The following is a 144,179-nucleotide window of genomic DNA, read 5'->3' on the forward strand; positions in this document are numbered from 1 at the left end:
CAGGAAATACACAGGAAAATCACATAAAAAATCATATAAAATACAATGACCATATTGACCCTTGTGTAGTGCCCACATTTACCTAGTGGGACACTACACTTGGCGCTGCTGCCTCACTCCTGAAAATCAACCTAAAAAGAGTCAGTTTTTGATCACAGCCCGAAACGCGTTGCCATTCTACACAAATAAACAGATATACCAAGACTACACAGTTGAAAGTCTCTTCAGCAAGCAGCACCCACGAGAAGTCTCCTTATTTTTTTGATGCCATCACTAAGGCAGACATATAAAAATAAAGACAGGAGTGTGACACCAGAGTTACACCAGTGAGTACACCTACTAAATAGTCCTCCAAAGTGCCAAACATGGGTGCTGACAAGAGAGTACATCCTGGTTGTGTGTGATCACAGTGGGGGTGTTTATAAAGCCTTGAAAAGTTTTCAGTAAAAAATTATGTTGCATGTCAGGGGAGGACATACACAGTAGAGTGCAAAAATAGTATGTGGGCTCTTGCTGTTTAATTCGTCAAAAAAAAAAATGCAGGGAATGGCTGGGGATTGGTGAAGTAATTATTGACTAGGACCAAGGGGAGCCTTTAATGCCATATGTGGCATTATGCTGGCGCCTCTACATAACTCTGCCAGATCCACCGCCAGCTGCAGGGGATATTAAGACTGGTGTCTAAAACTGTGGTCTTAATAAATGACCCCCTTTGTGTTTTGCCATACAGGCTGCATTTATGTGCTTTGCCATGTGCATGAGGTCTTAAGACGGCTATACACATGAAGTAACTGTTGGCATGCTTGGCTCTGCTGATAATGCATGTGTTGTGAATGGGAGAGGGGAGAAAGCTGCTGCCAGACACCTCGGGCAGTCAGTTTATCTTCTAAAAACAAAAGGATCAGGCATGCTGAAATCCAACATGCCAGACCCTTCTCTCCCCCTACATCTGGCATTGGGGGAGAATTGGGAGGTGCTTATCATGCTGAATGCAGTGGCTTCAGCTGACATACAGTACAGACCAAAAGTTTGGACACACCTAGTCATTCAAAGAGTTTTCTTTATTTTCATGACTATGAAAATTGTTTATTCACACTGAAGGCATCAAAACTATGAATTAACACATGTGGAATTATATACATAGCAAACAAGTGTGAAACAACTGAAAATATGTTATATTCTAGGCTCTTCAAAGTAGCAACCTTTTGCTTTGATTACTGCTTTGCACACTCTTGGCATTCTCTTGATGAGCTTCAAGAGGTAGTCCCCTGAAATGGTTTTCACTTCACAGGTGTGCCCTGTCAGGTTTAATAAGTGGGATTTCTTGCCTTATAAATGGGGTTGGGACCATCAGTGGCGTTGAGGAGAAGTCAGGTGGATACACAGCTGATAGTCCTACTGAATAGACTGTTAGAATTTGTATTATGGCAAGAAAAAAGCAGCTAAGTAAAGAAAAACGAGTGGCCATCATTACTTTAAGAAATGAAGATCAGTCAGTCAGCCGAAAAATTGGGAAAACTTTGAAAGTAAGGGCTATTTGACCATGAAGGAGCGTGATGGGGTGCTGCGCCAGATGACCTGGCCTCCACAGTCACCGGACCTGAACCCAATCGAGATGGTTTGGGGTGAGCTGGACCGCAGAGTGAAAGCAAAAGGGCCAACAAGTGCTAAGCATCTCTGGGAACTCCTTCAAGACTGTTGGAAGACCATTTCAGGGGACTACCTCTTGAAGCTCATCAAGAGAATGCCAAGAGTGTGCAAAGCAGTAATCAAAGCAAAAGGTGGCTACTTTGAAGAACCTAGAATATGACATATTTTCAGTTGTTTCACACTTGTTTGTTATGTATATAATTCCACATGTGTTAATTCATAGTTTTGATGCCTTCAGTGTGAATCTACAATTTTCATAGTCATGAAAATAAAGAAAACTCTTTGAATGAGAAGGTGTGTCCAAACTTTTGGTCTGTACTGTACATAACTACATACATAATTAAGTATGATTTTTTTTATTACACTGTATTGTTTAACTACACTTTCTTAATGAAGATAAAATATATTACAAATAATTTAGATTAGTTTCGCTTACTTTATGCTCTTACGCAATGTAAAATGTGTTTTGCACTTTAAGATACATCTAAAAATAGAAATATCTTTCCTAATATTATGTTTTGTTTTTTTAAAGAGCATCTGTCCTCATATATTTGAATGCAAAAACCTTAAAGGGTTATTTCAGTGTTTTAATATTGATGGCCTATACACAGGTTAGGCCATAAATATCAGATTGTCGGGAGTCTGACACATCTACTGATCAGCTGTTTCAGAATAGCTCCAGATCCAGAGCTACACAGCGCTGTTCATTGTGTAATGGACGGATATTGTAACCGCACTGCTGCTTCCATTGAAGTGAATGAAAACAGCGCTGCAAAAATCAGTGCAAGAGCTCCAACACCGACTTCTGGCACTGGAGCTTCTCTAAAATAGTGGGGCGGAAGGGGGGTTATGGAGGAGGTGAGATTGCAGACCCTCACTGATCAAATATGGATGGCCTATCCTGAAGATAAGCAGTCAGTATTAAAATCCTAGACAAACCCTGACAAAAGCGGTTTTCCCATATTAGATACACTATGCATGGCATATCCAGAGAATATGCCATAATAGCCTGAGATGGGACGATCCCTTTAAGGAGTTAAACACTACAAATGCATGCAATGCCACTTTTCATTTTTTTTGTGATTTCACTGATAACACAATTCTTATCATAACCCGTATAACATTGCTTGTATTCCTCCATGTCTTTTATGTTTTAAAAAGATTACACATTCAAATGTTTTCAATACCATTCAACCAAACCTAACCCACCCAAATAGCAGCAATCTGACTGGACCTCTCTCTGTAACAGCAGTCTTGATGTGTAGTCTAACCCACCCTAATAACAGCAGTCTGACTGTGTAGACTGGACCTCCCCTATAAGAGCAATCTGACTGTGTAGACTGGCACTCTCCTATAACAGCAGACTGACTGTGTAGACTGGACCACCCCCTATAACAGTAGTATGACTGTGTAGACTGGACCTCCCCCTATAACAGCAGACTGATTGTGTAGACTGCACCACCCCCTATAACAGTAGTCTAACTGTGTAGACTGGAACCCCCCCTATAACAGTAGTCTGACTGTGTAGACTGGACCTCCCCCTATAACAGTAGTCTGACTGTGTAGACTGGACCTCCCCCTATAACAGTAGTCTGACTGTGTAGACTGGACCTCCCCCTATAACAGGAGACTGACTGCGTAGACTGGACCTCCCCCTATAACAGTAGTCTAACTGTGTAGACTGGTCCTCCCCTATAACAGTAGTATGACTATGTAGACTGGCACTCCCCTATAACAGCAGTCTGACTGTGTAGACTGGACCTCCCCCTATAACAGTAGTATGACTGTGTAGACTGGACCTCCCCCTATAACAGCAGACTGACTGTGTAGACTGCACCACCCCCTATAACAGTAGTCTAACTGTGTAGACTGGAACCCCCCCCTATAACAGTAGTCTGACTGTGTAGACTGGACCTCCCCCTATAACAGTAGTCTGACTGTGTAGACTGGACCTCCCCCTATAACAGTAGTCTGACTGTGTAGACTGGACCTCCCCCTATAACAGGAGACTGACTGCGTAGACTGGACCTCCCCCTATAACAGTAGTCTAACTGTGTAGACTGGACCTCCCCTATAACAGTAGTATGACTATGTAGACTGGCACTCCCCTATAACAGCAGTCTGACTGTGTAGACTGGACCTCCCCCTATAACAGTAGTCTGTGTAGACTGGACCTCCCCCTATAACAGTAGTCTGACTGTGTAGACTGGACCTCCCTCTATAACAGCAGATTGACTGTGTAGACTGGACCTCCCCCTATAACAATAGTCTAACTGTGTAGACTGGACCACCCCCTATAACAGTAGTCTGACTGTGAAGACTGGACATCCCCTATAACAGCAGACTGACTGTGTAGACTGGAACCCCCTATAACAGCAGACTGACTGTGTAGACTGGACCTCCCCCTATAACAGTAGTCTGACTGTGTAGTCTAGCACTCCCTAATAACAGAAGTCTGACTGTGTAGACTGGACCTCGCATATAACAGCAGTCTGACTGTGTAGTCTAACCCATCCTAATAACAGCAGTCTGACTATGTAGACTGAACCTTCCCTATAAAAGCAGTCTGACTGTGTAGTCTAACACACCCTAATAACAGCAGTCTAACTGTGTAGACTGGACCTCCCCTATAGGAGCAGTCTGACTGTGTAGTCTAACACACCCTAATAACAGCAGTCTAACTGTGTAGACTGGATCTCCCATATAAGAGCATTCTGACTGTGTAGACTGGACCTCCGCTATAACAGTAGTCTGACTATGTAGACTGGAACCCCCTATAACAGTAGACTGACTGTGTAGACTGGACCTCCCCCTATAACAGTAGTCTGACTGTGTAGTCTAGCACACCCTAATAACAGAAGTCTGACTGTGTAGACTGGACCTCGCATATAACAGCAGACTGACTGTGTAGACTGCACCTCCCCTATAAGAGCAATCTGACTGTGTAGACTGGCACTCTCCTATAACAGCAGACTGACTGTGTAGACTGGACCTCCCCCTATAACAGTAGTCTAACAGTGTAGACTGGACCACCCCCTATAACAGTAGTCTGACTGTGTAGACTGGACCTCACCTATACCAGCAGACTGACTGTGTAGACTGGACCTCCCCGTATAACAGTGGTCTGATGTGTAAACTGGACCCCCCCTATAACAGTAGTCTGACTGTGTAGACTGTACCTCCCCCTATAACAGTAGTCTGACTATGTAGACTGGAACCCCCTATAACAGTAGACTGACTGTGTAGACTGGACCTCCCCGTATAACAGTAGTCTGATGTGTAAACTGGACCCCCCCCCCTCTATAACAGTAGTCTAACTGTGTAGATTGGACCTCCCCTATAACAGTAGTCTGACTATGTAGACTGGAACCCCCTATAACAGTAGACTGACTGTGTAGACTGGACCTCCCCCTATAACAGTAGTCTGACTGTGTAGTCTAGCACACCCTAATAACAGAAGTCTGACTGTGTAGACTGGACCTCGCATATAAGAGCAGTCTGACTGTGTAGACTGGAACCCCCCCCCCCACCTATAACAGCAGTCTGTGTAAACTGGATCCCCCTATAATAGCAGTTTGATTGTCTAGTCTCAATCACTTCCTATAACAGTATTGCCATGCAGTCTGGTGAACCCCCTAAAACAGCAGTCTGTATGAGCAGTCTGGACTTCTTCCTATTACACTGGTCTTCCTGTGTAGTCTGGACCACCCCTTATTACAACTGGCTGCCAGTGTATGTATGGATTACAGGGAATCTCTCTGAGTCTGATCAGTACAGTTCACAAGGTCCTCATATTCATAAGCTCCCAGTTCTTCCCACCTCAACGCAGATGACTGACAGACTGACTGTGTATGGGAAGAAGGCTGCCAATTAGTGGCCCATGAACAATAAAGTTGTTTTTTATATATATATATATATATATATATATATACAGTACAGACCAAATGTTTGGACACACCTTCTCATTCAAAGAGTTTTCTTTATTTTCATGACTATGAAAATTGTAGATTCACACTGAAGGCATCAAAACTTTGAATTAACACATGTGGCATTATATACATAACAAACAAGTGTGAAACAACTGAAAATATGTCATATTCTAGGTTATTCAAAGTAGCCACCTTTTGCTTTGATTACTGATTTGCACACTCTTGGCATTCTCTTGATGAGCTTCAAGAGGTAGTCCCCTGAAATGGTTTTCACTTCACAGGTGTGCCCTGTCAGGTTTAATAAGTGGGATTTCTTGCCTTATAAATGGGGTTGGGACCATCAGTGGCGTTGAGGAGAAGTCAGGTGGATACACAGCTGATAGTCCTACTGAATAGACTGTTAGAATTTGTATTATGGCAAGAAAAAAGCAGCTTAGTAAAGAAAAACGAGTGGCCAGCATTACTTTAAGAAATGAAGGTCAGTCAGTCAGCCGAAAAATTGGGAAAACTTTGAAAGTAAGGGCTATTTGACCATGAAGGAGAGTGATGGGGTGCTGCGCCAGATGACCTGGCCTCCACAGTCACCGGACCTGAACCCAATCGAGATGGTTTGGGGTGAGCTGGACCGCAGAGTGAAGGCAAAAGGGCCAACAAGTGCTAAGCATCTCTGAAAAATCCTTCAAGACTGTTGGAAGACCATTTCAGGGGACTACCTCTTGAAGCTCATCAAGAGAACGCCACGAGTGTGCAAAGCAGTAATCAAAGCAAAAGGTGGCTACTTTGAAGAACCTAGAATATGACATATTTTCTGTTGTTTCACACTTGTTTGTTATGTATATAATTCCACATGTGTTAATTCATAGTTTTGATGCCTTCATAGTCATGAAAATAAAGAAAACTCTTTGAATGAGAAGGTGTGTCCAAACTTTTGGTCTGTACTGTATATATATACACTCACCTAAAGAATTATTAGGAACACCTGTTCTATTTCTCATTAATGCAATTATCTAGTCAACCAATCACATGGCATTTGCTTCAATGCATTTAGGGGTGTTGTCCTGGTCAAGACAATCTCCTGAACTCCAAACTAAATGTCAGAATGGGAAAGAAAGGTGATTTAAGCAATTTTGAGCGTGGCATGGTTGTTGGTGCCAGACAGGCCGGTCTGAGTATTTGACAATCTGCTCAGTTACTGGGATTTTCATGCACAACCATTTCTAGGGTTTACAAAGAATGGTGTGAAAAGGGAAAAACATCCAGTATGCGGCAGTCCTGTGGGCAAAAATGCCTTGTGGATGCTAGAGGTCAGAGGAGAATGGGCCGACTGATTCAAGCTGATAGAAGAGCAACGTTGACTGAAATAACCACTCGTTACAACCGAGGTATGCAGCTAAGCATTTGTGAAGCCACAACATGCACAACCTTGAGGCGGATGGGCTACAACAGCAGAAGACCCCCACCGGGTAGCACTCATCTCCACTACAAATAGGAAAAAGAGGCTACAATTTGCACGAGCTCACCAAAATTGGACTGTTGAAGACTGGAAAAATGTTGCCTGGTCTGATGAGTCTCGATTTCTGTTGAGACATTCAAATGGTAGAGTCCGAATTTGGCGTAAACAGAATGAGAACATGTATCCATCCTCTGATGGCTACTTCCAGCAGGATAATGCACCATGTCACAAAGCTCGAATCATTTCAAATTGGTTTCTTGAACATGACAATGAGTTCACTGTACTAAAATGGCCCCCACAGTCACCAGATCTCAACCCAATAGAGCATCTTTGGGATGTGGTGGAACGGGAGCTTCGTGCGCTGGATGTGCATCCCTCAAATCTCCATCAACTGCAAGATGCTATCCTATCAATATGGGCCAACATTTCTAAAGAATGCTATCAGCACCTTGTTGAATCAATGCCACGTAGAATTAAGGCAGTTCTGAAGGCAAAAGGGGGTCCAACACCGTATTAGTATGGTGTTCCTAATAATTCTTTAGGTGAGTGTATATAAAAAATAAGATGTACAGTGTAGACATTCATTGCTTAAATTTTTCACACTGATCTAAAATCTGTTCATTTCAATCTCCATACAGTTTCAGAAATGGCAGTAAGCAAACCAAACTTTGCATCTCTTTACCACACTGGTTGACTTTTGGATATGGGTTGCAACCTCACATTTCTTATGTATCTGGGACATGGTAGAAAAGCAACCATACATAATTTATACAATACAAACTGGTAAAACAAGATTAACTTTATTTCATCGGTTTAATTTGTATAGGTTGTGTTGCACATAAGCATCTGTTTTATTGAAACTCTACATATGGTAGTTCATAAGGTGTCCAGTATAAAGAAGCAGTAGAGTGCTAGTTCAAATAAAAACATCATGATATGCATTTCTATGGTTACAACACACAGAGGTTTCCAAAGTGTATTAAATGCTGTAATTTGCCATAAATCTGAATGATCTAAAAGGGGTTGAAACGTAGAGTCATCGGTGGCGGCATTGGTAGGAAAGTTCCATGCCACTTTGCAACTTGTCAGGTGTTTCTCTAATTTCTTTGGAAGCCACATGGTTAGCTCCTAGAAAAAGCTGTGCAGGGCTGACAGGAGACAATGCGCCATGTTGCTTTCCGGGAACTTGATTGTAGTGATCCATAGAATTTCAAAGCAGTTGGACCTCTGCCACTCAGATATCAGTGGCATGATCTAGCTACATGCCATCCTGCTGAGGGCGGGGCTGAAGTGGTAACCTGCTCCCCTTGAATCACGTAACCATTTGTCACGACACAAAGTGAGCAGGTCACCGCTGCGGCCAGAGATTGACTGCAGTGGTCACGTGCCCCCCCCCCCCAGGATGTTGATAGTAGCTCTCTCATAGATCTAGCAAAGCACTGTATGAGCGCTCTGGCAGATCGTTAGGGAAGCAGTCATTGGGGTCTGGCACTGCTGGAGATGTCCATGGCTCATACTTCGATTCTATGAACAAGTTTAGAAAGGGAAACTGTAAGACTATGTCCACACGTGACCGAAAATACAGCAGTTTCGCAGCAGACACCGCGTCAAAAATGCAACAAAAGGTGCATGAATTACATGCAATTTTGCTGCGGAGACGGCAGCAGACTTCACACTTTCTGTTGCAAATTATGAAATCTGCACGGGAGGTCTGCAGCATAAATTGACATGCTGCAGTTTTCAAATTTGCGCTGCGGTTTTTGTATGCAGTGTGCATACACTTTTCTGGTACCGTACAAAAGTGCAAAACACAAAAGCACATTTGCAGCATGAAAATCCACAATGGCAAATTCGCAGCTAGTCAGTCACAAAAAAAAAAAATGCCAAAGGGTTTAAAGGGTATGTCAAGCAATGTATGTATTTTTTAAGAAAATACTAAAACTAAAAAAATAAGTCAATACTTGAACTAGTGATCCCCTATTGGTTCCATATCAATGTTTTACAGTTCCCTGCAGGTCTCTGCTTTTTGGTCCCTCTCAACATGCAGAAAATGTCCACCCAGCCAATCATTGGCCGTAGCAGTGACCTGCCTCAGCCAGTGACTGGGCCTTTTGCTTGTTGAGAGAAACCAGGAAGCAGAGACTGACAGGGGACCGTGAAGCATCAGAATGGGAGTGGAGGGGGAACAGTAAGGTGAGTATTGACTTATTTTATTTTTTTACACCATGAACAATGCAATTTGGACAACCCTTTCAAGATTTAAAAAAAATAACACGTATCTGCATATAAGTTTCTATTTGCATTTTGCATGAAATGGCCACAAGTTGTGTAAAGGTGGAATACCCCTTTAATATGTTTCCAGAAAAAAAAAAGACAAACTACTCTTTCAGCAAATCCTAGATACCATAAGTACTGAAAATGTTTAGAGCAGGTCACTGATTTTATCTCCTGTATGCCTGCCATGAAAGGCTCCTGTTATATTTGGCACAAAAATAGTCATTTCATGACAGGAAGCCGTGCAGATTCACTTCAGTGTTCTGCTCACTGCACAAGAAAAGAAAATGTTGGCATTGTTAATATTCAACAACAAAAAAAGATATAGAAATCCACAAGAGTAAAACACTATTATGAGATGGCATTTGCGAACGTTAGCAAACCCTCCGCCTACATAATCAATAAGGAGGAAGAGACAAGCGTTTACTCTATTAAGGTAATGAACTATCGTGCTGAATCACGTAGTTGGGGAAAAACTAATTACTAAACAGGCATACCACTTTCTGAAAATGTTTCAAGTTATTAAATGTGGCTTCCTGCCATAAGTTTTCATTTGAGTCATGTCAGCTTTTGAGAATGAGATATACAATTGTTAGCAGACAGCTAACATCAGCTGAAACATCAGTCTCGCACTTATGACTAGTTGGACATTTTACAACATAGATGGAAACATAAAAAAAGGTTATATGAAGAGAGACGTGAAACAGCAAAATACAATGCACACAATCAAAATGTATAATGCGAGTCTGTAACAATAGTGAAAAGGTTTATCCCTATGCCAAGCTTCATGTGCCTAGATCCATTTTTATTGTATTCATATACCAGATATACTGTATATCTTTCTTGGATGCCCGATGGCAGCATAAGCACCTCCTAGATACAACCAGGCAGAGACACGTTAATAAGCAGTAATGATCAATCAATCATCTTGCAGATGGACATGTACAGGTGAAACTCGAAAAATTAGAATATCGTGCAAAAGTCCATTTATTTCAGTAATGCAAATTAAAAGGAATTGCATTAATTCAGCTTAAAATTTGAATTTTGTGAAAAGGTTCAATATTCTAGGCTCAAAGTGTCACACTCTAGTCAGCTAATTAATCCATACCCCCTGAGCAAAGGGTACCTCAAAATTGTGACTTTGGGGTTTCATAAGCCATAATTATCCAAATTATAACAAATAAAGGCTTGAAATATCTCGCTTTGCATGTAATGAGTCTATCTCATGTTAGTTTCACCTTTTAAGTTGCTTTACTGAAATAAATGAACTTTGCACGGTATTCAAATTTTTTGAGTTTCACCTGTATGTGATGATTAAGATCACCTGAAAATCGAAATGCGTTGACTGAGTGCCCTACAATATGCCACTGGAGTGATTTTAATCTATTTGGAATATTGATGTCATGGTTTTAATTCTCCGCGTCCAAGTATCTGGCTGCTGCGGCTTTGTCCATACACCAGTGTATGACCACAATTTGGCTTGGCTGGCACAAGTTCAATTTCAATGAATTGGAGGCCAATGGTCTTTATTCAGCAGGTGCTGTCCTTGATGAAGTAAAATCATCTTGCAGCTCTAATGGGGAAGAAAATAATCTGCTCATTCTGCTGTGCAAGTGTACAGTCATGGCCAAAAGTTTTGAGAATGACATAAATATTAGTTTTCACAAAGTTTGCTGCTAAACTGCTTTTAGATCTTTGTTTCAGTTGTTTCTGTGATGTAGTGAAATATAATTACACGCACTTCATACGTTTGAAAGGCTTTTATCGACAATTACATGACATTTATGAAAAGAGTCAGTATTTGTAGTGTTGGCCCTTCTTTTTCAGGACCTCTGCAATTCGACTGGGCATGCTCTCAATCAACTTCTGGGCCAATTCCTGACTGATAGCAACCCATTCTTTCATAATCACTTCTTGGAGTTTGTCAGAATTAGTGGGTTTTTGTTTGTCCACCCGCCTCTTGAGGATTGACCACAAGCTCTCAATGGGATTAAGATCTGGGGAGTTTATATTCATAAATGGGAGGAGCCATCTATTGATGACTCCGCCTATTTATGCCTTTATATATATATAACACACAATACCTTTGCTATGCTCTACACTGATCACTTATGCTAACTGCATGCGCCTTACTAACTCGCTACCGCTAACAAGTACACGCTACACGAAAGGGTACAAATATAACAGTATTTATTACACCATGCAATACACTAACAATACACTACGCACGCAGTACACTACAATACACTACGCACGCAGTGCACTACAATACAGCACTAAATATACCATCCTAAACTACACTACCCATTCCCAATTCTACCCATCAACTAACTATACAATTCACACATTCAAGTATATGAACCCACCCCACCTGACTATTTACTGTCCCTACGGGGTATGACGAAGGGTTAAAAGGATTTGTTTGCAGAGCAGAAGCATGCTCTACAGGACCAGGGTAACCACTAGGGGTTAATCAGGGTTAGGGTTCCAGGGGTCAGTAGGGGATCAGGGGATATAGGGTTAACCAGGGATCAGGGTAATAAAGGGTTAATCAGGGGAGGTGGTGTGGATAGTGGTGGATCAGGGGTTATTCAGGGTACAGGGGTCTATGGGGGGGTGAACCAGGGGAGAGTAGGAACACAGGGACCAGGGGAGACCAGGGGTGACCAGGGGAGACCAGGGGAGACCAGGGGTAACCAGGGGAGACCAGGGGTAACCAGGGGTGACCAGGGGTAACAGGGTTAGGATAAAGGGGGTGATACTTAGGGTTCTGCTCGTCCGTCCAGGGGTGGAGATGTCCGGCAGGGTCCCTCTTCCTGAGCGCAGGATGCGCTCTCCTCCTGAAGGGGGGGTAAGGGCTGCAGGGGTTGGGTCCGGTCGGGTCAGCGCAGGACGCGCTCCTCTATAAGGTGGGGGGGGGTGTCCCGATGTCCTGAGCGCCGATGCGCTCTCCAGTGGGGGCCCCGATCCTCACCCCCTCGGAGGACGAGACGCGTTCCTCCACGTGGGGGCCCAGAGCCTAAGCGCCGATGCGCTTCTCAAGGTGGGGGGGCCCTCTCCTCCCTCTCCGAGTGCCAGGGCCGCCGGATATTTATCCCCCCGGCGGCCCGCACTCCCGCGCCACCAGGGGGCGCGCGCGCGCACCCACACCACAGTGCAGGACACGTGGGCCGGCGCGGTGAGATGACGTCACCGCGCCTGCCCGCACGTCCCTGCACGCGCGCCGCGTGCACTTGCTGACAGGCGGGAGATCCTTTGATCTCCTGCCTGTAGCTCCCAGCATTCCGGACATCGCAAGGGAATTGCGATGCCAGAATGCACATAATAGAGTGAGCGGAGGTATCTCCTCTCTCTCTATTATGCTTAATTATCTCCAGCAGGACTGCAGATAATTAGAACAAAAGGATTCAAATTCTATTGAATTTGAATCCTTTTGAGGTCACCAGAATGACCGGACCTTGTCCGGTCATCCTGGCGCCTTCACTCAGATTACATCAATGTAAATGCTTGGGGCACATTTACATTGATGCATCTGTGTCCATGTAAGGAGGGGGGGGGGATTTATATGGTATGGGGATATGACAAGGGGGCATAATATGAATATACATGTGTATCGATGCTTGGGGCACATCCATACACATGTATACATTAGTCATACTTCTAAGGGGGATTATATAAGGAACCACATTAATATATATATATATATAAGGGGGCACATATAATAAGGGACACATCACAAGCCCCTACATCAGGGGGCACAAGCCCCTACATCATAAGGGGGCACAAGCCCCTACATATATTAAAAGGGATCACATATATCCCACAGGGGCCTTCATGAGCCCCTGTGGGCCACTAAGGGCAGATGTGCGCAGATGCTGGGAACATCCGCGCACATCCTCCTATAACGTGATTAATGCATGCATATATATCATACATGCATGCACGTGTTTGCATGTATGTATGTATGTATATATATATGCATGCGTCTCAACCCTTCCCTCAACAATCCCCCTGTTGTCGGACTATTTAATACGACAATATAATGGGGGAACGGGTTGAGGTATATTTGCCCCCCTTCAACCCCATCTTTGGTGGAAGTTCAGGAAGAACTGTAGTGCACACTGATCTTTAGGTACTTAGACATCCCTCATCCAGTTTCCTCCGACCTGCCCTTCACCGCAACCTCCTCCTCCGTCCACAGGATACACCGTCTTCTTCTTGAACCCACAGTCTCTCGGTTATTCTGCCGATCTTCAGGTATCTTCGCCCCCCCCAATTCTGGAGTGGGTTCACCCTTACAGTCTTTATCTGGCCTTTCTATAACAGTCTCGGTGTCGGCCACCCCCACTTTGAAATGACCACACCCCCACAGTCTCTCGGTAATTCTGCCGATCTTCAGGTATCTTCGTCCCCCCCAATTCTGGAGCGGGTTCACCCTTACAGTCTTTACCTTTCTATAACAGTCTCTTGGTGTTGGCCACCCCCACTTTGGAGTGGCCACACCCCCACAGTCTCTCGGTAATTCTGCCGATCTTCAGGTATCTTCGCCCCCCCCAATTCTGGAGCGGGTTCACCCTTACAGTCTTTGTCCCAACTTTCTTCTATTCAACGTCTGTTTCCATCTTGATGGGTGCAGTTCTCCCGTGGACAGATTAATAGGTCTTTACAAGGCAGGTCAAACTCTTAAGCGGTGATGTCATGGTACCTAAATTCTACTGCGGAGAACACCTCCGCCACACTACACCTCCAGCCCTTCCCTTAAGAACCTCACCGTTCCAGGGTTCAAGGTGGCAAATGAATGATGCCTGTCCCTATCGTGACCTAACCTTATCCCCATTCACACAAAACACATGTCACATCCCTCCCAACACCACCAAATTCCATTAAATGTGTGTACCCATAGAGACTCATGCAACCTGGCATCTCTCTACACCTCCAAAGACACAGGTAGGTCGCAGACCCCTGTGTCAATGGGAAACGACTATAGGATGCAAATGTGTACAGCCGAATATAGGCTGTCACACATTTGTACCTAGAGTGTCTATGGGTACGCAATCAACCGACAAACAAAATCAATAAATACAATGTGCTATGGGGTTTCAGGGTAGTACAAGTTATACGTCCCGAACCCTCATAGGAAACAAAGTGTGTCCATACAATATTTGGCTACAGGAACAATGTTAGAGTTATGTCCTGAGCCTCCTCCTCCGGATAGTTCTGTAAAGTTCTGTCTGGTTCTGGTGTATTTGGTCAGTAAGTCCCTTGACCCTCCGATTACGATGACCAGAACCAGAAGAAGTTTCACTGGGTGAAACAAGTGAATAAGTTCTTCCACCCGAACGTCTCCCAAGTCTTCCTCCAGAGCCTTAAATAATGCTCCCGCTGGATTGTGGCACAGTCTTCTCTAGAACACCTCTAGGTAGAGGTCGCTTCGTTGCCAAAATCCAGTGGGATCCTCTGGAGCCTCACAAAAGTGTCAGGGGGAATAGCTGGTCTCTTCTGTGGCATCTCCTGAGTTTTTCTTCCGCTCCATATAAAATCACACCTATGGCAGAAGAAAATACCAGGCGCTCCCAGGGGAATTTCTCCCCTAACAGTGCAATTAATGTGAAAATTTCCAGCACCAATACCTTTGACCCATGGGTAGAGAAAGGCATTGAGCTGCCCTTTATCTCACAGGACCCCTCGTTATCCCAACACTGGTGTCTTAACACCGTACCTTCAGAGGATTGCATCCTCTGCTGCACATCCCTCTGCACCAACAGATAAGGATGGCCACCCTACTAGGTTGGGATAACTGGAGTTCTGTGGACAAAGCACCATCTTGTTATTGATGGTACCGCATCCCTGTCCACTCATGTGCACCCAGGCTGACCTCCCCCTGTGATCCCATCCTGTGGGGGCCCGCAGAACCAATGGCATAGTTATGCCCTGGCTCCCCAGGACCCCACAACACAAGAACACAGTCCACACTCTGCTGCCCAACACTCTGCGTCCAATCCCTATGAGAGCTGTGCTACCTGACCGGACTAGAATTAGTGCGCAACACAACATTACACCAATGTTGTCTGTCCGCCCCAGTCCCCAGCGCAACACAGCCCTACCGAAAACCTGGAGCACAACAGCGTTATCTGTATCGATCCGAGACCCTGGCTGCCCAGAATAAAATCACATCATCCTTTGTGTAGGATTTCCCGTGTGAAATTATCTGCTCGCAAGCCTATACGTTCTCGATCCACAGTATAACACTGTTCCACTGCAAGGGGACACAGAATGAAACAGACAGCAGATGGGACTTACACCACTACATAAATCAGCATGGTGGAACACATTCGTAGACAAGGACTACCACCATCAACATCAAGAAAAACTCACAAACAGATAACAGAAACACACAACATGGACATACACAGGGAACACACGGTGTAACAAATAGTACAGGGGTGTCAAATGTTGCCTAGCCTAGCTTGGCCACTCTGACCCCTCAGCAGCTGGTGATGCTGCCGAGAGGTAACCCCTTTATGGCCAAGCTGACTAGACCCCACTGCCCAATTTGTTACCTGGCTGATACTGTTGGACACATTGCAATTACCTGCACCAGGGCAATTCCTTGCAATGTGTCCTTTGTTCCCACACCTGAAACACGTGACTTGGTTTCCTGTCCTGTGTGTTATGTTCCTATCTGTTTTGCAGTGTCTCGCTATGTGACCTAGGCCACCACAAGCAAAACATCTGATGTTTGCTCTGCATGGCCCAGCTCCATCTACACTGCATCCGTGCTCCCTTCTCCTGAATTGTTCCATCCTCAGGGACGCACTCTTCACCACAGTTCTTTTTCCCAAAGTCAGGGAAAAATCTCTGTTAGTCTGGACCGGCTTGACCTGATGATTAGACCGGTCACAGACTACTCTCCCCCCTTGTGGCCCTGCACAGGGCAACATTTTGGGAGATTCCGACCCTGGCTTTATGGAAAAAGAAAGGGCAGGCACCAACTTGGTGATAACCTGTTGCATGCCAGACATTAGCTGGGACCTTACAGCAACCTGAGCCTTCAATTTGGCTACCGTCACGTCAGTAGAGGCAGTCCGCTCCTTGAAGGCTTTGACTTCAGTATAAGACTGAGTCAACTTAGCCTCAATTTCCTCCTTCTGCCTCTGCAGCTCTACCAACTGTGACTCTATCCTAGCCACCTGCGCATCTCGGTCAACAGTAGACTGCACATTCTCTGCCAGCTGCGCCTGCAATGTCGAAACCTGGTCCGAATTACTGGCACAGCACTGGCAGTGAATGGCCGGAGGAATTGTCTCCGTTGACCGAGACACCAGCGCAACTTCCTTTGGCTTACAGATGCTAGCCTCAAACGTATGAACGAGTTTGGCCAGCATCCGAAGCCGTTTGGTGGCCTTGTTCAAAACCGTCCGTTTGTTAACACAAAGCTTGTCGTAACTACAAGCCTGTGCTAACAAATCGGACCACAGCATTTCTGCTGACTTGTATGTAGTGGGGAGGATGGGGTTAAATGTGCTGTGTTTGCTCAAGTGTTGCAGTGTGGGGAAGTCCATACTCACCGTTTGATGAGTGTCCATCTTCTCCTTGGCGCCGTACCTCGCAGCTGCTTGGAAGAAGTCAATTTTCCCGGATCGCCTCTTCCCGACCAGCCTGACTTGTACGCCGCTCCCCCGAAGATGGATCTCCTTCAGTGATGTGTCTTCTCCCTTGCAATCACTTGAGCGATGCTTGTTGGTGCTGTACTTTTCCGTGTCTTCTTCTCTTACCCCAGCGACGGTGACCGTGTAAAGCAAATACAAAAGTATTAATTCACAGAACAAATTATAGATTCTCTGCAAAAGATTTTGTTTTATTTCTGGTACTCTAAGGGAAGTATCGCTTCTCCTGTACGAATTATCGGGTCCTAGACGCTCAGACACTCCGCTGACCGTGTCTCTCCTGCCCGCTAATTCACAGTACTAGCGACCCTCAACCTTAAGACCAAAAATAAGCGCAAAATCCACGCAGTGGGCCTGGCTCGCCAATGTAAAGGGGGAATATTAATCACCAATATTTATGTAAATATCGATAATTAATATTCATAAATGGGAGGAGCCATCTATTGATGACTCCGCCTATTTATGCCTTTATATATATATAACACACAATACCTTTGCTATGCTCTACACTGATCACTTATGCTAACTGCATGCGCCTTACTAACTCGCTACCGCTAACAAGTACACGCTACACGAAAGGGTACAAATATAACAGTATTTATTACACCAAGCAATACACTAACAATACACTACGCACGCAGTACACTACAATACACTACGCACGCAGTGCACTACAATACAGCACTAAATATACCATCCGTAACTACACTACCCATTCCCAATTCTACCCATCAACTAACTATACAATTCACACATTCAAGTATATGAACCCACCCCACCTGACTATTTACTGTCCCTACGGGGTATGACGAAGGGTTAAAAGGATTTGTTTGCAGAGCAGAAGCATGCTCTACAGGACCAGGGTAACCACTAGGGGTTAATCAGGGTTAGGGTTCCAGGGGTCAGTAGGGGATCAGAGGATATAGGGTTAACCAGGGATCAGGGTAATAAAGGGTTAATCAGGGGAGGTGGTGTGGATAGTGGTGGATCAGGGGTTATTCAGGGTACAGGGGTCTATGGGGGGGGTGAACCAGGGGAGAGTAGGCACACAGGGACCAGGGGAGACCAGGGGAGACCAGGGGAGACCAGGGGTGACCAGGGGTGACCAGGGGAGACCAGGGGTAACCAGGGGAGACCAGGGGTAACCAGGGGTGACCAGGGGTAACAGGGTTAGGATAAAGGGGGTGATACTTAGGGTTCTGCTCGTCCGTCCAGGGGTGGAGATGTCCGGCAGGGTCCCTCTTCCTGAGCGCAGGATGCGCTCTCCTCCTGAAGGGGGGGTAAGGGCTGCAGGGGTTGGGTCCGATCGGGTCAGCGCAGGACGCGCTCCTCTATAAGGTGGGGGGGGGGTGTCCCGATGTCCTGAGCGCCGATGCGCTCTCCAGTGGGGGCCCCGATCCTCACCCCCTCGGAGGACGAGACGCGTTCCTCCACGTGGAGGCCCAGAGCCTAAGCGCCGATGCGCTTCTCAAGGTGGGGGGGCCCTCTCCTCCCTCTCCGAGTGCCAGGGCCGCCGGATATTTATCCCCCCGGCGGCCCGCACTCCCGCGCCACCAGGGGGCGCGCGCGCGCACCCACACCACAGTGCAGGACACGTGGGCCGGCGCGGTGAGATGACGTCACCGTGCCTGCCCGCGCGTCCCTGCACGCGCGCCGCGTGCACTTGCTGACAGGCGGGAGATCCTTTGATCTCCTGCCTGTAGCTCCCAGCATTCCGGACATCGCAAGGGAATTGCGATGCCAGAATGCACATAATAGAGTGAGCGGAGGTATCTCCTCTCTCTCTATTATGCTTAATTATCTCCAGCAGGACTGCAGATAATTAGAACAAAAGGATTCAAATTCTATTGAATTTAAATCCTTTTGAGGTCACCAGAATGACCGGACCTTGTCCGGTCATCCTGGCGCCTTCACTCAGATTACATCAATGTAAATGCTTGGGGCACATTTACATTGATGCATCTGTGTCCATGTAAGGAGGGGGGGGATTTATATGGTATGGGGATATGACAAGGGGGCATAATATGAATATACATGTGTATCGATGCTTGGGGCACATCCATACACATGTATACATTAGTCATACTTCTAAGGGGGATTATATAAGGAACCACATTAATATATATATATATATATAAGGGGGCACATATAATAAGGGACACATCACAAGCCCCTACATCAGGGGGCACAAGCCCCTACATCATAAGGGGGCACAAGCCCCTACATATATTAAAAGGGATCACATATATCCCACAGGGGCCTTCATGAGCCCCTGTGGGCCACTAAGGGCAGATGTGCGCAGATGCTGGGAACATCCGCGCACATCCTCCTATAACGTGATTAATGCATGCATATATATCATACATGCATGCACGTGTTTTTTTGGAGAGAAGTGGCTTCTTTGCTGCCCTTCTTGACACCAGGCCATCTTCCAAAAGTCTTCGCCTCACTGTGCGTGCAGATGCGCTCACACCTGCCTGTTGCCATTCCTGAGCAAGCTCTGCACTGGTGGCACTCCGATCCCGCAGCTGAATCCTCTTTAGGAGACGATCCTGGCACTTGCTGGACTTTCTTAGACGCCCTGAAGCCTTCTTAACAAGAATTGAACCTCTGTCCTTGAAGTTCTTGACGATCCTATAAATTGTTGATTGAGGTGCAATCTTAGTAGCCACAATATCCTTGCCTGTGAAGCCATTTTTATGCAACGCAATGATGGCTGCACGCGTTTCTTTGCAGGTCACCATGGTTAACAATGGAAGAACAATGATTTCAAGCATCACCCTCCTTTTAACATGTCAAGTCTGCCATTTTAACCCAATCAGCCTGACATAATGATCTCCAGCCTTGTGCTCGTCAAAATTCTCACCTGAGTTAACAAGACGATTACTGAAATGATCTCAGCAGGTCCTTTAATGACAGCAATGAAATGCAGTGGAATTTTTTTTTGGGGATTAAGTTAATTTTCATGGCAAAGAAAGGCTATGCAATTCATCTGATCACTCTTTATAACATTCTGGAGTATATGCAAATTGCTATTATAAAAACTTAAGCAGCAACTTTTCCAATTTCCAATATTTATGTCATTCTCAAAACTTTTGGCCACGACTGTACACCTCATCAGATCTAAAACAGCTAGGTCAGCGCTAAAGCCTGCCCATCACCGGGAACACTGCTAGGTGAAAGCCTATGACATGCAGTGTAAGTTTGTAAACAAAAAGCCTTTGCCCTCCGCAAAATGCTCCGATGCTCATATCAGAGGGACTGCCTGGGTGAAGAAGGGGATAGGTCCGGGTTCAGCTCTGAAACAGAACAACACCTTTAAGCATGCTATATAATGTGCAAAAGATAGACTGCATAATTTCTTAATGAAGATACCATAGAAACATACCAGAATGCGCAGAGTAAGCTTCAAAGGGAGAGATTGTTCTACTTCAGAAAAAAAGGAGAGAGTGTTTCCTGGGAATGACTGACACATATAAACTGTGTTGTCCTCAGAAGAGTGACCACACCGAAAGGAATCCGTGTATAAGGAAACAGATTCACTATTGAAAATCTTATACCCATGGGTGTAATTACTAGGGTAGCAGGCATGGCTATGGGACCCAGTACCTAAGGGGGTCCCTCTTCACTCAGACATTCAGTATGTACAGTTAGTCCTGTTATCAGACAGCTTCAAAATGAGTGCACAGCGTGGACAGGCAGCAGGCAAAGAAAGTAGGATGCTTGGCTGATTAGCTAGAGGTGTAACCAGTAGGACAAAAGAGATTGTGATCCCACTGTATAGAGCGCTAGTGAGACCACATCTGGAATACTAGTTCTGGAGACCCTACATACAAAAAGATGTAGATAAAATGGAACTGGAACCCAGAAGGGCTACAAAAATGGTGGAGGGTCTTAAGCATAAAATATACCAGGATATACTTAAAGAACGTAAAGGGGTTATCCAACCCCTATAATGACCTCCAAAATGCCTGGGCTCCTCACACAGGTTATTCTTACCTCGTTTACCAGGATCCGCCTCCCTTCTGAGCCTCCCTAGCATTGCTAGGGTGACGCTACCCAGGCTCGTTCCTATCTCGGCCTGCTATAGGCTGCCAACGCCCCAGTCCCCCCTGTTTTGATCCATGTGACGGGGAGATGCAGCGGCGGCCTGAAAGAGTGGTTGAAGATTGGAACAAACTTCCAGCACATGTGGTTTGGAAATCTACAGTAAGTGGATTTAAACATGCCTGGGATAAATATGTGTCTATAAAAAATTATAATATAAGGGCAGAATAGATGGACCAGGTGGTCTTTTTCTGCTGTCAATCTTCTATGTTTCTAGTGATGTATATGGACAATTAAATAGTGCATTATATTTTGCATCTCCATGCGTATTATCATACTATGTATTCACTGTGCACATTATCCCATTATTTCAACATCACTTTGTGCATTATCCCTATGCATTGGGGAAACCAACATAATAATAAGCTTTTCATACTGAAATTGGTCATGGTGGAATGGGTCCCAATTCCAAGCATGTACACCACATCAAGATATGTACTGTATAAGAAGGGTGCCTAGAGAAGAGATCCTACTGAACGTAACTTTATTAAAGTTTGCATCTGTGACGCTCCTATGAACATTGTAAAATTTTCCTCTGGAATTTGACACTCACCAATGCTTCCAGAAGAGCTATTTGGCCTGCTGATACAATCCAAGAACTATTACTGCAATTTACTTATTTATTTCATGCAGTTATATATTCCGCAGAGCTTTACAGACATTAGCATCACACTGTCCCCAATGGGGCTCACAATCTACGTTCCCTATCAGTATGTCTTTGGAGTGTGGGAGGAAACCCATGCGAACACAGGGAGAACATACAAACTCCATGCAGATGTTGTCCTTGGTCAGATTCAAACCTAGGACCCCAGCGCTGCAAGGCAGCAGTGCTAACCACTGAGCCACCATGCAATCTGCATTTCTCCCTGGTTCACTGTTTGGCCCTCAAGTAGATAAAATTTTAGATTCCCTGAAAAACAGCAAGGGAATCAACTTCACAGACACTAAGAAGAGGGAACCATTAGATTATTTTTGAGGGCAAAGAAGAAGAGTTAATTTCAGGCCCATCCAGAAATTTTCAGATCTTTTAACACCAAGTATATGGGGGTGCAGATAGGGGACAGACAGAGAAAAAATACATTCTCTTCTATAAGGTCCAAGACCATAAGTCACTTGGGTCTCCTCAACAATAAGAAAGATTTATGTACTTGAATTCAGAGAATTCTTTCCAGATGTCTGTGATCTCAAACATGGAAAAAGAAATGAAGGAATGAATTTATCAAGACTAGTGTTTTCCATGCTGGTCTTAAGTCCTTTTGCTGCTGCTGGAGGAAGCGCCAAAGTTATAGAGAGGTGCAGGCCTCTACATAAGTTTGGCACTTCCTCTAGCAGGACGTCTGACTTAACTCTATGTCAGCTCCCTTGCTGGTGTAGAATTAAGAAATTCTATATTAAAAAACTATTATAAATGAGCCATAAAATGATAAATGAGCCAGGCCTGCTGGCCCATGCACTTGCCCATACCACGCTCCCTGTTCTTTCCAATTTGGAAAAGTTGTGTGAGCGGAGAAAATTCGCAGATTTTGCCCCAAAAATGTCCTGCAACAAAATCTGCAACTTTAATATGCCACTACTGTGTCATACAGTATATAGTTTAATAAATGTCAGCCTCATTCTTTCTTCATCTCCTCCAAGGATTTTTGGGGAAAGGCGGTATTAGAAAACATACTATTTTCAGATAAAGGTTTCTAGTGAAGAGGAAATTCAAAATAAAGACTATTCAATCATTTACGGTGTTGTTGTAGAAGAACGATATTTTGGACACTATACATCTCTCATATATCTGTCTGTATATCCCCATGTTACCCAGCCACAGGAGATTTCTTAAAATCACAGTATATATAAACTTGGACATTATTCTGCTGTCATTCATCTGCTCCCAGAGTTTTTACCAGGATCACAGTAATTTTAACAGGGTTCCTAAGGATGCAAGGTGTGACTGTCATCCCATAGTTCGATGACTGTTAGGTAAAGGTGTCCCCCAAACAGCTTCCAATTAATCTGCATGCAATCATGCAGCTGTTACAAGATCATGGCTTCTGGATCATTTACAAGAGGTCACAGCCAGTCCTAACTCAAGAGCTGAAATGCCTGGTTTCATCATAAACTCTTGTCAGCTAGCAACAAAAGTTGTCATCAGAGAAGAGAGATGCATTCATAAAGAGGACCACCTTTTTCCTAACTCCAAAGTGTCTTTTTATTATGTATGTGCACTGAAAAAAGAGAAGTATGTATAGCTTCTCAAATAAACTCCCAAAAGATCAAATAGCACTAATAAAAAAAACCAAATGGAGGGAAAGGGAGGTAAAACTTAACTTTTAGTATAAAAGTAGACAAAAAAGTGCACTACATCAAAAAACATTCAAACATAAATATGACAGCATACTACAGAGCCACCTGGAGATGGCAATACCAAGGTAGAAGGACCATTGAACACAATAGGAGAAAAAAAAGAAAACAATTAGAATGATCTCACTAATATTGAGGCCGCCGTGGTATATTCCGTAGGCGAGAAGCAGGCGCACATTCCAATAACTGTCAGAAGGTTTCCCAAGGTCCTTGTAGCGACATCGTATGCTTCAATGGATGCAGTCAGGTGGCTCTTCACCTCTGGTATAGATAGAACACCGGGAACAACTACCCCTCGAAAGCCCTAGTAAGGGGGAAGGGGGCTAGGAATGCCCTGCCTATTTATACAGAGCAATTTCCTAGTAAACCGTCAAAAAAATGGTTCCCGACGTGCCACGTTTTAACTCGTCAGGGGAAATACACAAAAAGAGGGGGGCTTGAAGAAGGAATTGAAAAATGGATTGAATAGAGCTAATATAGAGCTGGAAAGGGCAAGAATTCACGCGTGAAAAAGTATGCACTAATGGGGATGGAAAAAAATTGACGTCCCTCACAAAAAACTCCCCTGGGGTCAGTGGACCACAGATCAATTATTAAATAAATAGAAAAATAATACATACATGCCTGCCAGTGGGATGGAACTATATGTCTGCACGCCAATGCTGGCGTTTGGTGAGGCTGTTTAAAAGGCCGCGCCCTGCGCGCCTGAACCATGAGTCCACCCCTCCAGTCAGGTGAGTGGATCACGTGAGCGGCGCACAGCGTCACGTGGGATGTGGCACCCGGAAGCGCAGCGCCCCGTGGAACTCAACGTCGGTCACGTGGGGCGGGCCTCAACAGTGGGGAAGGCGAGCTAGATGCCTAAGCAATCTGGACGCCAGGAATAGACCTGGCGCCCACGCAGTTGCAAATGGGCATAGATAAAGAATGCCCAAGTCCTAAAAAAAGTGGGCGGAGCTTGTTTGATGATGAGTTGACCGTATTTAGATACAAAGACAATGAGCAGATGCAGACAAATATGGACATTAATAAAGAGAGGACATCTTGTAAAAAGAAAAAAGTGCTAATGAAAAGGAGAATATACATAGGTAAATAGACTAAGGCAAACCCTTAGTCAAATATCAAATATAAAGATGAGTATGCCATTACACAAAGCAGCCAAAACTAAGTTGCTCATTAAGTCCCTGTGGAGCTGTGGTTTTTAGATAGTAAATCCAACAGACCTCTCTTTGCAGGATATCTCTATCCCAATTGCCACCCCTTCTGGGTGGGAACACTCTATCTATGCCCATGAAAGAGACCCGGGCCCCACCATTGTGACAACATTGAATGTGTTTGGCCACCGGTGTGTCCTTTATTTTGGCAATATCATTGAGATGTTTGCCCACTCTTTGGCGAAATTCGCAGATCGTCTTGCCGACATATTCTTTACCACACTCACAAGTGAGGTGGTAATTAACACCTCTTGTTTTGCAGTTAATCGATGTAAATACCTAGGTTCTGACATAAATTCCCCACCCCCGACACAATGAGACTACCTTTTAGAGAGGACACCCACTTGTGTAATTTTTTGAGGCAATAAAAGGTGGACATACGTAGAAAAGCAGGTAACAAACCATCAAATAACCAGAAGGCGAACTTGATCCAACTTATCACTACATATGACAGGGCGGCAGCAAAGGTACGGGAGATTGTGAATCAGCATTGGGGCATTCTCACCATGAACCCTGACCTGAAAGAAGTTATACAGGTGAAACTCGAAAAATTTGAATATTGTGCAAAGTTAATTTATTTCAGTAATGCAACTTAAAAGGTGAAACTAACATATGAGATAGACTCATTACATGCAAAGCGAGATATTTCAAGCCTTTATTTGTTATAATTTGGATGATTATGGCTTACAGCTTCTGAAACCTCAAAGTCACAATTTTGAGGTACCCTTTGCTCAGGGGTATGGATTAATTAGCTGACTAGAGTGTGACACTTTGAGCCTAGAATATTGAACCTTTTCACAAGATTCTAATTTTAAGCTGCATTAATTCAATTCCTTTTAATTAGAATTACTGAAATAAATGGACTTTTGCACGATATTCTAATTTTTCGAGTTTCACCTGTAGGTGCTTAGCCACATATCACTTACCGTCCTGTTAGGAGCTTGCAGGACAGATTGGTCCATGGTGAATTTGTACCATTAGGACCCCAGGGTAGCTCATGGTTACAAACGGACATTAACCACTTAAGGATCACAGGTTTATACCCCCCTAGTGACCAGGCCCCTTTTTACAAATCGGCACTCCACAACTTTAACGGTTTATTGCTCGGTCATGCAACTTGGCACCCAAATGAATTTTACCTCCTTTTCTTCTCACTAATAGAGCTTTCATTTGGTGGTATTTCATTGCTGCTGACATTTTTACTTTTTTTGTTTTTAATCGAAATTGAACGAAATTTTTGCACTTTCGGTTGTAAAAATTTACAAATAAAACGACATTTCTATATAATATTTTCTCTAAATTTATTGTTCAACATGTCTTTGATAAAAAAAAATGCAATAACTGTATATTTATTGGTTTGCGCAAAAGATATAGCGTTTACAAACTATGGTACAAAAATGTGAATTTCCGCATTTTGAAGCAGCTCTGACTTTCTGAGCACCTGTCATGTTTCTTGAGGTGCTAGAATGCCAGGATAGTATAAATACCCCACAAGTGACCCCATTTTGGAAAGAAGACACCCCAAGGTATTCCGTGAGGGGCATGGCGAGTTCCTAGAATTTTTATTTTTTTGGCACAAGTTAGCGGAAAATGATGTATTTTTTTTTTTTTCTTACAAAGTCTCATATTCCACTAACTTGTGTCAAAAAATAAAATTTTACATGAACTCGCCATGCCCCTCACGAAATACCTTGGGGTGTCTTCTTTCCAAAATGGGGTCGCTTGTGGGGCCCTAAAGCGTGAGAAGTAGTTTGGAATTCAAATGTGTAAAAAATGCCCTGTGAAATTAAAAAAAGGTGCTCTTTAGAATTTGGGCCCCTTTACGCACCTTGACTGCAAAAAAGTGTCACACATGTGGTATCGCCGTACTCAGGAGAAGTAGGGCAATGTGTTTTGGGGTGTATTTTTACATATACCCATGCTGAGTGAGAGAAATATCTCTCTAAAAGTCAACTTTTCCCATTTTTTTATACAAAGTTGTCATTTTAGAGAGATATTTCTCTCACCCAGCATGGGTATATGTAAAAAGACACCCGGAAACACATTGCCCTACTTCTCCTGAGTATGGCGATACCACATGTGTGACACTTTTTTGCAGCCTAGGTGCATAAAGGGGCCCAAATTCCAAGGAGTACCTTTTAGGAGGGCATTTTTAGACATTTGGATTCCAGACTTCTTCTCACGCTTTAGGTCCCCTAAAATGCCAGGGCAGTATAAATACCCCACATGTGACCCCATTTTGGAAGGAAGAATTCCGTGAGGGGCATGGCGAGTTCCTAGAATATTTTGTTTTTTGGCACAAGTTAGCAGAAAATGATTATTTTTTATAAAAAAAAAAATTTCTTACAAAGTCTCATATTTCACTAACTTGTGACAAAAAAAAAAATTTTACATGAACTCGCCATGCCCCTCACGGAATACCTTGGGGTGTCTTCTTTCTAAAATGGGGTCACTTGTGGGGTATTTATACTGCCCTGGCATTTTAGGGGCCCTAAAGCGTGAGAAGAAGTCTGGAATATAAATGTCTAAAAATTTTTACGCATTTGGATTCCGTGAGGGGTATGGTGAGTTCATGTGAGATTTTATTTTTTGTCACAAATTAGTGGAATATGAGACTTTGTAAGATAAAACAAAAATAATAAAATCAATTTCCGCTAACTTGTGCCAAAAAAAAAAAAAATCTTCTATGAACTCAGCATGCCTTTCAAAAGTGATCTTTATAGCGCCGCAGCGATTTTACGGTGTTTTTGCAGTGATCATAAAAAAATATAATTCTGTCACTGCGGTGGGGCGGACTGAACGCAAGTGTGCGCACAAGATCAGGCCTGATCGGGCGAACACTGCGATTTTTTTGTAGAGCCTATAGGACATGTCCTATTCTTGTCCGCAGTTGCGGAAAAGAAAAGGCATTTTCTATATAGTTCTGGCAATGTGCGGATCCGCAAAATGCGGAAAACACATTGCCGGTGTCCGTGTTTTGCGGATCCGCAAAACACATATGGAGGTCTAAATGGAGCCTTACAGGGGGGTGATCAATGACAGAGGGGTGATCAGGGAGTCTATATGGGGTGATCCTGAATGGAGCCTTACAGGGGGGTGATCAATGACAGAGGGTGATCACCCCATATAGACTCCCTGATCACCCCCCTGTAAGGCTCCATTCAGATGTCCGTATGTGTTTTGTGGATCCGCGGATCTGCGGATCCGCAAAACACATACGGACGTCTGAATGGAGCCTTACAGGGGGGCGATCAATGACAGGGGGGTGATCAGTGACAGGGGGGTGATCAGGGAGTCTATATGGGGTGATCAGGGGTTAATAAGGGGTTAATAAGTGACAGGGGGGGTGTAGTGTAGTGGTGTTTGGTGCTACTTTACAGAGCTGCCTGTGTCCTCTGGTGGTCGATCCAAGCAAAAGGGACCACCAGAGGACCAGGTAGCAGGTATATTAGGCACTGTTATTAAAACAGTATCTAATATACCTTTTAGGGGTTAAAAAAATCGCATCTACAGCCTGCCAGCGAATGATCGCCGCTGGCAGGCTGTAGATCAGCTCGTTTACCTCCGGTTCCTGTGAACGCGCGCTCCTGTGTGCGCGCGTTCACAGGAAATCTCGCGTCTCGCGAAATGACGCCGATCGGCGTTAGTGTGACCTGGCAGAGCCGCCGCATTGACGCCGATCGGCGTTAGCGAGACGGGAGATGGTTAAGGGCTACTACAGATGTAGTGGCTGTATTGTCTGTGAAGGTTCTCATTTATCCAGGTCATGGTATATCTGTAAAGAATAAATCAAGGCAACTGGACTAAGAAACCTACAGTAAGTCCAGTTGCCTTGATTTATTCTTTACAGATAGTGGCTGTATTGCATGTAAGTACATCCAGACTGGTAAAACCTTTAAAAGTAACATTACTGTGAGAGAATATACCATTTGTCATTTCATTAACTGCAAAACAAGAGGTGTTATTTACCGCCTCACTTGTGAGTGTGGTAAAGAATATGTCGGCAAGAGGATACGCGAATTTCGCCGAAGAGTGGGCGAACATCTCAATGATATTGCAAACATAAAGGACACACTGGTGGCCAAACACATTCAATGATGTCACAATGGTGGGGCCCGGGTCTCTTTCATGGGCATAGATAGAGTGTTCCCACCCAGAAGGGGTGGCAATTGGGATAGAGATATCCTCCAAATAGATGTTTTGTTGGATTTACGATCTAAAAACCACAGCTCCACAGGAACTTAATGAGCAACTTAGTGTTGGCTGTTTTGTGTATTGGCATACTCATCTTTATATTTGATAGACTTTGGGGGTTTGCCTTAGTCTATTTACCTATGAACATTCTCCTTTTCATTATCATTTTTTTCTTTATACTGATGTCCTCTCTTTATTAATGTCCATATTTGTCTGCATCTGCTTTATTATATATATCTTTCACTTAATACATCCATATTATATTTTCTCTGCTTCCCCATAGTCTTTGTATCTAAATACGGTCAACTCACTGCCAAACAAGCTCCGCCCACTTTTTTAAGGACTTGTGCATTCTTTATATATGCCCGTTTGCAGCTTCAGGGGCGCCTGGTCTGTTCCTGGTGTCCCAGTTGCTTAGGCACCTAGCCCGCCTTACCCACTGTTGAGGCCCACCCCACATGACCGGCGTTAAGTTCCACAGGGCGCTGCACTGCCGGGTGCCACGTCCCAGGTGACGCTGTGCGCCGCTCACGTGATCCACTCACCTGACTGGAAGGGCGGACCCAGGGTTCAGGGACCAGACGCCAGCATTGGCGTGCAGACATACGGTTTCATCCCATTGGCAGGCATGTATGTATTCTGTTTACTGGTAGTCCGTTCCCACTGTGGGGCACCAGTATAGGGCAACTTTATTTATTTAATAATTGATCTGTGGTCCACTGACCCCAGGGGAGTTTTTTGTGAGGGACGTCAATTTTTTTTCCCTCCCCTTAGCCCATTAGTGCATACTTTTTCACACGTGAATTCTCGCCCTTTCCAGCTCTACACTCACCTAAAGAATTATTAGGAACACCTGTTCTATTTCTCATTAATGCAATTATCTAGTCAACCAATCTCATGGCAGTTGCTTCAATGCATTTAGGGGTGTGGTCCTGGTCAAGACAATCTCCTGAACTCCAAACTGAATGTCAGAATGGGAAAGAAAGGTGATTTAAGCAATTTTGAGCGTGGCATGGTTGTTGGTGCCAGAAGTATTTCACAATCTGCTTAGTTACTGGGATTTTCACGCACAACCATTTCTAGGGTTTACAAAGAATGGTGTGAAAAGGGAAAAACATCCAGTATGTGGCAGTCCTGTGGGCGAAAAATGCCTTGTGGATGCTAGAGGTCAGAGGAGAATGGGCCGACTGATTCAAGCTGATAGAAGAGCAACGTTGACTGAAATAACCACTCGTTACAACCGAGGTATGCAGCTAAGCATTTGTGAAGCCACAACACGCACAACCTTGAGGCGGATGGGCTACAACAGCAGAAGACCCCACCGGGTACCACTCATCTCCACTACAAATAGGAAAAAGAGGCTACAATTTGCACGAGCTCACCAAAATTGGACTGTTGAAGACTGGAAAAATGTTGCCTGGTCTGATGAGTCTCGATTTCTGTTGAGACATTCAAATGGTAGAGTCCGAATTTGGCGTAAACAGAATGAGAACATGTATCCATCATGCCTTGTTACCACTGTGCAGGCTGGTGGTGGTGGTGTAATGGTGTGGGGGATGTTTTCTGGGCACACTTTAGGCCCCTTAGTGCCAATTAGGCATCGTTTAAATGACACGGGCTACCTGAGCATTGTTTCTGACCATGTCCATCTCTTCATGACCACCATGTACCCATCCTCTGATGGCTACTTCCAGCAGGATAATGCACCATGTCACAAAGCTTGAATCATTTCAAATTGGTTTCTTGAACATGACAATGAGTTCACTGTACTAAAATGGCCCCCACAGTCACCAGATCTCAACCCAATAGAGCATCTTTGGGATGTGGTGGAACGGGAGCTTCGTGCCCTGGATGTGCATCCCTCAAATCTCCATCAACTGCAAGATGCTATCCTATCAATATCGGCCAACATTTCTAAAGAATGATATCAGCACCTTGTTGAATCAATGCCACGTAGAATTAAGGCAGTTCTGAAGGCAAAAGGGGGTCCAACACCGTATTAGTATGGTGTTCCTAATAATTCTTTAGGTGAGTGTATTTAAGTTGATTTTACACTATTAACACAATTTGGTTCACAAAAAAAAAAAACAGATCAAGAAAATTAAAGTCTTTGTAATCATAAAATAATGTGTATAGCTAGCAGACACAAACCTCGATTGACCACATTCGTCTAAATAAGAATTTATTTCTCATTGGTTACATTATGGCTTGTGGTCTGCTATGGTTTTCACAAGAAATTGAATCTTTCGGTGTAGATATTTACAGGCAATACATCCAGGAAAAGGTAAGATCAATGTAACCGTCAAGTCTCGGGGGATGTTTTTTCAATCATGACCATGTGAAAGCTAAAACAAATATTTTACAAACCAATAAATATACACTAGAATTATACATCAAGAATATTTATTAAGAATTCAAATACAGAAAACGTATATATCACGTATAAAAAATAAAAATTGTTCAGTTAAGAATCTATAATGCCACTAAATATACATGTACAACTAATATCCATGTAGTATAATACATGAAAATCAAGTCTCAACTGGACTTGAGTAGATATCTTGCAAATGCTATCCCCACAAATTTTGAGTCTTCCTTGGATCAAGGCGATTGACTACACTGGGTATATAAATGTGTATACATACTACAAAAATGTTTCTATCGTTAAAGCCAGCCGACAGATTTTTTTTCTCTGACTCTTATAAAATATGCAGTTTGGCAAAGTTGCCTACTGTTTCAATGGGAAAAGGAGAGTAAAGATGTGCTAGTGGTTTATCCCCAACAGGAGCAAAGGACAAAACTTGCTGAAAGCCAATATGACCCATCAATTTTGCCAAAGGAATTTGCTATCAGACTTTTGTTCATCATTCATAGATGAGTGATATCTGCCAAGGACATCATTCATAGATTAGTGATATCAATATCAGATAAATTGGTTAGGGTGGCTGCACACGGTGAAGATAATCTGCATGAAATCTGCATTAAAACTGCACAAAAAATGCACATAAATCCACACTATTGTAGTTTTGGTGTGTTTTTTGTTGCGAATTCTCATGTGGATTCTCTGCCAACTGTAGGTGACAGGCCTCCATAGGACAACCACAAATTAAGCTAAGACTGTAGTTCTATTGTCTGACCTGAAATAAATCAGAATTTTGCATATTGTAGCCTCCTGGGGCAAAGTAGGGTTGGGCGATATACCGGTGTTTACGATATACCGCGGTACTAAAAAACGGCGATATCGCTGTTTCCTAATCACCAAGGTATTTTGTGATGTCATCGCTTCAAAAACTACGTCCGCGGCCGCCCACCCCTGCATCATTATCTACCAATTGCTTCCCGCAGCGGCTGACCAGGCTCCTCCTCGCTTGCTCCCATGGTGCAGTCTCCGCCCACCGACAGCTAACGTCGGGATCAGATGACGCCCAGGCTGAGTTGAGCAGCGCAGTACAGCAGAGAGTGGCGGGAAAGTCAGTCAGAAGAACTTAGTCCCACACTCCGTCCGACTCCGACCCCCACAGAATTCACGCCTGCGGAGAGAAGAGACCCTATATATCATAGCTGCCGGACGGGCAGCTATTAAAGGTGTAATGTCTCTGCCTATCTCTATCATATTACCCCAATTATATGTCTTCTGTCCAACTGGCTTGGCCCACTCAGTCCTTCATGCCTGCCTGCCTGCAACTAGCTGCATGCGCCGCACTGCACATTGAAATAGCAGCCAGCAGGCAGACAGGGAATGAGCCATCATGAGTCCCTCCCCCATGACATGACCAACAAGAAGGAATTACTGTATGGTGGTGGCAGGCAGGTCACAGTCACAGAAGTGGCCATAAGACATAGGGGGCTGCCCCCATACTGTGGCTGCTGCCCCCATACTGTATGTAATGTGTCCTTTTGTGGCTGCTGCCCCAATACTGTAATGTCTCCTTGTGGCTGCGGCTGCGCTACCGCCCCCATACTGTAATGTCTCCTGGTGGCTGCTGCCCTCATATGTCTCCTTGTGGCCCCCCTTACAGTATAATGTCTCCTGCTAGATGCCAGCCTGCCCCATACAGTATAACGTCTCCTTGTGGCCACCCATACAGTATAACGTCTCCTTGTGGCCCCCATACAGTATAACGTCTCCTTGTGGCCCCCCATACAGTATAACATCTCCTTGTGGCTGCCACCATACAGTATAACGTCTCCTTGTGGCCCCCATACAGTATAACGTCTCCTTGTGGCCCCCATAAAGTATAACGTTTCCTTGTGCCCCCATACAGTATAGTGTCTCCTTGTGGCTGCCCCCATACAGTATAACGTCTCCTTGTGGCCCCCATACAGTATAACGACTCCTTGTGGCCCCCATACAGTATAACGTCTCCTTGTGGCCCCCCATACAGTATAACATCTCCTTGTGGCTGCCACCATACAGTATAACATCTCCTTGTGGCCCCCATACATTATAACGTCTCCTTGTGGCCGCCATAAAGTATAACGTTTCCTTGTGCCCCCATACAGTATAGTGTCTCCTTGTGGCTGCCCCCATACAGTATAACGTCTCCTTGTGGCCCCCCATACAGTATAACGTCTCCTTGTGGCCCCCCATACAGTTTAACGTCTCATTGTGGCTGTCCCTATACAGTATAACGTCTCCTTGTGGCTGCCCCCATACAGTATAATGTCTCCTTGTGGCCCTCCATACAGTATAACGTCTCCTTGTGGCCCCCCATACAGTATAACGTCTCCTTGTGGCTGCCGCCATACAGGATAGTCTCCTTGTATTTATCGTGATATATATTGTTATCGCGATAAATTTCTTAATATCGTTATCGTCTGAATATTTTTGATATCACCCAACCCTAGGGCAAAGGAGGGCTAAAATAAAGTTTAAAAAGTTGAAATTTTTTTTTTTAAATATAAGAGTTTTTAATATTAAAATAAAAAACTGTAATGATCAGTTATAATATGTATTATTTATAATTATCAATAACCATCACAACATTCCAAAAACACCTGAACTATTAAAATATAAAAATATTTATTCCATATGGCATTACAGAAAAAAACATTAAAATGCACAATTTTTTCATCACTTCACTTATCCCAAAATATTGAATAAAATGTGATCAAAAAGTCACACACACTCCAAAATAGTATCAATAAAAACTACAGATCGTCTCACAAAAAATGAGCCCCTACACAGCCCCGAGAAAAACTATATAAATACGGTATCTTTGCAATCGTACAGAGCCAGAGAATGAAGGACACAGGTCAATTTTACCACATAGGGAATGCTGAACAGACAAAACCCGTAAAACGGTGGCATTATTGCATTTTTGACCAAATCCACCCTATTTGGAATTTTATTTCTAGCTTTCCACTACATTGTATGGTGGCAGTAGAAAGTACAACTTGTCCTGCAAAAACAAATCCTCATATGGCTATTTGAACAGAAAAATAAAAAAGTTATGGTTCTGATAAGACAGGGAAGAAAAATGATAATGCGAAAACAAAAAAATCCAGTATTCAAGAGGTTAAAATCTGTATGGCAGGTCAGTTACCGAACCTAATAAAAAAAAAAGCAAAGTGTGTATGAGATTGGTTAAATCTCATTCACTTTGCTGGTACCGTATTATGCTGCGGTGTCCCTGCACAAAATCTGCATAGAAAACCCGCTCGTAATCCACACTGTGTGCAAATACAAGCAACTAAACAGAGAACTTTTGCTGTTTTCACTGGCAAGACTAGAGAGATAGACCTAAGCTTTTCAAAAATGCTGCAATGAGTATGGGCTCATTGCCTTGTGTTCGCTCTGGTTGTATCTGGCCTACTGCACCTTGAAGAACTTGTTTAGCTTTGGGGCTTGTGTAGCTCCATTTATATGAAGCAATCACCGTCACCATATGAGATACAACAATCATAATGCAATTGTTCGGTCACATACAGTTTCATTATTGTTGGCAGCACAAAATATAATCAGCCAACAAACTAATATTTGCTTGTTTTTCAGCTGATCAGCAGGAAGGAATGTTTATTTATCTGATCATTGGTCTGTGTTAATGGGCCTTAAAGGGGTTTTCCCATGAAGAATATTCTAGTTTTCAAACCAGAACCGGGATCTGAATACTTTTGTAATTACATTTAATAAAAAAATTTGCATAGTCACTGAGTTATTCAATAAAATGTATTTGTATAGCACCACCTGCTGTTTGTTCTTTTTCTTATTTCTTTGACCTGCTCACTGAGATGGCCGCACATGCTCAGTTTCATCCTTCAACTGCCCCCTGAGCTGTGATAGGGAGAGCTGAGACACGCCCCCTTAGCTGCAGCAGAAAAGACCCCCCCTCCTGAGCTGCTAGCTTGAAATAAATCTAGCAGAGCAATGATTTGGGAGATCTCTGGATCCATGTAAGGTACAGGTCTGGTTCTGGCTTAGAAAGAGGTCGTCATGTACTATATGATGTCTGATTTTCATTTTTTACATTAGTCATGAGATAACACCTTTAAGACATGGTTATCATAGTTTTCTGGCATGCAAAATGATAAAAAAAAAATGGTATATTGTAAAGTAATGTGTTAATTAATAAAGATATGGCTGACGCACACCCTTTACCCACACAAAAAAAAGATAATTGTACACCGTGTCTTCATTACAGAGTAATTTAGAAAAATGTGGTATTATGTGAATATCTTTTAAGGCGGCTCCGGTTGTTAGAGGGAACCCGTGACACTATAGGTGCAGCCCTCTTAGAGGGCAGCATGTTATAGAGCAGGAGGCGCTGAGCAGATTGTTATACTGTTTTGTGGGAGAAGATTCAGTGTCACTTGTCTTTTAGCCATTTACATCTCTGCTCTTTCTAGGCTTAGGAGTTATGTGGGTGGTCCTGATTAGTGACTGACAGCTATTTTTGTATGCACACACATCAAGTATGACCGCCCATATTACTCAAAAAAGACTAGAAAAGGCAAAGATTTAATTTAATACATTACAAGTTTTACTGAATCTTTTCCCAGAAAACTATACATCAATCTGCTCAGCTTCTGCTCTATAGCATACTGGCCTTTAATAGGACTGTACCTACAATGTCACAGGGTTCCCTTTAAATCCACTCTGAATAAGAATGTTTTTGGCTGTGCTTTACCACTGTTATGTTTTCACTGCCATAGAAAATTTTCTGCATAAAAACTTTAAATGTAGTTTCAGAAGAATCACAAAATCTTTATGGTTACAATTCCAGATCAAGGTTATAAACAAAAAGGAAAAAAACATCTTAAAAAAAAAAATATATATGTAATATTGAAATGCAAAAAAAACCATTAGCACACTTCTTTCAAATCTATCACGATTGCTCTTAGAAATAAATGCATTCAGCAGCTGACTTGTGCTGTCACTTTTTTCCCCAGAACGACTGTTTTCTTTTCTGTGCACGCTCTAAAACTTGAGACGCCAGAGAACTCGAAGCTGCTGATCTAGCAGATATTTGCGAAAGTCGGTCATCTTGGGACAAAAAAAAACAGACAACTGTTGTTAGAGCCAATTATTTTGGAGTATTAAAAATGTATAACATGCTCACATGTACAGTGCATTTCATGGGTAGTACTTTTCAATGGGGCTAATCCACATGCAGCACCCATCTAGATTTCTGCATAAAATTAAGTGACATATTACTTCTTGATGTGGATTTCAAATTTGCACAGAAAAAAATCTGTGGCTGTACGAATAGCAACACATTACTTTTTCCTTAATTATGCCCTCCTTTGAAAACAAATCTCTAATTAAAGGGTTTATCCAACATTTTAAAATAAGCTCTATCTCTTAGGCCTCATGCACAAGACCATTGTTTGGGTCCGCATCCGAGCCGCCGTTTTGGCGTCTCGGATGCGGACCCATTCACTTCAATGGGGCTGCAAAAGATGCAAACAGCACTCCGTGTGCTGTCCGCATCCGTGGCTCCGTTCCGCGGCCCCGCAAAAAAATAAAAATAACATGTCCTATTCTTGTCCGCGCTTTATATTGCCGGCGCCCGTTCCGTTCCGCAAATTGCGGAAGGCAACACGGGTGGCTTCCGTTTTTTGCGGATCCGCGGTTTGCGGACCGCAAAAAAAGGAGCGGTCGTGTGCACGAGGCCTTATATATATATAAAAGTGAGTCTGTCTGGACATTCTTTATGCACAACCAAACGACTGGACCGATCTTCACCAAATTTGGCACACAGGTACATCAGGTGTCCGGGAAGGTTTTAGACCGGGTCTCAGCTCTCTAGGACGTACCGTTCCTGAGATATTCCCAAAAAATTTGCCCCTCAATACAAGCCTGCAAGTCTTTCTCTTTAAATCCCAACTGCTATAAACACAGTTGTTAACCTGTTTGGATACAGGGCGTGCCGGTACGTCCTATGTATTTCCGATCACCGCCGCTCGGCGGGCGGTGATGGTAACCCAGTGCCTGCTCAAATCATTGAGCAGGCACCCCCCCCCCCCCCCCCCCCCCCCCGTGTAGGCGATCGCAGCAAACGGCAGGTCAATTCAGACCTGCGGTTTCCTGCGTTTCCGGGTTATTCGGAACTCTGGGGACCTAATAACCCGTAACAGGATCGGTGGTGTGATAATACACCACCAATCACCATCCTGCGATCCTGAGAGGTGATGTGACATCACCTCTCAGGATCGCTCTCATTGGTCGGCTGGGCGGGCGGGCATTTCAAATTGCATCAGCGCTCCTCTTTCCTCGACTCACGGACTGAGCTGTGTCAGATCTCCAGCCAGCACCCCCATCTGAAAAAATCTCAGGATCGTCAGCCAGCACCCCCATCTGTCCCCAAGCACCACCAGGTATTTAGGGAAAGGCTAGGGACAGGTTAGATTAGGTAGGGATATTTAGGGAAAGTTAGTGGAAGAAAAAAAAAAACGTTACTGTTTGCATCACCCTAAATAGGGTGTCTGGGGTCCACAGCACAGCTGTGTGACCCTAGACTCCCCAGGGGTGCTGCAGTTTGCCCCCCTGCCGCTCCCCCCCACAACTTTTTTGGGGCGCAAGCAGTTTTTTTTTTTTTTTTTGTGTGTACGCTGACTGTGGCCAGCACCACTGTTAGCGCATTGCACACCCCACCGCTGATCAACTTCGGACGTTTTTTTTTGCCCTATTTTTAGTTAGTCTTTTTTTTTTTGTCTGTTAGGTTTAGGGTAAGTTCGCGAACACCCGTGCCCCTACACACACTGAATAAAGATTTACACGCACGCACACACACACTCCCCTATGGCCCGCCGGATGTTATCGGCCAAGGAGGCATACGCCCAGCTTGCCTCCGATTCCGAGAGTCCCAGTGAGGACGAGGATGACCCCCCTTTCCTTTTGTCATCCGCGTCCTCCTCATCATCTAGCAATGATGATGAGCCCCCAAGGCAGCGTAGACGCCGCCAGGTGGAGCAAAGGGACCGCCATGCTAGGGACTATGTGGCCCACCCTAGTACGAGCAGCTCTGGGGCTCGTACTAGTTTTCCGGCCCACCAGTTGAGTCCACTTCCGGTGAACTTGTCTGGTATACCCCAGAGCGTTTTGAGCCTGTGATTCCTGATTTTGTAGGCCAACCAGGAATCCAGATTTCCACAGTGGGCTTCACTGAATATGACTATTTTAGTCTTTTTTTCAGTGACCACTTTGTAACTCTAATGGTGGAGCAAACAAACCTGTACCCCAAACAGTTTGTTGCTCAACACCCGGACTCCTTTTTGGCTAGGCCCGGTGGCTGGACCCCGGTCAGTGCAGCCGAGATGAGGACATTTTGGGGCCTTGTGCTGCACATGGGCCTAGTCAAGAAACCTAGTGTCAGGCATTACTGGAGTCGGGACGTCCTCTACCAGACCCCACTTTACAGTACGGCCATGACACGCTCCCGGTTTGAGGCCATCCGGAAATGCCTGCATTATTCAGATAATGCAGCATGTCCCCCCCAAGGTGATCCTGCCTATGACCGCCTGTACAAAATCAGGCCGATCATCGATCACTTTGGGGCCAAATTTGTACAGGCTTATGTACCTGGAAGGGAGGTCGCGGTTGATGAGTCTCTCGATGCTTTCAAGGGGCGACTCCTTTTCGGCCAGTATGTTCCCTCAAAGCAAGTGAGGAATGGCGTGAAGCTGTACAAACTTTGTGAGAGTACCTCAGGGTACACTTACAAGTTTCGTGTGTACGAGGGGCGAGATTCTCGTATTCAACCACAGAATGTCCCCCCACTCTGGGTGTTAGCGGGAAACTGGTGTGGGACCTTATGCACCCACTGCTAGATAAGGGTTACCACCTGTACGTGGATAACTTTTATACTAATATCCCCTTGTTCCAGTCCCTCGCCACCAGATCCACGTCTGCTTGTGGGACTGTGCGGAAAAATCAACGTGGCCTCCCTACCTATCCCTAGGGATCAGACCCGTGCCCTTACCAGTGGAAACCTGTTGCTGGTCAGATATAAGGACAAGAGGGATGTCCTTGTACTGTCCACAATTCATGGTAACGGCATCACCCCTGTCCCAATGCGAGGTACCGCGGACACGGTCCTCAAGCCCGATTGTATCGTCGACTACAATCGGTATATCGGAGGAGTTGATCTCTCTGATCAAGTCCTCAAGCCATATAACGCCATGCGCAAAACCCGGGCATGGTACAAAAAAGTTGCGGTCTACATGGTACAGGTTGCCTTGTACAACTCTTTTGTGCTGTTCCGGAGCCCTGGCAACACAGGGACATTCCTTCAGTTCTATGAGGCAGTCCTCAAGGACCTGATCTTTTCTGACCGGGAAAGAGCAGGCCGGAGTACTTCGGGAACTGGAGGCACCCGGATCGTCCCTGGCCAACACTTTCCAGGTGTGGTCCCCCATACTGGAAAGAAGGGACGGACCTCAAAAAAGTGCAGAGTGTGTCACAGGAGGGGGATACGGAAGGACACCACTACTCAGTGTGACACGTGCCTCGATCATCCCGGCCTCTGCATTATTGGTTGCTTCACGGAGTACCACACTTCCATGGAGTACTAAATTTATACCCCAATTTAGCCACTGAAAATCGGATAAAAAACAGGCTCTCCGACTTGAGACACTAAAACAAATTATTTTTTTCAAAAAATATTATTTAGTAAAACTAAAATAAATAACAAAAGTAGACATATTAGGTATCGCCGCATCCGTAAGAATCTGCTCTATAAAAATACCCCCCTAACCCCTCAGATGAACATCGTAAAAAAATAAAAACGGTGGCAAATATTTTTTTTGTCACTTTACATCACAAAAATTGTAATAGCAAGCGATCATAAAGTCATATGCCCCCCAAAATAGTGCCAATAAAACCGTCCATTCATCCAGCAAAAAATTAGCCCCTTCCTAAGATAATCAGCTAAAACAAAAAATGACTCTTGGAGATACTAAAATTTTTTTTTTTGTTTATAAAAAGATAATATAGTGTAAAACATAAATAAATAAATAAAAAGTAGACATATTTGGTATCGCCACGTCCGTAAGAATCTGCTCTATAAAAATACCCCCCCAACCCCTCAGATGAACATGGTCAAAAAAATAAAATAAAAACGGTGCCAAAAAAGCAATTTTTTGGCAAATTTTCAATTTTAATCAGTTTTTTTCCACTAACAAAGCAAGGGTTAACAGCCAAACAAAACTTAATATTTATTAGCCTGATTCTGCAGTTTACATAAAAACCCCATATGTGGTCGTAAACTGCTGTATAACCAAACGGCAGGGCGCAGAAGGAAAGGAACGCCGTATGGTTTCTGGAAGGCAGATTTTGATGACCTATTTTTTTTGGCACCATGTCCCATTTAAAGCCTCCCTGATGCACCCCTAGAGTAAAAACTCCATAAAAGTGACCCCATCTAAGAAACTACACCCCTCAAGGTATTCAAAACTGATTTTACAAACGTCGTTAACCCTTTAGGTGTTGCACAAGAGTTATTGGCAAATGGAGATGAAATTTGAGAATTTCAATTTTTTGGCAAATTTTCCATTTGAATCAATTTTTTCCACTAACAAAGCAAGGGTTAACAGCCAAACAAAATGCTATATTTATTGCCCCGATTCGGTAGTTTGCAGAAACACCCCATATGTGGCCGTAAACTACTGTACGGGCACACAGTAGGGCGGAGAGGGAAAGGTGCGCCGTATGGTTTTTGGAAGGCAGATTTTGCTGGACTGTTTTATTTACACCATGTCCCATTTGAAGCCGCCCTGATGCACCCCTAGAGTAGAAACTCCATAAAAGTGACCCCTTTTTGGAAACTACGGGATAAGGTGGCAGTTTTGTTGGGAGTATTTTTAGGGTACATATGATTTTTGGTTTATCTATATTACATTTTTGTGAGGCAAGGTTACCAAAAATAGAAATTCAGAAATTTCATCTCCATTTGCCATAAACTGTTGAGGATCACCTAAAGGGTTAATAAAGTTTGTAAAATCAGTTTTGAATACCTTGAGGGGTGTAGTTTCTTAGATGGGGTTGCTTTTATGGAGTTTCTACTCTAGGGGTGCATCAGGGGGGCTTCAAATGGGACATGGTGCCTTCCAGAAAGCATACAGCGTTCCTTTCCTTCTGCGCCCTGCGGTTTGGTCATACAGCAGTTTACGACCACATATGGGGTGTTTCTGTAAACTGCAGAATCAGGGTAATAAATATTAAGTTTTGTTTGGCTGTTAACCCTTGCTTTGTTATTGGAAAAACGGATTAAAATGGAAAATTTAACAAAAAATTATTTTTTTGACCGTGTTCATCTGTGGGGTTAGGTCATGGGGTATTTTTATAGAGCAGATTCTTACGGACGCGGCGATACCTAATATGTCTACTTTTTATTTATTTATGTATTACACTATTTTATCTTTTTATAAACCAAAAAAATACATTTTAGTATCTCCATAGTCTAAGAGTCATTTTTTTTAAAGTTTTCAGCCGATTATCTTAGGTAGGGGCTCATTTTTTGCGGGATGAGAGGACGGTTTTATTGGCACTATTTTGGGGGGCATATGACTTTTTGATCGCTTGCTATTACAATTTTTGTGATGTAAGGTGACAAAAAATACCTTTTTTTGCACCGTTTTTATTTAATTTTTTTGACCGTGTTCATCTGAGGGGTTAGGTCATGGGGTAATTTTATAGAGCAGATTCTTACGGACGTGGCGATACCTAATATGTCTATTTTTTTAATTTATTTTAGTTTTACTAAATAATATTTTTGAAAATTTTTTGTTTTTGTTTTAGTGTCTCAAGTCTGAGAACCATCGTTTTTTTATCCGATTGTCAGTGGCTAAATTGGGATATAAATTTAGTACTCCATGGAAGTGTGGTACTCCCTGAAGCAACCAATAATGCAGAGGCCCGGATGATCGGGGCACGTGTCACACTGAGTAGTGGTGTCCTTCCGTATCCCCCTCCTGTGACACACTCTGCACCTTTTTTGGGTCCGTCCCTTCTTTCCAGTATGGGGGACCACACCTGGAAAGTGTTGTCCAGGGACGATCAGATCAGAGAGATCAACTCCTCCTATATACCGATTGTAGTCGACCATACAATCGGGCTTGAGGACCGTTGCCGCGGTACCTCGCACAGGGACAGGGGTGATGCGGTTATCATGAATTGTAGACAGTACAAGGACATCCCTCTTGTCCTTATATCTGACTAGCAACAGGTTTCCACTGGTAAGGGCATGGGTCTTATCCCTGGGGATAGGTACCTGGAGGGGGTGGGTAGGGAGGCCGCGTTGATTTTTCCGCACGAGCGGACGTGGATCTGGCGGCGAGGGACTGGAACAAGCTGATACTAGTATAAAAGTTATCCATGTACAGGTGCTAACCCTTATCTAGCAATGGGTGCATAAGGTCCCACACAAGTTTCCCGCTAACACCCAGAGTGGGGGGACATTCTGGGGGTTGAATACGGGAATCTCGCCCCTCGTACACACGAAACTTGTAAGTGTACCCTGAGGTACTCTCACAAAGTTTGTACAGCTTCACGCCATACCTCGCCCGCTTAGAGGGAACATACTGGCGGAAAAGGAGTCTCCGCTTCAAAGCAATGAGAGACTCATCAACCGCGACCTCCCTTCCAGGTACATAGGCCTGTACAAATTTGGCCCCAAAGTGATCGATGACTGGCCTGATTTTGTACAGGCGGTCATAGGCAGGATCACCTTGGGGGGGGGGACGGACATGCTGCATTATCTGAATAATGCAGGCATTTCCGGATGGCCTCAAACCGGGAGCGTGTCATGGCCGTACTGTAAAGTGGGGTCTGGTAGAGGACGTCCCCACTCCAGTAATGCCTGACACTAGGTTTCTTGACTAGGCCCATGTGCAGCACGAGGCCCCAAAACGTCCTCATCTCGGCTGCACTGACCGGAGTCCAGCCACCGGGCCTAGCCAAAAAGGAGCCCGGGAGTTGAGCAACAAACTGTTGGGCGTACAAGTTTGTGAATCTGATGGTGGAGCAAACAAAGTGGTCACTGAAAAAAAAACTAAAGTAGTCGTATTCAGTGAAGCCCACTGTGGAAATCTGGATTCCTGGTTGGCCTACAAAATCAGGAATCACGGGCTCAAAACGCTCTGGGGTATACCAGACAAGTTCACTGGCAGGGGGCTCCAATGGATTTAACTGGTGGGCCGGAAAACTAGTACGAGCCCCAAAGCTGCTCGTACTAGTGTGACAGGGTCCCTAGCATGGCGGTCCCCTTGCTCCGCCGCCTTGGGGGCTCATCATTATCGCTAGATGATGAGGAGGACGCGGATGACAAAAGGAAAGTCATCCTCGTCCTCACTGGGACTCTCGGTGTCGGAGGCAAGCTGGGCGTATGCCTCCTTGGCCGAGAACATCTGGCGGGCCATAGGGGAGTGTGTGTGTGCGTGATAAACTTTATTTGGTGTGTGTGTGTGTGGGGGCACGGGTGTTCGCGAACTTACCCTAGAACCTAACAGGAAAAAAAAAAACTAACAAAAAAAAGGCCAATAAATGTGAAAAATTAAAAATTTCAATCGCTGATCAACCGTCCGAAGTTGATCAGCGGTGGGGTGTGCGATGCGCTAACAGTGGCCGGACGCTAAGAGTGCCGGCCACAGTCAGCGTACGCAGGAAAAACAAAACAAAACTGCTTGCGCCCAAAAAAAGTTGTGGGGGGGGGAGGGGGGCAAGCTGCAGCACCCCTGGGGGGTCTAGGGTCACACAGCTTGGCTCCCGGACTTAAAAGGAGGGAGAGAGGAGCACTGCACTAATTTAAACTGCCCGCCCCTGCAGCCGAACAATCAGAGCCGATCCTGAAATTTCCCCAGAGACCCGAAAAACCCGGAAACGCAGAAAACCGCAGGTCTTATTTGACCTGCGGTTTTCTGCGATAGCCGACACCGGGGGGGGTCACAGGACCCCCCGACGCATTGACCCAAGGTGCCTGCTCAATGATTTGAGCAGGCACCGGGTTCCGACCACCGCCCGCCGCGCGGCGGTGATCGGAAATACACATGACGTACCGGTACGTCATGTGTCCTTAAGTACCGGGACAACATGCCGTACCGGTACGTCATGTGTCCAGACCAGGTTAAACATATTTTTTTTTGAATTGTTGGTGTTTTTTTTTTCTTTCATTTTTCCATGTCTCCTGCATATAAAAATTTATATAATCCTGCAATTTTCACACTGGCCGCTGGGTCTAATAATAGGTTATGATTTCCTGCTCTGTACAGGTAACTTTTTAGTAGCTATGGTCATTATCCCCACAGGCAGAATTACAATGACAAGTAACACCTCCATAAAGATAAGACCAGATCCACCATTCACAACAGGTAATAACACAGCTTATCAGCTCCCTCCTAACCTCTGCACAGGCCACAGAGAACTCTCCCATAGAAGTCAGCGGGCTCAGCTCCTGTCCATTGTGTCTATGGCCCATGTAGCTGCTCTCAAGACAGGAAGTCTTAACATATTTTAGGCCTAGTGGCGGTTTTGAAAATTGCAGGATTATAAACATTTTTTAATATAGTGACACTGAAAAATAAAATAAAAACTCAACAATTCATTAAAAAAACATAACATTGTGATTTGAGCAATAGATCATTTTCTGAAGACACATTTCCTTTAAGCTAAAAGTAAAACTAAGAGAATAACTACTGTACATGTTTTATCACACACCATACCTTCAATGCTATTGTCCCCATTAAGTGCTGCATTGTAAAAACTGTAACCGTTAAAGTTTCCTGAAAAGAAAGGAGAATCACAGTAGTTTTACAAGAAAACCACACATCAAATGCTAATATAAAATTAAAATTAGATTACATTTTAAGTGTATTCTTTGAAGGGATTAATGCATGTCAGTACACTGGAATCGACAGAGATGGAATTAAAACAAACTTTACTATATCCTGTGTGGAAAGTGATGGAAAGCTTGGCTAGATATTTCTTATCTGTTTTAGGCAATGGTGTGAATGGTTTCCCACAGTGGGGTAACTTTCAGTGGAGGCAGACAATGTCACTGCTATGTGGCCCGGGGGGTAGAGGGGCCAGACACTCAACTCCTTTCCCAAAAAGAAAACATTGCATTTTCATGCAACCACCAGTACCGATTTATCCATTCCAGTAACTGTAACTGCCTAAATACCCATGCAATGAGCTCCCCCTAGTGGTGACTGCAGGTAGTCAGCATTGTAATAGAAGGAAAGCAGATTTATCAATGTATTTTTGCCAGTTGCCTGGTGTAAATACATTGAGAAATATGGGCTCAGAATGAGTGCCATATTTATGAAGCACCTACACCACTTTTTCTGACATAGAAGTCAGATAAGGTGGGTGAGGTGAAGGGCGATTTTTTTAAATTAAAATTTCTTCCACTTAATAAAAAAACAAAATTGTCAGAAAATCTGGGGCGCTTTGAGTTGCCTGGGAGTGATAGTCTCATACGTACATGGGAAACTGGGCAGTGGGGCCCATACTAAGTTTTGCTATGGTGCCCTGAGATCTGTGTACACCCCTGGTTGCCAATTATGATTTCTTTAGCCTTACCATTATGCTGAAATTCAGGATCTCGCAATGATCCATGTATTCGACATGATGGATTCCAATGCTGAGATGTTAGCACAAAAGGTTTCTCCACTGGATTGTTGACGGGATATGTTATAGCTGCTGGAGAAGTTTTACTGGAAATATGTGGACTTGGCCATGGATCCTCTCTCAGTGGCAATGGATCAACAGTCATTAGACCAGCAACAGGAGGGGATTTTACAGGCTGGTCCACCTCATCCTGGAACATAAAGTAGTAATGAACTTAGCAATTTATTACATATTCCCATATATCTTAACATACACTTACTACAGACGCTAGAGAGTTGCTATAGTGGTACAACAAGTGTGTATATTGTACATGTTTCACTGCTACAATAACTAAACCTGAAAAGAAGCAGTCAGAAAGTACTAGATAGCACATTCATGTTACCATTGTCATATTGCTGAGTTATTGTAAATCAGTTAGCTTCTGACGGTAATATCAACACAGAGGAACCTTACTGTAGGTGAGCCACAATGACTTCTGGTAAGGCCTAATACCTCAAAGAAAAAAATAAGGGGTTGGGTCAGCACAACCTGCTGCAGGTGCAGATCACTATGGCGAAATACATATACAAACGGAAAATGCAAATGTGATCGCACACTACATCCAGCACTCTGCCCTCCATGCTGGATGAGACATTGGTTTATATTTTGGCCAAAGCATAGTAAGCCACTCACCGCGTCAAGGCTGTCTCATGAGTGGTCCCTAACTCTTGTTCCTACCTGTTCATGGGCCATGACAGCCACATAAAATCCAGGGAATGCAGGTCAGCATGCAAGCCAAGTACACTTTGCTTGTAACCCCGTCCGGTGCCATTACAGCTTTCATCGGATCCAGGGATGCAAGTACCAACATGCATGCTGAACCTACCATATACTTCTCCTGGAGCCAGATGGCTAATGGTAGGTTCTATACAAGCAGACTCAGTTTTATACTGACTTTAAAACCAGCCTCAAGGACAGATTAACTGGTCAGGTGTGCAATGACTCCAATTTTTTTCTTTGTAGTATATATTGGAGGCGTGGCGATCTCCTTGGAGTCATTGCACACCTGACCAGTTAATCTGTCCTTGAGGCTGGTTTTAAAGTCAGTATAAAACTGAGTCTGCTTGTATAGAACCTACCATTAGCCATCTGGCTCCAGGAGAAGTATATGGTAGGTTCAGCATGCATGTTGGTACTTGCATCCCTGGATCCGATGAAAGCTGTAATGGCACCGGACGGGGTTACAAGCAAAGTGTACTTGGCTTGCATGCTGACCTGCATTCCCTGGATTTTATGTGGCTGTCATGGCCCATGAACAGGTAGGAACAAGAGTTAGGGACCACTCATGAGACAGCCTTGACGCGGTGAGTGACTTACTATGCTTTGGCCAAAATATAAACCAATGTCTCATCCAGCATGGAGGGCAGAGTGCTGGATGTAGTGTGCGATCACATTTGCATTTTCCGTTTGTATATGTATTTCGCCATAGTGATCTGCACCACATACAGGTTGTGCTGACCCAACCCCTTATTTTTTTCTTTGTAGTATATATTGGAGGCGTGGCGATCTCCTTGGAGTCATTGCACACCTGACCAGTTAATCTGTCCTTGAGGCTGGTTTTAAAGTCAGTATAAAACTGAGTCTGCTTGTATAGAACCTACCATTAGCCATCTGGCTCCAGGAGAAGTATATGGTAGGTTCAGCATGCATGTTGGTACTTGCATCCCTGGATCCGATGAAAGCTGTAATGGCACCGGACGGGGTTACAAGCAAAGTGTACTTGGCTTGCATGCTGACCTGCATTCCCTGGATTTTATGTGGCTGTCATGGCCCATGAACAGGTAGGAACAAGAGTTAGGGACCACTCATGAGACAGCCTTGACGCGGTGAGTGGCTTACTATGCTTTGGCCAAAATATAAACCAAAGTCTCATCCAGCAAGGCCTAATACCTACCTGTAATTTAAAACCCATAATTTTATTGCATCTGAAGGCCCCTTTACTCTCGCTGATGATGGGGCAATAATCAGGAAGGAGTGTTCCTAGGAACGTTCATTCCCAATAAGCAGTCACAGCAGTATGTAAATGAGACTCTCACCTCCGCTCATGATCAGGCAATTATAGGGAACAAAGTTTGCTCCTGATAATTCCCTGCACAGTTAGACACAAGCATTTGTTTACTTTGGCTGGTATCTTCCATTCCCTAAAAGGAATGGGGGAATTAGGACTCCTGTATTACTGATTTTTGAGGTCCCAACAATCAAATATTAATCACAATGTGCACACCTGATTTCCTTCTTTTTTTATTCCAAGCCTGTCGTACATTTTGAAAAGTCGATACTCACCACTTCACTGGTTTTCCGATCCCCATCTGTAAAGTTTCTGATGGACAGGGACATGTGTGCCACTGCAGCCAGTAATTGGTCTCGGCTAGGGATAAGCAAATCGGCTTCGGATAATACATCTGAAGTCGATTCGCATAAAACTTTGTTCTAATACTTTACAGAGCAGGAGCTCCGTACAGTATTAGAATGTATTGGCTCTGATGAGCCGAAGTTATTGCTGCGAGACTTTGTGCAATAACTTCATAAATTATTTTGTACTGTAAAAAAAAAAAAAAAAACTATTCCTGAACTCGGGTTCAGTTCCAAGGTACCGCTAATTGCGAAGCAATAACTTTGGCTCATCAGAGCCAATACATTCTAATACTGTACGGAGCTCCTGCTCCGTACAGTATTAGAACGAAGATTTATGCTCATCCCTAGTCTCGGCAATGACGAGTCCCCAAGCGACACATGACGCAGCAGTGACATATCCCCGCTGAGGCTAGTCATAAACTGTAGCAGCACACGTGACCCTGTCCATCCCAGAAGCAACTGGAATGGATAGGTGCAGTGAAGGAAAGTATGGATTTTTACACAGGCTCTGCAGGCAGAGGAGAAAATAAAAAAAAATGCTGGAAAGCCTGTCTGATGCAATTGTATATAAGGCATTGAAGTAGTGCTCCCATCCTGGGGACATGCCATAAATGTACAGATTAGAATAGCCCGTTAAAGCCCAAAAATCACCTACCACTTTTGTGCCCATATTATCCAATTCATGCATCTTGCACTTAATCATTATTAAAACAAAATTAACATTTTTAGTAAAATAAAATGTATTTGCTAGTGGAGGATAGACCCCACTAGCCAATAAAATGGTAAACAAGTGAATTTGATCCATTGAGAACTACCGATTTTCTACTCATACTTTCTACTAATACATTCTGCATCTATAAAAAAAAAAAAAAAACTGTTATGCAAAACTACCTATGAACTATAACCCAAAGGAAATCAGTTAACTAACTTTCCAGGAACAGAAGCTGTATTTGTCTGCCTATTGTCAGAGTCACTGTAGTACGTTATATGTTATTGGTTACACTTTTACAATACTTTTTAACAGTTTGACCATTTTCATACTATAGCTCCCCTTAAATTTCATGGGGGCTGTCGGTCCGTAAAAAAACTGACAAAAAAGGACATGTCCTATTTTTTATGGTCATTATTCAATGGCCATCAAAAAATACTACTGTGTGAAGAATCCCATAGACTGCCATTGTTCTTAAAACGGACGTATGATGGCCATTAACAAAACGTCTCTCACATGTCTGTTTTTCACTGTTGTGTGAAAGTTGCCTGAATTAAATCATTTAGCTTATCTCCACCAGTGCTTAGACTTCTTTAAAGGGGTTGTCCAAGTTATATTTATTGATGACCTATGCTCAGGATAGGTCATCAATATCAGATCGGCGGGTTGGTATAGGAGCGATCCGTACCATTGAAATGAATGGGACAGTTAGGTGTAATTACACCTGCTCACCACTGCAGATGCAACGGCTAGAAGGTAAACCGTGAAGAGGAGGCAGCGCTGGCACGGCGCGCGCCTTCTCTTCAAACAGCTGATCGGCGGGGGTGCCGGGTGTCGGACCCCAGCCGATCTGATATTGATGACCTATCCTGAGAATAGGTCATCAATAAATATAACTTCAACAACCCCTTTAACTGCTTTGAGAATGCATGATTGCATGCAATTTGGTTCTAATTAGTTAATGCTGCTGCAGCTTGCATGGCCGCATGTGAACTCGGCCAAAAAGCGGCTGCATCCCAATCGTAGCAAGGCGGCGCCATGTCGCTGTGCCCTAATTATAAAGAACAGTATTTACCTCAGCTCTTTATTGCATCCACTCCTGGTTTTAGCACAAAAACTGCATCAAAAGCCTGAATGTGTAAACCCAGCCTTAATATTATGGCTGATTGCTGAATATAATTGCAAGATTACTACAATATCAGGGAAAATGACTCATAAATTCCAAGTCACTGTCTAAGCCTTAATATTCTTGAAAAGTTCATACATCATTAGCTTTCCATCGCTGCCAAAATACTGTGTCCCCTCAGTGCATGACAAAAATGTTCTTTTCCAAAGCTACAAGCTGACCCCAATTACATACATTTCTCAGTCATATTCAAAATAAAAACTGATATTGCAATTAAAAAATGTTATATTTCATTATGAGATGTTTCATTTTATTAAAAAATATTTCTCACCTTTTTGGATTTTCCTTGATGTAAACCGTTGGAGAGTGTTTTTTGGGGGGATTTGATATGTTTGAGTTCTGAATTGTCCTGATGTTTACTTGGGGATACTAAAAGAGCGCCACCTAAAAAAACAATAATAATTCATACCATAGAATGTATCTTTGCATAAATTAAGCTTGGTTAATATAGTAATATGCACTGAAGTATGCATGTTTTCACACGAACTGCCCCTTGAGGAGCATTACCATGAAATGGAAGAGGGTAATGTGCGACCTTCATGCATAGGCATCAGGTACTTCTCTCTGGCTCAGATGTACAATGGTTGGATCAATGGGCAACAGCAATGTCCCCCGTAGTAGATGAATTAGGGCTCATGCACACGACCGACCGTATGCCCTCCGAGACATGCGGTCCATATGTCCCGGAGCGGCATACATCATGCGCACGGGAGCACCCAGCATCATAGGTTACTCTGATACTGTGCGCATTGGGCCGCCCGCGGGTCTATTGTCCTGCACTCATATGATCATATGAGTGCAGGACAATAGGCCTGCAGGCGGCCCGATGCGCACAGTATCATAGTAACCTATGATGCTGCGTGCTCCCGTGGCCACGATTAGACAGTATGTCTCGGAGGGCATACAGTCGTGTCCATGAGTCCTTAGTCAGAGGTCCTTGATTTAACTTATTGCCATGAAATATTACATCACGTCAATACATAAGTATACAAAATGAATGATAAGGTCACCAGGCCTTTAATAAGGCCTTGCCTCAGCTGCACAGTCTATGACTAAAATAGTTTCACTCCAATATCTACAATTCTCAGGAATAAAAAGGTATATTGGCAATGGATGTTATTTTTCTGTCTGGAGTCAGACGTTACCTGCGGTTGGAGTAGTTCGGTCATGATGAGTCCTCTGTGCTAGCCCATAGGTTTTTAATTTTGGAGTAGGAAGTCTTCCTTCAACCACTGACACTGAGGAAATGTCAGACTCATCTTCAGAAGGACTATATTTTGCATTGAATGTTCTATAAAAATATACTTTAAAGTTACATATACACATAATTACATGTTAACCAATCACTGATCCTCTGAAATCATACGGATTAGGGCTCGTTCACACGAACGTGCCATTTTTTGCGGTCCGCAAATTGCGAATCCGCAGAACACGGATGGCGCCCGTGTGCCTTCCGCAATTTGCGGAACGGAACAGGAGGCCTGATATAGAAATGCCTATTCTTGTCCGCAAAATGGACAAGAATAGGACAGGACTCACAATTTTTGCGGGGCCACCGAACGGAGCAACGGATGCGGACAGCACGCAGAGTGCTGTCCGCATCTTTTGTGGACCCATTGAAATGAATGGTTCCGTATACGAACCGTATGCGGAACACAGAAAACGGCCCATATATGGAACACAAAATACGTTTGTGTGAACGAGACCTTAGGAACCCTTTTTTACGTCTGTTCAATTGGAGCACCAATACTGTACTTTAAGAATATGGAGACTGGCATTTATCATTTTGTGCTTCTAAACTGTGCATCTATCATTAAGATTCTTTAAAGGGGTTGTTTCACTTCAACAAATGGCATTTATTATGTAGAGAAAGGTAATACAAGGCACTTACTAATGTATTGTGATTGTCCATATTGCCTCCTTTGCTGGCTGGATTCATTTTTCCATCACATTATACACAGCTTGTCTTCAGGAGTTAAGACCATCCTGCAATCTATCCGTGGTGGCCGTGCTTGTACACTATAGCAAAAAGCACCAGCCTAAGTGCGCTCTCATGGTCCTGGCCACCAGAGATGCCAGCGGTTTTTCCTATAGTGAGCAAACACTGCCACCACTGATGGACTGCAAGGTGGTCGTAACCCCTCGATACGTGCTTTGCATAATGATGGAAAAATAAATTAAGTTCTGTAAAGGAGGCAATATGGACAATCCCAATATATTAGTAAGTGCCTTGTTTTAACTTTCTCTACATTATAAATGTGACTTGCTGAAGTGAGACAACACCTTTAAACTCCATTTGCATCAAAATTATTCTGTCATAACAAAGATTCTGCATTTGCAGCCATAATTAATACTCCAGAGATAACTCTAAGCACTTTAAGCATATTCCTTAACTCACGACCCACAATCATACTATTGCATCCAGCATTCCAGGCCGCATCACTTTCCGGGATGAGAACAGAATTTTCTAGCTCTCATTGCTCTTTCTGCTCAAGGCCAGAGCTAGAAACAAGTAAAAGACAACCCACATAAATTCCCCTTCAGGGGAGGACTGGTCATATACCCTACGGGGTAAGTATAATCTGAGGGGCCCGGGCATTAGGGAGGTCATTATAGGGGTTGGATAACCCCTTGAACCCTCTTAATACTTTTTTGGGGAAATAAAATGTGGCTTTATAAATATGCAGTGTGTCTGAAACCATATTTTCTAATGAATTTACGTCAGAAAACATGGATAAATCTGCTCTGAAATATTGTGCCTCAAACAAGCACAGCTTACCTAACAAATATACTTGATATTTTATTACATACGCTCTACGGCGCTGTTTGTTGAGATGCCTTTATGTGTTTCCTATAAATGTATTACCTGTGAATTTGTACAATGTCTCATATGTATAGTGCCATGTAAGAAGGCAAAGTTTAACTTTGGGTCCTAAATCAGCATAGATCATTCAGGAAAGGATACTGTGGGACTGGTGACCAAGCCATCAGACGAGCTCTCTGGCAGATTTTCCTGTGAATGGCATTCTGCAGCTTGCCAGGCATTGTGATACCCAAGCTGCAGAAACCAAACTGGGCACCATTTTTAATAAAACCCTATTGCAAAAATGCTTTTCAGCCAAAAATGAATGCTCCGAATCCTTTAAAATACCTATAAAGTTAGGTGTGTTAAGAAGATATTAGTTACATTGATGTCTTGGTGTAGCAGAATGTGAAAGGAAGCCGGCTGTAAGATACTTTTCTCTTTCTACAAATTAATCAGTAAACGGCTAAAGAAAAAAAGAAGTAAGAAACTCTCATTCATCTTAACAGCATTCCTAACATTTAGAAACCTAGAAACAAAGAAAAAGAATCTCTACTGTATGACATTTTATGACATAAGAGCAGAGTTTTGTGGTTGGTCGAGGTGTTCCTCTATGTATCATGGAGAATAGTGAGCTCACTTCTTCTGGCCCAACCAAAGAAACCTGGAACTCAGAAAAAAAACTCCAGATTCCTTATGACACTAGAGTGGCATTTGTGGCTAGAAGAGCTGTTCCGCTACGTGCTACGGTGAAGGCTGAGCTCACAACTTCCTGCTGAGTCACTTCTCCTCCAAGAAGACCATGATACAAGCTGTGCATAGTAACACTGATGCTGGCAAATGAAAGGTTACCACTAAGGTGATTGATGGAAATTGTGAGAGAAACCAAGAATGCCGTTTGGTTTTATGCAGCTTTGTCCCAGTATAGGAAAATCAATTACTTCATTCCACCTCAGATATAGACGGGTATAGCTAACCCATAATGCAGGGAATTTTACAAAACGCACAGACCATGTTTGAAATATATTGTTTAATAATGAAAATTAATTATTCGTACTAGGTTACTGGCTTTAAAACCTCCGTATTACCAAATGTCTGCTTCTCATAGACCTGCTTTAGGTCAGATTAAAGTGCCATAGTACCCAATTTCATACATCTGTAAACTTAACTTACATCATGCAAACAGATGCTTTGTTTGGTACCACACAACATTTGTGGATAGGTGAATGATCACCACAGACACAGGGAAAATCTCCACACGTATCTGTCGAACGTGCTCAAAGACTTTAATAGCCAAATAAATGAAAAGAGAGTTTATTTGGCATATGTCTGGCCATTATACATAAGGTTCTTACAAACTCAACTGCATTTACTCTGTTTTTGAATTCACTAGTATACATTTTTAAAGAGCCTCTGTTAGCATTATAAAATGTATTAAACCAAGCATATTGCCTGGTAGGGTTAATCATCCTAAGTAGAATGATGCCCTTCTTTTGTATCTAGGCTCAATAGCTGCAGAGATATATGACTTTTTATATGTAAGCTAATGATCTACTTGGAGCACCAGAGGGCTTGCAATAGTGCTGTGAGCACTGCAAGCCCAATGCATGTGTGCTCTCCTTTATTCCCCCTCTTTGATTGACTTGTCTATCCTTGTGTTCTTGCACCTTCGTTGAGTCAGCCCAGTGACTCGCCGGTTGCACAGTGGATTAGATGCTGTTTCCCGAGCTGAAAAACAGCAGCAGAAGCTTTGTGCAAACGCTGAATCAGCTCAGTGGCTCAGAGCCTGAGCAGTGTATCTAATGAGTGCTGCCTTTTGAGCTCACTAAATCCACTGTGCAGGCACTGAATTGGTACTTGCCCAATAGATCTATTGCGGCTTCTCAAGCTGGGAAAGCAACATCTGATCCACTGCACCAAGTCTCTGGGCCAACCTGATGCAGGTGCGCAAATACAGGGCTAGATGAGAAGTCTAGCTCTATTGATCAAAGGGGAGGGGGAGTGAACAGAGCAAAGGGACAATGCACTTGCAATTCTCCAAGCGCTACGGCCAGCCCCTTGGTGCTCCAAATAGGTCATGAGGATAAATATAAAAAGTCTCTGCAGCTATTGAGCCTAAATACAAAAGAAGGGTATCATTTTTTTCAGCATGACCAACCCTACCAGGCAATACATTTAGTTTAATAGGGTCCATCATGCTGACAGATGCTCTTTAAGGGCTAATCCATGGATGGTATATCTTTACAATAGACCATCAATATTAAATTGCTGAAGGTCTTTGCACAACCGTTGAGAAGGGGCCCATGGCACTCAGACAAGTGCTGCAGCCTCTTTAATTATTTTCACCAGGTTTTACACTGGTTCATGCTGCACACACCATACTTTTTGTAGCAGGTGTGCTTCATATTGTACCTTAGGGTATGATGATCACATGGCAGATAAGCTATGGATTTTCTGCTGCGGGTTTAGGTTCAGAAGATCCACAGTGTATTACAGTAGTAGCAAAATGGATGAGATTTTACCTAGTCTCATCCACAAACTGTGTAAAAAATCTACAGCGGAAAATTGACATGTATTGTGGATTTTAAATCTATAACATTTTAATTCATGCTGCTGATTTCCACTATGGATTTCACCCTTTGCAATGCATACAGTGAAATCCATGGTAAATCTCCAGCAAAAGCTGCAATAAATCTGCATGTGACAAATGCAGATTACCCTGTGGATTCTTAGTATAGAATACCACGGCACTCTGAAGTAGCTTGAGAGACAAGTATAGTGTTTTATTGATATTTCCATCCGCATGACCACATTCTCCTGCACAGCTTAGGCTACTTTCACACTAGCGTTCGGGGCTCCGCTTGTGAGTTCCGTTTGAAGGGTCTCACAAGCGGCCCCGAACACATCCGTACTGCCCTAATGCATTCTGAATGGATGCGGATCCGCTCAGAATGCATCAGTCTGGCAGCGTTCAGCCTCCGCTCCGCTCAGCAGGCGGACCCCTGAACGCTGCTTGCAGCGTTCGGGTGTCCGCCTGGCCATGCGGAGGCAAACGGATCTGTCCAGACTTACAATGTAAGTCAATGGGGACGGATCCGTTTGAAGTTGACACAGTATGGCTCAATTTTCAAACGGATCCGTCCCCCATTGACTTTCAATGTAAAGTCAAAACGGATGCATTAGCATTTTTTTTTTGTTCATGGTAATGCAAACGGATCCGTTCTGAACGGATCTAAGCGTTTGCATTATAGGTGCGGATCCGTCTGTGCAGACACCAGACGGATCCGCACCTAACGCAGGTGTGAAAGTAGCCTTATTAGGGTGTGATCAAGGTCCTGAAAATGTCTTCTATACTAAGATATCCAGGAGTGCTACCCTACCAATGAGCAAGTACAGTATAAAGTACACCCAGAGTGCCGACCACATAGACTATGCCGTAGATTTATCGCAGATTTTGCAGCGGAATTGCGGAAATTGTGCTGCACAAAATCCACCCTGTGTGGCTGTTTCCTATGGGTAGGCCATCAATTTTAAAAATCAGGATAACCCTTCACTTCACTCCTATGTAAAGTCATATATTTGATAGACCTCTTCCAATGGTCTCACCGAACGTAATCACTAAAAATGGTGCCTGGACGGAATATCACAGGACTTTCTGACAGTAATTTACAAAATCTGCCACCTATCAAGATGATACAACAAATAAGAAAACGTTTCAAATAGAAGCTGGAAACATAAGTATTCAAAAAAACCTACTTCTGCATACTTCTTTTTCCATTGTTGTGTTCTAAGTGCTGTTCTGCTGTGTTTTCTTCTTCTGTGCGTTTTTTCTCTTCCAATTCATCGGTTTCATCCTCAAATTGCAAAGGTTCTATATTTTCTGTTGGTGCTGCATCATCACATTCATCCCAAACTAATTTCCTTCTAACTGGTAGTGTGGAAGCATCCGAAGCCCCTAGGTGCCCTGTATTAGATGGCATTTTCACTTTTGCTGGCGATTGTTGGAACTTTTCTTTCTTCGAAGGTGTTTGCAATCTACACAACCAGTGCACAAAACCAAGTAAGGATATAGGTATGAGTGTATGATGATAATGATTATATGTTTATTTATAAAAGGAGGACCTATTTCATCCTAAAGAAGTTGCTAGGGTCTTTTTTTTTTTAATCTATCCTCCCCCATCAGCCAGCGTTACCTGTGAAAAAAATCCATACTCACCTGGTCTTGCCGCTTGTTTCCGGCTCCTTGGCTCCGGGAGTATCTTTACTGAACTTGTCAATTTCCTGAACAAATGAGTTCAAGTGTGCCACTGCAGCCAATGAATGGCATCAGCAGTACATCATTGCTAAGTAATACTTGGGGACACATCACTGCCAAGGCCAGTCATTGGTTGCAATTGCAGGTGATCCTGTTAGAAGCCCAGTGAAGACAGAACTGAGTGCATTGATCAGATGAGTATGGATTTCTCCACAGGTCCTGGCTGGAGGGGCAAATTAAAAAAATAACTGGACAACCTCTTTAAGGGTTTCCCACAATCGATAGTTACTGTCTATCCATAGGACAGGCAATAAAAGTCTGATTTCTAGAGGCCCCAACTCTGAGCTCCCCACTGATCACTAGTATGGGGGTCCTGAGTGCTCTGTTCCTCCTCATTGAAATCTGAATGCGGCAGTGCTCGATCATGTGCCCTGTCGCTCCATTTAATGTCTATGGGGCTGACAGAAACAACTGAGATCTGTGCAAAGTTCCTGTGCACATACAATCACGGAAGATTACATATAACATACATGTAACAAAAGTTGAATCAGGCAGAAAAAAGTTACTTTTAGCTTGTTTTAAAGAGGACCTTTCACCGATTCTTACCCTATGAACTAACTATACAGATATGTAGAGCGGCGCCCGGGGATCTCACTGCACTTACTATTATCCCCGGGCGCCGCTCCGTTCTGCCGCTATGCCCTCCGGTATCTCCGCTCACTAAGTTATAGTAGGCGGAGATACCAGTCCCTAAGTTATGGTAGGCGGAGTCTGCCCTAGCGCTGGCCAATCGCAGCGCAGAGCTCACAGCCTGGGAGGTTATTTTCTCCCAGGCTGTGAGCTCTGCAATGCAATTGGCCAGCGCTAGGGCAGACTCCGCCTTCTATAACTTAGGGAACGGAGATACCGGAGGACATAGCAGGAGAACGGAGCGGCGCCCGGGGATAATAGTAAGTGCAGAGAGATCCCCGGGCGCCGCTCCACATGTATGTATACTTAGTTCATAGGGTAAGAATCAGTGAAAGGTCCTCTTTAATCTATCAATCATATTGTATAGTACACATTCAAACAAAACATATATTGTGTGAATTGATTGCAGGATTAGGAGATCCAGGATAAATTCTGAAGCTACACCCACATATAAGTCTCTAAGGGCTCATGCACACGAATGTGTGCCGGCCGGGCCCGTGCTACGGACCGCAAATTGCAGTCTGCCGTAGGGCTGCCGCATGCGGATTACGGAGCCATTCACTTGAATGGGTCCGCAATCCGGAAGGTCGGTGCAGAATGGAGGAACAGGATTTCTCTCCGTGCCTCCGCACTTTAGTGCATGCGCTACTTTTTTGCAGTGCGGACTGTCAGATGCACTTGAATGGGGTCCGCGATCCACATGCGGTGGCCCCGGTTGGTGCCCGTTGATTGCGGACCGCAATTTGTGGTCCGCAGCACGGGCCCGGCCACCACATGTTTGTGTGCATGAGCCCTAATACTGAGGCCAGATATCAGCATTTAAATGATGCACATTTCATGGTATTTCATCTGCAATACACTAAAATTCTCCACACTTTAACTGTCTAATAGAGAGCCAGCTGTCACAAAGTTCCTCAAGCCCACAGGTAGAAATTAGGTTTGAGCGAATCGACTTCAAATGAAACATCCGAAGTCGATTCGCATAAAACTTCGTTCTAATACTGTACGGAGGAGGAGCTCCGTACAGTATTAGAATATATTGGCTCAGATGAGCCGAAGTTATTGCTTCGTGAAGTCTCGCGAGACTTCGCGCAATAACTTCATAAATAAATTTGTGTTGTAAAAAAGCCTTGGAACCGAACCTGAGTTTGGAAAATGTTTTTTTACTGTATAAATCAATTTCTGAAGTTATTGCGCGAAGTCTCGCCCGACTTCGCGAAGCAATAACTTTGGCTCATCGAAGCCAATACATTATAATACTGTACGGAGCTCCTGCTCCGTACAGTATTAAAACTAAGTTTTATGCGAATCGACTTCGGATGTTTCATCCGAAGTCAATTCGCTCATCCCTAGTAGAAATCATTGGGGAAAATAAATCAAGAAAATGAAGGTTTTAAAGGGGTTGTCTCACTTCAGCTTGCTGGCTTGATTCATTTCTCCATCACATTATACACTGCTCGTATCCAGGGGTTATGGCCACCACTGCAGCAGGGATACGAGGTGGCCGGGACAGGAGCTGCTGTGCATGCATGCTTATGCGTGCTCCCATGGTCCTGGCCACCAGAGAGACCAGCCTTTTTTCTTATAGTGTACAAGCACGACCACTGCTGCTGGATTGCAGGGGGATCGTGACCCCTGGATATGAGCAGTGTATAATGTGATGGAAAAAGGAATGAAGCCAGCAAAGGAAGCAATATGGACAATCACAATACATTAGTAAGTGTCGCATTAGTCTACTTTCACACTAGTGTTTTGGCTATCCGTTTGTGAGATTCGTCCAGGGCTCTCACAAGCGGTCCAAAACGGATCAGTTTTGCCCTTAATGCATTCTGAATGGAAGAGGATCCGCTCAGAATGCATCAGTTTGCCTCCGTTCCACCTTCATTCCACTTTGGAGGCGGACACCAAAACGCTGCTTGCAGCGTTTTGGTGTCCATCTGACGAAACTGAGCCAAACGGATCCGTTCTGACACACAATGTAAGTCAATGGGGACAAATCCGTTTTCACTGACACAATATGGCACAACAAAAAAGGGATCCGTCCCCCATTGACATTCAATTGTGCTCAAGACGGATCAGTTTTGGCTATTTTAAAGATAATACAAATGGATCCGTTCTGAACGGATGCATGCGGTTGTATTATCTGAACGGATGCGCTTGTGCAGATCCATGACGGATCCGCACCAAACGCGAGTGTGAAAGTAGCCTTAACTATGTCTATATGATAAATGCCATTTCCTGAAGTGAGACAGCCCTTTAAATCTTGACTGTTCTTCTTTTATTATAGGTGTAATGTAATGAGGAGATAATATAAAAACATACCCGGCCAGATCTAGAGCTCTGATATTCCTGCTCAGATCTTCTTCACTGCTGGAGTCTGTAGACATATCCCAAAGTTTGTTGCTATTAGAGATTATCTGATTGAAGTGTTCACGGGAGAAGTGAGTTCCCTGGGCACGATGTCTATAGTACTCTGCTTTATCTCGTAGTTCTTTTACCTAGTTACATTGAAAATAGTCTGGATAATATTCTCTCATTACACATAAATAGCTTTAAAAATATCTAGAATTATTAAAAGGGCATTCCCATCTGCGACATTGATGGCATTGGCATATCGTTAAGCTATTCCATCAATGTCAGATAGCTACAAGTCCCACCTCAGGGACCCGCTCCTGTCTCCAGAACAGGGCCCCCAAAGGGAAGGAGAGCACGGTAAGCATGCCAGATTGCTTTACGTTCACCAGTGTGAAAGTTCCAAAAATAGTTGAGCAAGCGTGCCCAGCTGTTTTTGGAAGTCCCATAGCAATGAATGTAGAACAAGCCTCACAAGGATGGCCACCTCTGAATTCACCGCTATGGGACTGCTGGAAATAGCTGAGCCAGAACTTGTATGTAGAGTTAAAGGGTTTATCCCATAAATCAGTTTCATACCAATAATCCTGAAAGGCTAATAATAGCTGTTTTAAAGTAATTTGCAGTGTGCATTAAAATAACTTTTCCATCATTTTTGTTTTCATGCATCCACCTTGGTGCTGCTGCTAATCTGTGCTGCTGGAGACCAGCAGCTGACAATAGGTCCCACAGTAGGTCCCACTATGAGGCCCACAGATACAAGCCTGACTATAAGTAGGCTGCTCTAAGGCCCACTGGAATACTTCTGAATATACAGTTATGCATGCTACCCACTGGAAATACCATTCACCTGTCAGTTTCCCACCGTCCAAAACCCTGTCTACCTGCAGTGGTTAATAGCTGCATGAATTTGAAGGTAACAACTCCGTTAACCCGCAAATTTGGGCACACTCTTTTAATAAGTGAGAAGAAAAAAAAACATGTGCAACAATGCATATGAAATAAAATAAATGCTTCTGGACGGAATACCCCATTAACTCTGTACAGAGATTTGTGAAAAATATAACTCCCATCCCTTTAATGAAATATTATAAAACTAATTAGCACACAATGCTGGACCTATTCTCATTGACAGCCAATTTTTCTATTAAAAGGGGATCTCTTGGAATTGAGAAAATGAAAACACTTAAATATTACTTTATTATAAAGATATTCCCAAATATCTTTCATTAGTTATAATGGCTTGTTTTGTCTGGGGAGCAATCGTTAGGAGAAATAAAATGTCCGCCATCCTATTAGTACACATAAAACCTGTCCTAATCACACATGAGGACAAGTTACTTCACAGCAGTGAGCAAAAGAGCTGCCTCATCCTCCTCTCTGCTCTGCTTGTCATACAGATGATAAGATCTTCAGCTAAATCTCTACGCGAACGGAGTTCATGAAGTACAAAGAGGACAGAGTGTGGTAATGGAGATTGCATACAAGTGCTGCTGTTCATTATCTACACCCTCATTATCCTCTCTGTGGGAATGGGGTTCATGAGAAGACATGAAGTACATAGAGGGCGGACAGGACAGGTACTGTGGAGCTGTGGTATTGGAGTGTCGGGTGGTAGGGATAAGTGCAGCCCTGAGGTCCGCCCACACCGCTATCCCTACCTACTTGCACGATCCGTCCTAACTGACGGTGCACAACTGGATGGCAGTCCCTAGCTTAAGTACGTTCAGGAGCTTAGAGGGAGGGAACAAAGTGGAGAAAACAAGAGACAAAGACAAAATCATAAACTTCCAGGCTGGGTAGAAACCAAACAAGCAATAACACGCCGTAGACAAAAACAGGACAAAATGGAAGCCAAGGTCAAGTACCAGGAGGTCACGTCAGTACACAGGAATAATGCAGAATCGAGGTCAAAATACAAACTGAGGTCCGAAGCCAGGAGATCACGTTAGTACAAAGGGATAAGACAGAATCGAGGTCAAATACAAACTGAGGTCAGAAGCCAAGAGATCACATTGGTACAAAGGGATAACACGAGATCAGGAGTCAAACACAAGCCGAGGTCGAGTTCCACAAACATACATGCAGGAAATACGCTGGTGAGTACTAAGACCAATCACAGGCAACTTGTGGCCAGCAAGTTGCCTGTTAAATAGGCCAGACTGAATGGTCACGTGACATGGCCTGCGTCACATGACCCTGCTTCAGCCCCAGCCACTACTCTGAGCGCCGACTCATCACCATCGGCACTCATTCCTGCCCCTGCTCGGTGCCTAGGGGATGGAGGACGCTGGCCGCGCTGAGGAAGTGCACGCTGCTGGGTCCTCCCCCCTCCCTGGTTGCCAGGGAGACGAGGACTCCTGCCACGTCCGACGCCGGCTCCTCCTCCCTCTCTGTCAGCGGGGTGCCGGCGGTGCTCCAAGGAGGAAGCGCACCGCCAGCTCCCTGTTACATGGAGACTGCATACAAGTGCTGCTGCTCATTACCCACATCCCCACCCTCTTTTCTGTACTTCATGTCTCCTCATGAATCCCATTCCTACAGACATTCAGCTAAAGATCAGCTGTCTTCAGGATCAGAGAGGAGGATGAGACAGCTCTTTAGCTCAGTGTTGTGAAGTAAGTTTTCCTCCTGTGTGATTAGGACAGGTTTTGTGTGTACTAATAGGATGGCGGCCATTTTATTTCTCCTAATGATTGCTTCTTTGACAAAACGAGCCATTATAACTAATGAAAGGTATTTGGGAATATATTTATAATAAAGTAATATTTAAGCATTTTCATTTTCTTAATTCCCAGAGAACCCCTTTAAGAATGCACCCAATATTTTGAAGATTTTTTCTGAATGTATTCTGCCAGTCACAACAGATATTACTTTTTTCTTTATATCACTTTTTCTCCAAAATGTATTGAACTTTATTTTCTTTTGTCCCACTAGATGACTTTCATTAATGTAATTAATAATAATGTATTGGAATGTCATTGCATTCTAATATAGTATTGTCTGTTTAATCCAAGGCCTAATATGAATGTACTAATGGCAGCACTGGGAGTCTTTTATAGGCCCCAGCCTGTCAAAGCAAGCCATTGGCATTGTGGATTGCATTGCAGGGGGGTAGTTGATAAGTTGTCTATAACTGGTCTATACCTGTGATTGATACTGCTATCCTTCCATTACTCCAGGATAATGGATATAATTTGGATAAAATCTAATGGATAAAATCTATAAAATGGATAAAATATATAAAATCTACAATTTGCAACTTACAGGGATATGCCATAAGGCTCCAATAAGCGCGGGTCCCACCACTGGAATGGAAAGCATATTGGCCATGTGCTGTGTCCACTTCATCCACTGCTTTGGGATTTTCAAAAGACTTTTCAGAATGAAGAGGACACAGTGCGTGCACTGCTGGGGACACAGTGCGTGCACTGCCACCCATCCATTCATCACTATGGGCCCTTATAAGTCAGAGAGCAGTAAATGGAGAAAGACACTCATGTGCAATATGCTCACTATTCACTGGACCCCATTCTTGGGGTACATGGTACTGTGAAGATAGTATCTGCAATGGTAAGATACTGCAGCAGTGCACAAGTATTAATGGATTTTTTGGGAACAAAAATCATTTAAAAAGGGGACGCGAAAGCATAATATCCTATACTTTGCCTATACTTTTTACATATCTGCAACAGCCACTGAAAACTGCTGTAAGTATAATTATTAGGCTACTGGCAGTACACAAAATAAAAATAAAAATGGGGAGGTGCTTGACACCAGGATTTTCTTATGGCAGACTGTGAATATGTCATGCACATCCGCTCATGCTTTACACTAGGCATAACACATCATATACTGTTTCCTTGGAGTGTTTCTTTAATTATAAAAGGTATCTTTAAATTGAACCTGTCACCGGGATTTTGGGTATAGAGCTGGGGACATGGGTTGCTAGATGGCCGCTAGCACATCCGCAATACCCAGTCCCCATAGCTCTGTGTGCTTTTATTGTTTAAAAAAAAAAAAAAACTATTTTATACATATGCAAATTAACCTGAGATGAGTCCTGTCCCTGACCCATCTCACGTACAGGACTCATCTCAGGTTAATTTGCATATGTATCAAATCGTTGTTTTTTTTTAAACAATAAAAGCACACAGAGCTATGGGGACTGGGTATTTTGGATGTGCTAGCAGCCATCTAGCAACCCATGTCCTCAGGTCTATACCCAAAATCCAGGTGACAGGTTCCCTTTAATCCTTTAATATAACAGTTATATCACTGTTCATTATTCTATACATGGAGAGCAGAACAATAGCATTGTTTGAAGAACAAACAGAGCGCTTAGGAACCAACCTCAGCAACCCACATGGTGCCTACACTGAGAGAGGAACCCTAAAGGAGGGAACAGAGAACAGTTCAATATACAGCACTGTAACAGAACAAGGAGAAATCAGCTAAACAGTTCATTGCTGCCACCTAGTGGCGAAATGTGATAACAGTGCCTAACACAAACCGTCATTGTCATTTCATTTTGTCATCGAATGTGTCACTGTTTTATTATTTAAAACTTAATATGAGATCTTTGGCTGTCTTAAATATGTTTTTATTCGAACAATAAACATCAAAATAATCATTTATCTTTCTTATTTATTGTCGGTCAACTGTAACATGTAAATGGTTGTAATTAGACTTGTTACTACTTTACTGTACAGCATGAAACAGCTTCAGAATCTGATTTTGATGCCTGTAATTCCAGCTAAAAAATTCATTATACACTGCTCGTTTCCATGGTTACGACCACCCTGTAATCCATCAGCGTGCCTGTGCTTGCATAGAAATAAAAAATAAAATAAAAAATACCAGCCTATATGCACTCCTGTGGTCCCGATCACCAGAGAGGCTGACATTTTTTACTATAGTGTGCAAGCAGAAGCATCACTGATTGCAGGGTGGTTGTAACCATGGAAACGGGCAATGTATAATTTGATTGAAAAATGAATCCAGCAAGCAAAGGAGGCAATATGGACAATCACAATACATTAGTAAGTGCCTTGTATTAACTTTCTCTACATAATAAATGCCACTTGCTGAAGTGAGACAACCCCTTCAAGTTAAATTCTCGTCAAACTATAAAGAGTGCAACTATAATTGATGTTTATGAGTAGAGTTGAGCTAACCCGAACTGTAAAGTTCGGGTTCGTACCGAACTTTAGGTTTTTCGGCACCCGGACCCGAACCCGAACATTTACGTAAAAGTTCGGGTTCGGCGCTTTCTTGGCGCTTTTTAAAAGGCTGCAGCCAATCAACAAGCGTCATACTACTTGCCCCAAAAGGCCATCACAGCCATGCCTACTATTGGCATGGCTGTAATTGGCCAACTGCAGCATGTGACCCAGCCTCTATTTAAGCTGGAGTCATGTAGCGCCGCCCGTCACTCTGCTCGGATTAGTGTAGGGAGAGGCTGCAGCTGCTGTCAGGGAGAGATCAGGGAGCAATCTTATCAAGAACTGGTTTATGTACTCAGCGATCTACAGCAAATGTGTTTTGTGGGTGCAGTGCACAATTTTTTTAAGCCTGCCCTGAGCCAACTACTGCTGAAAACGAACTTTTTTTTCTTCAGTTAGTCAATATCAATACATGATCGGCAGCCATTTTATGCAACGATAGTGCACCAGCACAGGATATCTGCATGTCTGCAAGTCCAGAAATACAGCTTTGGCATACTGGGGTGAAAAAAGCCTCTGATATACTGCACATCTGGGATTAGACAAGCATACGTGACTGTCACATTTAGGAAAGAAATACAGCTTTTTGGTTACTAGGGTGAAAAAAGCCTCTGATATACTGCATATCTGGGATTAGACAAGCATAAGTGACTGTCACATTTAGGCCAGAAATGCGGCTTTTTGGTTACTGGGGTGAAAAAACCCTCTAATATACTGCACATCTGGGATTAGACAAGCATAAGTGACTGTCACATTTAGGACAGAAATACAGCTTTTTGGTTACTGGGGTGAAAAAAGCCTCTGATATACTGCATATCTGGGATTAGACAAGCATAAGTGACTGTCACATTTAGGCCAGAAATATGGATTTTTGGTTAATGGGGTGAAAAAAGCCTCTGATATACTGCACATCTAGGATTAGACGTGCATAAGTGACTGTCATATTTAGGCCAGAAATACGGCTTTTTGGCTACTGGGGTGAAAAAAGCCTCTAATATACTGCACATCTGGGATTAGACAAGCATAAGTGACTGTCACATTTAGGACAGAAATACAGCTTTTTGGTTACTGGGGTGTAAAAAGCCTCTGATATACTGCATATCTGGGATTAGACAAGCATAAGTGACTGTCATATTTAGGCCAGAAATACAACTTTTTGGCTACTGGGGTGAAAAAACCCTCTAATATACTGCACATCTGGGATTACACGTGCATAAGTGACTGTCACATTTAGGCCAGAAATATGGCTTTTTGGCTACTGGGGTGAAAAAACCCTCTAATATACTGCACATCTGGGATTAGACAAGAATAAGTAACTGTCACATTTAGGCCAGAAATACAGCTTTTTGGTTACTGGGGTGAAAAAAGCCTCTGATATACTGCACATCTGGGATAAGACGTGCATAAGTGACTGTCACATTTAGGCCAGAAATACAGCTGTCATATAGAGTTAAAAAAAAAAATATAGAGTGCAATACCCTACATGGCGGTTAATTATTTTTAACATACTTAACCACTTTTTACTTTGCTTTGTAAACCCTAACTATGAGGCAAACATCTAATAAGGTACGCGGTCATGGTCGTGGTGGTGGTGTTGGTGGAGCCTCTGGTGCAGGGAGAGGACGTGGCCGTTCTGCCACAGCTACACGTCCTACTGAACCTACTACCTCAGGTCCCAGTAGCCGCCAGAATCTACAGCGATATTTGGTCGGGCCTAATGCCGTTCTAAGGATGGTAAGGCCTGAGCAAGTAAAGGCGCCAGTCAATTGGGTGGCCGACAGTGGATCCAGGAAGTTCACATTATCTCCCACCCAGTCTTCTGCAGAAAGTGCACAGGTGGCGCCTGAAACCCATGCCCATCAGTCTGTCACATCACTCCCGTGCATATCAGGGAACCTGTCTGAGCCTCAAGTCATGCAGCAGTCTCTTATGCTGTTTGAAGACTCTGCTGGCAGGGTTTCCCAAGGGCATCCACCTAGCCCTTCCCCAGGGGTGGAAGACATAGAATGCACTGACGCACAACCACTTATGTTTCCTGATGAGGACATGGGAATACCACCTCAGCACGTCTCTGATGATGACGAAACACAGGTGCCAACTGCTGCGTCTTTCTGCAGTGTGCAGACCGAAAAGGAGGTCAGGGAGGAAGACTGGGTTCAAGGAGTTCCCTGGCATGGCACTTCTTCACCCAATGTGCTGACGACAAGACCCGAGTGGTTTGCACGCTGTGCCATCAGAGCCTGAAGCGAGGCATTAACGTTCTGAACCTTAGCACAACCTGCATGACCAGGCATCTACATGAGAGACACGGGCTGCAGTGGAGTAAGCACCTTCAAAACCAAGAAAGGGCTCAGGCCCTTCCTGCTCCCGCTTCTGCTGCTGCCTCGGTCTCTTCCTCCGCCTCTGGAGGAACGTTGGCACCTGCCGCCCAGCAAACAGAGGATGTGTCACCAACAACACCACCTCCGTCACCAAGCATCTCCACCATGTCACACGGAAGCGTTCAGCTCTCCATCTCACAAACCTTGGAAAGAAAGCGTAAATTCCCACCTAGCCACCCTCGATCCCTGGCCCTGAATGCCAGCATTTCTAAACTGCTGGCATTTGAAATGCTGTCATTCAGGCTGGTGGAGACGGACAGCTTCAAACAGCTCATGTCGCTTGCTGTCCCACAGTACATCGTTCCCAGCCGCCACTACTTCTCCAGGAGAGCCGTGCCCTCCCTGCACAACCAAGTATCGGATAAAATCAAGTGTGCACTGCACAACGCCATCTGTGGCAAGGTCCACCTAACCACAGATACGTGGACCAGTAAGCACGGCCAGGGACGCTATATATCTCCCTAACTGCACACTGGGTAAATGTAGTGGCGGCTGGGCCGTTTGGCGCACGTCCTACAGCCGCCAAGGATCGCAGGGCATCATTCTTTGCCTCCTGTTGCCTCCTCTTCCTACTCGGCTTCCTCTTCCTCTTCTACCACCTCCTCATCCGGTCAGCCACAGACCTCACCACCAACTTCAGCACAGCCAGGGGTAAACGTCAGCAGGCTATTCTGAAACTGATGTGTTTGGGGGACAGGCCCCACACCGCGCAGGAGTTGTGGCGGGGTATAGAACAACAGACCAACGAGTGGTTGCTGCCAGTGTGCCTCAAGCCCGAAGTGGTGGTGTGCGATAAGTGGCGAAATCTCGTTGCAGCTCTGGGACTAGCCGGTTTGACGCATATCCCTTGCCTGGCGCATGTGCTGAATTTGGTGGTGAAGAAATTCATTCACAACTACCCTGACATGTCAGAGCTGCTGCATAAAGTGCGATCCGTCTGTGCGCGCTTCTGGCGTTCTCATCGTGCCGCCGCTCGTCTGTCTGCGAGACCTGTGTGCCCTTTTGCGCTATTTTGAGTACTCCACCAACATGGCCAGTGGCGATGACGCCGTTATCAGCATTACAATACCACTTCTATGTCTCCTTGAGAAAACACTTAGGGCGATGATGGAAGAGGATGTGGCCCAGGACGAGGAGGAGGAAGAGGGGTCATCTCTAAAACTTTCAGGCCAGTCTTTTAGAAGTGGCTCAGAAAGAGGATTTTTGCTACAGCAGAGGCCAGGTACAAATTTGGCCAGCCAGAGCCCACTACTGGAGGACGAGGAGGATGAGGATGTAGCATGTTCACAGCGGGGTGGTATCCAACACAGCTCGGGCCCATCACTGGTGCGTGGCTGGGGGGGATACGGAGGACGCAGACGATACGCCTCCCACAGAGGACAGCTTGTCCTTACCTCTGTGCAGCCTGGCACACATGAGCGACTACATGCTGCAGTGCCTGCGCAACGACTGCAGAGTTGCCCACATTTTAACGTGTGCTGACTACTGGGTGGCCACCCTGCTGGATCCCCGTTACAAAGACAATGTGCCATCCTTAATTCCCTCACTGGAGCGTGATCGGAAGATGCGCGACTACAGGCGCACACTGGTAGACGCGCTCCTGAGAGCATTCCCGACTGACGCTGGGGGACAAGTGGAAGCACAAGGCGAAGGCAGGGGAGGAGGAAGAGGTCGCCAACGCAGCTTTGTCAGCGCCAGCACCTCAGAAGGCAGGGTTAGCATGGCCGACATGTGGAAAAGCTTTGTCACCTCGCCGCAACAACTGGCCCCAACTGCTGATATGGAGCGGGTTAGCAGGAGGCAGCATTTGAACAACATGGTGGAACAGTACCTGTGCACACGACTACACGTACTGACTGATGGTTCTGCCCCATTCAACTTCTGGGTCTCCAAATTGTCCACATGGCCAGAGCTTGCCCTGTATGCCTTGGAGGTGCTGGCCTGCCCTGCAGCCAGTGTACTCTCTGAACGTGTATTTAGCACGGCAGGAGGCGTCATTACAGACAGACGCAGCCACCTGTCCACAGCCAATGTGGACAAGCTCACGTTCATCAAAATCCTCTGTTCTATTGCTGGGTGACAAGAACCCCCTTTTGCCGTGAATGAACCCCTGCTGTGCCTGGGTGACAGGGGCCTAAATCTCTCAAAATCCTCTGTTGTATTGCTGGGTGACATGAACCCCCTTTTGCCGTGAATGAACCCCTGCTGTGCCTGGGTGACAGGGGCCTAAATCTCTCAAAATGCTCTGTTCTATTGCTGGGTGACATGAACCCCCTTTTGCCGTGAATGAACCCCTGCTGTGCCTGGGTGACAGGGGCCTAAATCTCTCAAAATCCTCTGTTCTATTGCTGGGTGACAAGAACCCCCATTTGCCGTGAATGAACCCCTGCTGTGCCTGGGTGACAGGGGCCTAAATCTCTCAAAATCCTCTGTTCTATTGCTGGGTGACAAGAACCCCCATTTGCCGTGAATGAACCCCTGCTGTTCCTGGGTGACAGGGGCCTAAATCTCTCAAAATCCTCTGTTCTATTGCTGGGTGACAAGAACCCCCATTTGCCGTGAATGAACCCCTGCTGTGTCTGGGTGACAGGGGCCTAAATCTCTCAAAATCCTCTGTTCTATTGCTGGGTGACATGAACCCCCTTTTTCCGTGAATGAACCCCTGCTGTGCCTGGGTGACAGGGGCCTAAATCTCTCAAAATCCTCTGTTGTATTGCTGGGTGACATGAACCCCCGTTTTGCCGTGAATGAACCCCTGCTGTGCCTGGGTGACAGGGGCCTAATTCTCTCAAAATCCTCTGTTCTATTGCTGGGTGACATGAACCCCCTTTTGCCGTGAATGAACCCCTGCTGTGCCTGGGTGACAGGGGCCTAAATCTCTCAAAATCCTCTGTTCTATTGCTGGGTGACATGAACCCCCGTTTTGCCGTGAATGAACCCCTGCTGTGCCTGGGTGACAGGGGCCTAAATCTCTCAAAATGCTCTGTTCTATTGCTGGGTGACATGAACCCCCTTTTGCCGTGAATGAACCCCTGCTGTGCCTGGGTGACAGGGGCCTAAATCTCTCAAAATCCTCTGTTCCATTGCTGGGTGACAAGAACCCCCATTTGCCGTGAATGAACCCCTGCTGTGCCTGGGTGACAGGGGCCTAAATCTCTCAAAATCCTCTGTTCTATTGCTGGGTGACAAGAACCCCCATTTGCCGTGAATGAACCCCTGCTGTTCCTGGGTGACAGGGGCCTAAATCTCTCAAAATCCTCTGTTCTATTGCTGGGTGACAAGAACCCCCATTTGCCGTGAATGAACCCCTGCTGTGCCTGGGTGACAGGGGCCTAAATCTCTCAAAATCCTCTGTTCTATTGCTGGGTGACATGAACCCCTTTTTGCCGTGAATGAACCCCTGCTGTGCCTGGGTGACAGGGGCCTAAATCTCTCAAAATCCTCTGTTCTATTGCTGGGTGACAAGAACCCCCATTTGCCGTGAATGAACCCCTGCTGTGCCTGGGTGACAGGGGCCTAAATCTCTCAAAATCCTCTGTTCTATTGCTGGGTGACAAAAATCCCCTTTTGCCGTGAATGAACCCCTGCTGTGCCTGGGTGACAGGGGCCTAAATCTCTCAAAATCCTCTGTTCTATTGCTGGTTGACATGAACCCCCTTTTGCCGTGAATGAACCCCTGCTGTGCCTGGGTGACAGGGGCCTAAATCTCTCAAAATCCTCTGTTCTATTTCTGGGTGACAAGATCCCCCTTTTGCTGTGAATGAACCCCTGCTCTGCATTGCTGACAGGGGCCTAAATTTAGTGAAAACATCTGTTACTGATCGGAAGATGCGCGACTACAAGCGCACGCTGCTGATGGCATTTCCACCTGACAGCCGGGGCACAGTGGAAGCACAAGGCGAAGGCAGAGGAGGAGGAAGAGGTCGCCATCGCAGCTGGGGCACCGCCAGCACCTGAGAAGGCAGGGTTAGCATGGCCCAAATGTGGAAAAGCTTTGTCAGCCTTGGAGGTGCTGACCTGCCCTGCAGCCAGTGTATAGTGTGAACGTGTGTTTAACACGGCAGAGAGCATTATCACAGGCCGCAGCCAATGTGGACAAGCTTACATTTATTAAAATGAACCAGGCATGGATCCCACAGAACTTGTCCGTACCTTGTTCAGAATAGACATTTATACCAGCCTCAACCATCCATTCTTGTACTCAAGTGCACTTATTCTTTGTTTTATTTTGTTATATGTCCCAATATTTTGGGGGATTCCCCAATTTAAAAATAAAAAATAACACAAATCAGTGTTGGCTACCTATTCATCCTTCACCGCCGCTTCCACCTACACCGCCACGTCAACCTTCACCGCCACATCCACCCATCCACCGCCTCCTCAACCTCCTCCTCCTAGAACCAGATTGTTATTTTTAATTTTTCTGTATTTTATGTTATTTTAAGTCATTTCCCTATCCACATTTGTTTGAAGAACAGTTGCCATGCTCTTAAGCACATTTGGATGCCTTTTGCAGCCCTCTAGCCCGTTCCAGGACTATTTTAGAGCCATTTTAGTGCCCAAAAGTTCGAGTCCCCATTGACTTCAATGGGGTTCGGGTTCGGGGTCAAGTTCGGGTTAAGTTTTTTTTTCAAGTTCGGCCGAACCCGAATATTCAGGTGTCCGCTCAACTCTACCAAAGGTAAGGGACAGATTCAGTGTAGAACAGAGGACAATAGTCTACAGATGCACTGAAAGTTAAAGCTGTAGAGAAAAAACTGTTGACATTTTTTTTTTTTTACAAAGACCAACTGAAAAAAAATTATTTTTTTGATCTTCAGGATAGGTCCTCAATATCAGGCCGGTGCGGGACGGACTTCCGACACCAGCACCATCAACTCAAGTAGGCACGGCATGCGGGAATTAGTTCAGACCTATACATTGTGTAGTAAATGGGAAATGTACTGCAAGCTCAGTCCCATACCCTGATTCACAGCAACCCATGAACTAAAACCTTTTCATTTACATCGCATATAAAAAATGGATTCATAAAAAACGCAATAGCAGGAGTTCCTAGGACCAACTGGTGCCAAGCCCTTTCTTTGAAGTGCCTGATCTGTGCAGCAAATAGTTTGAATGAAGTTTGAAGATATTAACCATTCAGAATTCATCAAAGTCAACTACGATAACTAACCTCAGCTCTTATATACATCACTTACCTGATTGTGAATTTGGTTCTTTATCCTCACCCATGCACCATCCTTATATTTATATTCGGAAGGTGATAAAAAGTTTGAAGAATACTCCGTCTTTGCATTCCTGGGATGCAAAAAATGACATATTATGATCATGGTATTTCTCTTATGAACACAAAAATATTTTTTCAAAAATTCATTTATGGGCAAAAGCAACAAAAAAAGTAACTCACACAGGGACCTTCTTAGCCATGTTGCTGTCTATAAAGCTTTTCCTCTTCATTAGTCTAATGGTTCATTCAGACAGCCGTATGCTGCCCGCAAAAATGTGGATCTCTGCAATGATGTCTGCCAAAAAATGGATTGCATTCCACGTTTTTGCAGAACCATAGACTTCAATGGGGCCACGTCCTGATTTTCACTGACAAGCATAGGACATGTTTTATTTTTTTTGCGGAGCCATAGAACGGAAGAAAAGAGCCCCAAGATCCGCGCAAACGGCCATCTAAATGAGTCCTAATACTTGTGACCATGCTACGTTTTTCATAAATCTATAGAGAGTAGGGTTGCTGCAATACCAAAATTTTGATTTGATTTCGATACCATAAAAAAGTATTGCGATACTCGATACTACGCCAAAAAAATAAAACATCAAAAAAGCTGCGTGCATTCCGCATTTAAAAAAATGGCAAATTGCGCTTTTTTTTTTCTTCTGTTCACCGCATAGGAGATTTTTTAAAATATTTTAATAGTTTGGACTTTTCGGACATGGCGATATGTAATATGTTTATTTATTTATATGTAAAATTGGGAATGGGGTGATTTATACTTAATAATTTTATTTATTTTTTTTACTTTTTATTTAATAACTATTAGCCCCCTTAGGGGCTAGAACCTGGGATCTTTTCATCCCTTGTCCTATTCACCCTGCTAGAGCTCTATTAGGGTCAATAGGACTTCACTTCAGTAGCATCCTGGCTGCCATGGTAACCGATCGGAGCCCCAGGATTACACTGCTGGGGCTCCGATCAGAAGCTGCCACTGCCACCACCAATGAGGAGGAGGTGAGGGGACCCAATGATTTTAATACTGGGGGAGTTGAGGGAAGGGGGTGCACTGCGCCGCCAATGTTTTTAATACTGGGGGGGAGGGGGGGTGCACCTGATCGCTCCCTGTCAGAGGCAGGGTGACGTCTATGTGATTCTGCTGCAGGCACCTGTATTTGTACTAAACGTTAACTTTCATTGGTGGCGGTGCGCCCGCCTCTCCTCTGCCCCTCTCTATTCTTATTGGCTGCAGCGGCACAGGGGGGAGGGAGAGAGTGACTCCTTCTCCCCTGTGCTGCTAAGGGAACATGGCGCGCGCTAACAGCAGCACGCTCCATGTTCTCTGATACTAGGCTGCGCAGTAGGGCAGCCTAGTATTGATAAATGTCAAATCCCAGTATCGTATCGATACCGGGACAAAAGTATCGATTGGGTATCGATATTTCGATACCCACAACAACCGTAATAGAGAGGCCTAAAAAGATTGGCCTGTCACCTCTACTGCATGTCTGCTTCGTAGATAAACAGATTTCTGATAATATCAATTCTGGAGCACCGTTTCCTAAAACTCTGCACAGTGCCGGTTCTCTGTTATTCCGCTTAGAAATGTATGAAAAAACGGATAAATGTGTGCTACCAGTTGCAGGTGTGTCCCTATAAGGTGCGAGACACACACACAGTTGACAAGGAGAATGGTAACACCCAGCTGTCAATTTAGTAGGAATAACAGAGGAACAGCAATACAAGGAGCTCTAAGACAATATGCTCCAGAATTGGGGAATAAACATATTTACCAAATCCTTAGGACAGGAGAGGTGACAGATCCTCTTTGAAGGAGTTTTCTATGAAAGACTTCTGTTTTATAAGATCCTGTCCACAAGGGTTGTGGGTCCCAATTTCAGTGGAGTTAATGGCTACTTTACATTAAAGAGAATGTGACATGTGGAAGCAGCGGGGCAAGGGTCAAATACCCTGGACGTAGAAAGCATCATCACTTTAACATGAGAATGACACATACCTATAATACTTGGGAGTTCTGAGTTGTTGAAGAACTTGTTCTTTAAGAATCTTTCTATTAACTTCTTCTCGCTCTTTTTCAGATGCATCCATGTTAGCAAGGCCATTTTCAACTTTACTAACGTCTTTCTTTTTTTCCTAGACCAAATGATTTGTTTTGTTATGTTTGATGGTAAACATAGCATAGATAATGTTATAAGTTCTGCAGCCTTGTCATAACATACTAAGCACAGCCCCATACATTGCATAGTGGTTGTGCTTGGTATTGCAACTCAATGCCAGTCACTTGAATGGGAATGAGCTGCGGAAAGGCCATGCGACTTATGGACGTTGATGTCACAGTCCAAGGAAGAGGCATGCCGTGACCCCTTCCAACAGTTGATCGGCAGGGGAGTCAAGCATCAGACCCCACCCATGTAACATTGATGACCTATCCCGAGGACAGGTCATCAAAGTTCAAGTCGTAAAATACCCCTTTAAGTACCTTAGGATGCTTATTTCCTTTCTTACCTTCCTCTTAGGAGAATGATATTCTTGTTCACATTGTAAAATAGGTTTGTCCTCCCAGTTTTTTCTTAACTTTGGTCCCTTTGCTGGTGGTGACCCCTGAAACTGACTTTTATACTCTGTGTCTGTCCGGACTTTAATTTCCTTAAATGGTGGGACTGATTGATTCTTATTATGTATGACCTGGTAAAGGAAATAAAAGCATCCATTATGAATAAGAAAACATTTTTAAAGAGGTTCTCTCTAGGATTTACATATTGATGACCTATCCTCAGGATAGGTCATCAATATGAGATTGGTGGGGGTCCGACACCCGGCACCCCCACCGATCTGCTGTATGAGGAGACCACGGCACTCTGTGAGCACTAAGGCCTCTTCCTAGGCCAATGACATCATATTCATCGGCTGCATGTTCTAGGTGCAGCTCAGTCCCATTCAAGTGAATAGAGCTGAGCTGCAAATACCAAGCACAACCACTATACAATGTACAGCACTGTGCTTGGTAAGCTGTGGCACTCACGGGAGTGGTGCGGCCTCCTCAAACAGCTGATCGACCTGGGTTCCAGGAGTCAGATCCTCACCTGTCCCGGGGAACCCCTTTAACAACCACAAATGTATGTAATCTCTGCATCCTTTCCTTTCAGTCTTCTGGAATTTCTGTGTCATCATTATGCCAGTTAATACACTGCATTAACAAACAGTTTAAAGACCATTGGGTGTCCATTGGATGTACTACACCCTATACCATAACTACTTGAAAACCACACTGATACACTGTGACAGCATTGGAAAAATGCAGTGAATTAGGTAAATGGTAGGGTGAGTGCTCTAGATGCCCATTGAACCTACCAAAAAGCACAAAAGACAATCTTGGTATACCGTATCCAACAATTCTGAGCGATGTATATTAAGGTTTTTTTATATATATATATATATATATATATATATATATATCTTAACCCCTTAAGTACCAGGCCCATTTCCCATTTTTGGTTTTGCATTTCCATTTTTTCTTCCCCACGTTCCAATAGCCATAACTTTTTAAATGTTCTGTTCATATAGCCATATGAGGGCTTATTTTTTTCTGGAATAAGTTCTATTTTTTTAAGAGCACCATTTAATTTACCATTTCTGTTACTGAAAAACAGGAAAAAAAAAAATCATTGTGGGGTTAAATAAAAAATAAATAAAAAAACGGTTTTGACGGCGTTCACTGTGTGCTGAAAATGACATGACGTTCTTATTCTGCGTCTTAATATGAATACAGAGATACCAAAAGTGTATCGTTTTTTTTTTTGTTTAACTACGTTGAAAAAACCTTTGAAAAAAATCAAAATTTTCTTTGCATTGACCTTTTGAAAGCCATAACTTTTTATATTTACATCCACAGAGCTGTATGAGGGCTTGTTTTTTGTGAGACAAACTGTTTTTATTGGTACCATTTTTGTGGTACGTACAACTTTTTGATCACTGTTATTCAATTTTTGGGGGTGGGAAAGGTGACTAAGAATTGTGTGTTTTTCACCGCACAAGAATTTAAATGAAATATTTTAATAGTTCAGACGTTTTCGGATGCGGCGATACCTGAAATGTTTATTTTTTTAATTGTTAATATATTTTTATATGTAAAATAGGGAAAGGATTTAAACTTTTAATATTTTACGATTTTTTTTTAACTTCTTTTAATTTAGTAACTATTAGCCCCCTTAGGGGGCTAGAACCTGGGATGTTTTAATCTCTTGTCTTATTCACCCTAATAGAGATCTATTAAGCCTCCTTCACATGTCAGTGTTCCACGGACGTGTGCTATACGTGTTCTCCACGGACAGCACACGTCCCTATTCATTTTAATGTGTGTATTCACACATCAGTGAATATAGGCCATCACTTAATAAAGGTTGTAGAACACCTTTAAACAAATACAGAGACATACCTGTTCAGCAGCCAGCAATGGTGAGTTTTCTGTGGGACTCTTTCTTTCAAACTGCCTTCTGTACTCAGATATCTTCAGCGGATGGTGTGAAGGGGCTACATTCAAACCTGCCTTCTTCTGTAAGACCCTGTGAAACTGTACATATGACATAACTTAATAAGTCTTCGTGCTCTCCATTTCTCATAGTATCTATAAGTAACTCTTCTGTAATCCAAAATATTCTATATGGTCGTGTCCATATAAATCTTAATACAAAACTTTAATACCGCATCACAGATAAGGCGACATCATCAGCATCAAAATATGTGTCCCAAGAGCATTTTAGCTCCTGAGGGTCTGAAAGACATGGAGAATTTTCTTCCCAATACACTCATTGTGAAACAACCTTTGAAGAACAGATTGGGAAATATTTACTATGGCACATGCCTTACACCACATTTAGTTTTAGGATATAAGATGATTTTTCCGCCACGATCCACCCGACAATAAGTTGGATGAAGAGGACGAGGCGCTCATGTGAGCACTGCATCCTCCTCAGTGTTTACCTATATGCCGTCTTCCGCCTAGCAGTGAGCCCGGTCATGTCACCGGCATGTAAAATGGCTAGGGCAGCACTAAAGCCCGCCCATAATAGCCGGTGACATCACTGGGAACAATGCTAGGCGGAAGCCTCTGCCTAGAAGTGAAATAATATAAACAAAAAAGCCCTTGCCCTGCGCAATCCAGCGCAGGGCAAGAGAGAGCATCGGAGCATGAAATATGTCCGGGTTCAGCTCTGAACCAGGACAACCACTTTAGTGGGTGGGGTGCCAGGAGTAGGACCCCCGCCGAACTGATATCGATGACCTATCCTCAGGATAAATACCAATATCCTAACACTGCGCAACCCTTTCAATGTGAAGACATGCTTATTTTCTCTACTCACCCCATTTTTGTCTTTGGCTTGAGTTGCATCACCAGGCGCTTGTGGTCTTTTGCTTTTCTCCATTTCTTTATTGTTAGGTGCACTACCATTTGCAGCCTGTGTCATGGGCACTGCTTTATTTTCGTCAATGGACTGAATTCTAGGAACTGCAAAACTGTCATTGTCAGGCAGCTTTCTAGGTACTGACTGTGATCTGGTCTTTTTTTGCAATCTCGGAGCCTCTGGGGTGCGTATTTTCTCTTCAGCCGTGGAATGCTTGTTAACATCTTGACATAACGTTGTACTTTCTGCAGCTAAACCATCATTTACTTTCCAATGAAATGTTTTTCCAATCTGGGGATTATAATATGGAACTCTTCGTTTTGAAGAAAAGTTGGGCTCTCTAGTAATACCTTAGAAGGAAACAAGTATAATAATAAAGTAGACAAATTATCACCAAAGCACACAAATTGGTTATCAAACATCTGCCATGTTTAGGACTCAACAGTCATTTTATCTAAATAGCAATGATGAATACCACCCTGGGGGCAGCCCACAGGCTGACGAAAAGGTTCCCCAAAGCTGTGTGCAGTGGTATTTGTCCATCCGCCTCTTGGCATATTTGCCGTGCTGTGACCGGTCCTCCGCCGGTCTCCATTATAGTGAATGGGGCCGGACGGATTTCCGGCAGTGCACGGCTGCACATGATAGTTATCGATCCAGCAGGCTGTTCCCCTATGCCGGTGTGAAACATGCCTTAATTGATTAAAAAGAAACTATTAACACTTCTATTTTTGAACGCATTCTTACTTTGCAGCATATTCCACACTACTGCATAATCCTCAGAATAATTGTTGTGTTGCTGAATTCGGTAAGCACTGGCCAATATACAATAACATTTGGGGCCACTAAACACTAGCATGTCATTTAGCTTTCTCAACATGCCCATGTCAAATTGGATTCATCCTGGGCAGGCATGCTCAACCTGCGGCCCTTCCAGCTGTTGCAAAACTACAACTCCCAGCATTCTCGGACAGCCTACAGCTATCAACCTACAGCAGGGCATTGTGGGAGTTGCAGTTTTACAACAGCTGGAGTGCTGCAGGTTGAGCATCCCTGAGCTGCATCTACATAATACCATTCCGGATGTGGTTTAGTGGCCACAAAACCTAGTGACAGGTTCTTTTTAAAGGGGTTCTCCGAGAATTAAGAAAATTAAAAAACTTAAATATTACTTTATTATAAATATATTCCCAAATGCCTTTCATTAGTTAAAATGGCTTGTTTTGTCTAGGAAGCAATCATCAGGGGAAATAAAATGTTTACACCAAACCTGTCCTAATCACACAGCAGGAGGTAAAGAGCTGCCTCCTTCTCCTCTCCGCTCGTCAAGGATTATGATCCTGAATACAGGTGAATGGAGATGATGAGGAGACATGAGAGGAGGGTGAGGTGTGGCTAATGAGCAGCAGCACTTGTATGCAGTCTCCATTACCACATCCACACATTACTATAGTCTGTCTTCTCAGTCCTCTCTGTACTTCATGTCTCCTTATGAACTCCATTCCTACAGAGAGGATACTGGGGGTGTAGATACAGTGGCGGAAATAATTATTTGACCCCTCACTGATTTTGTAAGTTTGTCCAATGACAAAGAAATGAAAAGTCTCAGAACAGTATCATTTCAATGGTAGGTTTATTGTAACAGTGGCAGATAGCACATCAAAAGGAAAATCGAAAAAATAACTTTAAATAAAAGATAGCAACTGATTTGCATTTCATTGAGTGAAATAAGTATTTGAACCCTCTAACAAAAAAAGACTTAATACTTGGTGGAAAAACCCTTGTTTGCAAGCACAGAGGTCAAGCGTTTCTTGTAATTGATGACCAAGTTTGCGCACATTTTAGGAGGAATGTTGGTCCACTCCTCTTTGCAGATCATCTCTAAATCCCTAAGGTTTCGAGGCTGTCTCTGTGCAACTCTGAGCTTGAGCTCCCTCCATAGGTTTTCGATTGGATTAAGGTCCGGAGACTGACTAGGCCACTCCATGACCTTAATGTGCTTCTTCTTGAGCCACTCCTTTGTTGCCTTTGCTGTATGTTTTGGGTCATTGTCGTGCTGGAACACCCATCCACGACCCATTTTCAGTTTCCTGGCAGAGGGAAGGAGGTTGTCGCTCAGGATTTCACGATACATGGCTCCGTCCATTTTCCCGTTTATGCGAATAAGTTGTCCTGTGCCCTTAGCAGAAAAACACCCCCAAAGCAAAATGTTTCCACCCCCATGCTTGACGGTGGGGACGGTGTTTTGGGGGTCATAGGCAGCATTTTTCTTCCTCCAAACACAGCGAGTTGAGTTAATGCCAAAGAGCTCTATTTTGGTCTCATCAGACCACAGCACCTTCTCCCAGTCACTCTCTGAATCATTCAGGTGTTCATTGGCAAACTTCAGACGGGCCTGCACATGTGCCTTCCTGAGCAGGGGGACCTTGCGAGCCCTGCAGGATTTTAATCCATTGCGGTGTAATGTGTTTCCAATGGTTTTCTTGGTGACTGTGGTCCCTGCTAATTTGAGGTCATTAACTAACTCCTCCCGTGTAGTTCTAGGATGCTTTTTCACCTTTCTCAGAACCATTGACACCCCACGAGGTGAGATCTTGCGTGGAGCCCCAGAGCGAGGTCGATTGATGGTCATTTTGTGCTCCTTCCGTTTTCGAACAATCGCACCAACAGTTGTCACCTTCTCTCCCAGCTTCTTGCTAATGGTTTTGTAGCCCATTCCAGCCTTGTGCAGGTCTACAATTTTGTCTCTGACATCCTTGGACAACTCTTTGGTCTTTCCCATGTTGGAGAGTTTGGAGTCTGCTTGATTGATTGATTCTGTGGACAGGTGTCTTTTATACAGGTGACTAGTTAAGACAGGTGTCCTTAATGAGGGTGACTGATTGAGTAGAAGTGTCTAACCACTCTGTGGGAGCCAGAACTCTTAATGGTTGGTAGGGGTTCAAATACTTATTTCACTCAATGAAATGCAAATCAGTTGCTATCTTTTATTTAAAGTTATTTTTTCGATTTTCCTTTTGATGTGCTATCTGCCACTGTTACAATAAACCTACCATTGAAATGATACTGTTCTGAGACTTTTCATTTCTTTGTCATTGGACAAACTTACAAAATCAGTGAGGGGTCAAATAATTATTTCCGCCACTGTAATTAGCAGCAGCACTTGTTTACAGTCTCCATTACCACAGCCCCACATTACCACAGTCTGTCCTGTCCGTCCTCTGTACTTTATGTCTCCGCATGAATTCCCTCCCCACAGAGATTCAGCTGAAGATCTTATCATCTGTATTCAGGATCATCATCCCTGACAAGTAGGGCTAAGAGGACGCTGAGGATGCTTTTTACCTCAGTGTTCTTGTGTGATTAGGACAGGTTTTGTGTGTACTAATAGGACGACCGCCATTTTATTTCTTTTAACAATTGCCCCGTAGACAAAAAGAGCCATTATAATGAAAAGTGTTTGGGAATATATTTATAATAAAGTAATATTAAAGTATTTTAATTTTCTTAATTCCCGAAGAACCCCTTTAATGTTGTTAAAGGGAGTCTGTAGCTGACATATCACTTTATAGCACAGTTGCCCAACATAAAAATAATACCTTTTTTGTGTCTGTCCCACGTCCAGAAGCTGAAAAAAATACTTTACATAGATATGCAAATTAGGTCCCACAAGTGCCCTGGCCCCTCTTCAATGTGCCCACATAACCGCTCCCCTCGCAGTCCTCTGACCCACCCTCCTCCTCTGGCTTGGGGATTTCTCGGGAGCCCCGGTCACCACCAGGCCTGCACCTGCGCACTGCTTTGCCAAGTATAGGCAGAGGCACCGATCTTAACATTTGGGAGGCTGTTCACTGACTACAGTTTCTCACCAAGATCAGCAGAAGGAAGGCCGGCCCATGTAGACATCGGCATCTGATCTGCATCATAGGATCTCCACTTGAAATTCCTGTCATATTCCGATAAACTCTACATTACAACAAAAAAAAAGAAAACTAAGGTTATTAATGAAAGTAAGATCCACTGGTCACATTTTAAAAAACTGAGCATCCAAATCTGTACAGTTCACTTTTTACCTGCGATATGTTAGGATATGTTCACTAGGGATATGAGAAATGGGAGTCAGGTACCCCATTCTCAGGGATGCTCAACCTGCGGCCCTCCAGCTGTTGCAAAACTACAGCTCCCAGCATGCTCTTATAGCTTTAGGCTGTCCAGGCATGCTGGGAGTTGTAGTTTTGCAACAGCTGGAGGCTGCAGGTTGAGCATCCCAATGGATGTACAGTAGATCCCAGAAGTCAGCCATCAACTGTTACCCAAAGAATGTGTCGGCAGAAAAGAACCATTTGGCCCATCTAGTCTGCCCAATATACTGAATACTATGAATAGCCCCTGGCCCTATCTTATATGAAGGATGGCCTTATGCCTATCCTAGTATATTTTTTTTTAACCGCCTCCGGACCGCCTAACGCAGATTCGCGTTCCGGAGGCGGCAGCCCTGCGCAGAGTCACGCATATATGCGTCATCTCGCGCGAGCCGAGATTTCCTGTGAACGCGCGCACACAGGCGCGCGCGCTCACAGGAACGGAAGGTAAGAGAGTGGATCTCCAGCCTGCCAGCGGCGATCGTTCGCTGGCAGGCTGGAGATGTGATTTTTTTAACCCCTAACAGGTATATTAGACGCTGTTTTGATAACAGCGTCTAATATACCTGCTACCTGGTCCTCTGGTGGTCCCCTTTGTTTGGATCGACCACCAGAGGACACAGGTAGCTCAGTAATATGTTGCACCAAGCACCACTACACTACACCCCCCCCCCTGTCACTTATTAACCCCTTATTCACCCTTGATCACCCTTGATCACCCCTGATCACCCCATATAGACTCCCTGATCACCCCCCTGTCATTGATTACCCCCCTGTCATTGATCACCCCCCTGTAAAGCTCCATTCAGATGTCTGCATGATTTTTACGGATCCACTGATAGATGGATCGGATCCGCAAAACGCATACGGACGTCTGAATGGAGCCTTACAGGGGCGTGATCAATGACTGTGGTGATCACCCCATATAGACTCCCTGATCACCCCCCTGTCATTGATTACACCCCTGTCATTGATCACCCCCCTGTAAAGCTCCATTCAGATGTCCGCATGATTTTTACGGATCCACTGATAGATGGATCGGATCCGCAAAACGCATAAGGACGTCTGAATGGAGCCTTACAGGGGCGTGATAAATGACTGTGGTGATCACCCCATATAGACTCCCTGATCACCCCCCTGTCATTGATTACACCCCTGTCATTGATCACCCCCCTGTAAAGCTCCATTCAGATGTCCGCATGATTTTTACGGATCCACTGATAGATGGATCGGATCCGCAAAACGCATACGGACGTCTGAATGGAGCCTTACAGGGGCGTGATCAATGACTGTGGTGATCACCCCATATAGACTCCCTGATCACCCCCCTGTCATTGATTACCCCCCTGTCATTGATCACCCCCCTGTAAAGCTCCATTCAGATGTCCGCATGATTTTTACGGATCCACAAAACGCATACGGACGTCTGAATGGAGCCTTACAGGGGCATGATCAATGACTGTGGTGATCACCCCATATAGACTCCCTGATCACCCCCCTGTCATTGATTACACCCCTGTCATTGATCACCCCCCTGTAAAGCTCCATTCAGATGTCCGCATGATTTTTACGGATCCACTGATAGATGGATCGGATCCGCAAAACGCATACGGACGTCTGAATGGAGCCTTACAGGGGCGTGATCAATGACTGTGGTGATCACCCCATATAGACTCCCTGATCACCCCCCTGTCATTGATTACACCCCTGTCATTGATCACCCCCCTGTAAAGCTCCATTCAGATGTCCGCATGATTTTTACGGATCCACTGATAGATGGATCGGATCCGCAAAACACATACGGACATCTGAATGGAGCCTTATAGGGGGGTGATCAATGACAGGGGGGTGATCACCCCATATAGATTCCCTGATCACCCCCCTGTCATTGATCACCCCCCTGTCATTGATCACCCCCCTGTAAGGCTCCATTCAGACATTTTTTTGGCCCAAGTTAGTGGAAATTATTATTTTTTTCTTACAAAGTCTCATATTCCACTAACTTGTGTCAAAAAATTTAATCTCACATGAACTCACCATACCCCTCACGGAATCCAAATGCGTAAAAATTTTTAGACATTTATATTCCAGACTTCTTCTCACGCTTTAGGGCCCCTAGAATGCCAGGGCAGTATAAATACCCCACATGTGACCACATTTCGGAAAGAAGACACCCCCAGGTATTCCGTGAGAGGCATATTGAGTCCATGAAAGATTGAATTTTTTGTCCCAAGTTAGCGGAAAGGGAGACTTTGTGAGAAAAAAATAAATAAAATCAATTTCCGCTAACTTGTGCCAAAAAATAAAAATTTCTATGAACTCGCCATGCCCCTCATTGAATACCTTGGGGTGTCTTCTTTCCAAAATGGGGTCACATGTGGGGTATTTATACTGCCCTGGCATTTTAGGGGCCCTAAAGCGTGAGAAGAAGTCTGGGATCCAAATGTCTAAAAATGCCCTCATAAAAGGAATGTGGGCCCCTTTGCGCATCTAGGCTGCAAAAAAGTGTCACACATCTGGTATCGCCGTACTCAGGAGAAGTTGGGCAATGTGTTTTGGGGTGTCATTTTACATATACCCATGCTGGGTGAGATAAATATCTTGGTCAAATGCCAACTTTGTATAAAAAAATGGGAAAAGTTGTCTTTTGCCGAGATATTTCTCTCACCCAGCATGAGTATATGTAAAAAGACACCCCAAAACACATTGCCCAACTTCTCCTGAATACGGCGATACCACATGTGTGACACTTTTTTGCAGCCTAGGTGGGCAAAGGGGCCCACATTCCAAAGAGCACCTTTAGGATTTCACAGGTTATTTACCTACTTACCACACATTAGGGCCCCTGGAAAATGCCAGGGCAGTATAACTTCCCCACAAGCGACCCCATTTTGGAAAGAAGACACCCCAAGGTATTCCGTGAGGGGCATGGCGAGTTCCTAGAATTTTATATTTTTTGTCACAAGTTAGTGGAAAATGATGATTTTTTTATTTTTTTTTCCCTTACAAAGTCTCATATTCCACTAACTTGTGACAAAAAATAAAAACTTTCATGAACTCACTATGCCCATCACGAAATACCTTGGGGTGTCTTCTTTCCAAAATGGGGTCACTTGTGGGGTAGTTATACTGCCCTGGCATTCTAGGGGCCCAAATGTGTGGTAAGAAGTTTGAAATCAAAATGTGTAAAAAATGACCGGTGAAATCCGAAAGGTGTTCTTTGGAATATGGGCCCCTTTGCCCACCTAGGCTGCAAAAAAGTGTCACACATCTGGTATCTCCGTATTCAGGAGAAGTTGGGGAATGTGTTTTGGGGTGTCATTTTACATATACCCATGCTGGGTGAGAGAAATATCTTGGCAAAAGACAACTTTTCCCATTTTTTTTATACAAAGTTGTCTTTTGCCAAGATATTTCTCTCACCCAGCATGGGTATATGTAAAATGACACCCCAAAACACATTCCCCAACTTCTCCTGAGTACGGAGATACCAGATGTGTGACACTTTTTTGCAGCCTAGGTGGGCAAAGGGGCCCACATTCCAAAGAGCACCTTTCGAATTTCACCGGCCATTTTTTACAGAATTTGATTTCAAACTCCTTACCACACATTTGGGCCCCTAGAATGCCAGGGCAGTATAACTACCCCACCAGTGACCCCATTTTGGAAAGAAGACACCCCAAGGTATTCGCTGATGGGCATAATTTAAAATCTTTAAATTTCGATTAATAACAAAAAAAGGAAAAATGTCAGCAGCAATGAAATTCCACCAAATGAAAGCTCTATTAGTGAGAAGTAAAGGAGGTAAAATTCATTTGGGTGGTAAGTTGCATGACCGAGCAATAAACGGTGAAAGTAGTGTAGGTCAGAAGTGTAAAAAGTGGCCTGGTCTTTCAGGGTGTTTAAGCTATGGTGGCTGAGGTGGTTAAAGAGGACCGGTCACCTTTCCTGACATTCCTGTGTTAATAGCTTCATGCATTCCCCATGTAATAACAATTCTGGAGCATCTGTTCTTATGTCTCTATGTTGTGCCGTTCCTTTATTATATCTACTAGAAGTTATGAATGAATTGCTAGCAGTCTGCAGTAAGGGTACTAAACAGTTGGTGGTGTTCCCGCACAGTCTGACACTGGCAGCACTAACTGGATATTATTAGACTGTGCAGGGACATGCCCCAACTGGTAACACCGATCTGGACCTTCATGGCAGACTGCTAATAATTCCTTCACAACTTCTAGCAGCAAAAATAAAGGACAGTCATAAGAATAGATGCTGCAGAATTGTTATTACATGGGGAATGCAAGAAGTTACTACAATTAAGATGTTAGGAGAGGGGACAGGTCCTCTGTAAAGGGAACCTGTCACCATGGAAATGCAATGTAAGCTACAGGCAGCAGGTTATAGAGCGGGAGGAGCTGAGCAGACTGGGATAAGAGTCAGTAAGGGCTCTTTCACACTTGCGTTGTCCGGATCCGGCATGTACTCCACTTGCCGGAATTACACGCCGGATCCGGAAAAACGCAAGTGTACTGAAAGCATTTGAAGACGGAACCGTCTTCAAAATGCTTTCAGTGTTACTATGGCACCCAGGACGCTATTAAAGTCCTGGTTGCCATAGTAGGAGCGGGGAGCGGTATACTTACAGTCCGTGCGGCTCCCGGGGCGCTCCAGAATGACGTCAGAGCGCCCCATGCGCATGGATGACGTGTCCAATGCGATCACATGATCCATGCGCTTGGGGCGCCCTGACGTCACTCTGGAGCGCCCGGGGAGCCGCACGGACGGTAAGTATGCTGCTCCCCCGCTCCCCGCTACACTTTACCATGGCTGCCAGGACTTTAGCGTCTCGGCAGCCATGGTAACCATTCAGAAAAAGCTAAATGTCGGCTCCGGCAATGCGCCGAAACGACGTTTAGCTTAAGGCCGGATCCGGATCAATGCCTTTCAATGGGCATTAATTCCGGATCCGGCATTGCGGCAAGTGTTCCAGATTTTTGGCCAGAGCAAAAAGCGCAGCATGCTGCGGTATTTTCTCCGGCCAAAAAACGTTCCGTTCCGGAACTGAAGACATCCTGATGCATCCTGAACGGATTTCACTCCATTCAGAATGCATGGGGATAATCCTGGTCAGGATTCTTCCGGCATAGAGCCCCGACGACGGAACTCTATGCCGGAAGACAAGAACGCAAGTGTGAAAGAGCCCTAAAACGTATAATTTATACATTTCACTCTCTGCTCTTTCAGAGCTTAGGAGTCATGTGGGACGCCTCAACAATGACTGACAGGCTTTTCTCTGTGACTGTGCAAACAGTTGCAGCTGTCAATCACTGATTAGGACCGCCCACATGACTCCTAAGCTCAGAAGGAGAAGAGATTTAAATGACTACACTACAAGTTTTACTGAATCTTTTCCCATAAAATGATATATCAGTCTGCTCAGCTCCTCCTGCTCTATAACATGCTGCAGGCAGATTGCATTGCATTTCGTGGCGACAGGTTCCCTTTAAACATGGGGGGCCTATGCATGACATATGGCATACTGCAGGGCATAGGTCAGAGATTTATGTTTGACGAATAAACTGCCATATTTTTCTTTGTACAAGGCAAACCTAAATGCAAAATGTGCAGTGAGCAGAGCCTTGGACTGGCCTTACATTCTATCATTTTCCTTGATTTCCGACCACATGTAGCAATAATCAAGCAGTAATCACTATACATAAGTTTACCAGTAGAAGCAAAAAGTCACACACCGATGGGGTGGTTCCAAAAACGTAATTGATTTCCTTTACCCATGGAACAAGATCAAAATTGTGATGCGATTTGGCTCGGCTCCTGCCACTGTCTGATGTGCAACCCCAGACCGGAAAAATTCCGGCGAGATTTTCCGTTTCTATGTAAGTTTACGCTAATCACTGCCGCTCTAATTGACATTAACATGACACGTTAGAAGAACTTGTGGTGATCCCGACGCCCCCCCTCAGCCCCAATGATCAGGTAAGATTCTGCACTGGCAATCAGAACAATCAGATTGCATGTCTGATCTTTGCAAGATGCTAAAGTGCACTCTGTGGTCCTAGTTTATATGGCAGGATCTTACAGCAGACATGCATTTCTTCTTTCCACTACGTCCTACAATCAGTCACAAGGTGGACACAGCTCAATACTGTCCAAATAAGACACAAATGAAACGATAGGCAATGCAGAGGTGGCGTCACACACAGCAGCACCTTGAATCTGACCGGCATCTTCCGTCCTTCGTACCCCCGGAGCTTCTTCACCGCTGGAGCTGCGGTCCTCGGTGTCAGTGAGCTGTAAACACTACCCGTTACCTAGGTAAAGCCCAGTCCGCGTCCAGCTGTCTCTGCGCCTGCGCAATGGTAACGGCTCTGGGCGCAGCGGCCAATCAGAATGCGTCTTCCGGCTTCCTCTCAGAGTCTGTTGTCGCAGCTCTCTGAGGGGATTAGTGTGTGGTGACTGAGGCGGGCTGTCCAGTCTCCTGCTGTAAATAATGGCTGGCACAAGCCCGGGGACACGTGTAATCCTCTGTGGTGTAGTCTGCCTCATTACTACTGAGAGAACTGTAGTGCACACCTGGTGTCTGTCTGAGAAGATAGTAACAGGAGACCTATAGGCCATTACATATCTTTCCACAACCATGTAAAGCAGTTATTACATGGTACATGTCAGTGGCACTGGCCGTGTAGATGTTTATGCACGCAGATGTAGCAGAGCTACTTACAGCAAAATGGCTGACTTTGTTGCCAGGCTGTTCGTCTCCATAAGCTGATAAATCGAATGCATCCAGTAATTAGACTTGTCTCTTCCTTTTTTCCCTGAAGACATTGAAATTAAACCTTTTAATGTTAAGACTACATCCTAAGCTGTTAGGGGACGTGTTTCCAGTAACAAGGAACAGAATTGCAAATACAGCTCTAGCAAACCATGTCCATGATAGGACCCATGTCCACCAACCTTTGTCCTATCTTTTTGAATATGTATTTTATTTTAAGAAAACATTAGTATCAGGCGCAGTGAGGAAAGGGTGCTCAGCGGCTGCTGGCTTCCTCACTGCACCTGCGCCGAATACTGAACGGCGCGAGATGGCTGCTTTCACACTTATGTTCGGAGCGGATCCGTCTGGTGTCTGCACAGACGGATCCGCTCCTATAATGCAGACGTTTGGATCTGTTCAGAAGTTAGTCATAACTTTCACACTATATTGTGTCAACTTCAAACGGATCCGTCCCCATTGACTTACATTGTAAGTCTGGACGGATCCGTTTGCCTCCGCACGGCCAGGCGGACACCTGAACGCTGCAAGCTGCGTTCAGGGGTCCGCCTGCTGAGCGAAACGGAGGCCAAGCGGAGCCAGACAGGCATTCTGAGCGGATCCGCATCCACTCAGAATGCATTGGGGCTGTACGGATGCGTTCGGGGCCGCTTGTGAGAGCCTTCAAACGGAGCTCACAAGCGGAACCCCGAACGCAAGTGTGAAAGTAGCCACTGCAGACACGGCCGGCGGGAGGAGAGCAGCGCTGCCCTGGCCCTGTCAATCAAGAGAAGAAGGGCGTGAAAAGAGGTGAGCAAACGCTTCTAGAGGCTAATTAGCATATTATAAAAGTACGTTTTTCTCAATAAAGGCTTCAGGCAGAGAGATGGCAGTAATATAGTTATGTTCAGCTGACATGAGCACATCGCTGTCAGCCAGCTTAATACCCATTTTTAAGGTGACAGAAACCCTTTAACCATGAAGGTATTTCTTCAGCCCTGTTCCAGAAGATTAAATGTTCCAGAAGATTAAGACCAAAATCCTTATTAGGCCGCTTCGTTTTCGATTCTTCTGATCCGATATAAAAAAGAAGATCTTTTATGTAGAGCATCCGTTGTGCTCATTTTGCATTCATTTGTGTCAGATCCATCATTTATGACAGGAAAAAAAACGGATTTCTGAAACCAGTTTCACACATAGGTCTTTAGGGCTCGTTCACATGAACGTATTTTGCGTTCCGCATACAGTTCGTATGCGGAACCATTCATTTCAATAGGTCCGCAAATAGGTTCCGTGGCCCCGCAAAAATTATGATTCCTGTCCTATTGTCCGTTTTGCGCACACAAGAATAGGCATTTCTGTAATGGGCCTCCTGTTCCGTTCGCAAATTGCGGAAGGCACACAGGCGGCATCCGTTATTTGTGGACCGCATGTTGTAGCTCTTGGCATTTTTTCAGATGTTTTCACATAACCTCTATAGAGAAAAACACCATGACAGTGATAATACACACTGGGGGGAATTTATCATGTCCCTTTATGCAAGTTTTCCTGTGTAAAAAAGTCACAAACACCGGGTTTGCTAGCTTTTAAACACCATTGTGCCTAAATCTAGTTGTTTCTACTCATCCTTTTTCACTTTCTGAAAGGTTTTCTGACCAAATTGATGACTGACATGTACGTTGGCTATGAGCTGGCCTAGATTTCGGTTTATGAGATAGAGGATACTGCTCATTCAAGACAAGGAGTTAAACTCCGGTCTTTGATAAATATTCCCCATTATGTGCAAAAAAAAAAAAAAAAATGCCACAAAAACCAAAGCAAAAAAAGTGCCAAAAAAAGAAAACCAAGCACTTAGGCCTCTTTCACACATGCGATACAGATTATCTCAGGATCTGTTTAGGAAAAAAACGATGGTTTCTTGTTAATATCATTGGGAGACACAGCACCATGGGTATATGCCCAGCTACCACTAGGAGGCGACACTAGATTTTAAAAAAGGTTGGCTCTGTCCAGGTGGGCTATACCCTCTTCACAGCCACTAGGCTATTCAGTTTTAGTCTAGTGTCCGTAGGAGGCAGACATGACCTGCTCTTTTTTCGCAGGTCTTGCTGCTTTTTATTATTATTATTTTATTTTTTTCCTTCTTCTGCAGGTCTCAACCTACTGCAGAATGGGGCTCCAACGTGGATTACCACTTTAGTTGTACCCCCTGCTGGTGTGTACTCAGGTACCATCGCCGGTCACCCAGTCCCTCATTATTGCATCCTCAGTGGATTTCCGGCATTCTCACGTAAATGTTGAGTCTGCCGAAGGGGTTACCCTGCGACACCCGAAGACGTCGGATGGTAAGTACTTTCCTCATCCCTGACCAAGGTGTCCCGGGTTAGTTCTCCTCTCGTGGCCAAGGGGTGGGTTCCACTTTAGTCGGGGGTCCTGATGGTCCTTTCCCTCCTTTCTTCCCTCCTAGGGTTCCTTCTCTCCTTCCTGGCCACCCCACTTCCTCCGCGGCCTTCCCCGCTCCCTCCTCGACCTATCCCGCTACTTTAGTCCCCGGCTTCTGCCGGGACTAGGCTGCTCTTTCCCCAGGCCCCAGGTGCTCCGTCTGCCTCGAACTGCCCCTCCCCGGGCGTCGCTTCTCCCCCTCTCCCTCCTTACCTAGTTGGCAGGCTTTCGCGATCTGCCCGCTGTTGGCACTCCATTGCCGACCACCTCATAAATCGAGGCCTGGTAGGCCACGCTCGTCCCGCCCCCTCCTAGGTTTCCCGGGATTTCTCAATGGCCTCTGGCAGGGGCTACCCTATCCTTTTATCCTGGCCAAGCGCTGGCTTTCTTTTGGGGGGGGCGGAACCCCCCTCTGCCTGGAAGAAGAAGATGCCATCTCTCCTGCAACCTTCCTGGTCTCCTCTGCAGCTGCTGCAGCTCCTCTTCGGGACATAGCACCTGAGGTCTGGTAGGACAGCCCCTGGCTGGCGTTGTTTTCCTTTTCCAAGCTCCCCCTCAGCCCTCTGCCTCCCCTTGGGGTCGCCACGTAATTACTTGCGCCCATTGCGCTAAAGGCTTGCCACGCGGTCAGCCTGTCCCTATTTGTGCGAGGCCCTCTCTTGACGCCCTGACTTATCCTCTTGTGTCAGTCTCTCCTGAATGGGCCTCTTCCCTGTCCCAAGCCGTAGAGAATCCTGTCCGACTCTCCCAATCTATGGCAGAGTCGCTGCACCGATTGCCTGCCCACATTGTGGCCACCTCTGCCCTCCCAGGTATAGGTCCCGCTGACGACCTCGGGTTGTCACAACTATCCCCCTCGGGTCACTCCCAAGACAGGTCTGAAGCTGGTGACAAATCCTTCCCTGCCATTCCATCCGCTGCCCAGGGGACACCTCTGCTCCGATTCTCTCTGAAACAGAGCATCAGGCGGTCTTCCACCATACAGATTCTCTCTGGGTGGTTAAAGACAAATGTCCACTGAGGAATCTCTCCTATCCAGGGTTGGTATCTCCTCTAATGGACTTTCGGATGGCACTCCCCTGGCTGCACACAGGTAAGTCAGCCCGCCTTCCCCTTAATGTGGTGGTGGTGGGGGGGGGGGGGGGGGGGGGTACTTGTACCACTGCCAAATGCTGTACCAGCACTGCAGCTATTTCACTGTACCAGGGGCTATATTCAACACACCCTCCTAGTCGGAGAGTGTTCCCGCCAGACGCTGTAGCCAAAACAGCCATTCTGGTGCTGGCGTGCAAAACGCAACCATATATACAGAGGGAGCCCTGGTTCACCAAAGTGAGTGCCTGTTGCCATTACAGTACACTATGCAGCCTTATTCTCCCCCTCCAGGCGAGGTATAGAGGCTGTCTTCAATTGCCGTAGCTATTGCACCTGTTTGGTTCTAGTGTGCATCGAGCAGCCAAATTACTCCCTTCATAGGTAGAGTACCTGTACCATGTCCAGATGCTGTAGTCATTACACCTGTCTGGTTCTATTGTGCTCCATCTCCAGAGGCTGTAGCCATTACACGTGCCTGGTTCTAGTGTGCACCAAGCAGCCACATTGCTCCCTTTAGAGGTAGAGTACCTGTACCATCTCCAGACGCTGTAGCCATTACACCTGTCTGGTTCTATGATGCACCATGCAGCCCTATTTCTCCCTTACCAGGCGAAGTATAGATACCATCTTGTAACGTGGTAGCCATTGCACCTCTCTGGTTCTAGTGCGCACCAATCAGGCATCGCTTCCCTCTTAAGTGGAGTTCCTGTACCATCTCCAGATGATGTACCCATTACACCTATCTGGTTTTAAGTCTGCACTACACAGCCGTATTTCTCCCTTATTGGTAGAGTACCTGTACCGTCTACAAATACTGTAGCATTTCAAGATACTGTAGCTATGTTCCACTCTCATTATACTGAGCACCATACAGCCTCATTACTCCTATGATAGGCGGAGTATTTGTAGTATCTGCAAGAGCCATGCCCTATTGGTACAATCTGTGGCCCCTACGGCTCCTGCATTACTGGGTGTTTCCCTCCTTTCCCTGGCTCTGATCTGTGATAGGCAATCATGTGGCCCCCCTTTCCCACGGAGTGATGTTTCCATCTCCTGATGCTGTACTCATCACTCTTTTCTGCTTCTAGCATGCATATGCATACCTGGTATCCATTTGTTTTCCCCCCTTCCTGGGCGGAGTAGAGTTGCAATTGTTAGATCCAGTATATGGCTGGCCTAGTCAGATCTGACACCAGGTGCAGTTCCTCCTGAACCAGGCCCTCTGAGTTCACTAAGTCTTCTCATTGCCTCTGTACTAGGAATGATTTTTACTTCATTGCCTGACACACTATTTAAAAAGACTTCCCAGTCCTGTTATGCACCAGACAACTACTCCCCCTCCGCCGTGCGCATATTGTTGGCTGGCATGCTAGGTTTGTTCTTTGTTCTACGAAGTACTACTGCATGTTGCGCAACCGCTTTACCCCATTTCATGATGGGGTACTCGCGTTGTTATTACTGCCTCTCTGCTTTCTTTTCACAGAGTTACTTGGCACAGTCCTGGCAGAGTACAGGGATCACCACTGGATGTTCTTTTTACAGGAGTACGAAACATTGTGAGCAGCCGCTACTACAGTTTCAGGTCATCGCTGGATGTCCTCCACCATAGTCCTGGTCAAAGAGAACAGGACTAGCTCTGAGGGAATCTCCTCAGGTTCCTTTTGCCTCATCTGGGGACTCATCTGCACCGATTCTGTCTCGGAGCAGAGCACCACGCTGTCTTCCATCATACAGCAGTATCTGGGTGGTCAGAGACAATTGTCCACTGGGGGACGCCTCCTCCCCGTGATGGGTTCCCCTCTTTAGTGAATCCTTTGTGGAACCCCTCTGGTTGTAAGGGTACTTCCCTTCCTCTGAGGTACGCCAGTTTGCTGACTCTCCAGTGTGTATTGGTGCCCTTGCCAGGCCATTAGCACGCCGGCGCGCCTATGTGGTGCCCCAGGTACGTACGCTTTCCCCCTCAGAGGAAGGCTTTCATACCACTTCCAGATGTTTTCGGCAGACCTTTCTGGTTGCTAGTTTTCCATTTTCAGCCAGGGTGATGGCACTATCACAGGGGCTCCATCTGCAGCTCCCGGCGCCATTCCACCATTCTAGGTCTAGTGTGTACCACATAGCCGTTTTACTCCCTCATCAGGTGAGTTTTTCATACCATCTCCAGCCCTGTGCGGCAAACTGTGGTCTATCGGCCCTTGCACGACTCTTTCTGGGCTTACTGTGGACTGGCGTCGGGCTGCTCATTCTTTAAGGTACCATCCCCAACTGCGGTACTCTCCCATCCTTCCTGGTTCCAGCATGCTCCTGGAAACCTATTTCCACCCCCCTCCAGTGGCGTACTTGTACCGTCTCCGGGTGTTGTATCGGTCAACTATCCCAGTTACGGTATGTACCTGGTACCATTGGTCCCACTCTGATATGGCTGTGACAGGACTAGTGAGCACCACACACCTGCCCGGTGGGTGGAATTTTCCGCTGCTTGCTTTGGTATCGGACATGGTCCCGTAGTTCTTCTATGGTCCGGGTGTTCTTGGTACTCCTTTATGTTCTCTGATTAGTTGTGCTACATGACAGAAGGGCCGTTCCCTGCCCCTGTCAGTTCCTTCCCACCTCCCTGGGGGTTTTATTGTGCTCTGCTGGTAGCTGGTTTGTACATGTCACTGTAGTCTCTCCCAGCTGCCCCTGCCGACTTCTGCATCCTTTCTGACATATGGATGTCTGGCGATTCTTTTACAAAATCCAGGCTGCTGTACTTGCCCCTTCTGGGACAGTGTTATACAGTTTGCTAGCCACTACACTTGGAATGGTTGGTCAACCATGGCCGATGTTGTTTCCTTAATATTCTGGCTATTGTTGCCCTTAGGTGGTCCGGTTCTGTGGACCCTTCTTGAGTTCTGACTGGGTGATCCTGCTTTGAGTCCCTGACCCAATCATTCTTAGACCATCTGGCTGGCTGCTCCCTTCTGGGGAAGCTACCCATGGCATTCTGACCGCACAGGCTCTGTATAACAGCTGCTTCTTTTGGCCCGGTTTGGTCCTTTTCTTTCCTGAGTCCTCATAGGCTTGTTGCCCTCTTGAGTTTCTAACCTCTCTTCCCATCCCCCCTGGTCAAGTACCTGGTACCTTATTGTTTATTGCTGCGGTTTGCAATTTACATTGTATTGGTCACTTTTGGGACAGAGCTTTTCCTCATTTGGAGAACTGTTCCTCCTCTGGCTGTTTTCTCTGGCAGGAAGGGGTTTCCACCTTCTCATAGGTTTCCCTTTCCCACCTTCCTTGCTGTGGAAGGAGGCTATCCCCATTTCACATGTGAGTCTTTGTTATGATTTCTCTCAAGCGTTTAGCTTCCAGTGCTCCCTTGTTTTCTCTCTACCCTGGCCTTTACATGTGTTTGGCCACGAGCAGTCCGTGCTTTTGGTCTGAGACAATCTAGAGCGCTAGGTCGTTACCAACAGAGACGTTGCTGTGCTACTCTCCTGTTTCTTCAGGGGGAGCCCTGGTTCTTCTAGATCCTTCCTCGGGCTCTCTAGTGCTTGGTCAGCTCTTGGTTCTCGTGCAGGACATCTGGCCCTGCTCCTCATCCTCTAGCGCTTCATTTTTCCCACCTTGGGTGGAGCTGGGTGTTTGCCTTTCTTCCTTCTTGCAGGCCTTGTTTCCCAGGCACTTGCCCTTGGGATCCTGCCGGTCTCCCATATTTTATCTTTTTGCTTGAAACAATTTCATGCTAGGGTCTCTCCTGGTCCTGTTGGGTCACATGGTTCTTCTGTACCTGTGCACCCTACTTTTTGCATGAGATTTCTATCCCACCCTCGGGGACTGCTTTGGGACGTCCCATGGTGCTGTGTCCCCAAATGATATTAACAAGAAAATTAGATTTTTGTACTTACCGTAAAATCCCTTTCTCCTTCAATTCATTGGAGGACACAGATCCCACCCTTTGTTTTCATTTCTCTTTCTTTCACCGGGCTGCTGTTTTCGGTTCATTTCCCGGTCCAGGACATGTTGGTTCTTCGCTTTTGTTTCTCTCTCCTACTGTTATTGGTACAAACTGAACAGCTGGAGGAGTGGCTGTGGAGAGGGTATAGCCCACCTGGGCGGAGCCAACCTTTTTTGATATCTAGTGTTGCTTCCTAGTGGTAGCTGGGCATATACCTATGGTGCTGTGTCCCCCAATGAATTGAACGAGAAAGGGATTTTACGGTAAGTGCAAAAATTCTATTTTTGCACATTTATTTTTTTCTGCAATTGCGTTCAGTGTTTCCGCTTTTCCATCAGGATTGTGGATTGCATATGTTTTTCAAGCGGGTGAAGAAAAACTGAATAATAATCTACTAGCAACCATCAGTAAAAAATTCATTGTATCCAGATACCTTCCGCTTTTCACACAAGCCCCATTCACCTCTATAGGTCCAGGGCTGCGTGAAAAACGCACAATTTAGAACATGCTGTGATTTTTCCTGAATGCAAAGATGATGCGTGAAAAAGCGATGCTCATGTACACAGTACCCATTAAAATGAATGGATCAGGATTTAGCGCGGGTGCGATGCGTTCACTACACACACTACACTACCCACATCCAGACAGAAAACTTGCTCATGTGAAAGAGGCCTTATTCTGGCATTTATCCATAAAAATGTAGCGTGATATGTAGCGTGATATGTAGTTAGTTATATGAACAGATTACGCATTTCAACGTTTTCAGAGTTTTAATCATAGCATAACAATATTGAAACATATAAGTATCCCACTGTTTTATATCCCCTTAAAGACCAGGCCTATTTGTATTTTTACATTTTGGATTTTTCCTCCCCACGTTCCACTAGCCATAACTTTTTTATTTTTCTGTTCACATAGTTATGTGAGGACTTTTTGCGGGACAAGAGGCATTTTTTAAGGCTACCATTTAATTTACCTTGTATTACCTGCGTCTTGTATTAGACAACTGGAAAAAAATTCTTTGTGTGGCAAAATTGAAATAAAAAACAGAATTCTGCCAAGGTTTTGGAGGTTTTAACATCACAGCATTGACTATACACTAAAAATGACATGATGTCCTTATTCTGCGGCTCAATACGAATGCGGTGATACCAAACTGAAGTAATTTTTTTTTTGTTTTACTACTTTAAAAAAAATAAAAACCTTTGGATAAATCAAAATTTTCTTTGCATCGCTATATTCTACAGAGCTGTATGAGGGCTTATTTTTTGCGTAACAAACTGTAGTTTTTATTGATACCATTTTTACCATTGATACCATTACTGTATTTTTCGCCCTATAAGACGCACCGGCCCATAAGACGCACCTAGGTTTTTTGGGGGGAGAATAAGAAAAAACATTTTTTAACCAAAAGGTGTGCTTTTGGTGGGTTTGGAACTAATGGTGGTCTGTGGATGGCACTATTACTGGGGATCTGTGGATGGCACTGTTATCAGGGGATCTGTGGATGACGCACTGTTATGGGGGGATCTGTAGATGACGGACACTGTTATGGGGGATCTGTGGATGATGGACACTTATGGGGGGATCTGTGACGGACACTGTTATGGGGGGGATCTGTGGCTTGCACTGTTACAGGGGGATCTGTGGCTGGCACTGTTACAGGGAGGATCTGTGTGCTGGCACTGTTACAGGGGGGATCTGTGGCTGGCACTGTTACAGGGGGGATCTGTGGCTGGCACTGTTACAGGGAATATCTGTGGGTGGCACTGTTATGGGGGATCTGTGGGTGGCACTGTTATATATGTGTGATGGATCCATAAAAAACTATACTTTGAAATTCTTTTTTACACCTTAAAAATGGAAATCATTAAAACATGAGTGTCATACAAACAACACACTAATTTATTGAGTAAATCCAACAAGAAGAAAGGAACTAAAAAAAACTACCACTGCCTCCTGTAATTACATATTATGTACTGCAGATGGCACAATATACCTACTGTATGAAAAGGTAAGGCTATGTTCACATCTCTGTTTGGAGATCGGCAGGCTGTTCTGGCGCAGAGCATCCAGCAGGATCCTCTACTTCACCACCGGATCCTCATTGAATGCAATGGGGGCCGGCAGTGATCTGGCCGATTTTCAGTATAAATACCAGGTTTCAGCCAGACAAAAAAACGTTGCATGCATTAGCGTCGGATCAGGCTGCCAGGTCTCCGAAACAGACATGTGAACGCAGCCTCAACAAACCTGGAAACAAAACTAGAGGCAGAGTCCAAAGGTATCTATTATCAAGTATAATCCTTCTTAGTCTCATTAGTCGTAGGAATCAGGTGATTTTCCTATTTCATGACGTAAAGTCATGATTTTATTAAAGACACGGAGGCGAGTATTGCTATTCTCCTTCTTTACTCTTACCAATAGCAACAAAGAAAATATTGAAACATGTGATCAGCCCCTCCCCATAGTCCCAGTATAACAGGCCACTCCGCCTGCAAAACCTCCTCTTTCTTTGTAAATCGAGTCCGAAAATCCAACAGAACCTGAAACCAAGAGTCCCAGAACATCATGGGAAAACAACCGCCTTCCATCCAGAAGCGAACCGGGAACAACTGGAAACAACACCGAAGGATGCTCCTCGTCCTGTCCACATCAAGCGATCGGCTGGAACCGAACTACCGACGACGTAGACCAATGGATACAGCACACCAGGCTGGTCTCAACCTGAAAAGGTGAAAACAGAGAATGATAGAAACAAATTGGGACATGGTATCCAAAATCAAATGGTTGCGACAAACCTACTCAGGAAAAAACTCATAGAGTTAAGATCAATATGCGTATGACAACAAATCAATATCATCCGTAGTAATAAACATCATCCATAGTTATAAACATATACATAGGGAGGGGAAACATAGGGCGGGCAATACTCACCTCCGTGTCTTTAATAAAATCATGACTTTACATCATGAAATAGGAAAATCACCAGATTTTTTTACAAGACCCGGAGGCTCGTATTGCAAGTTCAAAGTTAAGACAAATTCTCAATGATTGATTTGAAAATATAAGGACCTGGCCTAAAATAAAATTCTCTGAACGTGGAGACTCTGGACCAACTTCAAAATGTCCTCCAGTCTGGCACCAGAAACCGCCAAAGAGGTAGCAGATGCCCCCCTAGCGGAATGTGCCGAGAAAAGGGAAGTGTCCCATGACCCACTTCATCCACCTGGCCAGCGTGGGAGTGGTCACTGGGGCAAAAGGCCGAATGGTAGAAAGGAAGAGCTGAGGAAACTCCCGCGAACGATGAAGAGAAGTGCGAGCTTCATATTCCCTGAGGCACGCCACGGGACAGAGTGAAGGCGAGGCCGGAAAGGCAGGGTAAGTGACCGAACGTATGTGGGTCTTAGTCCTCCTAGAGATGTCAAAGGAGACCCCCCCCCGGGGTGTATGAGCGGGCATCATAATCCAAAGCCTGGACGTCGGACACCCGCTTGCAGGAAATCAAACAGAAAAGGGTAACGAGTTTCGCCGACAGTTGCCTTAGGGAAAGGTCTGCATTCTGAGGCCAAGTGGACAAAAATGAAAGGACACAAGACACATCCCAAGTGGCAGAAAACCTAGGCCTCGGAGGTCGAGACATACGAGAGCCGCGCAAGAGACGGCAGACCAAAGGATGTTGACCCGCAGGAGTGCCGTCAAAACCTTGATGAGAAATGGCCGATCTGAACAGGCTGATCGTGCGATAGGCCTTGCCCTGGTCGAATAGAGAAGACAGGAAATGCAAGATCTCCGTCACAGGTGCCAAAACGGGATCCAAGTCCTTAGCCACGCACCAGCGAGCCCAAGATCCCCAGGCAGATCTGTAGGATCTTCTGGTTCCTGGGGCCCATGCGTTCTCCAAGAGGACTCTAGCTGTTCCCGAAACTCCCGGGACCTCTCGCGAGACGGGGTGAGGCAGGACTTCTCCTGATTGAGGAGGAAACCCAGATCCGACAGAAGATCCATGGTCCAGCGAAGGTGGTTCAGTAACACTGAATGATTCTGGGCCATGATCATAATGTCGTCCAGATAGACGATGAGGCGAACTCCCCGACTGCGCAGCCAGGCCATAGCCGGGCGCATCAGCTTGGTGAAGCACCACGGAGCTGAAGAGAGGCCGAATGGGAGGCACGTAAACCGCCAAATCCTGTCCTTCCAAGAGAAACAGAGAAGGTTCCTGGACGCGTCCTCGACAGGGACAGTAAGATAAGCGTCCTTCAGGTCCAACTTGACCATCCAATCGCCCACCTGCAGAAGGTCCCGAAGGAGATGGATGCCCTCCATCTTGAAGTGGCGGTACCTGACGAACGCTTTGAGGGCCCGTAAATTGATGACGGGCCGCAGCTGGCCCCCTTTTTTCGTCACCAGGAAAATGTTGATTATTATCGCAAAAGGGGATACCGGAGCCGGCTCTATGGCTCCCTTGCGGAAGAAATCTGACAACTCTGAGTCCACCAGTATGTGGCTCTCTTCCGACAGCACTACAGGGTGTGGAGGCGGAATGGATAGTGGGGAAGACGTAAGCTCGATGTGGAAAACCCTGACCGTGGAGAGAACCCATTGGTCCGAGGTGATGCGTGACCAAGCTCGAGAAAAGAGGCGGAGTCTGCCCCCTACACAAACAGTTAAAGAATTGAAATGAGGCAGCAGTCTTACCGTAAGGTCGTCTGGAACCAGGGTTGCCTCTGTAGCCTCTAGACCGCCAGGATCCTCCTTGGGAAGGGAAAAAGGATGGTGCCTCTCGCCTTTGCTCCTGGAATGCAGGTCTCTGAGAGAAGGAGCCTCGGCCCGTACCACGGGATTGAAAATGGGCGCTGCCGGACAGACGGCCCCTGAAACTGCCGGCCCTGGTAGAGACCCTACCGTGAAACACCCGCTTCATAGAACTCTGGGCTTTATCGAGTGCTGTGAAAGCACCGACAAACCGTCCTAGGTCCTTTATAAAGGACTCGCCAAACAACAGGCCCTGGGCCTCCTTACCGGCTTCTGTAAGCGCCAAGTTGGACAGTTTAGACTCAATCTTAAAAAGTATGGCCTTGCGCCGTTCAATAGCCAGGGACGTATTAATGTTTCCCGCTATGCAAATTGCGCGCTGAACTCACTCGCGCAGCTCTAGAGGATCTACCTGCCTATCCTCAGCCTTGGCAGCCTCGGCCAAATCTAATATCTTTGCCAGGGGGCCAAATATGTCGAGGAGCTTGTCCTGACAAGAGCGCAGAGCCGACTCCAGACCCTTTCTCGGATTCCACCCTGATTTGGTGAGGAATTGGGTCATTTTGGGGTCTACTGCCGGAGTCTCGCAAACCCTATTGGGTCACTTACCAGTAGGAGGAGCTCCCGGCCGGACCTGTCACTTACCAGTAGGAGGAGCTCCCGGCCGGACGCAGAGATCACAGCTCGCAGGTAAGTATAATGGTTCTAAAAATTACTAAGTAACCATGGCAACCGGGACTGCAGTAGCGTCCTGGTTGCCATGGTTACCGATCGGAGCCCCAGCGATTAAACTGGGACTCCGATCGGTACACTCCGCTGCCACCAATGATAGGGGGGAGATTTTAATTAGGAGGGGGAGGGAGGGGAGAAGGCCCACTGGCCACCAACGAGTTAACTACAGGGGAGGGAGGGGGGGGCCCACTGGCCACCAACGAGTTAACTACAGGGGAGGGAGGGGGGCCGGCTGCACTGGCCACCAATGAGTTAACTACAGGGGAGGGGGGGGCGGCCGCACTGGCCACCAATGAGTTAACTACAGGGGAGGGAGGGGGGGCCGGCCACACTGGCCACCAATGTGTTAACTACAGCAGGGGGCAGTCATGTACACAGTTCTTTTAGTATATTCTAACCTGAAGCGTCCCCATCACCATGGGAACGCCTCTGTGTTAGAATATACTGTCGGATTTGAGTTTCACGATGTAACTCAAATCCGACAGTATTTTCTAACATAGAGGCGTTCCCATGGTGATGGGGACGCTTCAAGTTAAAATATACCATCGGATTGGAGAAAACTCAGATCCGATGGTATATTAACTCCTGACTTTACATTGAAAGTCAATGGGAGACGGATCCGTTTGAAATTGCACCATATTGTGTCAACGTCAAACGGATCCGTCCCCATTGACTTGCATTGTAATTCAGGACGGATCCGTTTGGCTCCGCACGGCCAGGCGGACACCAAAACGACTTTTTTTTCATGTCCGTGGATCCTCCAAAAATCAAGGAAGACCCGCGGACGAAAAAACGGTCACGGATCACGGGAAAACGGAACCCCGTTTTGCGGACTGCAAAAAAATACGGCCGTGTGCATGAGGCCTAAGGCTACTTTCACACCAGCGTTTTTGCTGGATCCGTCATGATAATACAACCCATAAAAAAGGTGATCACGCTGCCTTTCACGGACTCCAGCCTTAATTAAACAGGGTTTCAAGGTTCAATTAAACAGGGTTTCAGATCAAAGTCCACATTTAAACCGACGGGCTGCATAGAATCCATCCTATATATCCACTCCACTTCCCTTCGGTTTATGTTCACTACCGGGTCACCCCCTCGCCAGTTTGTTGTCACTTTCTCCAAAACAGCAAACCAGAGTGAGTCCCTTTGGGTCCTTTCCGTGACACTTCTTAAAGTGCATTGGAACACTGTGCATTTTCATGCCCTTTTTTTATATTGTTGATATAATCCTGTACTCGTGTTTTTTATTTCCGTAAAGTTCTTCCAACATACATGGAACCACACGGACATCTTAGCAGGTAAATAACCCCCATTTGTTCGCAACTGATTTCTCCTTTAATGTTATATTCTACCCCATTCTTTGCAACAATTTTCTGTATACCTCTCTGTTTATTATCATCTTTGGTGCGGTTCCTGCATGCAATGCAGAAACCGCACCATGTGAACTGATTCTTTTCTTCTCTCTTCTTTTTTATGGGGATATAGCTATGAATAGGGATGAGCGAACCCGAACTGAATTTTGGGGTGTCCGTGACACGGACCCGAACCCGAACATTTTCGTAAAAGTCCGGGTTCGGGTTTGGTGTTCGGCGCTTTCTTGGCGCTTTTTGAAAGGCTGCAAAGCAGCCAATCAACAAGCGTCATACTACTTGCCCCAAGAGGCCATCACAGCCTTGCCTACTATTGGCATGGCTGTGATTGGCCAGTGCAGCATGTGACCCAGCCTCTATATAAGCTTGGGTCACGTTGCGCTGCACGTCACTCTGCTGATTCAAGCATAGGGAGAGGTTGCAGCTGCGACGTTAGGACGAGATTAGGCAGATTAACTCCTCCAAAAGACTTCATTCTGTGATCGATCTGCAGCTGTGGATCATTGAAGTGCTAATATTGACTTGCTCACTTTTTTGAGGCTGCCCAGAGCGTTTTTAGATCACTTTTTTTTCTGGGGTGATCGGCGGCCATTTTGTGACTTGTGGTGCGCCAGCACAAGCTATCAGCAAGTGTATTTAACCATCAATAGTGTGGTTATTTTGTGCTATATCCTACATCAGCTGCAGGCTGAGCCTGTGTCACCGAAGTGCATTTAACCATCAACAGTCTAGTTATTTTTTGGCCATATACTACATCAGCTGCAGGCTGAGCCTGTGTCACCGAAGTGCATTTAACCATCAACAGTCTGGTTATTTTTTGGCCATATACTACATCTGGTGCAGGCTGAGCCTGTGTCACCCAAGTGCATTTAACCATCAACAGTGTGGTTATTTTTTGGCCATATACTACATCAGGGGCAAGTTGAGCCTGTCACCCAGCGCCTAAAAAATAGACCTGACATTTCTATTCAACCAAATCTGTACTGTTTTAGCTGGTCAAGTTATTTGTAGTGACCGTAAAAGCACATTTTTTGTTCTGGGTTGAAAAACTATTCCCAAATTTGCCATTCTCAAAATAACTAGTTTCTGCTATATGAGGCCTACTTAAAATCTATCCCAAAAAGGATATCTTACATTGAAGGTGCTGATAGTGTCTTTTAGAAAAACCTAAGACACACGCTACCGTGCAGATAGAAGTCTGATTCTGTGATTAAACCTATACCTGTCACACAGCGCAAAAATAAACAGGCCTCACATTTCTATTCAACCAAATCTGTACTGTTTTAGCTGGTCAAGTTATTTGTAGTGACCGTAAAAGCACACTTTTTGTTCTGGGTTGAAAAACTATTCCCAAATTTGCCATTCTCAAAATTGTGGTGAACGGGAACAATGAGGAAAACATCTAATAAGGGACGCGGACGCGGACGTGGACATGGTCGTGGTGGTGTTAGTGGACCCTCTGGTGCTGGGAGAGGACGTGGCCGTTCTGCCACAGCCACATGTCCTAGTGAACCAACTACCTCAGGTCCCAGTAGCCAGCAGAATTTACAGCGATATTTTGTGGGGCCCAATGCCGTTCCAAGGATGATAAGGCCTGAGCAGGTACAGGCATTAGTCAATTGGGTGGCCGACAGTGGATCCAGCACGTTCACATTATCTCCCACCCAGTCTTCTGCAGAAAGCGCACAGATGGCGCATGAAAACCAAGCCCATCAGTCTGTCACATCACCCCCATGCATATCAGGGAAACTGTCTGAGCCTCAAGTTATGCAGCAGTCTCTTATGCTGTTTGAAGACTCTGCTGCCAGGGTTTCCCAAGGGCATCCACCTAGCCCTTCCCCAGGGGTGGAAGAGATAGAATGCACTAACGCACAACCACTTATGTTTCCTGATGATGAGGACATGGGAATACCACCTGAGCACATCTCTGATGATGACGAAACACAGGTGCCAACTGCTGCGTCTTTCTGCAGTGTGCAGACTGAACAGGAGGTCAGGGATCAAGACTGGGTGGAAGACGATGCAGGGGACGATGAGGTCCTAGACCCCACATGGAATGAAGGTCGTGCCACTGACTTTCAGAGTTCGGAGGAAGAGGCAGTGGTGAGACCAAGCCAACAGCGTAGCAAAAGAGGGAGCAGTGGGCAAAATCAGAACACCCGCCCCAAGAGACTCCGCCTGCTACTGACCGCCGCCATCTGGGACCGAGCATCCCAAAGGCAGCTTCAAGGAGTTCCCTGGCATGGCACTTCTTCAAACAATGTGCTGACGACAAGACCCGAGTGGTTTGCACTCTGTGCCATCAGAGCCTGAAGCGAGGCATTAACGTTCTGAACCTTAGCACAACCTGCATGACCAGGCACCTGCATGCAAAGCATGAACTGCAGTGGAGTAAACACCTTAAAAACAAGGAAGTCACTCAGGCTCCCCCTGCTACCTCTTCTTCTGCTGCCGCCCCGGCCTCTTCTGCTGCTGCCGCCGCCTCGGCCTCCTCTGCTGCTGCTGCCGCCTTCTCGGCCTCTTCTTCTGCCTCTGGAGGAACGTTGGCACCTGCCGCCCAGCAAACATGGGATGTACCACCAACACCACCACCTGCATCACCAAGCATCTCAACCATGTCACACGGCAGCGTTCAGCTCTCCATCTCACAAACATTTGAGAGAAAGCGTAAATTCCCACCTAGCCACCCTCGATCCCTGGCCCTGAATGCCAGCATTTCTAAACTACTGGCCTATGAAATGCTGTCATTTAGGCTGGTGGACACACACAGCTTCAAACAGCTCATGTCACTTGCTGTCCCACAGTATGTTGTTCCCAGCCGCCACTACTTCTCCAAGAGAGCCGTGCCTTCCCTGCACAAACAAGTGTCCGATAAAATCAAGTGTGCACTGCGCAACGCCATCTGTGGCAAGGTCCACCTAACCACAGATACGTGGACCAGTAAGCACGGCCAGGGACGCTATATCTCCCTAACTGCACACTGGGTAAATGTAGTGGCGGCTGGGCCCCAGGCGGAGAGCTGTTTGGCGCACGTCCTTCCGCCGCCAAGGATCGCAGGGCAACATTCTTTGCCTCCTGTCTCCTCCCCCTCTACTCAGCTTCCTCCTCCTCTTCTTCCACCTGCTCATCCAGTCAGCCACACACCTTCACCACCAACTTCAGCACAGCCCGGGGTAAACGTCAGCAGGCCATTCTGAAACTCATATGTTTGGGGGACAGGCCCCACACCGCACAGGAGTTGTGGCGGGGTATAGAACAACAGACCGACGAGTGGTTGCTGCCGGTGAGCCTCAAGCCCAGCCTGGTGGTGTGCGATAATGGGCGAAATCTCGTTGCAGCTCTGGGACTAGCCGGTTTGACGCACATCCCTTGCCTGGCGCATGTGCTGTATTTGGTGGTGCAGAAGTTCATTCGCAACTACCCCGACATGTCAGAGCTGCTGCATAAAGTGCGTGCCGTCTGTTCGCGCTTCCGGCGTTCACACCCTGCCGCTGCTCGCCTGTCTGCGCTACAGCGTAACTTCGGCCTTCCCGCTCACCGCCTCATATGCGACGTACCCACCAGGTGGAACTCCACCTTGCATATGCTGGACAGACTGTGCGAGCAGCAGCAGGCCATAGTGGAGTTTCAGCTGCAGCACGCACGGGTCAGTCGCACTGCGGATCAGACACACTTCACCACCAATGACTGGGCCTCCATGCGAGACCTGTGTGCCCTGTTGCGTTGTTTCGAGTACTCCACCAACATGGCCAGTGGCGATGACGCCGTTATCAGCGTTACAATACCACTTCTATGTCTCCTTGAGAAAACACTTAGGGCGATGATGGAAGAGGAGGTGGCCCAGGAGGAAGAGGAGGAAGAGGGGTCATTTTTAGCACTTTCAGGCCAGTCTCTTCGAAGTGACTCAGAGGGAGGTTTTTTGCAACACCAGAGGCCAGGTACAAATGTGGCCAGACAGGGCCCACTACTGGAGGACGAGGAGGATGAGGAGGAGGTGGAGGAGGATGAGGATGAAGCATGTTCACAGCGGGGTGGCACCCAAAGCAGCTCGGGCCCATCACTGGTGCGTGGCTGGGGGGAAACACAGGACGATGACGATACGCCTCCCACAGAGGACAGCTTGTCCTTACCTCTGGGCAGCCTGGCACACATGAGCGACTACATGCTGCAGTGCCTGCGCAACGACAGCAGAGTTGCCCACATTTTAACGTGTGAGGACTACTGGGTTGCCACCCTGCTGGATCCCCGGTACAAAGACAATGTGCCCACCTTACTTCCTACACTGGAGCGTGATAGGAAGATGCGCGAGTACAAGCGCACGTTGGTAGACGCGCTACTGAGAGCATTCCCAAATGTCACAGGGGAACCAGTGGAAGCCCAAGGCGAAGGCAGTGGAGGAGCAAGATGTCGCCAACGCAGCTGTGTCACGGCCAGCTCCTCTGAGGGCAGGGTTAGCATGGCAGAGATGTGGAAAAGTTTTGTCACCACGCCACAGCTAACTGCACCACCACCTGATACGGAACGTGTTAGCAGGAGGCAACATTTCAATAACATGGTGGAACAGTACCTGTGCACACCCCTCCACGTACTGACTGATGGTTCGGCCCCATTCAACTTCTGGGTCTCCAAATTGTCCACGTTGGCCAGAGCTAGCCTTTTATGCCTTGGAGGTGCTGGCCTGCCCGGCGGCCAGCGTTTTGTCTGAACGTGTATTTAGCACGGCAGGGGGCGTCATTACAGACAAACACAGCCGCCTGTCTACAGCCAATGTGGACAAGCTGACGTTCATAAAAATGAACCAGGCATGGATCCCACAGGACCTGTCCATCCCTTGTGCAGATTAGATATTAACTACCTCCCCTTAACAATATATTATTCTACTCCAGGGCACTTCCTCATTCAATACTATTTTTAATTTCATTTTACCATTATTTTGCGGGGCAACCCAAAGTTGAATGAACCTCTCCTCTGTCTGGGTGCCGGGGCCTAAATGTGTGACAGTGGCCTGTTCCAGTGGTGGGTGACGTGAAGCCTGATTCTCTGCTATGACATGAAGACAGATTCTGCGCTGACATAAGGCCAGATTCTCTGATACGGGACCTCTCTCCTCTGCCTGGGTGCCTGGGCCTAAATGTTTGACAGTGGCCTGTTCCAGTGGTGGGTGACGTGAAGCCTGATTCTCTGCTATGACATGAAGACAGATTCTGCGCTGACATAAGGCCAGATTCTCTGTTACGGGACCTCTCTCCTCTGCCTGGGTGCCTGGGCCTAAATGTGTGACAGTGGCCTGTTCCAGTGGTGGGTGACGTGAAGCCTGATTCTCTGCTATGACATGAAGACAGATTCTGCGCTGACATAAGGCCAGATTCTCTGTTACGGGACCTCTCTCCTCTGCCTGGGTCTAAATGTGTGACAGTGGCCTGTTCCAGTGGTGGGTGACGTGAAGCCTGATTCTCTGCTATGACATGAAGACAGATTCTGCGCTGACATAAGGCCAGATTCTCTGTTACGGGACCTCTCTCCTCTGCCTGGGTGCCTGGGCCTAAATGTGTGACAGTGGCCTGTTCCAGTGGTGGGTGACGTGAAGCCTGATTCTCTGCTATGACATGAAGACAGATTCTGCGCTGACATAAGGCCAGATTCTCTGTTATGGGACCTCTCTCGTCTGCCTGGGTGCCTGGGCCTAAATGTGTGACAGTGGCCTGTTCCAGTGGTGGGTGACGTGAAGCCTGATTCTCTGCTATGACATGAAGACAGATTCTGTGCTGACATAAGGCCAGATTCTCTGTTACGGGACCTCTCTCCTCTGCCTGGGTGCCTGGGCCTAAATGTGTGACAGTGGCCTGTTCCAGTGGTGGGTGACGTGAAGCCTAATTCTCTGCTATGACATGAAGACAGATTCTGTGCTGACATAAGGCCAGATTCTCTGTTACGGGACCTCTCTCCTCTGCCTGGGTGCCTGGGTCTAAATGTGTGACAGTGGCCTGTTCCAGTGGTGGGTGACGTGAAGCCTGATTCTCTGCTATGACATGAAGACAGATTCTGTGCTGACATAAGGCCAGATTCTCTGTTACGGGACCTCTCTCCTCTGCCTGGGTGCCTGGGCCTAAATGTGTGACAGTGGCCTGTTCCAGTGGTGGGTGACGTGAAGCCTGATTCTCTGCTATAACATGAAGACAGATTCTGCGCTGACATAAGGCCAGATTCTCTGTTACGGGACCGCTCTCCTCTGTCTGGGTGCCTGGGCCTAAATATGTGACAGTGGCCTCTTCCAGTGGTGGGTGACATGAAGCCAGATTCTCTGCTATGGCATGAAGAGACTGATTCTCTGCTGACATGAAGCCAGATTCTTTGCTATGGCATGAAGAGACTGATTCTCTGCTGACGTAAAGCAAGATTCTCTGCTATGGGACCTCTGTCCAATTGATATTGGGTCATTTTTATTTTTTTTATTTTTATTTTAATTCATTTCCCTATCCACATTTGTTTGCAGGGGATTTACCTACATGTTGCTGCCTTTTGCAGCCCTCTAGCTCTTTCCTGGGCTGTTTTACAGCCTTTTTAGTGCCCAAAAGTTCGGGTCCCCATTGACTTCAATGGGGTTCGGGTTCGGGACGAAGTTCGGTTCGGGTTCGGATCCCGAACCAGAACATTTCCGGGAAGTTCGGCCGAACTTCTCGAACCGAACATCCAGGTGTTCGCTCAACTCTAGCTATGAACCAAAGTGTCACGTAAATTTGGGGCTTTTCTGTATAGAATCTCTGGTTTTCCCGGAATAACATCCCCCAAAATAGGATCATTTTGTAACACTGACCAATTTTTTCTTATTATGTTCTTCATAGGACCCGTAACGGCATTAAACTGAGTAAAAAATGTGAATCTAAAATCTTTATCTTCTCCTCTTCTTTTCTTTTTATCCTTATTCTCCCCTCCATTTTCTACCTCTTCATATATTTTTAGTAATTTCTCCTTTTATATCCTTTTTCTTCAAATCGTTCTTTAATAGTCTGACTTTGTTCCTCAAAATCTTTTTTATCTGTGCAGTTTCTATATACCCTTTTTAGCTGTCCTTTTGGTATATTTTCCAACCAGGGTCCATAATGACAGCTGGTTGTGTCTATCTATCCATTCACATCAGTGGGTTTAAAAAACGACTTGGTTCTCAAATTATTCCCATCCACTGATATTGTAAGGTCCAAAAAGTTAATCTCCACAGGGCTAATCTCGCTAGTGAAAGCCAAATTCCAAGTGTTCCTGTTTAACCATCAATTAAATTCCTCAGTCCTTGTTCCTCCCTCTCCCATATCATCAAACAATCATCAATGAACCTTTTCCATAAGGTAAGTTTCCCTCCTTGTTGTTCTTGCTGTAATAAGGGATTTATCCTCTCCTTCTCCCATACGAACATGAAGATATTTGCGAAATTGGGGGCGAATTTCAGTTTGTGTAATTTTTTTCGTATATCTTGAGTGGGTGTAGTTATCCTGTGTTGAAAATGGATGATAATACAACCGTCTGCATCCGTTCTAAACAGATCCAGTTGTATTATCTTTAACCACCTCCGGACCGCTGTACGCACAGACGCGTCCTGGAGGTGGTTGATTTATTCCTCCTGGACGCTCCGGCGCGTCCTCTCGCGAGACGCGAGATTTCCTGTGAACGCGCGCACACAGGCGCGCGCGCTCACAGGAACAGAAGGTAAGAGAGTGGATCTCCAGCCTGCCAGCGGCGATCGTTCGCTGGCAGGCTGAAGATGTGATTTTTTTAACCCCTAACAGGTATATTAGACGCTGTTTTGATAACAGCGTCTAATATACCTGCTACCTGGTCCTCTGGTGGTCCCCTTTGTTTGGACCGACCACCAGAGGACACAGGTAGCTCAGTAATATGTTGCACCACTACACTACACCCCCCCCCTGTCACTTATTAACCCCTTATTCACCCTTGATCACCCCTGATCACCCCATATAGACTCCCTGATTACCCCCCTGTCATTGATTACCCCCCTGTCATTGATTACCCCCCTGTAAAGCTCCATTCAGATGTCCGCATGATTTTTACGGATCCACTGATAGATGGATCGGATCCGCAAAACGCATACGGACGTCTGAATGGAGCCTTACAGGGGCGTGATCAATGACTGTGGTGATCACCCCATATAGACTCCCTGATCACCCCCCTGTCATTGATTACCCCCCTGTAAAGCTCCATTCAGACGTCCGCATGATTTTTACGGATCCACTGATAGATGGATCGGATCCGCAAAACGCATACGGACGTCTGAATAGAGCCTTACAGGGGCGTGATCAATGACTGTGGTGATCACCCCATATAGACTCCCTGATCACCCCCCTGTCATTGATCACCCCCCTGTAAAGCTCCATTCAGATGTCCGCATGATTTTTACGGATCCACTGATAGATGGATCGGAGCCGCAAAACGCATACGGACGTCTGAATGGAGCCTTACAGGGGCGTGATCAATGACTGTGGTGATCACCCCATATAGACTCCCTGATCACCCCCCTGTCATTGATTACCCCCCTGTAAAGCTCCATTCAGACGTCCGGATGATTTTTACGGATCCACTGATAGATGGATGCCCTCATAAAAGGAATGTGGGCCCCTTTGCGCATCTAGGCTGCAAAAAAGTGTCACACATCTGGTATCGCCGGACTCACGAGAAGTTGGGCAATGTGTTTTGGGGTGTCATTTTACATATACCCATGCTGGGTGAGATAAATATCTTGGTCAAATGCCAACTTTGTATAAAAAAATGGGAAAAGTTGTCTTTTGCCGAGATATTTCTCTCACCCAGCATGAGTATATGTAAAAAGACACCCCAAAACACATTGCCCAACTTCTCCTGAATACGGCGATACCACATGTGTGACACTTTTTTGCAGCCTAGGTGGGCAAAGGGGCCCACATTCCAAAGAGCACCTTTCGGATTTCACAGGTCATTTACCTACTTACCACATATTAGGGCCCCTGGAAAATGCCAGGGCAGTATAACTACCCCATAAGTGACCCCATTTTGGAAAGAAGACACCCCAAGGTATTCCGTGAGGGGCATGGCGAGTTCCTAGAATTTTTTATTTTTTGTCACAAGTTAGCGGAAAATGCTGATTATTTTTTTTTTCCTTACAAAGTCTCATATTCCACTAACTTGTGCCCACCTAGGCTGCAAAAAAGAGCATTCCAAAGAGCACCTTTCGGATTTCACAGGGCATTTTTTACAGAATTTGATTTCAAACTCCTTACCACACATTTGGGCCCCTAGAATGCCAGGGCAGTATAACTACCCCACAAGTGACCCCATTTTGGAAAGAAGACACCCCAAGGTATTCGCTGATGGGCATAGTGAGTTCATGGAAGTTTTTATTTTTTGTCACAAGTTAGTGGAATATGAGACTTTGTAAGAAAAAAAAAAAAAAATCATCTTGTGACAAAAAATAAAAAGTTCTATGAACTCACTATGCCCATCAGCGAATACCTTAGGGTGTCTACTTTCCGAAATGGGGTCATTTGTGGGGTGTTTGTACTGTCTGGGCATTGTAGAACCTCAGGAAACATGACAGGTGCTCAGAAAGTCAGAGCTGCTTCAAAAAGCGGAAATTCACATTTTTGTACCATAGTTTGTAAACGCTATAACTTTTACCCAAACCATTTTTTTTTTACCCAAACATTTTTTTTTTATCAAAGACATGTAGAACAATAAATTTAGAGCAAAATTTATATATGGATGTCGTTTTTTTTGCAAAATTTTACAACTGAAAGTGAAAAATGTCATTTTTTTTCAAAAAAATCATTAAATTTCGATTAATAACAAAAAAAGTAAAAATGTCAGCAGCAATGAAATACCACCAAATGAAAGCTCTATTAGTGAGAAGAAAAGGAGGTAAAATTCATTTGGGTGGTAAGTTGCATGACTGAGCAATAAACGGTGAAAGTAGTGTAGGTCAGAAGTGTAAAAAGTGGCCTGGTCTTTCAGGGTGTTTAAGCCATAGGGGCTGAGGTGGTTAAAATAGCCATGACGGCTCCATCATGAAGACCACTAAAAGTCAATGGGGTATGGATCCGTTTTCTATTGTGTACGAGAAAACGGATCCGTCCCTATTGACTTACATTGTGAGTCATGACGGATCCGACTTGCTCCGCACCACATCGCGGACAGAAAAACGCTGCTTGCAGCATTATTCTATCCGGAATGGGGATGCAGCCAAACGGAACGGAATGCATTCTGGTGCACTCCGTTTCGTTCAGTTCAGTTTTGTCCCCATTGACAATGAATGGGGACAAAACAGAAGTGCTTTCCCATGCTATTGAGACCTATGATGGATAGCCTAAATGACAGCCTTAATACCGCTGGACAACTCCTTTACTATGATTACATCTTGCCTGAGCTTCAGCAGTTGCAGTTGCAGTTTTAAGAAATAAAAAAAATGGAATCGCACACCATAGGAGGTAGATAAGGTGCCACCAAAAGGGTTATGAAGATGGAGCAAAGAATGGATGTTTCCTTATTTTGGAGCAAAATGCTAGGCTGGTTTCCACATTTTTGCACAGAAGCTGAGGAAAAACGTATAAAATAAATGAGATTGAGGCCTACAGAAAGCAAGTAATTTCTATGAAGTGTCTGTCTTTATCAGCTCATGAATATGTGCTAGGTCATGGAGAGCTGCAATCTGCTCATATTATGGTTGTGGGAGGAGCCACCTGAGATTATATCACTATTGCTATTATATACAGTCTAGAGCCGCATCATACAAATCCTGGCTAAAGATCTGTGAGCCCATCAAAATAGAGGAAGGAAGAAGAATCATTACCAAGAGAGAGATACAGTCTAAGGGCTCTGTCACACAACCATATGAATGGCTCCGCATTTGTTCCGCAATTTTGCGGAACGGGTGTGGACCCATTCATTTCAATGGGGCCACAAAAGATGCTGTCTGAAACCGTTGTTCCATTTCATGGCCCTTCAAAAATTATAGAGCATGTCCTATTCTTGTCCATAATCGTGAACAAGAATAGGCATTTCTATAATGGGCCGCCTATTCCGTTACACAAAAAGCAGAATGCACACGGGTGGCATCCGTGTTTTGCATATCAGCAATTTGCGGACAACAAAATGCGGCATGGTCTTCTGAATGCACCCTTAGGCCAAGTTCACACGAACGTGTGTGACCCGTGCCCGTGCTGCGGCTCGCAAATTGCGGGCCGCAATGCACGATCGCCTGCCGTAGGTCAGCTGCATCGGATCGCGGACCCATTCACTTTAATGGGTCCGCGATCCACCCGTTCCGCAAAAAGATAGGACATGTTCTATCTTTTTGCGGAACGGAAGTACGGGACGCAACCCCACGGAAGCACTCCGTAGTGCTTCAGAGGGGTCCCGTTCCATGCGGCCGTTCCGCTATTCCGGATTTGCGGACCCATTGTTGTGGGTAAACTGTTTGAAGGTTTTCTAAGAGATGCTATCTTGGAGTACCTCAACGGAAATAAGCAAATAACGCCATATCAGCATGGCTTCATGAGGGATCGGTCATGCCAAACTAATTTAATCAGTTTCTATAAGGAGGTAAGTTCTAGACTTGACAGCGGCGAATCAACGGATGTCGTATATCTGGACTTCTCCAAAGCATTTGACACTGTACCACATAAAAGGTTAGTATATAAAATGAGAATGCTCGGACTGGGAGAAAATGTCTGTATGTGGGTAAGTAACTGGCTGAGTGATAGAAAACAGAGGGTGGTTATTAACGGTACACACTCACATTGGGTCATTGTCACTAGTGGGGTACTTCAGGGGTCAGTATTGGGGCCTATTCTCTACAATATATTTATTAATGATCTTGTAGAAGGCTTGCACAGTAAAATATCAATTTTCGCAGATGACACTAAACGGTGTAAATTAATTAACACTGAAGAGGACAGTATACTACTACAGAAGGATCTGGATAGATTAGAGGCTTGGGCAGATAAGTGGCAGATGAGGTTTAACACTGACAAATGTAAAGTTATGCACATGGGAAGGAATAATGCAAGTCACCCGTACATACTAAATGGTAAAACACTCGGTAACACTGACATGGAAAAGGATCTAGGAATTTTAATAAACAGCAAACTAAGCTGCAAAAACCAGTGTCAGGCAGCTGCTGCCAAGGCCAATAAGATAATGGGTTGCATCAAAAGGGGCATAGATGCCTGTGATGAGAACACAGTGCTACCACTCTACAAATCATTAGTCAGACCACACATGGAATACTGTGTACAGTTCTGGGCTCCTGAGAACAAGGCAGACATAGCAGAGCTGGAGAGGGTCCAGAGGAGGGCAACTAAAGTAATAACTGGAATGGGGAAACTACAGTACCCTGAAAGATTATCAAAATTAGAGTTATTCACTTTAGAAAAAAGACGACTGAGGGAAGATCTAATTACTATGTATAAATATATCAGGGGTCAGTACAGAGATCTATCCCATCATCTATTTATCCCCAGGACTGTGACTGTGACGAGGGGACATCCTCTGCGTCTGGAGGAAAGAAGGTTTGTACACAAACATAGAAGAGGATTCTTTACAGTAAAAGCAGTGAGACTATGGAACTCTCTGCCTGAGGAGGTTGTGATGGTGAGTACAATAAAGGAATTCAAGAGGGGCCTGGACGTATTTCTGGAGCTTAATAATATTACAGGCTATAGTTACTAGAGAGGGGTCGTTGATCCAGGGAGTTATTCTGATTGCCTGATTGGAGTCGGGAAGGAATTTTTTATTCCCCTAAAATGGGGAAAATTGGCTTCTACCTCACAGTTTTTTTTTTTTTGCCTTCATCTGGATCAACTTGCAGGATGACAGGCCGAACTGGATGGACAAATGTCTTTTTTCAGCCTTATGTACTATGTTACTATGATTGCGCCCCCCCCCATCATGGGTAGCGAGGTGGCGCCTTAGGCGGGCACCTACCCTCGCCTACCCCTCATCCCGGACCTGTACGGTGGTGGTTAACTGGACTGCGCCTCCTCTAGCAGATGATATTGACTTAGTGGGTGAATCGGTTCTCTCGCCTACCTCTCTTAAATATTTTATAAGATAAACAAAATTTTCAAAAACCAGATTTTTAGGGACCAGTTCAGGTCTGAAGTCACTTTGCGAGGCTTACATAATAGAAACCACCCAAAAATGACCCCATTCTATAAACTACACCCCTCAAGGTATTCAAAACTGATTTTACAAACTTTGCTAACCCTTTAGGTGTTCCACAAGAATTAATGGAAAATAGAGATACAATTTCAAAATTTCCCTTTTTTCGCAGATTTTCAGTTTTAATAGTTTTTTTCCAGTTACAAAGCAAGGGTTAATAGCCAAACCAAACTCAATTTTTATGGCCCTGATTCTGTAGTTTACAGAAACACCCCATATGTGGTCGTAAAGTACTGTACGGGCACACGGCAGGGCGCAGAAGGAAAGGAATGCCATACGGTTTTTGGAAGGCAGATTTTGCTGTACTGTTTTTTTTTTACATCATGTCCCATTTGAAGCCCCCTGATGCACCCCTAGAGTAGAAACTCCATAAAAGTGACCCCATCTAAGAAACTACACCCCCAAGGTATTCAAAACTGATTTTTCAAACGTCGTTAACCCTTTAGGTGTTCCACAAGAATTAATGGAAAATAGAGATACAATTTCAAAATTTCACTTTTTTGGCAGATTTTCCATTTAAATATTTTTTTGACTTTTACAAAGCAAGGGTTAACAGACAAACAAAACTCAATATTTATGGCCCTGATTCTGTAGTTTACAGAAACACCCCATATGTGGTCGTAAACTACTGTACGGGCACACGGCAGGGCGCAGAAAGAAAGGAATGCCATACTGGTTTGCTGGACTGTTTTTTTTGACACCATGTTCCATTTAAAGCCGCCCTGATGCACCCCTAGAATAGAAACTACATAAAAGTGACCCCATCTAAGAAACTACACCCCTCAGGGTATTCAAAACTGATTTTAAAAACGTTGTTAACCCTTTAGGTGTTCCACAAGAGTTATTGGCAAATGGAGATGAAATTTCAGAATTTTAATTTTTGGGCAAATTTTCCATTTTAATCCATTTTTCCCAGTAACAAAGCAAGGGTTAACAGCCAAACAAAACTCAATATTTATGGCCCTGATTCTGTAGTTTACAGAAACACCCCATATGTGGTTGTAAACAGCTGTACTGGCACATGGCAGGGCGCAGAAGGAAAGGAATGCCATACGGTTTTTGGAAGGCAGATTTTGCTGGACTGGTTTTTTTGACACCATGTCCCATTTGAAGCCCCCCTGATGCACCCCTAGAGTAGAAACTCCAAAAAAGTGGCCCCATTTTAGAAACTACAGGATAGGGTGGCAGTATTGCTGGTACTAGTTTAGGGTACATATGATTTTTGGTTGCTCTATATTATACTTTTTGTGAGGCAAGATAACAAGAAATAGCTGTTTTGGCACCGTTTTTATTTTTTGTTATTTACAACATTTATCTGGCAGGTTAGATCATGTGATATTTTTATAGACCAGGTTGTCACGGATGCGGCGATACCTAATATGTATACATATTTTTTATTTATGTAAGTTTTACACAATGATTTCATTTTTGAAGCAAAACAAATCATGTTTTAGTGTTTCCATAGTCTGAGAGCCATAATTTTTTCCGTTTTTGGGTGATTACGTTGGGTAGGGTATGATTTCTGCGGGATGAGATGACGGTTTTATTGGCACTATTTTGGGGTGCGTGTGACTTTTTGATCGCTTGCTATTACACTTTTTGTGATGTAAGGTGACAAAAAATGGTTTATTTAGCACAGTTTTTATTTTAAATTTTTTACGGTGTTCATCTGAGGGGTTAGGTCATGTGATATTTTTATAGAGCCGGTCGATACGGACGCGGCGATACCAAATATGTATACTTTTTTTTTATTTATGTAAGTTTTACACAATAACAGCTTTTTTAAAACAAAAAAAAATAAAATTATGTTTTAGTGTCTCCATATTCTGAGTATTCATATATTCATAGTTTGTTTTTTTTTTTGGGCGATTGTCTCAGGTAGAGGCTCATTTTTTGCGGGATGAGGTGACGGTTAGATTGGTACTATTTTGGTGAGCAAACGCCTTTTTGATCGCTTGCTGTTGTACTTTTTGTGATGTAAGGTGACAAAAAATTGTTTACTTAGCTTGGTTTTTATTTTTTATGGTGTTCATCTGAGGGGTTAGGTCATGTGATATGTTTATAGAGCCGGTCGATACGGACGCGGCGATACCTAATATGTATACATTTTTGTCCCCCTTTCTTTTACCTATTTATTTTTACTTTATTTGGGGAAATTACGTTGTTTTTTTTTCACTTTATTTTTTGTCCCACTTTGGGACTTGAACTTTTGGGGGTCTAATCCTTTACAATGCATTCCAATACTTCTGTATTGGAATGCATTGGCTGTATGAGTAATACAGTGAGTATTACTCATACAGCTTCCGGCCTGTGAGATTCAGGGGGCTGGATCTCACAGGCTTGTCACCGGAAGGCAGTGCAGATGCCTCAGAAAGGTATCGCGCTGCCTTCCATGCCATCGGGTCCCCGCCCACAGCCCCATGGGGCCCCGATGGCACCACCGCTGCCGCACCAGGTAAAAGCCGCAACAAGCCGCAGGTCTGAATTGACCTGCGGTTTGCGGCGATCGCCGACACGGGGGGGGGTCACGGGACCCCTCCGCGCATTTAGCCGAGGTGCCTGCTCAATGATTTGAGCAGGCACCTTGTTCCGACACATGACGTATCGGTACGTCATGGGTTCTTAAGGACTCGGGAACCATGCCGTACCGATACGTCATGGGTCCCTAAGGGGTTAAAACGCTTTTACTTATCCAGGCCATTCTGAGATTGTTTTCTCATCACATATTGTACTTCATGACAGTGGTAAAATTGAGTAAAAAAATTTCATTTTTATTTATAAAAAAATACAAAATTTACCAAAAATTTTGAAAAATTTGCAAATTTCTATTTCTCTACTTTTATAATAGACAGTAATACCTCAAAAAATAGTTATTACTTTACATTTCCCATATGTCTACTTCATGTTTGGATCATTTTGTGAATGCCATTTTATTTTTTGGGGACGTTAGAAGGCTTAGAAGTTTAGAAGCAAATCTTGAAATTTTTCAGAAAATTTCCAAAACCCACTTCAGGTCTGAAGTCACTTTGTGAGGCTTACATAATAAGTCAAACAGTCTTGAGTGGGACTCGCAGACTCTTCCCTCCTCCCATTGCAAGCATGGTTCATGCTGGAGGTAACTGGTGAGTTGTTTGTGAGTCGGCCTCATGCTCCTGTAATTTGCCCACTGGCTCCAGTTAGGAGAGTGTTAGGTCCCAGGCTACTTGAGAAACCTTGGCGTGGTGCCCGGGCTTAGACATGTTCTACACCGTAGGACATGTTGACTAATCTCTCAACTTTAAAACCAGTTTGAGGGTTTAGTAAGACCGCAGCGTGCACCTGTCTTTGCTATTTTGTTATATTGATCCTAGGTGACCCTGACTCCCTCCGTATTAAGTGTAGGGAGCCGGTGGTCGTGTCCCCTCACTATTATAGGGTGTTCAGGTGTCATACAGTCGAGGCACGAGGGCATGCAATTATCTATCATAGAGATCTTTGCATGGGCTGAGCAGTAAGGGAGAGCTCTAGGGCTTTTACAGGGCTCACCCTAATGTTCCTTAGTTTGGGATCAAGTCAGTCGGATCTTTATCTGTTACTTATTGTTGCCTGCAACACCATCCGTGACATCACCTGAGGGGTTAGATCATGTGATATTTTTATAGAGCTGGTCGATACGAACGCGGCGATATGTAATATGTCTACTTTTCTTTTTGTTCCCTATTTTTGACAATTTTATTTTTTTACTTTATTTTGGAAAAAGGATGATTTTTTTTTTTACTTGAAACGTAAATTTTTTTCTTAGAAAAAAAAACATTTTTTTCACTTTATTTTACTTTTTTTATTTGTCCCACTTTGGGACTTCACCTTTTCAGGGTTTTATCCCTGTTTCAATTCAGTATAATACATTCTGTATTGTACTGAATTGAACTGTCAGCCTCTCACACAATGAGAGGCTGACAGTTGCCTAGGAGACTCAGGCTGGATCTCCTGGGCTTCCGTAGGCTGGCAGCTCCGATGCCTGTGTAAGGCATCGGGGCTGCCATGGCAACCATCAACCCTTTGCCAGCGCAGCGCGGGGGGAGGTGATGGAGTCAGAGGAAGCCCCCTCCCTCTGTATACCCCACACGTGCGGCGGTCATACGTGCGGTGATGCCGGCGGGTTAATCCGCCGGCATCACCGCACACAGCGATGCCGCCGGATGCAGCAGGGGGCCGGCTATCAGTAACAGCCGGGCCCGTGCTGCGGATCGGGCGGGTGCAGCTCCTGCACCCGCCCGATCCCATCATGTACATGCACGTGAGGATGCGGCAGAGAGCCGCATTCACTCACGTACATGTACGTGAGCATGTGGGAAGGGGTTAAATATCCTAGTTCGAGCACTCATGCTCAATAGAAAATGCCAGACAAATGTGCCAAGGGCAAGGGAGAAAATCGTTAATTTCTAAAGATAATTTGTTTTCCCTTAGTCCTAACAGCAGCACAGATGGGGTTAACTACCCCCGTGGACTGGTAGGACCGGCTGAAGTTTATTGAGCCCAAGTACCAATAATAAACTTTACTCCCCTACAAAAGGATGGAACCGCCCCCAGCCCACTGTGTTTATAGTAAGAATAACTTTACTAGGGTGGGATATTTGTGTGCTGCTGTTAGGACTAAGGGAAAACAAACTATCGTTAGAAATTAACGATTCCCTTACATCCTACCTGCAGCACAGATGGGGAGATAGCAAGAAGAATAGTCTGCCAAAAGGCCAAAAATTCAGCTACCCTGGCGTCCAGTCTGTAGTGAGAGATGAAGGTAGATTCAGAGCTCCAGGAGGCAGATTTACAGATTACATCCAGAGGAAGGAGACTTCTTTCAGCAAAAGAAGTAGAGACGGCCCTAGTGGAATGGGCCTTCACAAACTCTGGAGGTTTCAATGCCTGAGAATTGAAGGACTCTCTTATGGCCTCCTTAATCCAGCGACTAATAGAAGTCTTGAACGCCTTACGGCCTTTAGACTTACCGGCAAACAGGATAAAGAGGTTCTCATCTATCCTGAACTCCCTAGATCTATCCACATAGATCTGGAGGCATCTTGAGATATCCAACGGATGTTTGACTGGATCTCTGGAGGAGGTAGAAAGAGAATACAAAACTGCCAATTAAATAACTTGGTTCATGTTTTGAAACGATGGAACCTTGGCCCTGAAGTATGGAAGAAGTCTTAGGAGAACCCGGTTTTGTAGAAAGATGGTATAGGGTTCGTGGGCCGAGAAAGCTTGAAGCTCCGAGACCCTCTTGGCCGAGGTTACCGCCAGTAAGAAGACCAACTGCAACGTCACAATTTTTTTATCTACCTCCTCCAAAGGCTCGAAAGAGGGAGATGCTAACCCCTTGAGTACAACTGATAAAACCCACTGAGGGATGGGCTTCAGTACTGTAGGCTTCAATCTTTCAGCTCCTTTGAGGAAGCGTTTAATGAGTGGGTCCCGAGAATAGGATCTGTTAAGGCAGGCTGAAATGGCAGAAATCTGGACCTTCAGAGTAGATGGAGCAAGGCCTTTGTCAAGGCCGTCCTGCAGGAATTAAAGTATCGCAGAGAGGGGCGGATCAGCAAACGCCACCTGTTTAGAGGCACACCAAGACGAGAAGATCCTCATGATTCTGGAGTAGGCTTTTTTGGTAGAGTCTGCTCTTGAATGTGACAATGTTTTCAGGACCGACTCTGAGAGCCCTTCTATACTGGGAAGGGACTGATCAACCTCCAGGCTATAAGGTTGAATCTGTGCAGATCTGGGCAGAGATGAGTGTCCCACGACACCAGAGTCTGCTGAGGGGGGAGCCTCCAATAATGCCCTTGACTCATCTGAATGAGTTAGGTAAACCAGGATCTCTTGGGCTAAAACGGTATGATGGCTATCACCGAGGCCTGATCCTGACGGATTTTCATCAATACCCTCGGTATCATGGAAAACAGAGGGAAGATGTAAGACAGCCTGAACCTCCACGGTATTGACAGAGCATCTATCGCCAGGGGGTTGTCCTCCCTGTAGAGGGAGCAGAACCTCTCCACCTTGGCGTTGAACCTCGCTGCCATGAGATCTACCTCTGACAAACCCCACTTGAGGACTATCTGCCTGAACATCTCCGGATGCAAGGACCACTCCATCGTCGGTAGACCGCGACTCAGGCGATCCGTGATCATATTGAGGGAACCTCGAATGTGGATGGCAGACTCACGTTCGACTTCTGACAGTTGATGATCCACCCTAGGCGGACCAGAAAGGAGATAGCAATATGAAGATGGTGGGAAAGGACTGGAACCGAAGAGGCCTTTAGGAGCCAATCGTCCAGAAAAGGAATTATGGTCAGTCCCTGAAGTCTCAAAGCTGCCACCACCGAAACACTACCTTGGTGAAGGTGAGAGGAGCAGAAGAGATCCCGAAGGGCAAGGCAATGAACTGGAGGTACCTGCGGACCCCCGAGACCTGGACCGCGATCCTGAGATACTTCCTGGAAGCAGGATGGATCTGGATGTGAAGATACGTATCCTTGAGGTCCAGAGTTGCCATCACGTCTCCAGGATTGAGAACGTGAACCACTGACCTGATAGTTTCCATACGAAACTTTGCCTTCTTTATATATTGATTGAAAAATCTGAAATCGATAATCATCCGGAGATCTCCAGATTTTTTGGGGACTAGAAAAATAGGAGAATAACTCCCTAAGCCCCGTTCTCCTGCCGGAACCTCCTCCAGTGCGCCCTTGAGAATGTAGTCCTGAATGTAGGACTCCAGAATTGCCTGCTTGGCAGGTTGTAAGCGCTGGTTGGTGATGAATCTGTCTGGGGGAGGAGATTTTAGACTGATTAGGTAGCCCTCGGATATGACCTTTAGGACCCAAGGGTCCAGAACTTTCTGAGCCCAAATTTCCTTGAAGTGGGCCAGACGCCCTCCGACAGGTACAAGGGGGCAAGGGATCTGAAATACTTCTAGAAGGACGGCAGGAGTAGCGGGGGTTAACCAAGAGCCTCGGGGAGGCCCATAGTCAGGAGGGCTTTGGCTCCTCTGCGAGGGCGCTTTGAATTTCTTCACTGCGCCCCCCAGTCTCTACGCGATCTTGCGTGTTGGCCAGACCTACCGCCACGGTCTTGCCTGCCCCGCCCCCGAAAGAGCTGCTGGAAAAGACTTGCCCTTCTTTTCGGAGAGGCCCTCCATGATTTTATCTAATTCTGAGCCGAACAAGCGGTCCGGCTTAAAGGGGAGACCGCACAGGTTATATTTGGAAGCATTGTCAGCGACCCATGGTTTGAGCCATAATGGCCTGCGGGCTGCTGACACCAGGGCCATGGATTTGGCTGCCAATTTTAATTGTAATTGTGCGGTGTCGCACAGAAAATCCATTGCTAGATTAGCGGTCTTGAAAGCGGCCAAGATGTCGTCACGCGAGATTCTCTGATCGACATCTGTCTGGATCTGGTTTAGGCGGGCCCGGAGAAAGGAAGAAACCTCAGTGGCCACAATAGCGATAGATGCGGAAGCTGCAGCTGCAGAATAGCTTCTTCTTAAAGTGCATTCTGCCCTCCTATCAAGGGGGTCTTGCAGACTAGACCCATCGTCTGCTGGCACCAGAATGCGCCTGGACAATTTGGCAATAGCCATGTCCACCTTGGGAATGGAACCCCACGATTCCATCAAGGATTTCGCCATGGGAAACATGGTCTTGAATTTTTGGGCAAGACCGGACCCTTCTCGGGTCTTTTCCATTCCATCCGCATGACTGAAAGAAGGGTCTCATCCGCCTTAAAGACACGCTGTGCCCGACCGGCAGGATCAGAGGACTCCCCAGCGTCAACATCCTGGTCCCCCGACCTGATGGACTTTAACAACTTCTGTGTTTTTTCTGGGGGGGAAAAAACACGAGGTTAACTCCTCTTCGTCCGAAGAGGAAGAGACCAATGAAATGGCTGCAGGTCTTTCGACGGGCACGGAGGTATCCATAGGTGCCTGGGTGGGCGCAGGAAGCCTTTCGTCCAATAGGTTTACGATGCCCTTAATAGATTCATCCACGTATCCTTTAACCCACGCATACATCTCTTGCATGGTGGGTTCAGTAGATGGTTGGGGTCTATGACAACCTTCGCATCTGGAATAGGGACAATTCTTGTCCAGGAGAGCGCTGCAGTTGAATCAGGCCAGATGTTTCCTCTTCTAAACCGATATCCGGGAATCCGGGTCTCTAGGTGAAGCCATAGCTGTAAAGAATTAAGAATTAGTAAATTCTGCCACCAGTAAAAGAATACCAGAAAAAAACGTAACCAGAGGCCCACCGAGGGAAACGCCAGAAAGCAACCGCTAGTAGCAATGGAATCTGAGTACAATGTACTAAATAGGCTCTGGGAGCTAGCGTGTGCTGCCAGAGGAAGAGCATGAGAACAGAGGCTCCTTAAATAGGCGAGGCTGGAAGGATCTACCCGATCCTTATAAAATAATATTTTAACTACTTAATACAGTAATTCCCCTCCCTCCCCAATCCCCCGGAGTCAGGGGGCCAAGTATGCGGGCGCAGAGGAAGCAAAAGCTTCCCAGAGCGGAGAAACGCCGCTGGCCGAGGACCGGAAGTGACGCCAGAGAGGCCGACGTCACTTCCGGAAGATGGTGGCGCCCACGGAGACACGGCGAAGCGCCGCACCGCCGCACAGACAGAGGAAGGAGGTAACGGAAAAAAACAGCACCGCAAAAAGATAGTCGGGCTTGAGCTAATATAAGAGAAATACTGCCGAAGCCAGCAGTATAAAAGAATACATGCTTCCCCCCAAAAAAAACAACAGTCCGGAGGACAGAAAAAACACAGTTCCCTCTTTTTGTAGGGGAATAAAGTTTATTATTGGTACTTGGGCTCATTAAACTTCCGCCGGTCCTACCAGTCCACGGGGGGTAGTTAACCCCATCTGTGCTGCTGGTAGGACGTAAGGGAACCAACTATTTCCCCACTTCAATTGGCTTAGACTTTATTATCATAAGGTTATACAATATAAATATGATTCAAATTTAATCTATTATGTTTGTGTAATATACAGGTGAAACTCGAAAAATTAGAATATCGTGCGAAAGTCCATTTATTTCAGTAATGCAAATTAAAAGGAATTGCATTAATGCAGCTTAAAATTAGAATTTTGTCAAAAGGTTCAATATTCTAGGCTCAAAGTGTCACACTCTAGTCAGCTAATTAATCCATATCCCCTGAGCAAAGGGTACCTCAAAATTTAGACTTTGGGGTTTCATAAGCTGTAAGCCATAATCATCCAAATTATAACAAATAAAGGCTTGAAATATCTCGCTTTGCATTACTGAAATAAATGAACTTTGCACGATATTCAAATTTTTCGAGTTTCACCTGTTCATACACATCTTTGATGTAAAATAAAAAGCTAATAAGATTAGATTTTTACATGTGTATGATAACTATTACACTGTATGAATTTTTACAAAAAAGTGATTAATGTTTTTTCAACATGTATGACTGATTCAGGTCAGGGACTTCCACGGCAGGGCAGATATGCTTTATGGACGAATATAGTTTACGCTGCACTGAGGGACAGATTGGGACACTGCACCATATGGTGCACCAATGATTACATGATTTCCGCAAATGCCGCCTTGATTTTGCCGCTCCATGGGTAGCGAGGTGGCCCTCTAGGCAGTCGCCTACCCCTCATCCTGGCCCTGTAGGGGGGTGGTTGACTGGACTGCGCCTCCTCTAGCAGATGATATTTACTTGGGGTGAATCTTGTTTCTCTCGCCTACCTCTCTTGATTACATTATAAGATAGACCGAACCTGTCAGCTGATGTCATACATCAGTAATCAGGCAAAGTAGAGAATTCACTGGCCTAAGTGGATGCAAGTATACGTTACCATAAATCCTCAGTACCAGGACCCCTAAAGATAATTAGAGCCGGACATACCAAGTTGCCAAAGGATAGATAGAGTAGTTGTAAAGCAGAAAAAACAAACAGGGGAATGGTGTATTTTCACTAGTGGACATGCTGGAGTGTTAGTGAAATGGGCCCTCTTTTATTGTGCTAACCAGAAGTGTGGTGCATTTCACGGTGGAACGCATCGCATCCTGACTCAGAGATATAATATTTAAAAGTGTCATGCGTGTCATCGTGGAACGCACCACCTTTAGACATCCTCACTAGGATAGAACAAGAATACTATGTAGAATAATGTAGATATGTGGAGTGACCTGTGGAACGCATTGCATCCTGACTCAGAGATATAGTATTTGAAAGTTGCGATGCGTTCCAAAGTGGAACGCATTGCCTCAAGCCAGCCTCTAGTTATCCTGCATTGAATAGAACCAGAATAATATCTAGGGTACTATAAATATATGGAGTACAACATGGCTGTGCTTTCCAACATGGAACGCATCGCTAATACCGGATACACTGTAGGGTCCAGCAATAACATGCATTCCACTGTGTGACGCATTGTTACTAGGTAAGCTGTAGTACAGTGTATGTGGAAAATAACTGCATACTATAATATAAACTACCACATTGTACTTGGGGGTAGAAAATGGAGTAAAATCAATGTGTTTGACAATAACTCGGTGCATTCCACAGTGGAACGCATCATAGATATGAACATGACAATCATAATGACATTATAAATGGGGCTTATCAGTAGTATAAAAGAACATATGGTCTAGAAAAATCATGGGAAGGGTGTATAAATGTGGAAAATAGGATGTATTTTTTGTGGACTTATGTGAGTGATCTGAATAGCGGGATGGGGCACAAAAGAAAAGGCTAAAAAGAAGAGATATAAATTCAAGGAGGCTATGGGATGAATATATCATTGGCATTGGTCCTGATTAATACCTAATTCTAAGTATGAATCTAATAGTGTATAAATAAAAGATAAAAGGACGTGTATAAGTATGAATAAATAGAAATACAAGAAGGACAGAATGAGAGAAGGAGTATGTAAAGGATACAGCAAGATGGGCAACAGTGGTGGGGATCCGGTCCGTATTATTAGCAAGTCTGTGAAATAAAAGTGAAATCGTTAGTAAAAATTGTATCAGGTGGAGGGGTAACAAATATACTATGTCACAGAATTGTTGATTATATTCTATTCGAAATACTAAATAAAAGCTGATAATTCATTCATCTGTTGAGACTCCTAGGTTCAAGACTTTGCAGTTTGTGAATACAAAATGCTTCCCATAATTTCAGGATTTTTTTGTCGATCGCCCCCTCTTCTTGGCGTGGATATTTGTTCAATAACTTGAAATCTTAATTGAGAAATATTGAGTTTGGCTTTGTGAAGGTGATAGGGAACTGAAACTAATAGGTTTTGACAACATATTGTGGATTTATTTTGGCAAACACGATCTCTGATACTTTGTGTGGTTTCTCCTACATATATTAACCCACAGGGACATTTTAGTATGTATTCGACTAAGTTGGAATCGCATGTGAAAAAGCACTTAATCAGAAACTGTTCACCAGTAAGTGGATGTCTAATTTTATCACCTTTTAGTATATTTGAACATTGGGCACAATGGAGGCAGGGGAATGTACCATTAGACTGGAGCCTACGTCGGCTTTAACCAATGGTCACGTACATTTTTCGGACGGCGAGTACAAGAGAGGACCGGGGACTGGAATTCTTCTATAGTTGGATTTGATAACCAAAGCATAATAATATTACACACATATAGTATGAACTCAATCTTTATTGTTTAAAAAGAGAAAATAAATACATAATACAGCAAAAAATGCATATAGTGGTAGCAGTGCAGGAAAATACTGCGACAAGTATAAAACCACCATCCCTCCAACACCAATAACTCCTATAGTTCGTTTTGCACAGTCAATAGAGAGATTGCACACCAAAAACTTCATACAAATATTGTGTAACAATCACATAGAAAAGTATAAATAGTGGACATATCTTATACCTTGACCTCATGCCATAGCAACTAACCATACCCATTAGAGTATCATTGCATATTAATTAGACATGGAGTCTCTAAAGGCATACTCCAAGTGCACCATAAATGTGCTAACCTAGATGCACTGCTACCACTATATGCATTTTTTGCTGTATTATGTATTTAATTTCTCTTTTTAAACAATAAAGATTGAGTTCATACTATATGTGTGTAATATTATTATTCTTTGGTTATCTGTTTAGTGACACACATATTTAACTATTGATATTAACGTACCGGTTGTTATTTGTTATAGTTGGAATTGGTAAGGATGTTGCGGTGTTTTTTTGATAATATTGACTGTTTTATGTGAGTAGGGGTGAAAAGTGTGGACAAAGGGTAATCTTCTCTTAGTCTCCAAAACTGGTTTTGTGGTCGTAAATAGACCCTCATTAATTATCGTTTGAGGATAACCCCTTTCTTGAAATTGTATTGCAATTTCTTGTAGTCTTAATGATGTAGTGTCCTTGGTTGTGACTATTCTCTTAACTCTTTCAAATTGTGATTTGGGAAATGAATGTTTAGTAGATGGAGTGTGACAACTGGTGTAGTGAAGGAGATTGTTGAGGTCTGTCGGTTTCTGGTATAAATCTGTAATGAGAATACCGCTGTTGTCTTTAATGACCTGGGTGTCCAAAAAGCTAATTAAATGGTTGCCATGATAAATGGTAAATTGCAATTCCGTGTATATCAAATTGAGATGTTGGTAAAATGTTCACAGGGAGCCTTCCTGTATGTCAAATATATCATAGATATATCTCTTCCAGATTTTTGCATGTTGTGTAAAAAGTAGATGTGAATATATGTATTCTTGATCTACTCAAGCCATGTAGCCATTGGCGTAAGGGGGTGCTACGTATGAACCCATAGTGGTCCCTTGTGTCTGCAGATAGAAAGTATCCTCAAACATAAAATAGTTCTTATGTAGGACTAATGTCAGGAGATCTAAATACAATTGAGAGGTATCGATGTATCGGCTTCCTGTAGTAAAAGTTTGGTGGCTCGTTTACCTTTATCATGTTGTATAGAGGTGTATAAACTGTTGACATCCCATGTGACTAATCTGGTCTCCTCAGACATAGGCCCTATCTTATAAGTTCTAAAAAGGTGGATGTATCTAGCAAAAATGATGTGGGGTAAAGACTTTTTCCAACAGAGTGGATAAAGGAGACAAAATTGAGTCAGTAGAAGATACTATTGGGCGTCCAGGGGGCTTGTCTAGTGTTTTCTGGACTTTGGGTAAGATATAGAATACAGGAGTGATTGGGTGAGGATTAGTCAAAAAATATATGACTTATTCTTTGATAGTGCCCTGATTTTGATGGTAAGTGAGTACTTTCCTAATTTTATTGGCTATCTGTGTGGTAGGATTGAAAGAAAGTTTAGTATAATGTTAGTATTACTTAGTTGTCTGTATAGTTCTGGCATGTAATCTGTCCGATTCATCACAACAATTGCCCCTCCCTTGTCTGCAGGTTTGATAATCGATTTTTAGTTAATGAAGAGAGGGTTTGCCTATCATTGTTCGTAAGATTAGGTGAGAGTCGGTATTCACTTCCTTTTATTTTCTTCATAAACAGTTCTGAATCTCTGTTAACAAGATTAATGAAAGTCTCTACACCTGGAGTGGTCTTTGGGGCAGGACTGGTGTTGGGGGGGGGAGGGGGCAAACAGGGCAATTGCCCAGGACCCCCTTTCCCTGCTGTTTGATAGTTAAGTGGGCTGATGGTGGGAGTCTTTTTTTTTCATTCAATTGTTTTATCTTCCTCCTCCACCTGTCTTCCTAACATGCTGCAGCAGTCCCTGTAAACACAGTCACCGCTGCTGTCCACCCCGCACATAACGTCTCCCCAGACCTTAGTGACAGTACAGCATTACAATCCTGATGCCACAGACTGATGCCTCCGCCCTCATCCTTTGTATCTTGTGGGCTCTGTGTGACCCCAGTATGAGCTAGGTCTGCAGCACTTTTAGGACACCACCAAACAGCGTGCTTGTGTGTTGCTTGTGACGTGGCAGTGCTGCATTCAGTTACCACATGGCTGTAGTTAAACTAATGTAGACAGCATTGTTTAGGTGGTCTGCATCGTTAACAAGGGGTGTATAGATTAAGAATCTAAAGCCCAAATTAGCAGTTTCTTTTTTCCAGTACTTGGGGGGTGCAGACCTGGGCTGCTAATAAAGGCATCTGTAAAGCTGTGTCACACATTGTGGCAGTATCACAGCCAGATCCCCATAACAGTGTGTCATCCACAGATTCCACTTTCTTAGAGAGAGTGGTCGAGACTTGTTCTTAGAGTTGATTTTAGGCTTCTGGTGTCAGTGTGGTTTTCAATTGTTGTTCAGCTGATTGGATGTGTTCTTTGGTGGAAATGATTGATTTCTGAAGATAGGAAATAGTTAAAGGGGTTTTGCAGTTTTTCTAAACTGATGCTCTATCCTCAGGATGGATCATCAGCATCTGATCGGTGGAGGTCTGACACCCGGGACCCCTGCCGATCAGCCGCGGCCTTCTCGCTGTTTACCACAGGCCCAGTGACGTCACGACTTGTATCCAATGACCTGGGCGGGGCTAAGCTCTGTTCACTTGACTGGAGCTTAGCTTCGCCAAGGCCATTGGATACTAGTCGTGAAATCACTGGGCCTGTGGTAAACAGCGAGAAGGTGTCAGACCCCCGCCTATCAGATGCTGATGATCTATCCAGAGGATAGCGGTAAACAACGAGAGGATTGGCGGTAAACAACGACAAGGCCGCTGCACTACTGCCAGCGCCGCTGACTTCTCAAACAGCTGATCAGCAGGGGTCCCGGGTGTCGGACCCCCTCCAATCAGATGCTGATGATCTATCCAGAGGATAGATCATCAGTTTAAGAAAACTGCAGAACCCCTTTAAGGTCATAAGGTCCAATGAGCATTTGTTTAGAATTTGTTCAAATTGTTCGCAGAATGAGGGATTGTCATTAAAGATGGTTGAGCGTATGGACATACGCAATACCCTGGGTATTCTTTGTACTCTTACATATTCTGCAAGAGTTGCACAATGAAGTTCATAATTAAGCAATTTTCTGTATTCACGTTCAAAATCTCAGCTCTGAACTCGGATGTTGGAGTTTGTAAATACTCGCTTGAAAGAGTCACTTGTGAGAGAATTGATGCAGCTTCTTCCTGATTATAGGAGAAGGTGGAGCTTGACATCATGGACTTGGTGCTCAACGTCAAGGGAAATAATATATTGATCAAGTGGCGTGGCACTCTTGTCCAATTTTTAGGTGCTTTGGTTGTGGGTTCCCAACCCTCAAATACATAGAATAAAACTTCAGCACACCTTCGGATATACTGTAATCAGTGCATTATTTTTATTAGATTTTTCTTGCAAAGCAACTTAGATGCATGTGTGATGTTACGGTCCAAAAGACCGAGTACTGTGGCAAGTACTGTTATGGTGGTGCTGAGGCAGGTAATGTTATGAGCGTACTAAGGTTGGAACCGTTATACATGTGCTGTAGCAATTTTTTTTACTGTCGCAGGTACTATTATGGTGGTTATAGGGCAGGTACAGTTATGACGGTATGCAGCAAATAAGTGTAATAGATTGACACAGCTCATCATCATTTTGTTACCAAGTGGTGAAGTGGTGCATGGATAGATCAACGTCACAGCCTCGGGTTTAGACATCCGACTAAATTACATGTTTAGCCTTCTTCTACAGTAAAAAAACATAGATCTTCCATTCCACCGTGTTAAAATAAAGAGCAAAGTACAGATGGTTAAAAATGAACCCCTACACATTTCAAACGAGCACTATGTGTCCTTTTTCATGGCATGTAAACTCAGGTACCAGTCGAAACTGAAGCCAAGTTCGGATCCAAGTTTTTAAATGTTTTTTCAGTTTAAAAATCAAATACCAAAGTTATTCACCGAAGTCTTCACCCAAGAACACCTGACTTCGCCTCGTCGGAGGCCATACACTTTACTGCTGTACAGAGACGGATTGCTCTGGATAGGTTATCAGTATCTAATTGGTGGGGATCCAACACCTGGGACCCCTGCCGATCAGCTATTTGAGAAGGCAGCAGTGCTCGAAGTAGCGCCACGGCTCTTCCTAGGCCGTGTGATATTATGTTTATCAGTCACATGGCCTAGGAGCAGCCCAGCTCCATTGAAGTGAATGGTGCTGAGCTGCGATACCATGCACAGCCGCTATACAATGTACAAAGCTGTACTTGGTTTGCTGAGAGAAGGCAGCGGTGCCTTCTCAAACAGCTGATCGGCGGGGATCCAGGGGTCCGACCCCCACCATTCAGATACTGGTGATCTATTCATAGGAGAGGTCATCAGTGTAATATTCCTGGCAAACCCCTTTAAAAAAAGAAAAATCAACTATGATGAGAGTGTCCATCAGCAGCCTCAGCAGATTTGACAGAAACAATAGCTCTCTATATGCTGCGATATTGTTTTCATCAAAATGATAGAAACAATGATGGGACCTGGCAAACGTTGTCTTTCAGGGACAAGGGGTCCATCAGGGAGGAAGGTATGAACTTAGAAACAAATATACAATATACCTTGATCTGCCAAATGCCTAACAGGGAGTAGGCCACCCTCACACCACCAAAACAGCTTTGGATAAGACCTTTGACATTGTCCTTTGGTATATGGCATTAAGACGTTAACATAGTACCAAATTCTTTAAGTCCTGTAAGTTGGAAGTCTCCATGGATTGGACTTGTTTTTTCAGTTTATTGATAGATGCTCGATCAGATTCATTTTTGCAGTATGACAGGGTGCGTTATCCTACTGAAAGCAGTCACTGCATTTAAGAAATACTGTTGCCATAAAGGGGTGTACTTGGTCTGAAGCTATCTTTTTTTAGGTGGTGCACATCAAATTAAACATCCACATGAATGCCAGGACCCAAGATTTCAAAACGGAACATTGCTTGGAGCATCACACTGATTGCGCTCAATTTGCATTGTAGGACCGCGCTGCTGTAAAACCTCCAGATGTATTCCCTTTCAAGTCGAGCCGAAAGCACTTTTAGGCATAGGAGAACATCGATACCACGCCAATCACCTTCGCTGTTACTGAGCCTCTCTGCAATTTAACAAGGGTCGCACAAATAGTGAAGCACCACAAATACCGGTCAACTGTAAAGGGTTTAATATACTCTCAAACAACATCCAATAAAAGCTTTTCATAAAACGCTGAAGAGTTCAAATGTGGGCGGGGACATTTGAACTCTTCAGCGTTTTATGAAAAGCTTTTATTGGATGTTGTTTGAGAGTATATTAAACCCTTTACAGTTGACCGGTATTTGTGGTGCTTCAGTATTTGTGCGACCCTTGTTAAATTGCAGAGGGGCTCAGTAAGAGTGAAGGTGATTGGCATGGTAACGATGTTCTCCTATGCCTAAAAATGCTTTCGGCTCGACTTGAAAGGGAATACATCTGGAGGTTTTACAGCAGCGCAGTCCTACAATTCAAATTGACTGACAGTGTGAACTTTGCCCACTTCATTTTGGGACCTGCGGCGCAGAAACAACAGGCAACGTATCTGAGACTTTTATACCTTTTTAGGACACAGATTGTGCTACCTTGTCTTTTTTCCCATAGTCCAGGGGTGGCCAACCTTACAGACCCAAAGAGCCACAATGTATATATACATTTACACAAATATGCGTGCACACGACAGTATTACTGCAATTGAGTTTTCATATTTAAAAGTGTATTTAAACCACCTTTCCTACCTGTAATGTAGACAACTTTAGTGAGACTTCTGGCAATCTTTTTCTTTCACAATGTGTTTCAAATCTGGCTTGTATTCAGTCATTGCTACTCAAAGCAATTCTTTAACATGTGTGTCAGTAAGAACAGAACGATGCTTTGATTTCACATGTTTCAGGGTGGAAAGAACTGATTCACAAACATAGGTTGAGCCAAACATTGACAGAAGCTTCAGTGCAGCTCGTTTTACATTGGGATACTTCTCCATAGGCACGATTGACCTGAGTCGGTCATCTTCCAAATGTTCAATCATCTCAATTTGTGTTGTTGCTTCATCCGTCACCAGCGGGAGTTTCAAACAATCAGAATCGGCAGCAAATGGGTTAACGAGGAATGTAATTTGTGGCCTCTTCAGTTATAGATCCTGGAATCTGTCCTCAAAGGTCTGCTGTAGGTTTTCAAGAAGTTCTGCGTAGTAAGAAGTTTTCCTTTTTAGGATCTTAGCAGCTTGGGCACTTGCATTTGACACAGAGGGGAAATGTGTTAGTTCTCCCTTTCTCAGATTAGTTTTAAAAAGCTTGAGCTTGTTAATAAATGCAAAAACTGTTTGCACTAGATCGGGCAGCATCTTTAATTTCCCTTGGAGGTCAAGGTTGAGTTTATCCAGGTGGTGCAGCATGTCCACCAGAAATGCCAGATCCAAAATCCACTGGGAATCAGAGAGCACAGGATAGTCTTTGTGTTTTTCTTCCAGAAACAACTTTACCTGACTCAAAAGTTCAAAAAAAATGAGATATCACCTTAACTCTTGAAAGCCACCTTACAGAGCAGTGAAGTGGCAAATCACTGGGAAGATTCTCATCAAGGTCTGCAATGAGATTTCTGAACTGTCTGTGATTGAGGCGCATGAGTGCGAATAAAATGGCAAATTTCCAGAACAGGCACCATGACGTGGTCTAAATTTAGCTTTTTAGACACCAGCTGCTCCTGATGAATGATGCAATGAAATGTCCAAAACTGTGGAAATCGGTCATCACATTTACATAGCCCGACAAGGCCATTCACAGATCCTATCATAGACGGTGCTCCATTTGTGGTTATGGCTGTGAGTTTTGATTATGGCTAATTTGCCTTTTCAACTACAGTCATCAGCGTCTCTTTTATATCGATGCCACGAGTTCTGTCTGTTAACGGGACAATATCAAGTAGCTCTTCTTTTATTGTACAGTTGTCTGATACAGACCGTACAAAAATTGCCAACTGAGGCTTGTCTTGTATATCAGTAGACTCATCCAGTGCAATACTGAAATACTGGCATTTCCCAAGGTCAGAGTACAGCTGTGTTTCAACTGCACTGTTAATGTCTGATATTCTGTGTTCGACTGTATGTCGTGACAATTGGAGGTCTGATACCATTCGTTTCAAACGTTCATCTTCTGGAGACAAGATTGCAATGGCTTCACTAAGGCAACTTTTCACAAATTCCCCTTCATTGTATGGTTTTTTGGCGCGAGCAATATTCCATGCCAGTTGATAGGATGCAAGAGTGACAGTTTCTGAATGTTTTGTAAGTTTCTTAAAGAACTGAGTCTGTTGTTCTGAGTGGCGTTTCAATGCATTTAGCTTGTGTTTGCGAAGTTCTGTACCTGCCGGAAAGTAGTGGTCCATTTTAGCATGTTGTGAGGCAAAGTGGCGCTGAAGATTTGAAGCTTTAAAATGTGATATTGATGTCTGGCATATCAGACAGAATGGCTTCCCTTTCCTCTCAATGAAAAAACACAAATCCTCCCACTCCGGTAGAAATGTTCTGTGTTCATCTTCATATTTATGCTTGGCTTTATGTTTCCCAGACACTGCCATGTTTAGTTTGGTGATGTTGCAGCGTTCTCCTTACTGAGGAGTGGAGGCTGACTTTGATTTTGTTTGGATTCCTAGTTTTGTTTGGTTTCCTAGTTTTGTTTGGTTTCCACCAACTATTTTTCGTCCTATGTAAGACACCTAGGTTTTAGAGGAGAAAAATATGAAAAAAATAGAACCAATCCTCATCAGACCTCTAAAATGAGACCCCTAATACTCAGATGAGACATCAGAAATCAGACACCTCCATGGTCTGATCACCCGGTCCCACAATGCTCAGATAACCCCCCTATGCTTAGATGATCTGACATGGAGGGAGTTATGAGCATGGTGGGGTGTTTGATTTGTGGTGTCTTATGTGAGCACTGGGGGGCTTATTTTGTGGGTCTGATGAGGATTTGGGGGTCTTATCTGAGCTCATACTACCCCCATGTCAGATAAGACCCCCATGATCAGTAGTTCAATAAAAACTGAGGGCTCTTCTCCATGTGTAGGAGGCTTATCCTGCCGTACCTCTGCTGCTGCTGCTCTGAGGACCGTGGCGCTCTCTCCACAGTGACCTGACGTTTTGTTTGGATTCCTAGTTTTGTTTGGTTTCCTACAACTATTTTTCGTCCTAAGTAAGACACACCTAGGTTTTAGAGGAGAAAAATATGAAAAAAAATAGAACCAATCCTCATCAGACCTCCAAAATGAGACCCCTAATACTCAGATGAGACATCACAAATCAGACACCTCCATGCTCTGATCACCCACAATGCTCAGACAACCCCCCCATGCTCAGATGATCTGACATGGGGGGAGTTATGAGCATGGTGGGGTGTTTGATTTGTGGTGTCTTATGTGAGCACTGGGGGGCTTATTTTGTGGGTCTGATGAGGATTTGGGGGTCTTATCTGAGCTCATACTACCCCCATGTCAGATAAGACCCCCATGATCAGTAGTTCAATAAAAAACTGAGGGCTCTTCTCCATGTGTAGGAGGCTTATCCTCCGTACCTCTGCTGCTGCTGCTCTGAGGACTGTGGCGCCCTATCCACAGTGACCTGACGTGCACAGGGTCAGGTCAGAACGCGGGCCAGTACGTACTAACTATCATAGCGACACCAAGCTTGTATGTTTTTCTGTTTTAATACTTGAAAAAAATAAAAGCTTTGGAAAAATTTTGTTTTTTCTTTTCATCACTATATTCTGGCCCCATAACTTTTTTTTATAGTTACGTGTGAGGGCTCATTTTTGTGGGGTGAACTGTAACTTTTATTGATTTCAATTTGGTGTGTATCACATTTTTTTTCATGTTTTTTAGGCCTCATGCACACAGCCGTTGTGCGGCCGTTCCGTGCATTAGGGACGGCAATTTTTGGTCCCCACTGCACGGGCAACGTCCGTACGGCGGCCAGGACGTGATCCGTCCACACCACAAAAAAATAAAACAAGTTCTATTTTTTTTGCAGTGCGGAGGCACGGACAGAAACACCACGGAAGCACTCCGTGTTCCGTGCCTCCGTTCAGCACTGCAGCTCCGGATTGAGGACCCATTCAAGCGAATGGGTCCACATCCGTGATGCGGGGAGCACACAGCCGGTGCAATACGGCCACAGCCGGGCAACGGCCATGTGCACGAGGCTTAGGCAGATGAAGAGATAAAAAAATGGCAAATTGGCCAGTTGCTGTTTTAAAAGACAATATCGTCAACAAGTCATACGGTGGTAGAGTAGTCGTGGATAATTATGCTAATTAAGTTTAACTATTGGGAGGATAATTAAACAGGGGTATATAATACTTCACATAAGTTTTTATTTTATTTTGCAGCATAAAATACGAGTGCAGCAGTGTTATTAACATTTGGAGGCAATTACAGTCATAACCAGGGAATTTTTGTGGCCATTTTGCATTGCAGTCGTTATGGTTATGTAACTGCAGAAATGCAAATATGGCTGACTGTCAAAATGTCCCTCCCAACCACTGTGACTGCCTGTGCACATAGCTTACACTTCAAGCTGATGACATGCAACTAGCTTGTGGTTGCAGAAGTTGCCCAGTGAGAGTACATTACAGTGAGCAATGTGCTCACCCTTATATTCACCTCCCGCCGCCTCGGTCTTCTGTTCTTGCTCCTGTACACAGCAAGGAGGCGGTGCTGATTAAGTCCCGCGCAGAACGTCTTCAAGCGTCAGGACGTTATTACTGTAGGCCTGCTGTTAACACTTTGTGACACCGTGACCAGACCAATGAGGTGCGTTTGGGGCTGCGTTGGACCCCAAAGGCTGCCGACTATTATAATCCGCCACTGATTGGCTGGCACGCTCCCCTGCGAGCCGCATACACTCCCCTGCAAGCCGCATCTGTAGACAGAGCGCTGCAGAGAGGAGGTGCCGCAAATGAAGTTGGAAGGAGCCGCATGCGGCTCACGAGCCGCGGGTTGGCCACCCCTGCCATAGTCCATCCTGAAATCTCTTCTGCAATTCTTTCCTTGGTAAAGAAAAACTCCTTCGCAGCATATAGCCAAGTCAAGAACACTGTATAATAATATTTATGGTTTATCTCAAGATGCAAACCACTGGTAACAGTCAAGAAGAACTAGGCAAAATTATAATTTCTGAAAAAACATGTAAAAAGCCCCCCTCTTCTGAAATAAGATTCTTTCGATAGATGAAACCGATTAAATGGTTTGTCCAAGATAATTAAAAAATCTCAGCATGCATCTAAATGTAAAAAAAAAAATTGTGATATATTTAAAGTGTGTCAAACCTTCAAATATACTTTATTATTTGTAAATGAGTCATCTGACTTCATCCTGATTAAGCTAGTTTTGCATTTAAATGGGGTTATCTATCTTTCTAATATTAATAGCCAATCCTCAGAAGAGGCCATCAATATGACATCGGTAGGGGTTCTACTCTCGACACTCCAATCAATCAGCTGTCTGAAGGAGCCATAGAAAGGATGAATTATGAAAATGATGTCGCTGTCCAGCTGCTTCTGAATCCAACTGTATCCCTTTCCATTGCCCCAGGATTTGGGTTTGATCAGCCAAGCATGTATTTTTTTATTTTAATAAGAGAGGAGGATCATTCACAATAGGACTAATGTTTTTTTTTACCCCAAAACATTCAAATTGCACCCATACATATTAGATTGTTGGCTGACCCTGCCAAATTCAGTGTGATTGACTGAGATTACGTACAGGACCAGCTTTAGGTTTAAACTCTATGACCCGTTAGGCTACTTTCACACTAGCGTTCGGGTGTCCGCTCGTGCGCACCGTTTGAAGGGGCTCACGAGCGGCCCCGAACGCATCCGTCTGGCCCCAATGCATTCTCAGTGGAGGCGGATCCACTGAGAATGCATCCGCCTGCCAGCATTCAGCCTCCGCTCCGCTCAGTGAGCGGACACCTGAACGCTGCTTGCAGCGTTCGGGTGTCCGCCTGGCCGTGCGGAGGCGAGCGGATCCGTCCAGACTTATAATGGAAATCAATGGGGACGGATCCGCTTGAAGATGACACAATATGGCTCAATCTTCAAGCGGATCCGTTCCCCATTGACTTTCAATGTAAAGTCTGAACGGATCCGCTCAGACAACTTTCACACTTAGAAAATTTTCTAAGTTTTAATGCAGACGCATCCGTTCTGAACGGATGCGAACGTCTGCATTATAGGAGCGGATCCGTCTGATGAAACATCAGACGGATTTGCTCCGAACGCTAGTGTGAAAGTAGCCTTAGTAATATTCAATAAAAAAAAATAGATACATTCTGCCTTAAAAATCTAACCTCTCTGCTACATCCTTAAGAAAACCAATGACTTGAGCTGTAAATGTAAAACCATTAGATGTGTCACTGGGTATGCATGTCATTAGAGGTTCTGTAGTCATTATGTAAAATAACAATCTACTTTCATGGCACACTGAAGCAGGTCTGCTCAGAGAGACATCTCTTTGCAGTCATTAGACAGGAAGATTTCTCATATCTTCTTATAAAGAACTAGAGCAATAGTCTTTTTTCTATGAATTGCTAATATAATCGGTAATTACCGTACAGGATCAAAGTGTGAAGAAGTCATCTTTTTTGAAAAATAAGACTTAATGCAAATGATGAGAAACCCCCCTACATAAATCCACTAAGAAGCATAAATTGTATTAACTCTTTGCTGCAGGAGCAGTCATTTTTAATTACCGGTACATTTTTTTTTTACTTTATTTTTTTTCTATTTGGGTAATTGGGCCTGCACACATTCATATCAACATCTAATGGGAGACAAGAAAAAAAATGGTTTGTATTTTGGGTAATTGCCAAAGTAAAAGTATGAACTTTGTGCCAAACATTGCCTGTGGGAGCGGTTCCATGACTGCTGTATGACACTATTTATTTCAAGTCTGTCTTGACTGTGCTGCTTGATGAAAATCTGGATCCTGGATTGTTGGTTAAAAGACATTTACAATGCATTCAGAAAGACCATTTAACTTTTAAAATATGGTGTCCTTTTTTCTGTACAGAGCTGACATGCTCTAGTAGCACCCTTTGGATTTTCTCTCTTTTCCATCAGACCAGGAGCAGACGGACTCCTTATTAGAGATGGCCTTGCGGTTCGCCCGGAAGTCGTTTCGCGGCGAACTTCGCGATTCGCCGAACATGTGAACATATGGTGATATTCGCACGTGCAATATTCTTTCGCATAGCACCGAACTTTGACCCATGACACATCCATTAGGTGGGACAGGACAGTCAATTGAGATGTTTCAGCACATGGACACACCCCCAACCCTATAACAGAACCCGATCTGGCAGCCATTTTACATTGTGTGTTTTGCCAGTATAGGGAGAGGTTGCATTTTGGAGCAGGGACAGTTAGGGACACCAAACACTAACTAATTAGGCCACAAAAGTCCTTTAAAGGACTGGTATAGGTGTGCTATCGATAGGTGTGATATAGAGGGGTGTGATATGCTATTGGAGTAACTAATTGTAACAGGTGTGTTATACCTGTTGCCCCAAAAAAAACTGCTTGAGGGCTTACGATATACCTTCTTCCACAAAATCCTGATTGAGGGGTGCTATATACCAGTTTCCGCCAAATACTGATTGAGGGGTGCTATATCCCTGTTTCTGCCAAATACTGATTAAGGGGTGCCATATACCATTTTCCACAAAATACAGATTGAGCGGTGCTATTGCTATATACCTTCTTCCACCAAATACTGATTGAGGGCTGTGATGCACCTGCTTCCACAAAATACTGATTGAGGGGGGCTATATACCAGTTTCCGCCAAATACAGATTGAGGGGTGCTATATACCTGTTTCTGCCAAATACTGATTGAGGGGTGTTATATACCTTATTCCACAAAATCCTGATTGAGGGGTGCTATATACCTGTTTCCGCCAAATACTGATAGAGGGGTGCTATATACCAGTTTCTGACAAATACTGATTGAGGGGTCCTATACCTGTTGCCCCAAAAAAACCTTCTTGAGGGCTGCAATATACCTTCTTCCACAAAATCCTGATTGAGGAGTGCTATATACCTGTTTCCGCCAAATCCTGATTGAGGGGTGCTATATACCAGTTTCCGCCAAATACTGATTAAGGGGTGCTATATACCTGTTTCCACCAAATACTGATTGAGGGGTGCTATATACCTTCTTCCACAAAATCCTGATTGAGGGGTGCTATATACCTGTTTCCGCCAAATACTGATTAAGGGGTGCTATATACCAGTTTCTGCCAAATACTGATTGAGGGGTGCTATATACCTTCAACAAAATACTAATTGAGGGGTGCTATTGCTATATACCTTCAACAAAATACTGATTGAGGGCTACGATACACCTGCTTTTACAAAATACTGATTGAGGGGTGCCATATACCTGTTTCCGCCAAATACTGATTGAGGGGTGCTATATGCCTGTTTCCAGCCAAATACTGATTGAGGGGTGCCATATACCTTCTTCCACTAAATACTGATTGAGGGGTGCTATTGCTATAACCTTCTTCCACAAAATACTGATCCATTCCCAGATCTTACCGATGCACAGCCATTCTTGGCATCGGATGAGGAAGAGGAGGTAGCAACGGCCGCCACCCAGCGGTCTGACGACAGTACCCAGATCGGCCCAAGGAGGGTGGTCCCCGCTGTTGCTGCCTACTCCGAGATCTCTAATGTCAGTGGTGGTGAAGGTGACGATGATGACGTGTCGATGGACGTCACGTGGGTGCCCACAAGAGAGGAAGAGGAGGGGAGTTCAGAGGCAGAGACGGAGCAGCAGATAGGGAGGAGAAGCAGACAGAACTCACAGTGCACAGGAGGCAAAAAGGAGACTGCAAATGTATCTGGAGCAAGCCATCCACCATGCACGGTCACATCTTGTGCTCCCAGGACGCCGACACATGGCTCCGAAGTGTGGGCTTTTTTTAACGTGTCAGCTGCTGATAATAGTGTTGCCATCTGCAGCCTGTGCTGTCAACGCATAAGTCGCGGTAAGCCCAACACCCACCTAGGGACTACCGCCTTAAGAAGGCACCTGGCCTCCCATCACTGAGCCCAGTGGGAGCAATGCCGTCAGAACCCACATAGCCACACTCCCGGCGCTCCACGTCCTGCCTCTCTTCTCCCTTCTCCTCCCATTTGTCCTCTACTCCACCTTCCACCATGCCGTCGTCGCCTTCATCTGGCACAAGGCAGGCTTCTGTGGCCCAAATGTTGGAATTTAAAAAAATGATGACGCTGGATAATCCTCTTGCCCAACGGCTGACCGCTGGCTTGTCAGAACTGCTAGCCTGCCAACTACTTCCATATAAATTGGTGGACTCGGAGGCCTTTAGAAAATTTGTGGCCATTGACACACCACAATGGAAGGTCCCCGGAAGGAAATATTTCTCCCAGAAGGGCATCCCAGAGCTATATGGCCACGTTCAGCGGCAAGTTAATATATATCTGGCACACAGTGTCGGTGCCAAGATACATCTGACCACAGACACATGGTCTAGCAAACACGGGCAGGGAAGGTGCATAACTTTTACTTCCCACTGGGTAAACCTTCTGACGGCCATCAAGCATGTAACCCGTGGCACCTGTGTGGATTTGGTGTTACCGCCATGGATTGCATGCAGGCCTGCCTCTTCTTCTCCTCCTCCTACTCCGTCCTTCATCTCTTCCTCGGCTGACTCCTCCTTTTCCACTGCTACCGCCTCTTCCGCTGCACCCCCCAAGCTCCCCAGAACCTATTCGACGTGCCAGGTGAGACGTTGCCATGCTGTTGTGCCTGGTAGCCAAGAGCCACATCGGTCCTGCACTCCTTTCAGCTCTGCGGTCACAGGTCGATCAGTGGCTAACCTCTCTCAATTTGACAGTTGATAAAGTGGTGTGCAGCAACGGCAAAATGACACACGTGCTGTGCATGGCACACATCCTGAACTTAGTCGTGCAGCGATTTGTTGCCAAATACCCTGGGGTCCAAGACGTCTTGGGGCAGGCCAGGAAAATCTCTGGCTATTTTAGAAGATCTTACACGGCCATGGCTCGCCTTGCTGACGTTCAGTGGCGACACCACTTGCCCGTCAGACGCCTGATTTGTGACTGCCCGACGTGCTGGAACTCCACCTTGTATATGCTTCATAGGCTGCTCCAGCAAAAACGTGCTGTTAACGACTA

The 144,179-nt window shown here is 44.9% G+C and overlaps 1 protein-coding gene across 3 annotated transcripts; it reads right to left on the minus strand.

Annotated features, from left to right (window-relative positions):
• Positions 1 to 35,174: 35,174 nt before the first annotated feature.
• On the minus strand, positions 35,175 to 89,047 carry MDM1 (Mdm1 nuclear protein). 3 transcript variants are annotated; one of them, XM_040409600.1, is made up of 15 exons: positions 88,911 to 89,047; positions 82,411 to 82,507; positions 78,500 to 78,891; positions 77,575 to 77,709; positions 75,645 to 75,824; positions 75,136 to 75,272; positions 73,096 to 73,195; positions 64,645 to 64,683; positions 60,262 to 60,437; positions 56,751 to 57,029; positions 51,337 to 51,482; positions 50,463 to 50,575; positions 45,855 to 46,092; positions 44,993 to 45,052; positions 35,175 to 36,320 (listed from the first exon to the last, which is right to left on the minus strand). In XM_040409600.1, exons 1-15 carry the CDS (start codon positions 88,926 to 88,928, stop codon positions 36,211 to 36,213), a joined length of 2,220 nt encoding a protein of 739 aa, XP_040265534.1. In that variant the 5' UTR covers positions 88,929 to 89,047; the 3' UTR covers positions 35,175 to 36,210. The 3 variants fall into 3 exon arrangements, with proteins under 3 accessions (XP_040265534.1, XP_040265544.1, XP_040265550.1); XM_040409610.1 differs by having other exon boundaries at positions 88,923 to 89,023; XM_040409616.1 differs by lacking the exon at positions 64,645 to 64,683.
• Positions 89,048 to 144,179: the final 55,132 nt, after the last annotated feature.

Source organism: Bufo bufo, chromosome 1 (genome assembly GCF_905171765.1).
Source record: "Bufo bufo chromosome 1, aBufBuf1.1, whole genome shotgun sequence".
Classification (NCBI taxonomy): Eukaryota; Metazoa; Chordata; class Amphibia; order Anura; family Bufonidae; genus Bufo; species Bufo bufo.

Coding starts and splice junctions, on each gene's coding strand:
- MDM1 (XM_040409600.1), bottom strand. Junction 77,710..78,499: donor AAGCCAAAGACAAAAATGGG/GTGAGTAGAGAA, acceptor TCATATGTACAG/TTTCACAGGGTCTTACAGAA. Junction 57,030..60,261: donor AGAGCTCTAGATCTGGCCGG/GTATGTTTTTAT, acceptor CTGGTTGTGTAG/ATTGCAAACACCTTCGAAGA.